This window comes from Rhinopithecus roxellana, chromosome 1, assembly GCF_007565055.1.
Source record: "Rhinopithecus roxellana isolate Shanxi Qingling chromosome 1, ASM756505v1, whole genome shotgun sequence".
In the NCBI taxonomy this organism is placed as follows: Eukaryota; Metazoa; Chordata; class Mammalia; order Primates; family Cercopithecidae; genus Rhinopithecus; species Rhinopithecus roxellana.
The window spans coordinates 128,954,820-129,098,998 of record NC_044549.1 but is presented as its reverse complement, the minus strand read 5'-3'; the positions used below and the strand labels follow the sequence as shown (position 1 = coordinate 129,098,998).

The 144,179-nt window shown below is 42.4% G+C and overlaps 1 protein-coding gene across 1 annotated transcript; it reads right to left on the bottom strand.

Moving 5' to 3' along the window:
• Positions 1-78,846: 78,846 nt before the first annotated feature.
• ETV5 (ETS variant transcription factor 5) lies at positions 78,847-141,908 on the bottom strand. The gene is made up of 13 exons (XM_010376601.2): positions 141,736-141,908; positions 138,591-138,709; positions 138,368-138,455; positions 138,191-138,238; positions 138,047-138,097; positions 113,797-113,926; positions 112,569-112,856; positions 98,528-98,787; positions 97,136-97,195; positions 90,300-90,368; positions 89,954-90,123; positions 84,585-84,686; positions 78,847-81,375 (listed from the first exon to the last, which is right to left on the bottom strand). The coding sequence occupies exons 2-13, from the start codon at positions 138,633-138,635 to the stop codon at positions 81,154-81,156; spliced, it is 1,533 nt and encodes a 510-aa protein (XP_010374903.1). The 5' UTR covers positions 138,636-138,709; positions 141,736-141,908; the 3' UTR covers positions 78,847-81,153.
• Between the last annotated feature and the right edge of the window lie 2,271 nt (positions 141,909-144,179).

Here is a 144,179-nt window from a genome sequence, read left to right as displayed (position 1 = left end):
ACTTTGGAGAGGCTGAGGTGGATGGATCGCCTGAGTCCAGGAGTTTAAGACTAGCCTGGGCATCATGGTGAGACCCTGTCTCTGGAAAAAAAAAAATTAGCCAGGCCATGGTGTTGTGCTCCTTTGGTCCCAGCTACTCGGGGGCTGAGGTTGCAGGATCACCTGAGCCTGGAGGTTGAGGCTGCAGTGAGCCGTGATCATGCCACTGCACTGCAGCCTCGGTGACAGAGTAAGAACCTGTCTCTAAATAAGTAAATAAATAAACAGGTGCATTGCTTGTGTGTATTGGGGATGTGATTCTTACTCCCCGAAAAGAACTAGCAACTGCTACTTTTTAAGGGCAAGAGATTGGTCTCTTCTGGGAATGGAGGATCCCCCACTATCCAGCGTGTGATGATAGAAGCCCCTGAGCAAGGACAGAGATGGTGGAGCCTGTGTGAGAGCCCTTGGCCCGGAATCTCACTCAGGAGAGGGAGACTTGGTGGTGGCAAAAGACAGCCTTTTCTGTTTTAGAGCTCCAAGCGATGAGTGTTGAATAAATGATGTTGAAGTTGTTGCAGACAAATTTTGATTCTTGGGGGGCAATCACAATTGAAGTGCGTTTGAGGACCACTCTCCTTTTCAAAATACCAAGCCCCCAGCAATCAATTCAGTGCAACTTAAGTGCTCAGCCCTGGGAAATTGGCCTGGATAAATTTCTAAAAAGGGAAAAGAAAAAGAAAAACAAAACCCTAAACTAAAAATAGGTGACTTATTACTTATCTGGGTGGGCCAGATGGGAAGAATGACTGCTGTTCCCTAAATAAACCTCAGGGTCCCCCATGTGGAGAGTGACTACAGGCCCAAGGGTCCCCTGGACTTTTTGTGTGTTTGCTGGGATGGCAGGTTGCTTCTTTTGGACCAGGATAGCTGGGCATGGTGACTCACACCTGCAATCCCAGGACTTTGGGAGGCCAAGGTGGGAGGATTGTTTGAGGCCAGAAATTTGAGACCAGACTGGGCAACATAGCCAGATTCTATTTCTAAAACAAACAAACAAACAAACAAACAAACAAACAAACAAACTCAGCCAGGCATAGTAGTGTATGCCTGTAGCCCCAGCTATTTAGGAAGATGAGGCAGGAGGATCGCTTGAGCCTAGAAATTTGAGGCTTCAGTGACCTGTGATCATGCCACTGCATTCCAGACAGAGTGAGACTTGCCTTCTCTCTCTCTCTCTTTTTTTTTTTGAGACAGGGTCTAACACTGTCACCCAGGCTGGAGTGCAGTGGTGCAGTCACGGCTCACTATAGCCTAAAACTTCTGAGCCCAAGCGATCCTCCTGCCTCCACCTCCTGAGTAGCTGGGACTACAGGCACACAGTACCATGCCTGGCTAATTCTTTTTGTATTTTTGTAGGGACAGGGTCTAGCTATATTGCCCAGCCTGGTCTCAAATTTCTGGCCTCAAGCGATCTGCCTGCCTCAGCCTCCCAAAGTGTTGGGATTACAGGCATGAGCCACCATGCCCAGCCTTCCCTGTCTCTTAAAAAAAAAAAAGGGAAGAAAGAAAAGAAAAAAAGAATACTGAGACAGGCCAGGGCTGCATAGCCATGGGTCAGTCCCAACAATTGTTTCTGGAAAGCATGAGAAGTCCTTCCAGGATTTAGAACCAGACTTTACAGTGGCTGATCTGAAATGAGACTGTGCACTTTAGGCACCTCAATCTCACATAACAAAGAAGAGAAAAGAACTTCTAATTAGTCTGAGACATTTAATATTTGTTGACATTTTAATATTTAATAATAGTGGACAAAAGATTCCACCACTATCCTCTCCCACTCCTACCCAACAGTCTCCAGGCCAAGGGAAGGAAAGGATTCCCTTTGCAGTTGTTCAGGGTAGAGACCTGGAGACCCAAGAGAGGCACAGAAGGTGGAAATGGGGCCCTGCATATCAGTGAACAACAGCACCCTCTGTTGTACAAGAGTAGATTAGGGTTGGGGGTGTGGGCGATGGAATAGAAAGGATACAGAAGATCTGTCTCTGTGATTCCAGAAATGACCCTAGAAATCCAAGCTACAAAGTCAGATAATCCTGGATTCGATTGCCTCTGCCACTGACAAGTTGTGTGAACTTGGTCAAGTTACTTGATTCCTGAGCTTGGTCTCCCCATCCTCACTGGGGACTGCTGGGAGGACTAAAAGATCGAAAGCATGAGAGGCAGTTTGTATAGTCTTTGCCAGGTAGTAAGTGCTCAGGAAACAGCTGTAATTATTCTCTCTCTCTCTCTCTCTCTCTCTTTTTTTTTTTGAGGCTCTTATTGCCTAGGCTGGAGTGCAATGGCGCAATCTCGGCTCACCACAACCTCTGCCTCCCGAGTTCAAGAATTTCTCTCCTGTCTCAGCCTCCCGAGTAGGTGGGCTTGCAGGCGCGTGCTGCCACGCCCAGCTAATTTTGTATTTTTAGTGGAGACGGGGTTTCTCCATGTTGGTCAGGTTGGTCTCAAACTCCCGACCTCAGGTGATCAGCCCGCCTCGGCCTCCCAAAGTATTGGGATTACAGGCGTGAGCCACCGCGCCCAACCAAGAAACAGCTATAATTATTCTTGAGCATAATTCCTCCCCTTGCCTCCTTCATATGCCTCCCAAAGTTCTGAGGTGCCTCCTGGGCGGTTCCCGGTGTCGCCTGACCTTGGCCTCCTGGACTGCAGGTTCATTATGCTCTAACCGCCGGCTGCCAGGTGTCCTGTCCCTTCCCATCGCCCTTCTCCCACCACTAGATGGCAGAATGAGTCCAGCATAAGAAAGGATCGCGCTAGCCTCATCCCAGGTGATTTTTCCCAGGGCTTTTTTGGGAAATAAAGCCAAAGGAGATAGTTATGCGGCGCATCTTAAAGCCTTGTCGGTTACCCTCCGTGGCCATTTCGACAGACATGCGCTGGTCACCTTCTCTGGAGTGAAGTGCCTTCTCCGTGCTGGATTTGAGATTAAGGGAAGGAAAGGGAGGACCAAGGGATTATCCAAAGGCTCCAGCACTGGCTCGCTCCACGGCAGAGAAAGGCCTTCAGGCTGAGGGTGAGTCTTCTGCATAGAGGGGTCCCAGGCCCTGCTCCAGGACTGCAGAGCCCAGGGCCTGCCCTTTCTCCGCCTGGCAGCTGGGGCCGAACCTTGCTGGATGCCGGTGTTCCCGCTGCTGGCTTCTCCGCGGGTCACACTGCTTGTCATCCTCTGTCCGACCCAAGGGACCTTTGCAACTCTGAAGCCCCATCAAGACTACACAAGGGGCAGAGACGGTTCACTAAAAGGAAACTGGGGCACTGTTAGGAAGTGCACATTGAATGGCCCTCAAACATTGTCCATTCTCCCAAGTAACAGAGCAGAACACTCTGGCAGTGTAGTCCTGTCTTGGACTCCTCATGGGAGTGAGCAGGAAGGCAATAACATGAATTTTAAACCATCTCGGAGTAGAAGTTGCTATAACATTTCTCTCTCCCTTTCTTTCTTTTCTTTTCTTTCTTTCTTTCTTTTTTTTTTTTTTTTTTTTTTTTTTTTTTTGAGACGGAGTCTCGCTCTGTCGCCCGGGCTGGAGCGCAGTGGCCGGATCTCAGCTCACTGCAAGCTCCGCCTCCCGGGTTTACGCCATTCTCCTGCCTCAGCCTCCCGAGTAGCTGGGACTACAGGCGCCCACCACCTCGCCGGCTAGATTTTTGTAGTTTTTTAGTAGAGACGGGGGTTTCACCATGTTAGCCAGGATGGGTCCGTCGATCGCCTGACCTCGTGATCCGCACGTCTCGGCCTCCCAAAGTGCTGGGATTACAGGCTTGAGCCACCAGGACCGGTCTTCATTCTGGCTTATTCTTTCTTTCTTGTTCTTTTTTTCGGGAGTCGTTCTTGTCTGGTAGTTTTCTTTCTTTTTCTTTCGTTTTTCTTTCTTTCCTTTTTTTAGAGGGATCGTCTGCTTCGAAGGTCTCTTCTATCTTCTCCTTCCTTCCTTCCTTCCTTCCTTCCTTCCTCTTCCTCCTCTCTCTCTCTCTTCTTCTTCTCTTCTCTCTCTCTCTCTCTCTTTTTTTTTTAAGACGGAGTCGCGCTCTGTCACCCAGGCTGGAGTGCAGTGGCGCGCGATCTCAGCTCACTGTAAGCTCCGCCTCCCGGTTCAAGTGATTCTCCTGCCTCAGCCTCCCGAGTAGCTGGGATTACAGGCACCTGCCACCACGCCCGGTTAATTTTTGTATTTTTAGTAGAGACGGGGTTTCACCATGTTGGCCAGGTTGGTCTCAAACTCCTGACCTCGTGATCCGCCTGTCTCGGCCTCCCAAAGTGCTGGGATTACAGGAGTGAGCCACCGCGTCTTGGCTGCCCTAGCATTTCTGACGGGCTACCCGACTGAGTGTTGTAAGAGGATTAAAAATGTACACACCCTTTACTTGGCAAAACTCCTAAGAAACCATCTTAAGTAAATAAACACAAATATAGATAAAATATAATTTGAAGATTTTATTTGAAAGCATTTTTTTATGAGAGCAAAAAAAAAAAAACATGAAAGTAAGCAAAATGTTCAGCATTTAAGAAATGGATAATTAAATTATTGAAGTTTAAAAATTCCTTTAAATTGTAAGTTCTTTAGAACTAGCATTTGTAAAGAATTTTTACTGAGAAAAATTATGTTTTAAGTGAAAAATATTGGATTATGTCCAGCATTATATCTAGCCTAATCCCAACTGTGTAAACTACATAAAACATTGGAAGGAAGTAAATGCCAAAATGTTAATAAAAGTTTTCACTGAGGAAAAATTTTGATTGATTTCTAGTTTCCTAAAGTTTCTTCTTTCCCCTAGTTTCCCATAATACAAATTGTTACTTTTGGCCAGGTGCGGTGGCTCATGCCTGTAATCCCAGCACTTTGGGAGGCTGAGGCGGGCAGATCACTTGAGGTCAGGAGCTCGAGACCAGCCTGGCCAACATGGTGAAACCCCATCTCTACTAAAAATACAAAAATTAGCCGGGTGTGGCAGTGCGTGCTTGTAGTCCCAGCTACTAGGGAGGCTGAGGCATGAGAATCGCTTGAACCTGGATGGCGGAGGTTGCACCACTGCACTCCAGCCTGAGCAATAGAACAAGATTTGGTCTCAAAAAAACAAAACAAACAAACAAAAAATTGTTACTTTTATGTTGAACTTGTACATAAACAAGAGTTATTTTAAAAAATTAACAAATATTATTTATCGATTGTCCTGTCTTCCTTATAACAAATATAAATAATAATTATTTATGAGTATTTACTATGTCCTAGCCACTCTGAGAGCTGAAGGCATACACTTTTGTTGAATCTTATATCAACACTCTAAGAAAGATTATCTTCTCATTTTACAGATAAAGAAATAGACTTTATAGAGTTTAGGTAACTTGCTCAAAGTCACACAGGTATTACACAGGTGGTGAAGTCAGGATTTAAATCTAAGTCTGTATGTCTCCAAAGTCCATGAGCTTTTCACCACACTAGGACTTCGATCCTCCCTCCTAACCAAGGGATGCTTGCAGCTCTGAAGTCCCATCAGGACCACACAAGGGCAGACTTCTCAAGTTGTAAAAGGATTGGGTCATCAGATTCATTCAGAATTCAGTTGTTTGAAATTTGGACATAGTCTCCTCGGAAACAATGTATAAATGCTAATGTGCAACACTGTATAAAGATCAACTCTAAAAGTTGGTGAAACCCATCTACCCATATGCTGTGAAACCACAACTTTCCATGGGATATTGCTTGTTAACCCTGTCTCCCAGATGCACACACACGAGAGTAACGAAGCTAACACTAGGGTGAGGACAAGGCAGTGCTTGGCGGAGGGCGGGCTCAACCTTCGCGCATGTGCAGAAAGAGAAAGCAGAGCCACTGTGTGCTCAGGCTATCGGCAAAGTCGTGGATCCTTGTGGCTAACGGGGGGCAAGACAGAGGTCATGGGGTTGAGTGTGGAAGCCCTGCGTGGAAACCGAGGGAGCCTTCAGGAGGTCTTGGGGGATCAAACCCAAAGGTTTCCAAGAGCCAGGCTGGTAGATGAAGGAAGCAAGCCAGATGTAACACAGAAGGGAGCGGTGGTGACTGTGCCAACAGGAGACCATGCGACCCACCTAAAGGCAATAAAAATAAATTTAAATAGAGACACATTGACAGTCAAATGTAACTTGTGGCTGGGCGCAGTGGCTTATGCCTGTAATCTCAGCACTTTGGGAGGCTGAGGCGGGAGGATCAGTTGAGGTCAGGCGTTCCAAACCAGCCTGGCCATCATGGTGAAACCCGGTCTCTGCTAAAAATACACAGATTAGCCAGGCATGGTGGCGGGCGCCTGTAATCCCAGCTACTTGGGAGGCTGAGTGAGGCAGGAGAATCACTTGAACCTGGGAGGCGGAGGTTGCAGTGAGCAGAGATCACGTTACTGTACTCCAGCCTGGGCAACAGAGCGAGACTGTGTCACAAACAAACAAACAAAAAACCCCAAAAAACCCCAAATGTAACTTGTGCCAGTTATTACTAAATGGTGGTTTTCTGACTTTAGGATTAATTCCTGAACCCTCTGATTTTGTGGAAGGGCTGGGAGTTGTTGAAGCTGCAGGTATTGTGAGTGGCTGCATGATCACGAGAGGAAGGATCACCCACAGAATGCCAGTGTCCTCCTCTTTGGCAGTGGGGAACTATTGGGTGTTATTACAACAGCTGTCATCACCTTAATCAGTATAGTATTTTTATGCCCATTTTTATAGAGAAGTAAAGTGAGGCTCAGAGAGTCGAGTGGGTGATGGCTGTGGGGTGAAGGGGTTGAGGAGCTTGTCGGCAGGCCCCTTTTATCTGTATTATTACAAATAAAGCATTCCCTCATGGCTTCTGGCAAATGATTGGCCATGGGGAAAAGAAAGAAGCAAGTAACCAACATTTGTTGAAAACTATACTGTTTCACAGTCATCATTTTATTTTTATTTATTTATGTACTTATTTTGGAGACAGGGTCTTCCTTTGTCGTCCACACTAGAGTGTAGTGGCATGATCACAGCCCACTGCAGTCTTGAGCCCCCAGACTCAAGCGATCCTCTAGCCTCAGCCTCCCGAGTAGCTGGGACTATGGGTGTGCACCACCACGCCCGGGTAATTTATTATTATTATTATTTTTTTAGCAGAGGCAGGGTTTTACCATGTTTCCCAGGCTGCTCCTGGGTTCAAGGGATCCTCTGACATCAGCCTCCCAAAGTGCTGGGATTACAGGCATGAGCCACTGCCTGGCCTCATAGTCACTGTTTTATTTAAGCCTATTATCTCCCTGAAAAGTTGGTGGATGTGGCAAAGACTAGCTAGATGTTTACTAATTTTGTTTCCTTTTCTTCTTTGTTACACAGCTGGATCTCATTTCTCAGTGTTTTTTGCAATTAACTACAGCTGTAGGACTGTTCTAGACACTGGCATGTGAGTGGAAGTGCTGTGTGACACTTCTAGGCCTGGCATAAAACTCTTTCACTTGCCACAGTCCTCCATCATCTTCCCCTCACCTTTGGATTGATGTCCATGTTGATGACCTGGGTGGAGCCCAGCCACCTAAATTCCCTCTTAGAGGAGAGTGGCTCATACATAGATTAGGAACACCTGTTTTCAACTTTATGTGAACAAGAAATACACTTCCATAATATTAGAGGCAATTGAGATTTTTGAGGGTGTGTGTTTATTATAGCAACTATCATCACCTTAATTAGTACAGTACTTTAATGCCCATTTTATAGAGAAGTAAACTGAGGCTCAGAGAGTCGAGTGACTTGCCCAAGGTCACACAGCTGAAAAGTAATGAATTTGAACTCAGATTTATCTAGCTTTTTTTTTTTTTTTTTGAAACGGAGTCTTGCTCTGTTACCCAGGATGGAGTGCAGTGGTGCAATCTCGGATCACTGCAAGCTCCACCTCCTGGGTTCACGTCATTCTCCCTCCTGCCTCAGCCTCCCAAGTAGCTGGGACTACAGGTGCCCACCACCACACCCGGCTAATTTTTTTTTTTTTTTGTATTTTCAGTGGAGACGGGGTTTCACCCTGTTAGCCAGGATGATCTCAATCTCCTGACCTCGTGATCTGCCCACCTCAGCCTCCCATAATGCTGGGATTACAGGCGTCAGCCACCGCACCCGGCAGATTTATCTAGCTCTTAAACCCAGGATCTTTTTACAATGACACACTGCCTCTAAACTCAACACATTCTGTAGTGCCTAGTTTGTGCTTTTTGTATTCTATTGGAAACCCCACCCCACTCACATCTGATGGAGCCTCCAAAACACAAGCAAACAGGAGAGAAGAGCTGGAGTAATGGGGGGCTGAATTATCTAGATTTCATTTAATATCAAGTTGCTTAGGGGGAAATCCACAGGCAGCTCCCAAGTCCTTCTGAAAGCCAGGTGGGGGCTGCTGGCAGAGAAAAATAGGGCCTGTAATTTCCCTGCCTGCCATCAGGGACCTGAAAATCCTAGGGGAGTTTTTAATTCCCAGTGGCACTCTTGCTGGTCCTCTTGTTCATTAACATCTGTGTCCCTCCAATTTGGGCTCTGGCTTGAACTCTATGAACTGCTCAAAGAGGCTCTTGCTACCTCTTTGTTCAGACAGACAATGGCTGCAATAACAAAGAGGAAAATCAGATGCAGGTGAAAGTTTATTTTTAACATTTCCGAGGCCAAATGAGGATTTAACATGAAAATCAGAGCCCTCACTTCCGCCTGCGCTCTCCAAAAGTGGCTGGGGTACTTTTGGCTGGCCCAGACTCCAACATGCTTGGATCCCTTCCAAATGAGTACACCACTGATGAGGTAGACAGTTTAGTCTTTCTGAGCCTTCTTTTGTCAAGAAATAGACATTTTGTTTGGAGATGAGGTTAAACTTGAACCTGTACATTGTGATTAGCTTAGGAAGCCAGGCTGCCCTGGCCACCCCAAATATGTGAGGTTGTCTTTATGTGTTTTTTATTTTTATTTTTTGGGACAGAGTCTCGTTCTGTTGCCCAGGCTGGAGTGCAGTGGCACAGTCTCAGCTCACTGCAACCTCTGCCTCCCAGGTTCAAGCAATTCTCCTCCCTCAGCCTCCTGAGTAGCTGGGATTACAGGCCTGCGCCACCATACCTGGTTAATTTTTGTACTTTTAGTAGAGACAGGGTTTTGCCATGTTGGCCAGGCTGGTCCCGAACTCCTGGACTCAAGTGATCTGCCCTCCTTGACCTCCCAAAGTGTTGGGATTACAGGCAGGAGCCACCGTGCCCGGCCCTGTCTTTACATTTTAGTCAAATCAGACTGAAGCCTGAACAAATGTGTAATAAAGTGAAAATTCTTTGAAACCATGAATCTGAAAGCTCCCTTGGGGATGAGCTCCTAGCCTGCCTGTCTTCTGTGGCTCCTCTGAAGCTTGCAGACAGCAGAGGCCTGTGAGGTTCCTGTGAGAAACTGCAAGACTTACCAGGAGCTAGTGTGCCTGGAGCACCTGCATTGTGCAAAGTACTTAACCCCATTATCCAGTCATCATAACCATCTCCTGAGGTCAGAATCATTATCAGCAGTGTTTGAGGGAACCAGCCCAGACAGGTGCAGAGTCAGCCCATTCCTTGCAGAGCATACCTAAGATTATTCGACTCCAAGGCCAATTTTCTTTCCATTGTACCACAGTGTGAATGAGCATTAGTTTTCTCTTCCCTGATTTCCCACCTACCAGCAGGAAGCAGAAAAGTGCAGAAATGGTCCTATTTCTTCCTCCTGAGAACCCAGCAGTTGTAGTTTTCCTGTAGAAACTTAGAAAGGAGGAGTTAGGGGTTCATGATAGCCATGATTATTATAAAATGGTTCCAGAAAACTAAACAAACCAACAACAACAACAGCAACAAAAACTGAAATGGCTTGCCCTTCTTCTTATGCTGCACTTTAAGCTAAATCGGCTTTCTGATATAAAATGGCCTTCCTTTCTGTTTCAATTCTTCCACTGGCAAGTCTGGAGCAAAGGGTGGATTGACGAAGAAAGGAAAAAGGGAGCAAATGGTCCTAAGGGCTAAGAGTTGCCCTTCTTCTTTTAAGACACCTGGTGAATATTCCCTCCTCTTGCTTGTGTTTGATTTCAGCCTGTCTACCCTAGGGCTCCTCCACGGTTCTGATTGATCAGCCCCACCACTATCCTGGTTCTTACCCTTTTTCCAGAAAAAGAGATATTCCTTGAGGTTACCAAATCGATTCTCCTCAACTTTCCATCTCCAGCCAACACCTGTCACCCAACGCTGCCCTGTGTTACCCCATTTACCACCAGTAACTTTTTTTTTTTTTTTTTTTCCTGAGACAGAGTCTCACTCTGTCTCCTAGGCTGGAGTGCAATGGCGTGATCTCAGCTCACTGCAACCTTTGCCTCCGGGGTTCAAGCGATTTTCCTGTCTCAACCTCCCAAGTAGCTGGGATTATAGGCCCCTACCACCACAGCTGGCTAATTTTTGTATTTTTAGTAGAGACGGGATTTCACCATGTTGGTCAGCCTGATCTTGAACTCCTGACCTCAAGTGATCCACCCGCCTCGGCCTCCTGAAGTGCTGGGATTACAGAAGTGAGCTACCACCAGTAACTTCTATAAAGCTCAACAAGGGTAAAGTCAAGGGCAAATCTTCTCCCTCAAACCAACTTCTTTCTTTCTTCTCATCTTTAATAGGTCCACTGCCAGCATCCAGCAGCCCAGGCTTGCAGTCAACGACTCTTTCTTTCCCGTTAACTCCCATAGTCTGTCATTCATAAATTCCTATTTGTTCTTTTTTCCAAACACCTCTTGCATTTCTTACTTTTCTGTCACTCTCTCAGACTTCATTCTAGCCAGGAGCCTGCCCCTGGGCTGGTCTCCCTATAGATTTTTCTTTTTCTAAACTATCATTCTACTCCATTCATCTCTGCCTTCATTCATCAGAAGAGCATTTGTGGAGCACTTAGTGCCAGACACTGCACTAGACACTAGATGCACCCATAACACAGACATGGTCCAGCTGGGGAGGCAGGTAATTAACAGGCACCAACAGTGTCTTGGGGTGAGTGTGATGATGGAGGAAGCCCTTAGCTGGGACCGTAATCCAGATGGGGAGACGTGTTAGGGGAGGCCTACGTACTCCTACTGGTTTCATTGTCCTAAACACTTTTATCCTGTTTCAATTAAAATTGGCCTTCTCTTACTTTTATTCCTTTGGGTTCAAACTTTGTAACCTAAGATTCTAAGGCCTTCCTTGTCAACCCAGCTCCATTTTCAGGACCCTTTAGTGGAAGAGTTAGTAGTAATAATGATAGTAGTGATAGCAAACCTTCGTTAAGCTTATTTATCTTAAATAATAGGCCCTCTTCTAAGTACTTTTCTTATGTTAACTCTCCACAACATTCTCTGTGAAGGAGGTACAGGTACTATGATTAGCACCACTTACAGAAGGGGAAACCGAGGCATGAGTGCTAAAAGGCAGAATCTGGGTTCAAATCCAGGTGGTATGGCTCCCAGGCTGGCATGTGATGATGACACCACTGTGTGTCAGTGTAACCTGGCCGTGTGGACTTCAGAAGACTCTCTACCATACACCTTAAGTTCTCCCCAAAGACCTTTTTTTTTGTGGTCCCCTCTCCCCTGAGAATGCCCTTCTCTTTTTATCAAACGCTATAGAAGGCTTTGTTTCCATATAAAAATAGAGCCTTCTTCTGTGGAAAAGGAACTTGGTCTGGACTCAGTTCGGTGTTCAAATCTTGTTTCTGGCTGCCAAATCCCTTCTCCCTAACTCTCAATTCTTCCATCTCTGCAATGGGAATATTACTATTCTCCTCACACAGCCATTCTGAGTATGATGTGAGAATAATGCACGTGAGTGTGCTTGGAAAACTGCAGTCCCATATAAATGTACAGGAATCAACATCATTTTTTTCCCTCTGGCTTCTCAAAATAAGAATGTTGTTATACAGTCTGAACATCACTAGAGCAAAGTTTGCTTACACATTCCATTGGGCATATGACTATCTTTCTATACCTCAGCTTCATCATCTAGGAAATGGGCATAATACCAGCTGCTTTATTGAAAACGTTTGGGAATTTAATGAATTTTTTTTTTTTTTTTTTTTGAGACAGTCTCACTCTGTTGCCCAGACTGGAGTGCAATGGTGTGATCTTGGCTCACTGCAGCCTCTGCCTCCTGGGTTCAAGTGATTCCCCTGCCTCAGTCTCCTTTATAGCTGGGATTACAGATATGAGCCACCATGCCCGACTAATTTTTGTGTTTTTAGTACAGACAAGGCTTCACCACGTTGGCCAGGCAGGTCTCAAACTCCTGGCCTCAAGAGATCTGCCCGCCTTGGCCTCCCAAGTGCTGGGATTACAGGCGTAGGCCACCACGCCCCACCAACAATAGTGTTTTAAAAGAATTAGATGCGGCCGGGCGCGGTGGCTCAAGCCTGTAATCCTAGCACTTTGGGAGGCCAAGACGGGCGGATCACGAGGTTAGGAGATAGAGACCATCCTGGCTAACATGGTGAAACCCCGTCTCTACTAAAAAAATACAAAAAAAAAAAAAACTAGCCGGGCGAGGTGGTGGGCACCTGTAGTGCCAGCTACTCGGGAGGCTGAGGCAGGAGAATGGCGTAAACCCGGGAGGCGGAGCTTGCAGTGAGCTGAGATCCGGCCACTGCACTCCAGCCCAGGTGACAGAGCGAGACTCCATCTCAAAAAAAAAAAAAAAAAAAAAAAAAAGAATTAGATGCATAATAAGCATTGAAGAATGTGTGTTGCCTGTCTCCTTTTCTCTAGCTGCTGGGGATGAATCAGTTTTGATTCTCATTAGAAGGGGCCAGTCCAGAATCATGCCTTCTCTCTTCCTCCATTCTTTTAATAAATGAATGACACCTGTATTCTTGGAGCTTCTGATTTAATTCAGCACCAACACTGAAATATTTGTTTACCAAAGAAAAATACTTTCCAGGCTCCTTTGACTGTGTCATCCACATGCGCCACCACCAGCAGCCCAAAGCCAGTTCTGAAGCAGCAGAACATTTTTCGAGCATAACAGCACTCTGTGACCCTCGGAGTGCTTGTTCAGCTGAAATTACTTGTGTCTGGCACAGACCCTCTCTTTTGATTTTGGCAGGACTTCAGGGAGTGAAAAAGCTGGGTTAGTGTTAGGGCTGGGATTAGAATTTGGTACTCAACAGATCATACTGTTAACACTTCTTCTCTTTGCTAACTTTATGAAGTTCAAGAAAAGCTTTTTGGGGAATGGCACCAATTTATTTGCCAAAAGCTGAGATGGGCCAAGGAAGATGTAGTCAGCATTTGGAATCTCCTTGCCTTAGGGTTTAACAGCCAAGGAGGGAAGAAGGATGTGCTGGGGAGCTGGGGAATAGGGGCCATGTGGGTAGTGCTGGAAGGATTTGGGATGCTGAACAGGCTTGGCTCCTTGCAGTTCCACCCCCACAACATCTCTCAAGCCATGCGCTGTCCTCTGCTCTAGCACAGCACCCTGTCCTGATCCTTATCATCCTCACCAACTATAGCAATACTCTCTGATATGCCTCCTTGCCCCTCTTGTCTGTCCTGAGCACTGCTGCCAGTTTTTCTATTCTTATGCTTGGAAACATTCAAGGCTCCCCAGTGCTTGTCAAATAAGAGCCTTATCTTTTAGCACAATGCTCAAGGCTCCCCACAAGCAGGTCCCAAGATCCACTTCTGCCCTTGTTTCTTCCTTCACCTTCCACGAAGCCTCTGGCACCTACCGGCTAGATATGTGCCATCCCCCAGACATGCCATGTCCATACCAGTCTGTGAGCCTTTGCACGGACTGGTCCCTCAGCCTAGATTATCCTCCCCTAGTTCCCATCTTTGCCTAATAGATTCTTCCTCATCCTCGAGGACCCAGGTCAAATATCGCTTCTTCTGTGAGGCTTCTCTCAACTCTTCCAGGCAAAGCTGATGTCTCAAGCTCATCCATGGGACTTGTGTACTGCACTCATTTGTGTCTGCCACGAGGGGACCTTGGGGACAGGACAATGCCTTATTTATAATTATGTGTCTTCTATACCACATCAAGTGCCTTGTTCAGTGTCTGTTACTTTATCTGAAGTTTTGAAAGCAATTGGGGCAATCTCCGTTGATACCAGGGAGACACCTGCTCAGTTTTTGGCTGTGTCAGGTTGACTGGTTCTGCTTTCTTTATTTTTATTTTTAATATTTTTGAGACAGGGTCTTTTCTGTCACCCAGGCTAGAGTACAGTGGTGCAATCTCGGCTCACTGCAACCTCCACCTCCCAGGCTCAAGAGATCCTCCCACCTCAGCCTCTGGAGTAGCTGGGACCACAGGCGCACACCACCACACTTGGCTGGCTAATTTTATTTACCTTTAGTAAAGAAGGGGTTTCACCATGTTGCCCAGGCTTTCTTTCTTTTCTTTTCTTTTCTTTTCTTTTCTTTTCTTTCTTTTCTTTTTCTTTTTTTTTTTCTGAGACAAAGTATGACTCTGTCACCCAGGCTGGAGTGCAGTGGCGCAATCTCGGCTCACTGTAACCTCCGCCTCCCGGGTTCAAGCAATTCTTCTGTCTCAGCCTCCTGAGTAGCTGGGATCATAGGCACCCACCACCATGCCTAGCTAATTTTTGTATTTTTAATAGAGATGGGATTTCACTATATTGGTCAGGCTGGTCTCAAACTCCTGACCTCAGGTGATCTACCCACCTCGGCCTCCCAAAGTGCTGGAATTACAAGAGTGAGACACTGTGCCTGGCTTCAGGCTTGCTCTCTTTAATCTCCAGAATAAAGCAGTGCACTGGGTAATGGGTCCTGGATAAACATCTCCTTGTTGGCCACAGGTAACTGCTCCCTACAAATATGTCATCTCTGAGAAGATGTCTCAACTGGCAAGGATTTTTGGCTCAATTGAGCTCCCAAGGGTTATCCCCATTATGTGGCAGACTTCTGTTAGGTTCTGGAGAGATATGCATAATTGTGAGACTCTGTCCCTGCCATGGATGTCCTCACAGCTTAGTGAGGAACACACACACACACACACACACACACACACACACATGCAAGGCATGAACCTTGATGGGGTTCTCAGCTAAGCCTGGGAGCAACAGGGTAGGTTTCTTGGAGGAGGTGAAAACTGAACTGAATATTAAAGGTTGTATAGGAGTTAGATGGACAAAGGCAGTGAGTATAACCAATATAGCTTCAAGCTACCATCAGCATTCAGAACTGAAAGATTATGGTGGTGTCGGGAAGGGGATCAGTTGAAGAAAGATAGAGATATTGATAGAGAAGATGATATATGAGCTGGGCTTTGAAAGATGAGAGGGCTTTGGATAGATAGAGATATGAATAGGGTACAGGTTGAAAGATAATCTGGGCAAAGGAACAGTATAAACAAAGGCATAGAAGAGAGATGCAGCTTGCTTTAAGTGATCAGCTCCAAGACGGTTATCACTGGAACATTTCCTGAGAGATGAATCATGAGAGATGGGGCTGGAGGGAGGCAAGGGTCTAGGTTATGAAGGGTCTAAATGTCTCCAGAGTAACTTAGGGTGATGTGATGAGCATACTTTTTAGCTAGATTCTGATGATCTCCTATTAACAGTGGTGTCTGCAGAACTGGGAGATAGAGGGCCTGAGGAATTGGTCAGCTCTAATATTAACCAGCAAGACTGCTGCAGGTTAATCACTTCTTCTTTCATCATCTCTGTTCTTACATTGATATCATTAAGCTGACTCACCTGTTGGCAGCTGAGTCAAAATTAAAGCAACCCAGGGCCCTGCAATGCTGCAATGCTGTCCAAGGACAAAGCATGAACCTCTCTCTCAAAAAATAATCAGTTAAACATCTCTCCCCTGAAAGAACAGCCCCAGAACTCCTTTCCAGGCTAGTTTGTTCTTAGAAAGTAAAGTTCCCTATGTCAAACATTTCTGATGGGTGAGAGACACGTTGGGAATCGAGAGGCCCCCAGAGCCTCCTACACATGGGCTACAGGAGTCTTAGGCCAGAGCCCAAAGAAGAGGGATGTGATATTGTCCTTTGGTCTTGGAGGAAACTCAAGTTGTTCCAGGACTTCTCTCTCTGCTCTAAGCCCCAGGTTCTGCCAGAAATGAAGATCTACTGGAATGTGGGAATCCTGATAGGGCCTGGCAAACAAGGTGCATGGCAGTCGTGGGGTCCTTGACTTTGGGTTTAATATTGAGCTCCTATGCAAAACATATAAGAAAGTCCTCCTGCTTAGCTGCAAAATCAATAGCTCTTGTGAAAACTGCCGCCTTTCAAGGCCTATTTTCAGTGAGTGTGGGAATTCAGATGGGTGAACCTGGCCTCTATAGGTGCAACTGGAATCTTCAAGTTTAACACTCATTGATAACCCACACTGAGCTTCCCTCATTACCAAAACCTGTGCATCTCTGATGATGACCCAGAGGAAGGGTCCTGGCCTTGCATCAGTAACTGCCCAGGGAAGGCACAAGGGTTCTCCTAGCTACCCCAAGCTCTGGGGCCTGATTAGAAATGCCTTCTGGAGTCCGCCTCAAGTTCATCCAAGAAATTCTGCTTCAGTGCCTACTGTGTGCTGAGCACCAATATGACTGTGGAGAAATGCAACTGCAGACAAGATCTAGTCTCTGCTTTCAAAAAGCATACTATCTAATTGCCACAAGAGAGATGGGGAAAAGAACTTCTTGGTTGTAACTCTTGTCTTTGTACATGCTGAAAATTCTGCCTCCATATGACTTAAACAAAGAAAGAGGCATCGATAGGCACAACAAGGGCCAGTGGCCAGGGGCTAGGGGCTCAGGACCTAGGTCTTCTCTTTCTGGGTTGATGCCATTCTCAGACAGGCTTCACCGTTGTGGTTGCAAGATGATTCCTAGCAGCTACTGCGCTACCTCTCTGAAACAAATCAACTGTTTCTTTTCACCCATGGTTCTTTTCATTCTTGGTCAAACATATATATATATTTGTAACTAACATAGATAACATTTTCTATTTTCCTCATGTCTAATGGAAAATAGAGAATTTCTGAATGGCTCTGATTGGTGTGGCAGAATAGCTTTCCCAGTTCTTTCCTGGGATTACTGGCAAAAGCTTAATAATGCATCACTAGCTCTAACCAGGCCATGTGCCCATTTCTCAACCAAACATTGTACTGGTTGGGGAGAGAAGATGACATGCTGACAAGCTTAGGTCTAGGTTACATGCTCCATCTTTGAACCAAGGATAGGACCCCAGCTGAAGCCATGGGCTGAAGATTGGGAAGGAGAACAGGGTTGTGGTTAACTAAAGGGTGAATGGAAACTGGTGGCAAAAAATGAGATACTCCAAGGTATACTTTGATATTGGGACTCTGATGACAATGAACAGCAACCCAATGCAAGTGGAGAGACAGAGAGAATAAAAGGAAAGATACTAGAGGAGTCATAGGATCAAGTGAAGAGTTGAACGACAGATTTTCAGGGATAGTCCCTGGATTCTATGGAGATCTTTGTGAATGATTCCGTAACACAGCTCGGGGCTATGTTGGTTATACTCACTGTCTTTGCCTAACTCTCGCATGTCCATTAATGTTCTACTCCACTGATTAGACTAAGCCAATCATAATATCCAAATATAAGGGCAGAGTGATGGGAAAAAACCCAGGTCTTTGGTGACATCCTTCAGTGGCTGTATTAGACAGCCCTGGAACCCAGTTTATTTCAGGTTGTGTGAGGCATTTAATTTTCTTAGGATTTTATTTTTATTTTATTCATGGTTTGAGTTCAGTATCTGCTACTTTCATCTCAAAGAATCCAAATTGGTACAGGCTCAAACAAACACCTTTGGGGTTCTGTATTTTATCTGAGTTTCTTTCTACCTGCTGGCTTCATTCCACTATAGAAAGGCTCATAAGTCGCCAGTTCCATGCATATAGCTTTCTTTTTCTTTTCTTTTTTTTTTTTTGAGACAGAGTCTTGCACTGTCACCCAGGCTGGAGGGCAGTGGCCTAATCTTGGTTCACTGCAATCTCTGCTTCCCGGGTTCAAGTGGTTCTTGTGTCTCAGCCTCCCAAGTAGCTGGGATTACAGGGTAATTTTTGTATTTTTGGTAGAGATGGAGTTTCGCCATGTTGGCCAGGCTGGTCTTGAACTTTTGGCCTCAAGTGATCTACCTACCTCGGCCTCCCAAAGTGCTGGGATTATAGGCGTGAGTTGCTGCGCCCAGCTCCAGACATACATCTTAATGTCACTGAAAGATCATGGGAAAGGGCTCTGATTGGTCTGGGAGCTTTGGTCCTTTGAACCAGCTGTCTGCCCAGGGGCACACATTTGGAATGGTACATTTTAGGTTAATTATCTCTACTCTTGGACTAATTGACCACGGGCAAAGGTTAAAGGAGGAAGATAATAGACATTAGTCCTGGGGGTGAGTATTCTACTGCATAGTATGCTCCCCAGAGTAGCAATGTCTGCATCACTAGGGTAATCATTAGAAATGCAAATTATTGGACCCTACCCTGGATCTCCTGAATCAGAGACTCTGGAGGTGAGGCTCAGCAATCACCTCTACGTGTTTCAATGCACACTAAAGTTTGAGAGCCATTGCATCACCATCATACAACAACTAAAACCAAATATCACGGTGGTTCAAAGAAACAATAATGTCTGATCAGAAGATGAGGAAAGTCTTAAAAAAAGAGGAAGTCTTTGAGACAGGTTTTCAAGATTGGGTAGATGACCTGAAATGAATATTATTTCACAAACAATATTGTAATTGCAATAAAGAATTTTCAAAAATCCTTCACGCAGACAAATCAACTGTTTCTTTTCACCCATGGTTCTTTTCATTCTTGGTCAAACATATATATATATTTGTAACTAACATAGATAACATTTTCTATTTTCCTCTTTTCACTTAACATTTTTCTGCATAATACTCCATGGTTTCCATTACATATACGTTTTAACTATTTATAATAAATTTGAGGAAACTAATTAAAGAAGATTTTAAAAGTTATCTGTGGACCCACCACCCTAGCCCAATATTTATTATAATTTCCTTATCTTTTTCTTATGTAGATTATTTTTATAATTAGGATAACAGCAGACATATATTATACATATATACTTAACATTATAGTATAAGCAATCCTCTCCATTACTGAACAGTTTTCATGGCCATAAATTTCATTGTGTATAAGAAGTCAGCAAATAAACATCATGATTTATTTCACCAATCTCTTATTATTAATCATTTTGGTTGTTTCCAGTTTCTGCTGTGATAAATATCTTCAAGTATGAAGCGTCCTTTCCCACATTTTGAGTTATTTCTGTAGAATAGATTTCCAGAAGAGAAATTACAGGGTCACAGGATACACACTTTTTTATAGTTCTTGATACATTTTGCCAGATTTCTTCCAAAAGGTTTGTACCACTTTACATCGCCACCAGCAATGTGTGAGAGTGCCAGCTTTCCCACACCCTTGGCAGTTTTGGGTCTTTTAATAAAAAAAAATTTCTTGTTGGCCAATTTAACAGGAAAAGAACTTTACTTTCTTATAATTTGCATTTTTATTACTTTACCTAATATTACCTAATAAATTTTTTCCCCATATTTCTTCAAAGTTCTTAATAAACCCTTTTATGATTGCCAAGCGCTTTTATGGTTGAGATTTGATGAGTGAACATTACAGGTAGGGCAATCCAGTAAGAGACCACCAGGGCGGGCACGGTGGCTCATGCATGTAATCCCAGCACTTTGGGAGGCTGAGGCGGGAGGATCACGAGGTTGGGAGGAGATCAAGACCATCCTGGCTAACATGGTGAAACCCTGTCTCTAATAAAAATACAAAAAATTAGCTGGGCGTGGTGGCATGCACCTTTAGTCCCAGCTACTCAACAGGCTGAGGCAGGAGAATCACTTGAACCCAGGAGAAGGAGGTTGCAGTGAACCGAGATTGCGCCACTGCACTCCAGCCTGGGCAACAGAGCAAGACTCCCTCTCAAAAAAAAAAAAAAAAAAAAAAAAAAGAAAAGAGAGACCACCATGAGCAGCAAGCAGCACAGGGTCAGAAAAGTCCAAACACAGCCTGTGAGGAGCTGAACTCATTGTTTCCAGCAGCCTCCTCTTCCTGGGCCTCCCATCCTAGGGAATAGCACCCCTAGCCATCTAATAGTTCACACCCAGACCTGAGTGTCACTGTGGACACCTCCCTGCTTTTCATCACCTATATCCACCAAGCCTCCCCAGCTGCTCTTGAAGCTGTATCTCCATCTTTACTGCTACTACCTTAGTTCAGGCCATATCAGCTTTTCCCTAAACAATTGCACGCGCTTCCTGCTAGGTCTTGTTTTCCTCCGAATCATGCTTCACATTGCAGGGCAGAGCTATCTTTAAAAAACCTAATATGACTCAAGTTTTTTTTTTTTTTTAAACAACTTTCAACAGTTTTTAGGATGAAGTCCCCAAATTCCTTAATCCATTTTGCAAGCCCTCTATGATCTGAACCCTTCCCTACTCTTTTCTGAGTAGTGCAATCAGAAGGTTGTATATTTCTGTTTTCCCATGAACCATGTGGTGACTGTGCTCCCACACCTTTGGGGACTACAACCACGTTTTCAAAATGGCCGTCTAGGGCTGGGGTTAAATGATGGGAAGCATTACCCAATTACATGAGTGGTCATATTAAACTTCCCTGTATCCAGACCAACCACCTGGGTGGTGCTTTGTCCCAGAACTCTTTAAAGCAGCTGGTTAGTCTGTGAAATACTTGTTACTGGTACAAGATGGGGTGAATACAGGAATAGGAAGCAGGCATTTAGAAATGGTTATAGCAACTTGATAAAGAAATTTTGTGTTTAATATCTAATCATAAAATGAATTTGTATTTTCTATCTTTTAAAATTTCATTTGTTGGCTGGGTGCAGTGGCTCACGCCTGTAATCCCAGCACTTTGGGAGGCCAAGGCAGGCAGATAACCTGAGGTCAGGAGTTCGAGACCAGCCTGGTCAACATGGTAAAACCCCATCTCTACTAAAAATACAAAAATTAGCCAGGTGTGGTGGTGTGCACCTGTAATTCCAGCTACTCAGGAGGCTGAGGCAGGAGAACAGCTTGAAACTGGGAGGCAGAGGTTGCAGTGAGTCGAGATTGCATCACTGAACTCCAGCCTGGCTGACAGAGTGAGACTCCATCTCAAAAAACATTTAATTAAAAAATAAAAACAAATAAAATTTCATTTGTCTAATAATTAAAAAAATTTTCTAACATTTAATTTTGTGGGTACATAGCAGGTATATATATTTAGAGAGTATGTGAGATATTTTGATATAAGTGTGCAATACATAATAATCACATCATGGAAAATGGGGTATTAACCCCCTCAAATATTTATCCTTGTATTACAAACAATCCAATTATTCTCTTCTAGTTATTTTAAAATGTACAATTAAATGAGTATTGACTATAGTCACCCTGATGTGCTATGAAAGACTAGGTCTTATTCATTCTTTGTATTATTTGGTGCCCATTAACCATCCACCCCAACCCCTACTACCATTCTCAGCCTCTGGCAACCTTTCTTCTATTCTCTATCGCCATGAGTTCAGTTGTTTTGATTTTTAGATCCCACACATTTGTGAGAACATGCCATGTTTGTCTTTCTGTACCTGTGTATAATAATTTGATTCTATTGTATTTTATCAAAGTATTGGTATACAATGCAATGAATTGGAAATTTTAACATAAAAGCTCTTTGACCACAGATAGTTTGACTTGAGTTCTCTTGAAAAAGTTCAGTCTGGAATATCTTCCCATAAGTTTATAAATGCACTTTCTGGAGTAAAAAGATGTTTGAATCCCCGGCTGAGAGTGTGTGCTTCAAAAATGGAAGAGAATCATAAAAAGAAATCACAACTTTAATTTATATCTTAACGGTTCATGATTTTCATGGAGTAACTGGTTAAAATAGAAATTTCTGGCTTCTGACCACGAAGTCCAGATGTAACAGTATGTACTTGATATACTGAACAGGACGGTAACTTGGAACATTCAAGAGGGGGAATTGGTTTCAAGCACTTCCTCATTTTCTTGGTCTGTAAAATGAAGAGGTGAGACCAAAAGAAAAAAAACTTTCAGTGTTCTTTTCAGATCAGTATAAAACTGTGTATTTTTATAATTCTATAATTGACTATTAAGTTTAAACTTTTCTAATAAAGATATCTGCTGGTATATGACAAGGAATAACAACAGGTCTTCGAAAAAAGTAGATGGATAGTCATTATTATTAGTCATTGTTATTATTTTTTACTTTCTACAAATGCAACACATTTTTAGTGGATGGAACTGCCAAATACTGAATTATTTATCAGAGATTTGGTTTCTTTACCATTAACTAGCTGTGTGACTGAGGATAGATGACTTCACTTGTTTGTGCCCTCTACTTTGGATGAGGAGATGAAATTCTGTTGCCAGCATCCCTAAAATGTCAAGGGGTGCTGGGGAGAAGGATGGAGGGCTAAGTAGGTTGGGTACTTCTTGGGAGTTACCCCATCCTCAGCCAAAACAGCTTCTTTTTTGTGTTTAGAGATGGGTGATATGATTTGGCTCTGTGTCCCCACCCAAATCTCATCTCAAATTATAATCTCCAGGTGTTGAGGGAGGAACCTGTAATCCCCATGTGTTGAGGGAGGAAGGTGATTGGATCATGGGGGTGGTTCCCCCATGCTGTTCTCGTGATAGTGAGTGAGTTCTCACGAGATCTGATGGTTTCATAAGTGTTTGCAAGTTCCTCCTTTGTTCTTCTCTCTCCTACCACCATGTGAAAAGGTCTTTGCTTTCCCTTCACTTTCTGCCATGATTGTAAGTTTCCTGAGGTTTCCCCAGCTATGTGAAACTGTGAGTCAATTACACCTCTTTCCTTTATAAATTACCCTGTCTCAGATATTTCTTTACAGCAGTGTGAAAGCGGACTAATACGATGGACCTTTGAGTAACATTTTATTAGAAGAAATACTCGATTCCCGTAAAAAGGTTGGGAAAACTGTTGGGCCATATGATTGCCAATGTCTTTGCTAGCCTTATGTTTGCCTATTGGCATTGTACCATTTAGTGGCAGATGCCTGAATTGCAGGTATATTGCCTAGGTTTGGGCGTTGAAAACTCAAACATATAGAAGACAGGCAAACTATGTAAGTGAATGAAGAGGGCTGGATATAAGTCCAACAGGGAGCAGCGGGGATGTGGTGAATTAGGAAGCACATGCCCTGTCTAAAGGGGACCTCAAAATTCAGCTCCTGCCCATTGTTGCCATGAGGGGATGTGAGCACTGCCTTAGGGGCCATGCATCCACTATGTATTCTGGGAGCTAAATGTGACTCATCTGCCCCCAAACTGTGGTTGACCTGAAATTCTTAGATTTTTTTTTTTTTTTTTTAAGCTAAGTAACTAACACACATGATAGCAGGCTAGTAGGCCTAATCGTCTTTCCAATTGCTTAGCATGGTATTTGGTGCATGGTAAACAGACTATGGATGTTAGCTCTCATTATTATCATCATCATCATTATTACCTAATAATGATGTAGCAGACTTGGATCTGCTAATAATTGCAATGGAATTGTAAGATAATTATACAATTTTGTGCTATTCAAATTTAATTCCCTTAAAAGCCATATCATAAAACTGGAACATTTTGGAGAATTACTGACAACAGGAGAAAAGAAATAAATGAAGCCTCATTGTGAACTTGAGTCCTAGCCAAGGTAGGTCCTCTGCTACTCTGCCAAGTGTGACCCTTCAGACTCACTGTGGTTCACAATGAAAAATGTGTGGGTGTCCAGCACTATCGCACACTTCGGTGTGCTTGCTCTGTGTCTGACAGTCAGACCTACTCCAGTGATAATAAAATAACACAGTCACACTGAATGTGAAGGTGTCTGAATGTTTGGCTTCTTTCTCACCCACATGATTATTGCAACTTTAAAAGAAGTTAGAAAATCTACAGAATAAGGTCTCTTTTCTTACTTTTTTCTAAAAATGTTTTATCTTGCTTAATGCCAGATAAACTTGCTTACTTATATGCAATGTAAATGCCCAGAGACTGATTTCAGATACTACTGTGAAATCCTGTCTGAGAATTGACTCTACCTTTAAAAAAGGCTGTAAAACAAAACATAAGAGGAAAATTTAAAAATGCTCTCTCAGTTCCACCAGCCTAACAAAAGCATGATCATTTCTCTGCATTCTCTCTCATACATGCTTTTACATTAAATAAACTAAATAAATCCTGACTTTATTGAACTTGTTAGAGGCTGGTAAAGGGGTGGGTGGTTACAAAAATGAGTTTTCTTATTTTCTCATAGTTTCATAGTTCTCATAGTTTCTACTCTCTAGGGGGTAGGGAGACACTGAGAGGTAAAGGAGAATCTTAAAATGGAATAAAGAGAGCAGAGGATGACAAGTGGGGGTGTCTAGGAAGAAGGAAGCATGAAGGGGAAGGCCTGATTAATGCAGACTGTGGAATTCTCCAGCCTTGAGGTTTCAAAACCCCTTTGAAACCTGTTCTCGCTAAGGGTTTCTTTTTTAAAGCAGATTTTTTTTTTTTACTTCTTTTCTTTTAACTTTTATTTTAGGTTCAGGGGTACATGTGCAGGTGTGTTATGTAGGTAAATTTATGTCACAGGGGTTTGTTGTACAGATCATTTCACCACCCAGGAACTAAGATTAGTGCCCAATAGTTATTTTTCTCTGTTCCTCTCCCTCCTCCCAACCTTCACCCTCAGGGAGGCCCTAGTGTGTGTTGTTCCCCTCTACGTGTCCATGTGTTCTCATTATTTCGCTCCCACTTATAAGTGAAAACATGCGGTATTTGGTTTTCTGTTCCTGCGTTAGTTTGCTAAGGATAATGGCCTTCAGCTCCATACATGTTCCTGCAAAGGACATGATGTTGTGCTTTTTATGGCTGCATAGTATTCCATGGTGTATATGTACCACATTTTCTTTGCGTAATCGGTCATTGATTGGCATTTAGGCTGATTCCACGTCTTTGCTATTGTGAATAGTGCTGCGAACATTCACGTGCGTGTGTCTTTATGGCCGAATAATTTATATTCCTTTGGGTATATATCCAATAATGAGATTGCTGGATCGAATAGTAGTTCTGTTTTTAGCTCTTTGAATAATTGTCACACTGCTTTCCACAACGGTTGAGCTAATTTACACTCCTACCGACAGTGTGTAAGTGTTCTCTTTTCTTCACAATCTTGCTAGCATCTGTTATTTTCTGACTTTCAAATAATTTGCTAAGGACTTCTAATGCTGGAGACCCTACTAGATCTGAGGGCTTGAGTTATACGTGTACACATTTCTGGTTTCCTGTGATGAAATTTTATGTTAAGAAGTAGAACATTTATTGTGTTGCTACACAGAGCCTTCATAACTATTTTTCGTAATCTACTGAAATGTTTTCCTTGTGTTAGGTATGTATGTTAGATCCAGTTTATCACAAATATAAATAACACTGTGACCAATATCTTTATACATACAGTTTGTTTTCTTCATTACAGTTATTTCTTTAGGATAAATTCTGTGAATTTGGGAATGTGAGTTTAAAGAGATTATTATTGTGACTCATGTCATATTGACCAATTGTCTTCCTACAGGTTGTACGAATTCACATTGCTACCAGATTAAGTGGGAGTTTCAGTTTTCCTGCAGACTTCTGAGAACTGGACTTTATAGATTTTTGTTTTCATTGTTTTAATTTTTGTTTTAATCTTGGAAGGTTAATAGAGCAGAAGATCTTTAAAAACTGCTTGTCGATTATTATTATTACTACTTTTTTTTTTTTTGAGACAGGGTCTTGCTCTGTTGCCCAGGCTGGAGTTCAGTGGTGTGATCTCGGCTCACTGCAACCTCTGTCTCCTGGGTTCAAGTAATTCTCCTGCCTCAGCCTTCTGAGTAGCTGGGATTACAGGTGCCCACTGCCATGCCTGGCTGATTTTTGTATTTTTAGTAGAGACAGGGTTTCACCATGTTGTCCAGGCTGGTCTTGAACTCCTGGCCTCAGGTCATCCGCCTGCATTGGCCTCCCAAAGTGCTGGGATTACAGGCATGAGTCACTGTGCCCGGCCTGATTGTGATTATTTTTTAATAGAGACAGAGTCTGCCTTGCCCAGGTTGCAGTGCAGTTGTGCCATCATTGACTCACACTTGCAGTCTCAACGTCCCAGTCTCAAGCAATCCTCCTGACTCAGCCTCCCAAGTTGCTGGTACCACAAGCTAATGCCACCACAAATAAAAGATAAATTTGATGAATATATAGAAATATATCAACCTAAATTTTTTATTTTTATTTTTTAATTTTTGTAGAGACAGGATCTTGTCATGTTGCCCAGGCTGGTCTCAAACTCCTAGGCTCAAGCAATTCTCCTGCCTTGGCCTCCCAAAATGTTGGGATTACAGATGTGAGCCATCGCACCCAGCTTTGTTTATTATTTTTATTTTTTCTTGTGTTAATTGCCTACTTATGTCTTTCACCATTTTGTCTCATGGGATTGAGGTAATGCTCTCGTATATATATTTACCTACTTTTATATGGTATAAGTAGTAACTTTTTGACAATTAAAAATAAGCTATACTGGTCAGGTGTTTCTCCTTTTAAATCTCGGTTTAGTTAGGTTTGTGCTAATCTGACCCAGGCTGCCATGTACTTTGTTCATATCTCACTATGCTACTCATAAGGTTGTGCTGTAATTACTGGTTTATTTGTCTTCTCCTATGGAGCTATGAGCTCGTTTCTATATACCCAGCATCTTCCACAGGGTCTGGTACATAATATTTGCTCAAAATTGCTTGTTGAGGTTTTAGAGGAAAAAAAAACACACATTTGAGCAAAAGAATGAAACGAAGGAGTATGCTGCAGCGATACCACCATTTTCAATTTTAAGAACTAGAGGGAGACATGATTTTTCTTCCTTCAACCAGGAAGCCATAGGAAAACCTCTGGCTGACCCTGTAGGGAAGTTGGAGAGCAGGACTTCCTCTCTCCCCTGGGGCCTCACCCAGGACTCCGAGGCCTTACTTGGAGAGCCCCTGGGGGTCTGGGTGGGTAGTTGCTTTCCTTTGGCACCACTTTCTGGGCAAAAGCTTCCAGTGTTTGGATTTTATTAGCCAATAAAATTAGGGGGAAAATGCTGGAAAAAAATCACAGCACACTGTTTTACTCTTGTGAATGAATAACATAACTGGCAACTACACTGTTAATGTCTAAATGGATTTTCTGTGCTCCAAGCCAAAACACATTTCATAAAGTTACACAGAGATGGATAGTATCCCAGTTAATAAAAACAGTTGTGCGTGAAGGATACATGGTCCAACAGAAGGGGCACTGATTGATGCTAGGTTGCTGGAAGTTTTGCATTTAGCTGTGATTTTATTTTATTTTATTTTATTTTATTTATTTTTTGAGATGGAGTCTCACTGTGTCACCAGGCTGGAATGCAAATGGTGTAATCTTGGCTCACTACAACCTCTGCCTCCCGGGTTCAAGCGATTCTCCTGCCTCAGCCTCCCCAGTAGCTGGGACTATAGGCGTGGGCCACCATGCCCAGCTAATTTTTGTATTTTTAGTAGAGTCAGGGTTTTACCATGTTGGCCAGGATGGTCTCGATCTCTTGACCTCATGATCCGCCCGCCTTGGCCTCCCGAAGTGCTGGGATTACAGGCATGAGCCACCATGCCTGGCCAATTTTATTTTTAAAAAGTAAACGTTCTATTAAATAGTTGAACTTAAACATTATTACCAAATCCTAACTTTAAAAAGTATATTTATTGAGCAAGAGTTTGGAGATACAAACATGTAGGTGGAACTTTAAGAGTTATCTTGGATAATTTCCAACATTGTATTATTGACCACTTGAAATTCGCTTGAAATTGCAGCCACCTCTTCCAACAGGGCTATTTGTAACAATGGCTAGGAAATATGTGGTGCAGGACACAACCTGCTTGGACAAAGTAGATAGCATCCTACATATATTTAATATATATAGGCCGGATGCAGTGGCTCACACCTGTAATCCCAGCACTTTGGGAGGCCGAGGCAGGTGGATCACGAGATCGGGAGTTTGAGACCAGCCTGATCAACATAGTGAAACCCCGTCTCTACTAAAAATGCAAAAAATTAGCTGGGCGTGGTGGCATGTGCCTGTAATCCCAGCTACTTGGGAGACTGAGGCAAGAGAATCGCTTGAACCTGAGAGGCAGAGGTTGCGGAGAACCGAGATCTTGCCACTGCACTCCAGCCTGAGTGACAGAGCCAGACTTGGTCTCAAAAAAATATATATATATTTAAATATATATTATTAAATATATATCAAATCATTAAATTAAACATTAAATAATCAAATATATATTTATTTAAATATATAAAAATTAATATATTTATATATTTATATTTAACTTAAAAATATTTAAGTTTAGGCCACCTCGCCTGGCCTAAAAGTTGATATTTAGATGAGATTTTGAACTTGGAGTTGATAGTGGAATGGCTTAAAATTTTGGGATCAGGCGGCCGCGCGCGGTGGCTCATGCCTGTAATCCCAGCACTTTGGGAGGCCAAGGTGGGCGGATCACGAGGTCAGGAGATGGAGACCATCCTAGCTAATACGGTGAAACCCCGTCTCTACTAAAAATACAAAAAATTAGCCGGGCATAGTGGCGGGCACCTGTAGTCCCAGCTACTTGGGAGACTGAGTCAGGAGAATGGCGTAAGTAAACCCGGGAAGCGGAGCTTGCAGTGAGCCTAGATTGCACCACTGCACTCCAGCCTGGGCGACAGAGTGAGACTCCATCTCAAAAAAAATTTGGGATCAGGTGACTATTTTTGCATGAGATGAACATGAATTTTGTGGTGCCCTGGGGCAGACTATACCAGGTTAGTGAGTGTTCCCCCACACAAATTCGTGTCCTTTCTGGAACCTTGGAATGTGATTTATTTGGAAATAGGGTAGTTGTAGATACAGCTAAGATGTAAGTTAAGATGAGGTCAGGCCGGGCGCGGTGGCTCAAGCCTGTAATCCCAGCACTTTGGGAGGCCGAGGTGGGCGGATCACGAGGTCAGGAGATCGAGACCCTCCTGGCTAACACGGTGAAACCCCGTCTCTACTAAAAATACAAAAAACTAGCCGGGCGCGGTGGCGGGCGCCTGTAGTCCCAGCTACTCGGGAGGCTGAGGCGGGAGAATGGCGGGAACCCGGGAGGCGGAGCTTGCAGTGAGCCGAGATCGCGCCACTGCACTCCAGCCTGGGTGACACAGCGAGACTCCGTCTCAAAAAAAAAAAAAAAAAAAGATGAGGTCATATTGGAGTAGTGTTGGCCTTAATCCAATATGACCAGCGTCCTTATAAGAAGAGGAGAATGACCAGGTGCAGTGGCTCATCCCTGTAATCCCAACACTTTGGGAGGATGAGGTGGGTGGATCATCTGAGGTCAGGAGTTTGAGACCAGCCTGGCCAACATGGTGAAACCACATCTCTAGTAAAAATACAAAAAAATTAGCCAGGCGTGGTGAAATATGCCTGTAATTCCAGCTACTCAGGAGGCTGAGGCAGGAGAATTGCTTGACCCTGGGAGCAGAGGTTGCAGTGGGCCAAGATCAGGCCACTTCACTACAGCCTGGGCAACAGAGTGAGACTCCATCTCAAAAAAAAAAAAAAAGAAGAGGAGAAGGCAAACAGAGAGAGATACCCTACCCAGGGAGAAGGCTATGTGACAACAAAGCAGAGACTGGAGTGATGTGTCTACAAGCCAAGGAACACCAAGAATTGCTGGCAACACCAGGAGCCAGGAGAAAAGCATGAAACAGATCCTCCCCTAGAGCCTTCAAAGAGAGCATGGCCCTGTGACACCTTGACTTTGGACTTCAAACTGTGAGACAATAAATTTCTGTTGTTTCAAGCCATGCAGTTTGTGGTGCTTTGTTTTGCAGCCTTAGGAGATGAATACAACTCGTATATGTGCTATTATATTGATATGTATATTATAAAGCATATACCGAAATTGATATTGAAAAATGCATAAAGATAAATAAACCAATATTTGAAAAATTTTTATCTTGTTTATCTACAGTATATTAAAGAGTTTTGAGAGCAATAATCTTGAATATGTGCTATTTTAAAATAAACTTTAAATTTTGGAATAATTTTATATTTCTAGAAAAGCTGTAAAGATAGTGCAGACAATTCTCCTGCGCCTTTCCTTGTGGCGTGTGCATGGCGGGGGTGTGGCAACCAGATGGTGCTTCCCAGATCGATAGCATCTGTGATACCCAGGAGAAAGTATTGACCTATTCTCAACATCAAAGCCCAGCTTTACTTCCACCATCTTCCTGCCTCAGTTTCCTCATCTGGAAACAGGGATGAAATTGTTGTGAAGATGAGTAGATCCTGCTCTCTCCTATGCTAACTAAATGACCCTGTTTCAGGTACAGTTTCCTCCTCTGTAAAGTAGAGAGAGTCATACCTTCCTCACAAGGGTGTAAGAAGAGGGGTAGTTGTTCAGCTCTAGGCCACTGGTCGTCTGATCTTCCCTTTCTTTATTCCTCACCCCATGTTTTCCAGGTTTCTCCTTAGCTCTGTTCTTGTTTGTGACTGTAAAAATGCCAAAAGACAGATCAAATATCCACACGGTATGTTCAGATGCACCATGAAAACTTGCTCTAAATACACAGCTCACAACATGTGCATTTGTGTGACCTTGTCTCTGTGTGTGTGCGAGAGAGAGAGAGAGAGAGAGAGAGAGAGAGAGAGAGATTGGTGACCCCTTACAGACCTTCCAGTCTTGAGATTCTTTGTATCAAGATAGGCAGAATCTAGGCTTGATGCTTTTTATGCTGGAAGTTGTCTTCAGTTCTGTAGTCCTCTGGAAAATTCCAGGAGGAGGCTTCTTCAGTACATATGTCTGAGAAACGCTGATTTGTTCTAAAACGAGCAAGTGTGTGGGTTGCTACGCACTGCTCCTCAGCACACTCCCCTCGCCCCCACTTCTGCCAGCACCAGCCTTGCCTTCAGCTGAGGAACCTCTGCAACCATGGCTCCTTTCTCTCCAGACTCCCTGGGCGGGGGGGAGGGGACACGCCCCACGGTCTGGTCCTCAGCCCTTTTCTCCTCTTGTTGCATGATGACAAAGATCCCAGAACACCCGTTTTAGAGTCAGCTGTTCTTAGATCATTTTGTCAATGTGTCTCAGTCCTGGCTACATTCTGGAATCTCCTGGGGGAGCTTTTAACACATACAGATTTCTGGGTTTCACCCTTAGAGATTTTCATGTAATTGGCCTGGGGAGAGGCCCAGGCATTGGTATGTTTTTAAAGCTCCCCTGGTGATCTAAAGTTCCACCATGATTAAGAACAATTTCCTCAGTCTAGGATTTTGCAGACCACCTCTTATAGAAAGCAGGGATGTCTCTCTTGTTCACCACTGTTTCCCCTAGCAATGCAAATATTTGTTGAATGAATGATCAGACTCACTCCTCAAAGCCCTGGGGAGTCCCTGACTCTCATGCAGGGCTGGGGAGAAGAGGGCCAATTTTCTGGTCTCTAGGCCCCCATTCCTACTTTTACAGGAGCACCTCAGTTTTATCTGTTAATTTTCAAGAAAGCGTCCAGGTAAGATAAGGAAACCCCTCACTACTGATAGAGTGTGGTGGTTCTACACAAGAGAACAGGGGCCATGTCTCCTGATGCAGCAGAATGGCCTGAAGAACAAGGATTCCTGTGATAAAATTTCAACACATGATCATTCATGAGTAAAGTTATGTAGCTTAAGATTAATTTCATTATACAATTATAGAGTTCAATATGTTACAGCCATTTTTCATAATAGCCGTTATTTTTTTAGCATGGTTTCAGATTTGCAGAATAGTTGAGATGACAGTACAGAGTTTCCATATACCCTGCACCCAGTTTTTCCCTACTACTACCACCTTATATTAGTAAGGTACATTTGTTACAGTTAAAGAACCAAGATGGATACATTATCATTAACTAAAGTTCATACTCTGTTCAGATTTCCTTACTTTTTGCCCAATGTTCTTTTTCTGTCTCAGGCTCTCATCCAAAATATCACATTATATTTGTAGTTGACATTTATCCTTAAGCTCTTCTTAATTATGGTAATCTCTCAGACTTTCATTTTTTTTATGACGACCAGTTTTGAGGAGTACTGGTCAAGTTTTGAAGAATGTCCCTGTATTGGAATTTGCTTTTCTCATGGTTTAACTGGGTTTGTGGATTTTTGGGAGGAAGTCTGCAGAGGTAAAGTGCCATTTTCTTAGCATCATGTCAATCTATTAATATAGTTTGTCACCGTTAATGTTGACCTTGATCTGCTGGCTGAGGTAACGTTTGTCAGGTTTCTTCATGGTAAAGCTACTTTTCCCATCTCCCCTTGACCTAACTGTGCCCTTTAGAATGAAGTTACTGTGCACAGCCCACACTTAAGGAGTGGGGAGTTACATAACCCTCCTCGAGTGGGCAGCATCTGTGTACATTATTTGAAATTCTTCTCCATGGAAGATCCTTCCTTCCTTCTTTCCTTCCTTCCTTCCTTCCTTCCTTCCTTCCTTCCTTCCTTCCTTCCTTCCTTCCTTCCTTCCTTCCTGCCTTCCTTCCTTCCTTCCTTCCTTCCTTCCTTCCTTCCTTCCTTCTTTCCTCCTTCCTTTCTCCCTTCCTTCCTTCCTTCCATCATTTATGTCAGTGTGAACTCTGGATATTTATTTTATATTTTGGTTTGCAATCCAATACAGGAATACCTCAAAGATATTGTGAATTCAGTTCCAGACCACTGCAATAAAATAAATATCACAATAAAGCAAGTCACATAATTTTTTTTGGTTTCCTCGAGTGTATAAAGTTATGTTTACACTATACACGTTTATAGTCTAATAGGTGTGCAATACCATTAGGTCTAAAAAATGCACATACTTTAATTAAAATTACTTTGTTGCTAAAAATGTCAGTGATCACCCAAGTCTTCAGTAAGTCATAATATTTGTGCCGGTGGAGGGTCTTACCTTGATATTGACGACTGTGATTAGTCAAAGGTGGTGGTTGCTGCAGGTTCCAACCTGCAAAGTCAAAGTGGAGGAAGCTGTGGTGATCTTGGGTCACTGCACCTTCAACCTTCTGGGCTCAGATGATCCTCCCACTTCCGCCTCCCAAGTAACTGGCATGCGCCACCATGCCTGGCTAATTTTTTGTATTTTTAATAGAGATGGGGTTTCATAATGTTGCCCAGGCTGGTTTTGAACTCCTGGAATTAAGAAATCCACCCACTTCAGCATCTCAAAGTGCTGGGATTACAGGCACGAACCACCACTCCCGGCCGACAATTTCTTTTCTTTTTTTTTATTATTATATTTTAATTTCTAGGGTACATGTGCATAATGTGCAGGTTTGTTACATATGTATACTTGTGCCATGTTGGTGTGCTGCACCCATCAACTCGTCAGCACCCATCAACTCATCATTTACATCAGGTATAACTCCCAGTACAATCCCTCCCCCCTCCCCACTCCCCATAATAGGCCCTGGTGTGTGATGTTCCCCTTCTCAAGTCCAAGTGATCTCATTGTTCATTTCCCACCTATGAGTGAGAACATGCGGTGTTTGGTTTTCTGTTCTTGCAATAGTTTGCTGAGAATGATGGTTTCCAGCTGCATCCATGTCCCTACAAAGGACAAGAACTCATCCTTTTTCATGGCTGCATAGTATTGCATGGTGTATATGTGCCACATTTTCTTAATCCAGTCTGTCACTGATGGACATTTGGGCTGATTTCGAGTCTTTGCTATTGTGAATAGTGCCGCAATGAACATACTTGTGCATGTGTCTTTATAGCAGCATGATTTATAATCCTTTGGGTATATACCCAGTAATGGGATGGCTGGGTCTTATGGTACTTCTAGTTCTAGATCCTTGAGGAATCGCCATACTGTTTTCATTAATGGTTGAACTAGTCTACAATCCCACCAACAGTGTAAGTGTTCCTATTTCTCCACATCCTCTCCAGTACCTGTTGTTTCCTGACTTTTTAATGATTGCCATTCTAACCAGTGTGAGATGGTATCTCATTGTGGTTTTGATTTGCATTTCTCTGATGGCCAGTGAGGATGAGCATTTTTTCACGTGTCTGTTGGCTGTATGCATGTCTTCTTTCGAGAAATGTCTGTTCATATCCTTTGCCCACTTTTTGATGGGGTTGTTTGTTTTTTTCTTGTAAATTTGTTTGAGTTCTTTGTAGGTTCTGGATATTAGCCCTTTGTCAGATGAGTAGTTTGCAAAAATTTTCTCCCATTCTGTAGGTTGCCTGTTCACTCTGATGGTAGTTTCTTTTGCTGTGCAGAAGCTCTTTAGTTTAATTAGATCCCATTTGTCAATTTTGGCTTTTGCTGCCATTGCTTTTGGTGTTTTAGACATGAAGTCCTTTCCCATGCCTATGTCCTGAATAGTATTACCTAGGTTTTCTTCTAGGGTTTTTATGGTATTAGGTCTAACATTTAAGTCTCTAATCCATCTTGAATTAATTTTCGTATAAGGAGTAAGGAAAGGATCCAGTTTCAGCTTTCTACTTATGGCTAGCCAATTTTCCCAGCACCATTTATTAAATAGGGAATCCTTTCCCCATTTCTTGTTTTTCTCAGGTTTGTCAAAGACCAGATGGCTGTAGATGTGTGGTATTATTTCTGAGGACTCTGTTCTGTTCCATTGGTCTATATCTCTGTTTTGGTACCAGTACCATGCTGTTTTGGTTACTGTAGCCTTGTAGTATAGTTTGAAGTCAGGTAGCGTGATGCCTCCAGCTTTGTCCTTTTGACTTAGGATTGTCTTGGCAATGCGGGCTCTTTTTTGGTTCCATATGAACTTTAAAGCAGTTTTTTTCCAATTCTGTGAAGAAAGTCATTGGTAGCTTGATGGGGATGGCATTGAATCTGTAAATTACCTTGGGCAGTATGGCCATTTTCATGATATTGATTCTTCCTATCCATGAGCACGGTACGTTCTTCCATTTGTTTGTGTCCTCTTTTATTTTGTTGAGCAGTGGTTTGTAGTTCTCCTTGAAGAGGTCCTTTACATCCCTTCCTTCCTTCCTTCCATCATTTATGTCAGTGTGAACTCTGGATATTTATTTCATATTTTGGTTTGCAATCCAATACAGGAATACCTCAAAGATATTGTGAATTCAGTTCCAGACCACTGCAATAAAATAAATATCACAATAATAGGAGTAGTGAGAGAGGGCATCCCTGTCTTGTGCCAGTTTTCAAAGGAAATGCTTCCAGTTTTTGCCCATTCAGTATGATATTGGCTGTGGGTTTGTCATAAATAGCTCTCATTATTTTGAGATACGTTCCATCAATACCGAATTTATTGAGAGTTTTTAGCATGAAGGGCTGTTGAATTTTGTCAAAGGCCTTTTCTTCATCTATTGAGATAATCATGTGGTTCTTGTCTTTGGTTCTGTTTATATGCTGGATTACGTTTATTGATTTGCGAATGTTGAACCAGCCTTGCATCCCAGGGATGAAGCCCACTTGATCATGGTGGATAAGCTTTTTGATGTACTGCTGGATTCGGTTTGCCAGTGTTTTATTGAGGATTTTTGCATCGATGTTCATCAGGGATATTGGTCTAAAATTCTCTTTTTTTTGTTGTGTGTCTGCCAGGCTTTGGTATCAGGATGATGTTGGCCTCATAAAATGAGTTAGGGAGGATTCCCTCTTTTTCTATTTATTGGAAGAGTTTCAGAAGGAATGGTACCAGCTCCTCCTTGTACCTCTGGTAGAATTCAGCTGTGAATCCATCTGGTCCTGGACTTTTTTTGGTGGGTAGGCTATTAATTATTGCCTCAATTTCAGAGCCTGCTATTAGTCTATTCAGGGATTCAACTTCTTCCTGGATTAGTCTTGGGAGAGTGTAAGTGTCCTGGAAATTATCCATTTCTTCTAGATTTTCTAGTTGATTTGCGTAGAGGTGTTTATAGTATTCTCTGATAGTAGTTTGTGTTTCTGTGGGGTCGGTGGTGATATCCCCTTTATCATTTTTTATTGTATCTATTTGCTTATTCTCTCTTTTCTTCTTTATTAGTCTTGCTAGCGGTCTATCAATTTTGTTGATCTTTTCAAAAAACCAGTTCCTGGATTCATTGATTTTTTGGAGGGTTTTTTGTGTCGCTACCTCCTTCAGTTCTGCTCTGATCTTAGTTATTTCTTGCCTTTTGCTAGGTTTTGAATGTGTTTGCTCTTGCTTCTCTAGTTCTTTTAATTGTGATGTTAGAGTGTCAATTTTAGATCTTTCCAGCTTTCTCTTGTGGGCATTTAGTGCTCTAAATTTTCCTCTACACACTGCTTTAAATGTATCCCAGAGATTCTGGTATGCTGTATCTTTGCTCTCATTGGTTTCAAAGAACATCTTTATTTCTGCCTTCATTTCATTATGTACACAGTAGTCATTCAGGAGCAGGTTGTTCAGTTTCCATGTAGTTGAGCAGTTTAGATTGAGTTTCTTAGTCCTGAGTTCTAGTTTGATTGCACTGTGGTCTGATAGACAGTTTGTTATAATTTCTGTTCTTATACATTTGCTGAGGAGTACTTTACTTCCAATTATGTGGTCAATTTTGGAATAAGTGCGATGTGGTGCTGAGAAGAATGTATGTTCTGTTGATTTGGGGTGGAAAGTTCTGTAGATGTCTATTAGGTCTGCTTGGTGCAGATATGAGTTCAATTCCTGGATATCCTTGTTAACTTTCTGTCTCGTTGATCTGTCTAATGTTAACAGTGGGGTGTTGAAGTCTCCCATTATTGTTGTATGGGGGTCTAAGTCTCTTTGTAAGTCTCTAAGGACTTGCTTTATGAATCTGGGTGCTCCTGTATTGGGCGCATATATGTTTAGGATAGTTAGCTCTTCCTGTTGAATTGATCCCTTTACCATTATGTAATGGCCTTCTTTGTCTCTTTTGATCTTTGATGGTTTAAAGTCTGTTTTATCAGAGACTAGGATTGCAACCCCTGCTTTTTTTTGTTCTCCATTTGCTTGGTAGATCTTCCTCCATCCCTTTATTTTGAGCCTATGTGTGTCTCTGCATGTGAGATGGGTCTCCTGAATACAGCAAACTGATGGGTCTTGACTCTTTATCCAATTTGCCAGTCTGTGTCTTTTAATTGGACCATTTAGTCCATTTACATTTAAGGTTAATATTGTTATGTGTGAACTTGATCCTGTCATTATGATATTAACTGGTTATTTTGGTTATTAGTTGATGCAGTTTCTTCCTAGCATCGATGGTCTTTACATTTTGGCATGTTTTTGCAATGGCTGGTACCAGTTGTTCCTTTCCATGTTTAGTGCTTCCTTCAGGGTCCCTTGTAAGGCAGGCCTGGTGGTGACAAAATCTCTAAGCATTTGCTTATCTGTGAAGGATTTTATTTCTCCTTCACTTATGAAACTTAGTTTGGCTGGATATGAAATTCTGGGTTTAAAATTCTTTTCTTTAAGAATGTTGAATATTGGCCCCCACTCTCTTCTGGCTTGTAGAGTTTCTGCCGAGAGATCTGCTGTTAGTCTGATGGGTTTCCCTTTGTGGGTAACTCGACCTTTCTCTCTGGCTGCCCTTAACATTTTTTCCTTCATTTCAACTTTGGTGAATCTGACAATTATGTGTCTTGGAGTTGCTCTTCTCAAGGAGTATCTTTGTGGCATTCTCTGTATTTCCTGAATTTGAAAGTTGGCCAGCCTTACTAGGTTGGGGAAGTTCTCCTGGATGATATCCTGAAGAGTGTTTTCCAACTTGGTTCCATTTTCCCCCTCACTTTCAGGCACCCCAATCAGACGTAGATTTGGTCTTTTCACATAATCCCATACTTCTTGAAGGCTTTGTTCATTCCTTTTTCCTCTTTTTTCTTTAGACTTCTCTTCTCGCTTCATTTCATTCATTTGATCCTCAATCGCTGATACTCTTTCTTCCAGTTGATCGAGACGGTTACTGAAGCTTGTGCATTTATCACTTATTTCTCGTGTCATGGTTTTTATCTCTATCAGTTCATTTATGGCCTTCTCTGCATTGATTATTCTAGTTATCCATTCTTCCATTCTTCTTTCAAGATTTTTAGTTTCTTTGCACTGGGTACGTAATTCCTCCTTTAGCTCTGAGAAGTTTGATGGACTGAAGCCTTCTTCTCTCAACTCGTCAAAGTAATTCTCCATCCAGCTTTGATCCGTTGCTGGCGATGAGCTGTGTTCCTTTGGAGGGGGAGATGCGCTCTTATTTTTTGAATTTCCAGGTTTTCTGCCCTGCTTTTTCCCCATCTTAGTTGTTTTATCTGCCTTTGGTCTTTGATGATGGTGATGTACTGATGGGGATTTGGTATAGGTGTCCTTCCTGTTTGTTAGTTTTCCTTCTAACAGTCAGGACCCTCAGCTGTAGGTCTGTTGGAGATTGCTTGAGGTCCACTCCAGACCCTGTTTGCCTGGGTATCAGCAGCAGAGGCTGCCGAGGATAGAATATTGCTGAACAGTGAGTGTACCTATCTGGTTCTTGCTTTGGAAGCTTCATCTCAGGGGTGTACCCCACCCTGTGAGGTGTGGGGTGTTGGTCTGCCCCTAGTGGGGGATGTCTTCCAGTTAGGCTACTCAGGGGTCAGGGACCCACTTGAGCAGGCAGTTTGTCCATTCTCAGATCTCAACCTCCATGTTGGGAGATCCACTGCTGTCTTCAAAGCTGTCAGACAGGGTTGTTTGCGTCTGCAGAGGTTTCTGCTGCTTTTTTTTTTTTTATTATTATTATTTAGCTGTGCCCTGTCCCCAGAGGTGGAGTCTACAGAGACAGGCAGGCCTTCTTGAGCTGCTGTGGGCTCCACTCAGTTTGAGCTTCCCAGTGGCTTTGCTTACCTACTTAAGCCTCACCAATGGCGGGCACCCCTCCCCCAGCCTTGCTGCTGCCTTGCCGTTAGATAGCAGACTGCTGTGCTAGCAGTGAGGGAGGCTCTGCGGGTGTGGGACCCTCCCGGCCAGGTGTGGGATATAATCTCCTGGTGTGCTGTTTGCTAAGACCCTTGGTAAAGCGCAGTATTGGGGTGGGAGTTACCCAATTTTCCAGGTGTTGTGTGTCTCAGTTCCCCTGGCTAGGAAAAGGGATTCCCTTCCCCCTTGCACTTCCCAGGTGAGGCGATGCCTTGCCCTGCTTCAGCTCTCGCTGGTCGTGCTGCAGCAGCTGACCAGCACCAATTGTCTGGCACTCCCTAGTGAGATGAACCCAGTACCTCAGTTGAAAATGCAGAAATCACCTGTCTCCTGTGTCGCTCGCGCTGGGAGCTGGAGACTGGAGCTGTTCCTATTTGGCCATCTTGCTCCACCTTCCTCGACTGTCAACAATTTCTTAAAATAAGACAGAAGTGAAGTTTGCTGCATCGATTGACTCTTCCTTCCATGGAAGATTTCTCAATAGCACCCAATGCTGTTTGATAACATTTTACCCAGAGTAAAATGTTAAATGCCTTCAAAACTGGAGGCAAATGCTCTCAAACCCTGCTGCTGCTTCACCAATTACGTTTATGTAATATTCTAAGGCCTTTGTTGTTATTTCAACGATGTTCATAACATCTTCACTGGGAGTAGTTTCCATCTCAAGAAACCACTTTCTTTGCTCATCCATAAGAAGCAACTCCTCATCTGTTCAAGTTTGATCATGAGATTGCAGCAATTCAGTCACATCTTCAGGCTCCACTTCTAATTCTAGTTCTCTTGCTGTTTCTACCAGTAACTGTAGATTACTTTCTCCATTGAAGTCTTGAACTCCTCAAAGTCATCCATGAGGGTTGGAATCAACCTCTTCCAAATGCCTGTTAATGTAGATATTTTGAGATCCTTCCATGAATCATGAATGCTATTAATGGCATCTAAAATGGTGAATCCTTTCCAGAAGGTTTTCAATTTACTTTGCCCAGTTCCATCAGAGGAATCACTATCTATGACAGCTATAGCCTTCACAAGATTTATTTTTTTTTAATAATAAGACTTGAAAGTCAAAATTACTCTTTGATCCATGGATGCAGAATGGATATTGTGTTAGCAGACATGGATACAACATTAACCTCCTTGTACATCTCCATCAGAGCTCTTGGGTTACCAGGTGCATTGTCAATGAGCAGTAATATTTTGAAAAGAAATCTTTTTTTTTATGAGCAGTAGGTCTCAACAGTGGGCTTAAAATATTCCATAAACCATGCTGTAAACAGATGTGCTGTCATCCAGTCTTTGTTGTTCCATTTCTAGAGCACAGGCAGAGTCGATTTAGCATCATTCTAAAGGGCTCTAGGATTTTTGGAATTGTAAATGAGTATTGGCTTCAATTTAAAGTCACCAGCTGCGTTATTAGCCCCTAACAAGAGAGTATGTCTGTGCTTTGAAGCTTTGAAGCTTTGAAGCCAGGCATTGACTTCTCTCTAGTTGTTAAAGTTCTAGGCCAGGCTTGGTGGCTCATGTCTGTAATCCCAACACTTGGGGAGTCTGAGGCAGGAGGACTGCCTGAGCCCAGAAGTCAGAGACCAGCCTGAGCAACATAGTGAAACTTCATCTCTAAAAAAAAATAAAAATTAGCCAGGTGATGGCTTGCACCAGGAGTCCCTGCTACTAGGGAGGCTCTTAGGTGACAGGATTGCTTGTGCCAGTAGTCCCAGCTACTAGGGAGCTACTAGGTGGGAGCATCACTTGAGCCTGGGAGGTGGAAGTTGCAGAGAGCCAAAATTGCACCACTGCACTACAGCTTAGGTGACAGAGCAAGACTCTGTCAAAAAAAAAAAAAAAAAAAAAAAAAAAAAAAAAAAAAAAAAAAAAAAAAAAGAAAGAAAGAAAAGAAAAGAAAAGAAAAGAAAAGATGGCATCTTCTTCAAACAGGAGGCTTGGGAGGCCGAGGTAGGCAAATCACCTGAAGTCAGGAGTTGGAGACCAGCCTAGCCAACATGGTGAAACCCCCATCTCTACTAAAAATACAAAAATTAGCCAACCATGGTGGCAGGCACCTGTAGTCCCAGCTACTTGGGACGCTAAGGCAGGAGAATCTCTTGAGCCCAGGATGGGGAGGTTGTAGTGAGCAGAGATCGCCAGCCTGGGTGACAGAGCGAGACTCCATTTCAAAAAAAAAAAAAAAGAAAGAAAATCTGTTGGTTAGTGTAGCCACCTTCACCAGCAATCTTAGCTCAATCTTCTGGATCTTCTGGATAAGCAGCTTCTCCATCAGCACTTGCTGCTTCACCTTGCGCTTGTATATTATAGAGACGGCATCTTTCCTTAAACCTCATGAACCAACCTCTGCCAGCGTCCAAATTTTCTTTTGCAGCTTCCTCACCTCTCTTAGCCTTCATAGAACTGAAAAGAGTTAATCCAATTGCTCTGGATTAGACTTTGGCTTAAGGGAATGTTGTGACTGGTTTTGATCTTCTAACCAGACCATTCAAACTTTGTCCATATCAGCAAAAAGGCTGTTTTGCTTTCTTATCATTCATGTGTTCTCTGGAGTAGCACTTTTAATTTTCTTCAAGAACTTTTCTTTGCATTTATGACTTGGCTAACTGTTTGGTGCAAGAGATCTGGCTTTTGGCCTATCTTGCCTTTCAATATGCCTTCCTCACTAAGTTTACTCATTTCTAGCTTTTGATTTGAAGTGAGAGATGTGTGACTCTTTCTTTCACTTCAACACTCAGAGGCCATTGTAGGGTTTTTAATTGGCTTAATTTCAATATTGTTGTGTCTCGGGAATAGGGCGGGGAGAGAGAGAGAGAGAGACAGAGAGAGAGAGATTGAGAGACAGGGAACAACAAGCTGGTGGAGCAGTAAGAACGCACACATTTATCGATTAGGTTTGCCATATGGGCACAGTTTGTGATGCCCTGAAACAATTACAATAGTAGCATCAAAAATCACTGATCACATGGCCAGGCACAGTGGTTCACACCTGTATTCCTGGCACTTTGGGAGGCTGAAGCGGGAGGATCACTTGAGGTCAGGAATTCGAGACCAGCCTGATCAACATGGTGAAACCCTGTCTCTACTAAAACTACAAAAATAGCTGGGCATAGTGGTGGGTGCCTGTAGTCTCAGCTACTGGGGAGGCTGAAGCAGGAGAATCGCTTAAACCCAGGAGGCAGATGTTGCAGTGAGCCGAGATTGCACCATTGCACTCCAGCCTGGGCGACAGAGTGAGACTCCATCTTTAAAAAAAAAAAAAAATCACTGATCACAGAACACTGCAATAGATATAAAAATAATGAAAAGGAACTGAGTATTAAAATACTGTGAGAATCACCAAAATGCAACACAGAGACACAAAGTGAGCACTTGCTCTTAGAAAAATGGCACCAATAGACTTGTTTGATGCAGGTTTGTCACAACTCTTCAATCTGTAAAAAACAAAACAAAACACACACATACATACACAATGTATGTGAAGCACCAGAAAGTGAAGCACATGGGATAACTAACTACCCATATGCATCACATTGAAACTGGATCCATTTCTTACACCGTATACAAAAATCAATTCAAGATGATTTAAAGACTTAAATGTAAAACTCCAAACTATAAAACCCTAGAAGAAACCTAGGCAACACCATACCATTAGGAGCCAGGCACCGGCAAAGATTTCATGAGAAAGGTGCCAAAAGCAACTGCAACAAAAGCAAAAATCGACAAATGGGATCTAGTTAAACTAAAGAGGTTCTGCTAATTTCTGTAAGAAATTAGCGACAGAGTAAACAGACAACCTACAGAATGGAAGAAAATGTTTGCAAACTATGCATCTGACAAAGGTCTAAAATCCACCATCTATAAGGAACTTAGACAAATTTATAAGAAAAAAACACAAACAACCCTATTAAAAAGTGGGCAGAGAACATGAACAGACACTTCTCAGAAGAAGACATATGTGTGCACAACAAACATCTGAGAAAAAACTCAACATCACTGATCATTAGAGAAATGCAAATTAAAACCACAGTGAGACACCATCTCACACCAGCCAGAATGGCTATTATTAAAAAGTAAAAAAGAAAGAAAGAAAAAGAAAAAGAAAAAAATAGATGCTGGTGAGGTTGTGGAGAAAAAGAAACACTTTTACACTTTGGTAGGAGTGTAAATTAAAGCATTGTGGAAGACAGTGTGGCAATTCCTCAAAGACTAGAGACAGAAATACATTCCACCCAGCAATTTCATTACTGGGTAAATACTCAAAGGAATATAAATCATTCTACCATAAAGACACATGCACAAATATTTTCATTGCAGCACTATTCACAATAGCAAAGACACAGAATCAATCAAAATGCCTATCAGTAATAGACTGGATAGAGAAAATGTGGTACATATATACCATGGAATACTATGCAGCCATAAAAAGAATGAGATCATGTCCTTTGTGGGCACATGGATGGATCTGGAGGCCATTATCCTTAACAAACTAACGCAGGAACAGAAAAGCAAATAGTGCATATTCTTATTTCCAAGTGGGAGCTAAATGATAAAACGCATGGACACATAAAGGCGAACAACACACATTGGGCCCACTGGAGGGCGAAAGGTGGGAGGAGGGAGAGGATCAGGAAAAATAACTAATGGGTATTAGGCTTAATACCTGAATGATGAAATTAATAGGTATTACAAGCCCCTGTGACACACATTTACCTATATAACAAACCTGCACATCCTGCACATGTACCCCTGAACTTAAAAGTTAAAAAAAAAATAAAGTGAGGCACAATACAATGAGATATTCCTGTACTTGTTAATTTTGTTGCTTAAGTTGTTCCAGCTTTGGCCATTGGGAGTTCTTTCACTTAGTTCTTGTTCCTTTGAAATATGACCACCAATTTTTTAACATTTATTTATTTTTTCGCATTTCCTTACTTTCTGGCACTGCAAGATGCTACAGTCTTGTGTTTATTTCCCGCCCCAGATTGTAGCCATTTACTTGTATTGTTCTTTTGTATTCCTTAATTACAGGCTAATGTTGTATTTTTTCCCTCAGAATAGCTGAAAAATTAAAAAAAATATTAGAATGGTGTGTCAGATAGTTAGGGTCTTGCGATATGGGCCAGCTTTAAAGATTTGTAAGTTGTTTTGATTTATTTTCTTGGTTGAAGTAAACTTTTTTTTTTTTTTTTTTTGAGACGGAGTCTCTCTCTGTTGCCCAAGATGGAGTGCAGTGGCATGATCTCAGCTCACTGCAACCTCCGCCTCCTGGTTCAAACGATTCTCCTGCCTCAGCCTCTTGAGCAGCTAGGATTACAGGCATGTGCTACCATGCCCAGCTAATTTCTGTATTTTTGGTAGATTTTGGATTTCACCATGCTGGCCAGTTTGGTCTTGAACTCCTGACCTCATGATCTGCCTGCCTCAGCCTCCCAAAGCGTTGGGATTACAGACGTGAGCCACTGCACCTGGCTGAAACAAACATTTTCATACCAAATTTGGTATCCATGATTTTATATATATTTTCATTTATTTATTTTTGAGACAGAGTCTCGCTCTTGTTGCCCAGGCTGGAGTGCAATCGTGCAATCTCTGCTCACCGCAACCTCCATCTCCCGGGTTCAAGCTATTCTCCTGCCTCAGCCTCTTAAGTAGCTGGGATTACAGTTGCCTGCCACCATGCCTGGCTAATTTTTTGTATTTTTAGGAGAGACGGTGTTTCACTGTGTTGGCCAGGCTGGTCTCAAACTCCTGACCGCAGGCCTCATCTGCTTGCGTCGGCCTCTCAAAGTTCTGAGATTACAGGCATGAGACACCGCACCCAGCCATACAGATTTTCCTTTAAAAGAGACCTTTCCGGCTGGGCTCGGTGGCTCATGTCTGTAATCCCAGCACTTTGGGAGGTCAAGGCAGGTGGATCACCTCAGGTCAGGAGTTCGAGACCAGCCTGGCCAATACGGTGAAACCCCATCTCTAGTAAAAATACAAAAAATTAGTTGGGCGTTGTGGCGGGCACCTGTAATCCCAGCTACTCGGAGGCTGAGGCAGCAGAATCGCTTGAACTCAGGAGGCGGAGGTTGTGGTGGGCCGAGATCACACCACTGCACTGCAGCCTGGGCGAGAGAGCGACTCTATCACATACACACACAAAAATAATAAATAAATAAATAAATAAATAAATAAATAAATAAATAAATAAATGAGACCTTTCCTTTCTACTTATGACTTGGATGTTTGTTGCAAGAGGCCTAAAACTTTTATACAGTTATAACTGTGTAACTGTAAAAACTGTGTAACTTTTATAACTGTGTAAAAGTTTTAGGCTGTAGATATTTCCCTGCTGAGCCTCTGCTGCCCCTTGGCTGCCTAAAGTGAGCCACTGCACCAAGGAATGAAGTCTAGGCTTTCAACAGTCATGGTCAAGAGAGAGAGGGACAAAATCGGGACATGGAGAAAAAGCTGGCCCAGCCCATGGGCCAGGACAGCTGAGCCATTGCTTAAGCTGGTTGCTGACCACCAGCCTTTGTTAACAGCCCTTCTTTGCCAATAATGTAACTTCAGTTGTTGTATTTATTATTTTACTAACCATGTGGTACTGGTGATTCACTCAACAAGTGTTCAGCGAGAACATCTGCTATGTGTTAGGCATCTCCCTGGGCACGGCTGGAGATAATAAGCGAGACAGGAAACTAGGAAGCTAGGAACAAACTCCTAGAAACTTAAAGTGCAGAGGAAGAGGTAAGATAGGAAGGTATATGGATAATTACAAATGGAATGTAACCGGTACTCTGGAGCCATATAATTCTCTAGGAGAGTCTTATTCTCTTTTGGGGTATCAGGGAAAACCCCATAGAGCAGGGGATATTTGGATTGGGTCTTGACAAATGAGTAGAAGTTTGCCAGGCAGAGAAAGGGTCACTTCAAGTTGGGAAAGTTTCACCCTAAGCTTGTGAAAAGTCCCACCAGGCACATCAGGAACCCTAGAGAGGTCAGTGAATCCAAAATGTCATAACGATTTAGTATTCTTTCCTAGATTAACAGTTCCTGTGCCAGATTCATCGTCATAACTCTAGCACCCAGACAGAATAGTAGGTGTTCCCCAGCATTTGTTGAGTGAATAAAAGAAAACATGCAACACGCATTCTAAGTTGACTTCTTCGATGTATGCGAATATTTGACTATAAAGACGTGCAGCATAATATTACATACAACAATAAAAACCTCAAAAGAACTTACACTTTCAGGTTGGTTAGAAAAAGTGGGGTATGTTCACGAGTACAACAGAATTTGATGTGGCCAATAACAATAAATATTACATTTATGAATATGGAAGATTATTTAAATATATTGTTGTGTGGGAGTAAGAGGTTACAAAAACAAAATGTACAATATGAATAAGGTTTGTATACACAATAATTATATATTGTGTATGTAGATTTATACACACACACGTATAAGTATATATACACACACACGTATATGTATATATATGAACTATCTGAAAGGATTTTTGCAAATAAACTATGGATTATTTTGATTTCTATTTTTGGTTTATTATTTTTCCTAATTTTTCTATAATGCATATGCATTAGATATGTAATAAGAAAACTGCTTTTAGAAAACTAAAATTTTGAGAAAAAGTGTTTACTCTTAAGTGTTTGGTTCTCAAAAGTAACCAAAAAAAGTTACCTATTAAAATGCAAACGTGTGTGTGTGTGAGTTTAGGAATGGTGTAGCTAGATTGATTTTTTTTTTTTTTTTTTTTTTTTTTGAGATGGAGTCTCGCTCTGTCACCCAAGCTGGAGTGCACTGGCCAGATCTCAGCTCACTGCAAGCTCCACCTCCCAGGTTCACGCCATTCTCCTGCCTCAGCCTCCCGAGTAGCTGGGACTACAGGCGCCCGCCACCTCGCCCGGCTAGTTTTTTGTATTTTTTTAGTAGAGACGGGGTTTCACCGTGTTAGCCAGGATGGTCTCGATCTCCTGACCTCGTGATCCGCCCACCTCGGCCTCCCAAAGTGCTGGGATTACAGGCTTGAGCCACCGCGCCCGGCTAGATTGATATTTTAACACCTTGTTGTCTCATGTTGAATGATGGTTTCCTAACCATTGTCTCATTTAATTCTCACTACAGCCCCGGGTTAGAGGCAAAACTGGCATTACTATGAGTGAGAAGTGATAGTACTGGGAACTGAGGCTCAGAGCCTAAATTCGGCCTTGCCTAAATTCTCACATCTGCTGACTGACTGAGCTGGAAGTCATCCACAGACCTCTCAACTCCAAGGGCCAGCACATTCTTCTTTTCTATTTCAGAGTATCCTGGGGGAGGCAGAAAACAGCCACAGAAATATTCCAGGGTTTTTTCCAGACATTGCAGCTTTTGAAGATGATACTCTGGAAGAATATTTGAAAACATGCAAAGAGGTCTACAAACAATTTTTAAGTAAAAAAAAAAGCAAGTTACAGGAGTATGATCCCATTTCAGTAAAAACTAAAGTTTGCACAAACATATACAATAAAAAGCAATAGAATATATTGTCAAGTCAAAAAGCTGAATGTAATAATGTATGTGATATGCCACCTTTTGTAGTAAGACAGGTGTAAAATAAGAATTTATGTTTGTACTTGTATTTGCATTAAACAACATCAGGAGGATGTAAAAACAATCAGAGTTTACCTGAGAAGGTGAGAGTGGGGGGGAAGCATGATGGAGGGGGAGGGGTAGGGGCAACACTTCTCAAGGAATATCTTTTTAATGCCACTTTGATTTTGAACCATGCCAAAACCAAAAATTAAAACAATTTTAAATGTGGTAGACATAGCAAAATGCTTATTTTTGGGTAGGAGAGAAACAGAGAATATGTATTCCCTTCTCTTGGTGCATCTATATTTTCTCAATGTTTTACATGTGTAGGAAAGGAGTTATTTTGAAACATTTTATTCTAAACTTATTAAAGTCTTTGTATCCATGGTTGAAAAGAAGAGTTGAAGGAGATTTCAGAAGGATTTCAGGAAAAAAAAGGCATCCTGTAGGATACTGTAAAAAGGAATCCTTTTTTTCACCTGAATCTGTTTATCCCTTCAGCCTGCCAGGCTGCAAAGATGCATTCTGGACCTGGTTTCCATTTTAGGAATAGTCCCTAGAGTTCCCTCTGGAATTGCATTCAGGATACTGCTTGGCTAAAAGGTGATTTCTCACTACAAGGCTAGTCCTCCTCAACCCCAATGTTGATTCAGATAATGCTCAAAAAAGAATCCCACACCACCTACTTTCAGGGAAATGGAAGACGTCCAGTCCCAATATATTCTCTGGGCCTTTAGCATTTTTGATTGATTGTGAATTTAAAGTATTTTTAACTCAATTCAAGTGCTTCTCTCTCCAGAGACTGCTCCTCCTCTGCTTCTCGGCTGTGTTATCTGAGTTGTATTCGGTGAAGTTTGGCTGGGTGTTTGTTGACACATTTTCTGGGCAAGGCTATTTGAGAAACATTGACATTTCCCCTAACTTCCTCTCCAGGCATCAACCCAGTTTGTCTCCTCATCCCTGTTGGTGCTCCAAGTCTCTTTCTTGGAAGTGAAGAATCTGCTTTCGTCTTCACAATCACTTTCAGATTTTTTCTTCTCTCTTTCTTTATTTCTTTCTCCAGACTTGTCTCTATTCCCTCAGCTTGGGCCTCTGCCCAGTCAGCTTCCGAAACATGCTGTCTCCCTAAGCACACAGTCCCTCTGCTCTCAAATTTGGAAAGGTCCTCGGAAATCTTTTTAGTTTTGCAAAATAATCAGGAATCTCCTCTACCACATCTTGGCCAGATGGTCATCCAATGTCTTCTTGAATGCCCCTAATGACAGAGAGCTCACTCTCTTTCACACCGTTGTTGGTGTTTCCTAAGGAAGCCGAGAGCAAGCTTGGGGTCCCCTTGCTTGCTCTTTAGTTAGTGTCCATCTGAGTGAAAAGAACGGCCTGAGGGAAGGAGGATGGAAAAGAGAAGAGATCATTGCCCAGTCGGGACTAAAGGGAGCAGGTCTGAGACTGGCATTTCCCCCAAAGGCAATGAGGTAGCCTAGAAAGAGCTCTGCATTTGGCCTCAGAAGACAGGGCCTTGTCCCAGCTCCATCTTTCACTTACTGACTCAGTAATCTGGGTCATTTGTACTGAGTCTAGCTTCTCTTATTGATAAAATTGGAGGTGTAATCACATCATAGGACTAATGGGAGTGTTGAATGAAATAATGCAGGTCGAAATGCTTTATAACTAGAGGGAGTCTTACAAACAAGAGCACAGTTATCATCTAAGATGCTAGATGCCTGGCTTGGTAAATCTGAACTAGCTCAGCCCAAGGAGGTTACAAAGTGGAGAGCTTGTGGATTTACTCTGCCTGTACCTATGTGTCATTGGCAGAGTCAGCTTGTGGCCACCGTGGCTGCAATGTGGGGACAGAATCTGGGGAAGTCTGTCTGAGGGGAAAACTGCAATGTGATGACAGAATCTGGGCAAGTCGGAGACTGAGGATGTGAGTTCTCATCTGGAATAAAATGCTCATTTTCAAGATGAATAAGATGGGTTGGCGACTTGCCCAGTCCTGTGGCTCACTACGGTGGGCTGGACCGTGACCCTAGAAGCCTGATTTCTAGGCACAGCTGCTGTGAGGCTTCTGACAGAGGTGCAGTTCTTATGTCGGATAGTATAATCTTCATTGTGCAGGACTTCCTGGATCACTGTTGCAAATTTAACACCCCTGGTCCTCATCCACTAAATGGCAGTTGCAGCCCCTTGTCGTAAGGCTATTAAAAAGGCTCCCACACATCTGCCATTGCTTTTGGGGGCAGTACTTCCCCTGGTTGACATCCACTGGGAACTTCAGTGATACGTCCGGTAAAGTGCAAAGAATATTGGATCAGGAGTTAGAAAATAATGTCTGCCCTTAACCAGCTCTGTGATCTAAAGAAAATGATTTCATGGCTCTAAGCATTAGTTTCCCCATCTATGGAATGAGGGAGCACATCCAGAGGCTCTCTGAGGTCTCTTCCATGCATCTGTGTCCCAGGCCTTCCTCTCTGGACTGCCTGCACCCAAAATGCCTCTATCAGTGAGCTTTCATGTTAGGTCTTGATATGATAGGTGATTTGGGTTCTTTTATACACACCTTTCTATATTTTCTAAATGTTATACATTGAACATATATTGTTTTTCATAGTCACAAATTGATATGGTTTGACTGTGTTCCCACCTAAATTTAATCTTGAATTGTAGCTCCCATAATTCCCATGTGTTGTGGGAGGGACCTGGTGGGAGGTAATTGAACCATGGGGACAGGTTTTTATTGTGCTGTTCTCGTGATGGTGAATCCGTCTCATGAGATCTGATGGTCTTATAAAGGGCAGTTCCCCTGCACATGCTCTCTTGCCTGCTGCCATGTAAGACATGACTTTGCTCCTCCTTCGCCTCTTGCCATGACTGTGAGGCCTCCCCAGTCATGTGGAACAGTGAGTCCATTAAACCTCTCTCCTTTATGAATTACCTAGTCTCAGGTATGTCTTATTAGCAGTGTAAAAATGGACTGATACACAAATAGTTCCTCATCTGTCTATTCTCGCACTCTTGTTCTCATTCTCACTCTTGTGGACTAGCCTCCCTGCAGCCCCCTGTCATTCCTCACCCTCTCCCCTCTACCAGCGGGGATTGTTCCTTTGCTAGTCAAGCTTCTTTCACTAAAGAAACAAGACCAAAACCCTTTGACCAACATATCTCTCTTTTCGTCATTACAATCGCAGCTGTTTTAAAAATTATGTGCCATTTAAAAAAAATTTTTTATTTTTCCATAATTTCATACTTACAGAAATTTGCAAGACTAGTACAAAGAATTCCCACATAACTTTCACCCAGATTTCCCCAACATTTACATTCTACCGTATCGCTTTAACTATCTCCCTATCTCTCTCCCTCTTTTTTTTTTTGAGACAGAGTCTCGCTGTGTTGCCCAGGCTGGAGTGCAGTGGCACAATGTTGGCTCACTGCCACTTCCACCTCCTGGATTCAAGTGATTCACCTGCCTCAGCCTCCTGAGTAGCTGGGATTACAGGGATCTGCCAGCATGCCTCGCTAATTTTTGTATTTTTAGTAGAGACGGGGTTTCACCATGTTGGCCAGGCTGGTCTTGAACTCCTGACCTCAGGTGATCCGCCTGCCTCAGCATCCCAAAGTGCTGGGATTACGGGCATGAGCCACTGCGCCCAGCCCCTATGCATCTCTATCCATGTAGTTTAATATAAACATATAAATATATATGTATTTTTTCCTGGACTGTTGCAAACAGGTTTCGTCTTTGTCCCTAAATACTTCAATGCGTGTTTCCTATAAACGTAAGTACAAAGATCAAAATCAGGAAGCTAACATTAATACAATATTCTCCGGTCTACAGACCTTCTTTCTGACTTGTCATTTATTCCAATAATGTTCTTTATAGCAAAGAAACATTCGGGATCATGCTTTACATTCAGTTGTCACATTTCCTTAGCTGTTTTTGATCTAGAACAGTTTCTGTTTTTTTTCTTTGTGTTTCATGACATTGACATTTTTTAAAGAGTAGAGGCTTTTTTTTTTTTTTTTGTAGAAAATTCCTCAATTTTAATTTGTCTTATGTTTCCTCATGATTCGAATAAAGTTATGCTGCTTCGGCAGGAACACCACAGAAGCGATGCTGTTTCTCTCAATGTCACATCTTGAGCACATAATGTTGATCTGTCCTGCCACTAGTGTTATAGACTGAATGTTTGTGTTCCCCCCAAATTCATATGTTGAAATCCTAACCCCCAGTGTGTGGGGCCTTCGGGAGGTGAGTAGGTCATGAGAGTAGAGGCCTCATGCATGGGATTAGTGCCTTTATTAAAGAGACTCCAGGGAGCTCTCTCATCTTCTTTCCATCCATGAGAATACAAGGAGAAGATGGCAATCTCAACCCAGCAGATAGTCCTCAACCCAGCACATAGTCCTCGCCAGAACCTGATCATGCTGGCGTTCTGGTCTCAGACTTCCCGCCTCCAGAACTGTAAGACATCAATTTCTGTTGTTTGTAAGCTACCCTGTCAATAGCATTTTTTTTTTGTAGCAGCCTGAACTAAGACAATTAGTCATGTTAATTGTGATCACTTTGTGGTGTTAGCCAGATTTTTCCACTGTGAAGTTACTATTGTTTCCATTGTAGTTAATAAGTATCTGTAAGGAGGTACTCTGAGATTATGCAAATATCCTGTTAGTCCTCAAATTTTTCACCTACTAATTTCCATTAATAATGCTTAGCTTGGGCCGGGCGCGGTGGCTCAAGCCTGTAATCCCAGCACTTTGGGAGGCCGAGACGGGCGGATCACGAGGTCAGGAGATCGAGACCATCCTGGCTAACACGGTGAAACCCCATCTCTACTAAAAATACAAAAACTAGCCGGGCGAGGTGGCGGGCGCCTGTAGTCCCAGCTACTCGGGAGGCTGAGGCAGGAAATGGCGTAAACCCAGGAGGCGGAGCTTGCAGTGAGCTGAGATCTGGCCACTGCACTCCAGTCTGGGCGACAGAGCCAGACTCCACCTCAAAAAAAAAAAAAAATAATAATGCTTAGCTTGAATGAATTATATTATTGTGATGATTGAATTATAAATGAATTGCATTATTATATTATAAATGAATTATATTATGATATTATTATGACTTACTAATTCCTTCTACTTTTTTAAAATTATTATACTTTAAGTTCTAGGGTACATGTGCACAACGTGCAGGTTTGTTACACATGTATACATGTGTCATGTTGGTGTGCTGCATCCATTAACTGCATCCATATACCTAACTGCATCCATATGCCTAATTAACTGCATTAACTGCATAACTGCATTAACTCAATTAACTGCATTAACTCAATTAACTGCATTAACAGCATTAACTGCATAACTGCATTAACTCAATTAACTGCATTAACTCAATTAACTCAATTAACTACATTAACTGCATAACTGCATTAACTGCAGTTAATAACTAACTGCATTAATTGCATTAACAGTTAATTAACTGCATCCATATACCTAATGTCTACATTAGGTATATGTATTAGGTATATGTTTACATTAATTACATTAATGTAAATGTCATTTACATTAGGTATATCTCCTAATGCTCACCAACACCCCCACGACAGGCCCCAGAGTGTGATGTTCCCCACCCTGTGTCCAAGTGTTCTCATTGTTCAATTCCCACCTATGAGTGAGAACATGTGGTGTTTGGTTTTCTGTCCTTGTGATAGTTTGCTCAGAATGATGGTTTCCAACTTCATCCATGTCCCTACAAAGGACATGAACTCATCCTTTTTTATGGCTGCATAGTTTTACATGGTGTATATGTGCCACATTTTCTTAATCCAGTCTATCATTGATGGACATTTGGGTTGGTTCCAAGTCTTTGCTATTGTGAATAGTACCTCAGTAAACATGTGTGCATGTGTCTTTATAGCAGCATGATTTATATCCTTTGGGTATATACCCAGTAATGGGATGGCTGGGTCAAATGGTATTTCTAGTTCTAGAACCTTGAGGAATTGTCACACTGTCTTCCACAATGGTTGAACTAGTTTACAGTCCCACCAACAGTGTAAAAGTGTTCCTATTTTTCCACATCCTCTCCAGCACCTGTTGTTTCCTGACTTTTTAATGATTGCCATTATAACTGGTGTGAGATGGTATCTCGTTTTGGTTTTGATTTGCATTTCTCTGACGACCAGTGATGATGAGCATTTTTTCACGTGTCTTTTGACTGCATAAATGTCTTCTTTTGAGAAGTGTCTGTTCATATCCTTTGCCCAATTTTTCATGGGGTTGTTTGATTTTTTCTTGTAAATTTGTTTAAGTTCTTTGTAGATTCTGGATATTAGCCCTTTGTCAGACGGGTAGATTACAAAAATTTTCTCCCATTCTGTAGGTTGCCTGTTTACTCTGATGGTAGTTTCTTCTGCTGTGCAGAAGCTCTTTAGTTTAATTAGATCCCATTTGTCAATTTTGGCTTTTATTGCCATTGCTTTTGGTGTTTTAGTCATGAAGTCCTTGCCTATGCCTATGTCCTGAATGGTATTGCCTAGGTTTTCTTCTAGGGTTTTTATGGTTTTAGGTCTAACATTTAAGTCTTTAATCCATCTTGACTTAAATTTTGTATAAGGTGTAAGGAAGGGATCCAGTTTCAGCTTTCTACATATGGCTAGCCAGTTTTCCCAGCACCATTTATTAAATAGGGAATCCTTTCCCCATTTCTTGTTTTTGTCAAGTTTATCAAAGATCAGATGTTGTAGATGTGTGGTATTATTTCTGAGGGCTCTGTTCTGTTCCATTGGTCTATATCTCTGTTTTGGTACCAGTACCATGCTGTTTTGGTTACTGTAGCCTTGTAGTATAGTTTGAAGTCAGGTAGCGTGATGCCTCCAGCTTTGTTCTTTTGGCTTAGAATTGTCTTGGCAATGCGGGCTCTTTTTCGGTTCCATATGAACTTTAAAGTAGTCTTTTCCAATTCTGTGAAGAAAGTCATTGGTAGCTTGATGGGGATGGCATTGAATCTGTAAATTACCTTGGGCAGTATGGCCATTTTCATGATATTGATTCTTTCTATCCATGAGCATGGGATGTTCTTCCTTTTGTTTGTGTCCTCTTTTATTTCGTTGAGCAGTGGTTTGTAGTTCTCCTTGAAGAGGTCCTTTACATCCCTTGTAAGTTGGATTCCTAGGTATTTTATTCTCTTTCAAGCAATTGTGAATGGGAGTTCACTCATGATTTGACTCTCTGTTTGTTTGTTATTAGTGTATAGGAAAGCTTGTGATTTTTGTACATTGATTTTGTATCCTGAGACTCTGCTGAAGTTGTTTATCAGCCTGAGATTCTGGGCTGAGACGATGAGGTTTTCTAAATATACACGCATGTCATCTGCAAACAGGGACAATTTGACTTCCTCTTTTTCTAATTGAATACCCTTTAATTTTTTTCTCCTGCCTGATTGTCTTGGCCAGAACTTCCAACACTATGTTGAATAGGAGTAGTGAGAGAGGGCATCCCTGTCTTGTGCCAGTTTTCAAAGGGAATGCTTCCAGTTTTTGCCCATTCAGTATGATATTGGCTGTGGGTTTGTCATAAATAGCTCTGATTACTTTGAGATACGTCCCATCAATACATAGTTTATTGAGAGTTTTTAGCATGAAGGGCTGTTGAATTTTGTCAAAGGCCTTTTCTGCATTTATTGAGATAATCATGTGGTTTTTGTCTTTGGCTCTGTTTATATGCTGGATTACGTTTATTGATTTGCATATGTTGAACCAGCGTTGCCTCCCAGGGATGAAGCCAACTTGATCATGGTGGATAAGCTTTTTGATGTGTTGCTGAATCCGGTTTGCCAGTATTTTATTGAGGATTTTTGCATCGATGTTCATCAGGGATATTGGTCTAAAATTTTCTTTTTTTGTTGTGTGTCTGCCAGGCTTTGGTATCAGGATGATGTTGGCCTCATAAAATGAGTTAGGGAGGATTCCCTCTTTTTCTATTGATTGGAATAGTTTCAGAAGGAATGGTACCAGCTCCTCCTTGTACCTCTGGTAGAATTCAGCTGTGAATCCATCTGGTCCTGGACTTTTTTTGGTGGGTAGGCTATTAATTATTGCCTCAATTTCAGAGCCTGTTATTGGTCTATTCAGGGATTCAACTTCTTCCTGGTTTAGTCTTGGGAGGGTGTGTGTGTCCAGGTTTTATCCATTTCTTCTAGATTTTCTAGTTTATTTGCATAGAGGTGTTTATAGTATTCTCTGATGGAAGTTTGCATTTCTGTGGGATCGGTGGTGGTATCCCCTTTATCATTTTTTATTGTGTCTATTTGATTCTTCTCTCTTTTCTTCTTTATTAGTCTTGCTAGTGGTCTATCAATTTTGTTGATCTTTTCAAAAAACCAGCTCCTGGATTCATTGATTTTTTGAAGTTTTTTTTGTGTCTCTATCTCCTTCAGTTCTGCTCTGATCTAAGTTATTTCTTGCCTTTTGCTAGGTTTTGAATGTGTTTGCTCTTGGTTCTCTAGTTCTTTTAATTGTGATGTTAGAGTGTCAATTTTAGATCTTTTCTGCTTTCTCTTGTGGGCATTTAGTGCTATAAATTTCCATCTACACACTGCTTTAAATGTGTCCCAGAGATTCTGGTATGTTGTGTCTTTGTTCTTATTGGTTTCAAAGAACATCTTTATTTCTGCCTTCCTTTTGTTATGTACCCAGTAGTCATTCAGGAGCAGGTTGTTCAGTTTCCATGTAGTTGAGCGGTTTTGAGTGAGTCTCTTAATCCTGAGTTCTAGTTTGATTGCACTGTGGCCTGAGAGACAGTTTGTTATAATTTCTGTTCTTGTACATTTGCTGAGGAGTGCTGTACTTCCAACTATGTGGTCAATTTTGGAGTAAGTTCAATGTGGTGCTGAGAAGAATGTATGTTCTGTTGATTTGGGGTGGAGAGTTCTGTATATGTCTATTAGGTCTGCTTGGTGCAGAGCTGAATTCAATTCCTGGATATCCTTCTTAAGTTTCTCTCTCATTGAACTGTCTAATGTTGACAGTGGGGTGTTGAAGTCTCCCATTATTATTGTGTGGGAGTCTAAGTTTCTTTGTAGGTCTTTGAGGGCTTGCTTTATGAAATCTGGGTGCTCCTGTATTGGGTGTATATATATTTAGGATAGTTAGCTCTTCTTGTTGAATTAATCCCTTTACCATTATGTAATGGCCTTCTTTGTCTCTTTTGATCTTTGTTGCCTAAAGTCTGTTTTATCAGAGACTAGGATTGCAACTCCTGCTTTTTTTTTTGTTTTCCATTTGCTTGGTAGATCTTTCTCCATCCCTTTATTTTGAGCCTGTGTGTGTCTCTGCATGTGAGATGGGTCTCCTGAGTACAGCACACTGATGAGTCTTGACTCTTTATCCAATTTGCCAGGCTGTGTCTTTTAATTGGAGCATTTAGTCCATTTACATTTAAGGTTAATATTGTTATGTGTGAATTTGATCCTGTCAGTATGATGTTAGCTGGTTATTTTGCTCGTTAGTTAATGCAGTTTCTTCCTAGTATCAATAGTCTTTACAATTTGGCATGTTTTTGCAGTGGCTGGTACTGGTTTTTCCTTTCCATGTTTAGTGCTTCCTCCAGGAGCTCTTTTAAGGTAGGCCTGGTGGTGACAAAATCTCTCAGCATTTGTTTGTCTGTAAAGGGTTTTATTTCTCCTTCACTTGTGAGGCTTAGTTTGGCTGGATATGAAATTCTGGGTTGAAAATTCTTTTCTTTAAGAATGTTGAATATTGGCCCCCACTCTCTTCTGGCTTGTAGGGTTTCTGCCGAGAGATCCGCTGTTAGTTGGATGGGCTTCCCTTTGTGGGTAACCCAACCTTTCTGGCGGCCCTTAACATTTTTTCCTTCATTTCAACTTTGGTGACTCTGGCAATTATGTGTCTTGCAGTTGCTCTTCTCAAGGAGTATCTTTTTTTTTTTTTTTTTTTTTTTTTTTTTTGAGATGGAGTCTCGCTCTATCTCCCAGGCTGGAGTGCAGTGGCACGATCTTGGTTTACTGCAAGCTCCGCTTCCCAGGCTCACGCCATTCTCCTGCCCCAGCCTCCCAAGTAGCTGGGACTACAGGCACCTGCCACCATTCCCAGCTAATTTATTGTATTTTTAGTAGAGACAGGGTTTCACCATGTTAACCAGGTTGGTTTCAATCTCCTGATCTCATGATCCACCTGCCTCGGCCTCCCAAAGTTCTGGGATTACAGGCGTGAGCCACCACACCCAGCTGTCGAGGAGCATCTTTGTGGTGTTCTCTCTATTTCCTGAATTTGAATGTTGGCCTGCCTTGTTAGGTTGGGGAAGTTCTCCTGGATTACATCCTGAAGAGTGTTTTCCAACTTGGTTCCATTCTCCCTGTCACTTTCAGGTACACCAATCAGAGGTAGATTTGGTCTTTTTCACATAGTCCCATATTTCTTGGAGGCTTTGTTTGTTTCTTTTTACTCTTTTTTCTCTAAACTTCTCTTCTCGCTTCATTTCATTCATTTGATCTTCAATCACTGATACTCTTTCTTCCACTTGATCAAATCAGCTACAGAAACTTGTGCATGCGTCAGGTAGTTCTTGTGCCATGATTTTCAGCTCCATGAGGTCATTTATTTCTTCTCTACCCTGTTTATTCTAGTTAGCCATTCATCTAATCTTTTTTTCAAGGTTTTTAGCTTCTTTGCGATGGATTTGAACATCCTCCTTTAGCTTGGAGAAGTTTGTTGTTACCAAAATCTGAAGCCTTCTTCTCTCAATTTGTGAAAGTCATTCTCTGTCCAGCTTTGTTCTGTTGCTGGCGAGGAGCTGCATTCCTCTGGAGCAGAAGAGGTGCTCTGATTTTTAGAATTTTCAGCTTTTCTGTTCTGGTTTCTCCCCATCTTCGTGGTTTTATCTACCTTTGGTCTTTGATGATGGTGACATACAGATGGGGTTTTGGTGTGGATGTCTTTTCTGGTTGTTAGTTTTCCTTCTAACAGTCAGGACCCTCAGCTGCAGTTCTGTTGGAGTTTGTTGGAGGTCCACTCCAGACCCTGTTTTCCTGGGTATCACCAGTGGAGGCTGCAGAACAGCAAATATTGCAGAATGGTAAACGTTGCTGCCTGATCTTTCCTCTGGAAGCTTCATCTTAGAGGGGCACCCAGATGTTAGAGGTGCCCCTCTGGGAGGTGTCTGCCAGTTAGGCTACTTGGGAAGCACTTGAAGGAGGCAGTCTGTCTGTTCTCAGATCTCAAACTCCGTGCTGGGAGAACCACTACTCTCTTCAAAGCTGTCAGACAGGGACGTTTAAGTCTGCAGAAGTTTCTGCTGCCTTTTGTTCAGCTATGCCCTGCTCCCAGAGGTGGAGTCTACAGAGGCAGGCAGGCCTCCTTGAGCTGCGGTGGGCTCCACCCAGTTCGAGCTTCCAGGTGGCTTTGTTTACCTACTCAAGTCTCAGCAATGGTGGACGCCCCTCCCCCAGCCTTGCTGATGCCTTGCAGTTCGATCTCAGACTGCTACGCTAGCAGTGAGCAAGGCTCCGTGGGTGTGGGACCCTCCGAGCCAGGCGTGGGATCTAATCTCCTGGTGTGCCATTTGCTAAGACTGTTGGAGAAGCACAATACTAGGGTGGGAGTGTCCCAATTTTCCAGGTACCATCTGTCACAGCTTCCCTTGGCTAGGAAAGGGAATTCCCTGACCCCTTGCGCTTCCTGGGTGAGGTGATGCCCTGCCCTGCTCCATGGGCTGCACCTACTGTCCGACAAGCCCCAGTGAGATGAACTCAGTACCTCAGTTGGAAATGCATAAATCACCCGTTTTCTGCATCATTCATACTGGGAGGTGTAGACTGGAGCTGTTCCTATTCGGCCATCTTGGATCCTCTCCTTCCTTCTACATTTATTGATGACTTACATACATGCCCTTTTTATTTTGTCAAATGCCTTTTCAGTGTTATAAAAATGGTCATTTTTTCTTTTAGATCTATTAATATGGATTATACTGATAGAATTGCTAATATTGGACCATCCCTGCATTCTTAAACTTCAAAGTCATTATTTTTTTTTTCTTGTTTCTTTTTTAAAAAATTTTTATGTTTTGCAGAGACGGGGTCTGGCTATGTTGTCCAGGTTGGTCTTGAAGTCCTGGGCTCAAGCAATTCTCCTACCTCAGCCTCCCAAAGTGCTAGGATTACAGGTGTGAACCACCATGACTGGCTTTTTTTTTTTTTTTTTTTAGATGAAGTCTTTCTATGTGGGAGTACAGTGGCTATTCATAGGCAGAATTATAGTGAGCTGCAGCCTTGAACTCCTGGCCTCAAGCAATACTTCAGCATCAGTCTCCTGAGTAGCTGAGACTACAGGCATGTACTGCCATGACTGGTTTATTATTATTATTACTATTTTTTAAATGCAGCTGAGGTCTATTTTTATTAGGATTAAAAAATAGGATTTATTAGAATTTTTTGCATCCATGTTTATAAATTAGATTGATTCATAGTTTTTGTATGTGAAAGCTTTGTTATTTATCAGTATAAATGCTATATTCTCTTTATAAAAAGATATTTGCAGGGTTACCTTTTTTCCTAAGCTATGGAACAATTTAAATGGCATTGACATTATCAAATCTAGAAATTATGGTAAAAAAAAAAAATCCCTGTGACATTGTCTGAGCCTGCTGCTTTTGGGGGGCCTCTGATAAATTTTTTAGCTTTCTTTTTTTTAATAGAAATTGGTCTATTTTTATTTTCTACCTATTTTGGGATTGGTTTGGGGAAATTATATTTTCCTAGAAACTCACCCATTTTATTCAGGTTTTCTTTTTTGTTTGTTTGTATTCTGGTAATTGGTATGCAGCTAGCATTCAGATTTTCAAAGTTACTTGCATAGTAAAGTTAGTGAAGTAACATAATGATTTTTTATTTTCTGTAATTCTAGGTTTGCTTCTTCCTTGTCATTTCTTATTTTGTAAGGTTAATCCTTGTATTAATTTTCTGTTGCTGTGGCTTATTCTTAGTAGCTTAAACAATATGCATTTATTATGTCACATTTCCTTAGGTCAGAAGTCTAACCAGGTGTCACCAGGTTAAAGTCAAAGCATTCGCGGGGCTGTGTTCCTTTCTGGAGGCTCTAGGACAGTGTCTTTCCTTGCCTTTTCCAGTTTCTAAAGGCTGTCTGTGTTCCTTGGCTTACAGCCTTCTGTTTTTCATCTTCAAGCCAGCCGTGGCAGGTCAGATTCTCACACATCTCTCTAACCTCAGCCAGGAAAGATTTCCTAATTTTAAGGACTCACGTGATTAGATTGAGCCCACGTGGATAATCCAGGGTACTCTCCCCATCTCAAGATCCTGTATCTTAATCACATCCGCAGAGTCCTTTGGCCACATAAGGTATTGTACTCACAGATTCCAGGAATGAAAGTGTAGACATCTTTGCAGGAGCCACTGTTCTGCCCTTTTTTTCTTGATAAAGTTAGCTAATTTTTTTTTTTTTTGGAGTGCAATGGTTTGGACTCAGCTCACTGCAACCTCCGCCTCCCGGGTTCAAGCAATTCTCCTGCCTCAGCCTCCTAAGTAGCTAGGATTACAGGCATGTGCCACCACGCCCGGCTAATTTTTGTATTTCTGGTAGAGACGGGGTTTCACCATGTTGGACAGGCTCGTCTCGAACTCCTGACCGCAGGTGATACACCCACCTCGGCCTCCCAAAGTGCTGGGATTACAGGCATGAGCCACTGTGCCCGGCCTTAAGGTTAGCTAAATTTTTATCTGAAATAAAAACATTTCATTTTTTTCCTTTAATTTATTCATTGTCTTGGTTTATTCTTATTTCTACTATTTTTCTGCTTTCTAATGCATTAATTTATGCTTTTCTTTCTACTTTAGTTAATTTTGTTGCTCTTTTTCTGAGTTTGGAGTTAGACAATTTGTTTTTCTTCCTTCTTCTTTATTGGTATAAAGATAAAATTTTCTCTGTACACTGCTTTAGTTCCTTGTTGTCGTTGTCTTCATTATGATTGATTTGAGATATAGTACAATTTATTTTATTTCCTAAACCCAAGAAGAGTTTAAGACAGAATTTTAATATTCTTTTTATTTTCTGAAGGTAGAAGCATCTTCTGAAGTTACAGGAATGTCTCTTTATTTTCTGATTTTCTTATCAGTACTGGTTTAATTGTGTTTTGGTCTGAGAATGCTTTTCTGTGACCCAATATTTGGTTAAGTTTCATGAATGTTTTATGAGCCCTTGGGGTGTGGGGAATGTAGTCTATATTTTCACAGGACAGGACTGAAATTTCATCTATCTGAACTTCCTTGCTAATCATTATATATATATATATATAGTCTTACTTAACCTTGCTTATTTGTCCACTTTACCTGTCATGGACTGAAGGAGGTGAATTAGTCTCTTACTAACATGTTTCTATTTCTCGTTGTATTTTGTCTAATTTATAGTATGTAATGGTTATTGTTATATTACTTGGTGTATAGATTTCCATAATTATTATATCTTTATTGTAGATCTTTCTTATCTCATTTGGTATGGTATTTTTTAAAGTACAAAAGCTTTTAGGCCAGGAGTGGTGGCTCACGCCTTAATGCTAGCACTCTGGGAGGCTGAGGTGGGCAGATCACCTGAGGTCAGGAGTTTGAGACCAGACTGACCAACATGGTGAAACCTCATCTCTACTAAGACTACAAAAATTAGCTGAGCATGGTGGCAGGCACCTGTAATCCTAGCTACTCAGGAGGCTGAGGCAGGAGAATCATTTGAACCCGGGAGGCAGAGGTTGCAGTGAGCCGAGATGGTGCCATTGCACTCCAGCCTGGGCGACAGTGCTAGACTCCATCACAAAACAAAACAAAACAAAAAAAGTTTTAAGGTTTTATGTGGTCAAATTTTATCAATATCATCCTTTATGGTTTCTGCGTTTTGCTTAAAGAGGCTTTCTCTACTCTCAGCTTTTAAAAATTATTCAGTCATGCTTCCTTCCAGTACTTTTGTGGTTTTGTTTTTTACATTAAAAACTTCTAAATAATCTGGAATTAATTTTGATGTAAAGAATGAGTAGGTGCCCACTTCATTACCCATTCCCCAATCTTAGTCTTTTCAAATGGCTTATCAGGTGTCTAAACATCTTTACTGAGTAATTAGTTACAGGAGACATCTGGTGTTTTTGCCTCCTGCCCAGCATCCCTTGCCTCTTCTTTTAATAGTAGCTGCTTTATTTCCCTAGGGGAACCACCTCTCATTATATGTGGTTTGTTTGGAACTAACAATAGCGGCTGCTCCAGGCTTGGGTATGTAAATCAACATTGGTATCATCTCCCTGGCCATAGGGATAGGGCATGACCCAAACTAAACCAATCAGAGTCAAGGAGACTAAGTTCTAAGACCTTTATTGGGATTATTTCAGAAGAGAGAGTCTTTTCCTGTTGGACTTGAAGCTGTAAAAGTATAAGTGTGGGTTTCCAGAGGCTGCTACCATGGGTGTCCCAAGAATAAAACCAACACAGTGAAAAGCAGAGCCTTGTGTAATAAAACGAGGCTAGGTGCTGGTAAAATTATTTGAGCCTCTGGATCTATGTTCTGCCCTTGGATATATTGGTAATGTGTGCCAATTTATCTATCGATCATCTATCTATGTAATGTCAGGGGTCCCCCAACCCTTGGGCTGCAGACTGGTACTGGTCACTGGCCTGTTAGGAACTGGGCCGCACAGTAGGAGGTGAGCCTTAGGCGAGCCAACTAATCCCTGCCTGAGCTCCGCCTCCTGTCAGATCAGTGGTGGCATTCGATGCTCACAGAGGCTCTAACCCTATTGTGAACTGTGCATGTGAGGGATCTAGGCTGCACACTCCTTATGAGAAGCTAATGCCTGATGATCTGAGGTGGAACAGTTTCATCCTGAAACCATCTGCGCCCCCACAATTTCACATGTCCAGAGAAAAATTGTCTTCAACAATACCAGCCCCTGATGCCAAAAATGTTGGGAACTGTTGATAGAGTTTTTTACTTGCAAGCAAAAGACCCTTGACTTAAAATAATCCATTGATTTGAAATAATGCTTTTATCATATATAAAATTCTGATATGAACTTGCCCCTCTAATCTGTCCCATTGATCCATTTATCTATTCCAAGGGTCATAAACTAGAGGAAGTTGTTTTTCAGCTATCTTTTGTTTGGTTAGCTCACTTAAAAACATTCTGAATTTGAATGTTGCTGTGAGTAATGGTCGATAACAGTACCCAGTTATCCCCCTTCTTCAGAGAATTGCTCTTGGTGAAACAGGAGCCCTCCAGGAACCCCCAAACTCTGCTAGCAACTGAATTCCATGGGGTCCAAAAAGGCCAATCCTCTTGTCTTAAAGGGAGACTAACTGTGTTCCAGAGCATTCTTGCTTCGCTTTTCCTGCTTGCTGGAGTACCGCCTTTACTCCCTGTCTCTTAAGAGCATTTCTCAATAAGCCATTTGAACAAGAATCCCAGCCTCAGGTTCTGCTTCTAAGGAGCCTGAACTAAGCGAGAAAGGAATTATTTTCAGGTGGTCATAACACTCATCCCTAAGAGTTGTCACTAACTGGAAGAAGTAGTCCCTCTAAGAACAGAAGCAATGTGGATTAAAGATGTTGATTCTTTTAAATGTTTCTGCTTAGTTTCCTGGATCCAAGATATATCAGATAATCAACACTGGGCAACTATCAATGTGTAGTTTTCTTTGGGTAAGAAGATCATCAGTGGGTGCTAAGACCATTGGGTGAAATTTAGTTGGGAAATGGGTTATTATTAATCACATAAGGAAAAATAGACTTTTATAATCAAAAGAATTGGCATTACCACCTTAACAAAGTGACCAAACTCAGCGTCAGTAATATTGGAGCAAGCCAACATTAGGTGCCTCTCAGAGGGATGATAGGAAATACACGGTAACACTTAAGTAGTATTCCTGCCAGAAATATTTAACCTGAACCCAATCATGAGAAAATATCAAATCAATTCAGCCTGTGAGATATTCTACTAGACAATGGGCCTAGAGAATGTCCTTGTGCTTGGGAGCTGAAGTTCATTAAAAAGTGTATAAATAGGGCTAGGTGCGGTGGCTCACGCCTGTAATCCCAGCACTTTGGGAGGCCAAGGCGGGTGGATCACAAGGTCAGGAGCTCAAGACCAGCCTGGCCAAGATGCTGAAACACCATCTCTACTAAAAATATGAAAAAAAATTAGCTGGTCATGGTGGCGGGTGCCTGTAATCACAGCTACTCAGGAGGCTGAGGCAGAGAATTGCTTGAACCTGTGAGGTGGAGGTTGCAGTGAGCCAAGATGGTGCCACTGCCCTCCAGCCTGGGTGACAGAGCGAGACTCTGTCTCAAAAAAAAAAAAAAAAAGTGTTTAAATAGACGAGATAGATGAGTTTAAGTGTTTACATGTGTTCATCATACTATTCTTTCTACTTTTCATAGGTTTGAAATTTTTCAAAAACATATTTGCAAAAAAATGCAGTATTCTTTATAAAGTCACACAAAATATATACTATATAAAACTCTCATGTATTTTCAAATTTGGTGTGTGTCATTCAGTGAAAACCTATTTTATCAAATCATATTATGAAATGTGCATTACAATTATAGTCAATACTCTTATTTCAGCTTATAATAAGGTTTCATACCTCCTATTAATAAAAAATAAAATTATATGCTAGCTGCCGGACCAATTGGTTTCTTTTTCATTAAATACATGGGAAATTTAATTTTAAGTTCTAATGAAATTAATGGAGCTATTTTCGCCTTTTTAATGCTTTACTTAATTGCATTATCCCCAAAAACTGTCTACCAGAATTCAATACCTACATGAATACACATTTACTAAAGGAGTAACTTGCCTTCTGTAATACTCATCATATTAATAATAATTAATAATTTTATCCACACATCACACTAGATAATTATAAAATAATGAGAACTTATGTTATCTTCTTGTTTAGGTAACTTGGATGTGACGACTAACATTAGATCCACATGAATTTAATCTTGACCTGGCTGTTTTAGTAATATTTCTTGCAATATATGCTCCAAAATGCACCATTTCAAGTTTTAAAAATATTATTCCTTACAATTTGTGTTAACACATATATAATATATATATTTTTTGAGGCACAGTCTCACTCTGTCACCCAGGCTGGAGTGCAGTGGCGCAATCATGACTCACTGCAGCCTACACCTCCTAGGCTCAAGCCATCCTCCCACCTCAGCCTTCAAAGTAGCTGGGACTATGGGTGCACGCCACCACACCCAGATAATTTGTATTTTTTGTAGAAGAGGGTTTTGCCATGTTGCCCAGGCTGGTCTTGAACTCCCGGGCTCAAGCGATCCCTCTGCGTTGGCCTCCCAAAGTGTTGGAATTAGAGGCATGAACCCCCGCACCCAGCCGACACAATTTTTTCAATTGAAAAATGACATAAGACTCTGACAGAAATTAAGTCAGAGTCCGATTTGGCTGATTGGTTTGATAATGAGACCCAGCTCTGCCAAAAATGTTCTAGCAAACGTTTTTCAGAATGCTTATTACTGAACGATCTAAATGGAATATTTGAAGTTTTGATAAAATAAAGGATGCAATAAAACAAAAGCATTTAAATAAAAAATATTGGGTGATATGGCAGAAGGATTCTAAACTGGCGTCCACAATCCTTGCTTCCTGGTATTCTTGCCTTTGTGTAATCCCCTCCCTTTGAGTGTGGATGGGACCTTGGACTTGCTTCTAACCAAGGGAACACAGCAAGAATGGTGGGATCAATGTGATAATGTGATATAAGATTGTAATGCCAGTTTTGTTAGGAGAGTCTCCCTTTCTGGCTTCAAAAAAGCATGGCCATGCTGGGAAGACCCACGTGGCAAGGAGCTGAGGATGCCCTCCAGCTGACAACCAGCAAAGAACTGAATACTGCCAACAGCCATGTGAACTTAGATGAATCCACTCCCAGCCATGCCTCAGAGGAGACTGCTGTCCCAGCCAACACCTTGACTGCAGCCTCATGAGACCGTGAAGCAGAGAACTCAGCCAAGTCATGCCTGGACTCCTGACCTACAGAAATGTATGTTGTTTTAAGCCACTAGTAATATTAGCACTAATGGATACTAATTAGTAATATTGTGCACTAATGGATGACTAATACAAAATGGCAAAGGTAGGCTGAAATTAATATTTCAATATTTGAACCTCTTTGGAACCGAGCCCTATTAAACGGGAGTCCAGAGGAAAGAATTGCAGGTGTACCATAGAGCAGTGGTTCACAGACGAGCAGGCACCAGAATCACTCAAAAGGCATGTTGGCAAAACACCGATTGCCGGGTTCCACCCCCAGAGTTTCTGATTCAGTAGGTCTGGGGTGGGTTCTGAGAATCTGCATTTTTTTTCTTTCTTTCTTTTTTTTTTTGAGATGGAGTCTCACTGTGTTGCCCAGGCTGGAGTGTAATGGCACGATCTCGGTTCACTACAACCTCCTCCTCCTGGGCTCAAGAGATTTTCCTGCATCAGCCTTCTGAGTAGCTGGGATTACAGGCACACGCCACCACACCTAGCTAATTTTTGTATTTTTAGTAGAGACAGGGTTTCACCATGTTAGCCAGGATGGTCTCGATCTCCTGACCTCGTGATCCACCTGCCTTGGCCTCCCAAAGTGCTGGGATTACACGCGTGAGCCACCACACCAAGCCAAGAATTTGCATTTCTAACAATCTGCCAGGAGAAGCCGATGCTGCTTGTCTGGAATTCACACTTTGAGAGCCATTTTGTGGAGTCATCCAGTAGCTAAGTATTAGTAAAGGCTTTCTGGTGTACTGAGTCATTGAGAAAATGATTAGATCGTAATAACTGGTAACAAATCCTTTTGCAAGTTAAATTGTTTTCGATCTTTTATTTTCAATAAAATTAAAGGGGGACCCAATAGAGTTGCTGTCAATTGATAAATCATTACAAATAATTTTTGATGAAAGAATATGTGAATTTTTTTTTACCCCTTTTCTTTTCTTTTTTTTTTTTGAGACGGAGTCTCACTCTGTCGCCCAGGCTGGAGTGCAGTGGCGCAATCTCAGCTCACTGCAAGCTCCGCCTCCCGGGTTTACGCCATTCTCCTGCCTCAGCCTCCTGAGTAGCTGGGACTACAGGCGACCGCCACCTCGCCCGGCTAGTTTTTTTGTATTTTTTAGTAGAGACGGGGTTTCACCGTGTTAGCCGGGATGGTCTCGATCTCCTGACCTCGTGATCCGCCCGTCTCGGCCTCCCAAAGTGCTGGGATTACAGGCTTGAGCCACCGCGCCCTGGCCAGAATATGTGAATTTTAACAAGTAAACTTGTTGAAAGTTGGAAAGACTTTCAAGAATGGAGTGGCATTTCCATTCAAAACTCTCACACGCAACTCCTTCTATTCCTAAGTGCTTGGTGAACAAGGTATATTAGAGTAGGTTAAACTGCTGTTACAAATAGACCCAAACATGGTTCAAACATAAAGTTTATTTCCTAATTGGCAAGTGTTCTCCTGCATGTGGTGAATCAGACACCCAGGTTTCTTCCATCTGTGGCTCCACCATCCCCCCAGGGTCTTGCCATCATCTACACCCAACTAGAAGAATGCGCAGAGGAGTGCCTGCTCTCTTAATAGTCCTAGCCCAGAAAGAGCATGTTTTATTTCTGTTTACCTTTAATTAGATTGTATCCATCTGGGTCCAATCAGCAGAGAGAAACCATATAGTAATTTGAATAGAGGAAGTTTAATAGGAAGAATTATTACTTGTAGGAGGGGATTGGAGTCACAAGGGATTGGCAGTTCAGAAGTGAAGGGATAACATTCATAAAAAGTGGATACTATCCCTAAAGCTGAGCAAGAGCACTCCCACCTCCTTCTCTTTCATCAGGGCTGAGAGTCATATTTCATTGAAGAGGTGTATTTGAGGGCCCCAATATTATCCTTAGGTTCAGTGATATGTGAGGACTCAGAATTCAAGAAAGCTTTTATACTCAGGGTTATGGTTTGTTATAATGAAAAGAGAGTTAACATCAGCAAAAAGAAAAGGCACATAGGGCAGAGGCTGGGACAGACCAGATGCAAGCTTCCAGTTGTCTTTTCTCGGTGGAGTCATATGAACAGTACTTACTGTTTTGTTTTTCTAAGACCACCAGAGCGGGTACAAAAGAACCAGCGACTAGGCAAGGGTAGGAGCAAAACTGCAAGTTTATTTTGGTCACCTAGCTTCAAGGGAAGAAGGTGGGTAGGGAGAGGTCTGTTGGCCCCCCGACAAAAGGGGCCCCCAGAGTCACCTGTACAGCTCTCGGAGGGAGTTCCCGCAGTCCTAACATCCCGACAGGAGTGGAGGACTGAGGAAGGCCGCGCGTGGCGTGCCTCCGGAGCGGCTTTTCTAGGAGTGGGAGGGCAATAGGCGGGGCACGGGCGTGTCAGGGGGCGTTCCACAGGTGCGACCAGGTAAATCTTGGTCTCTTCAGATTGACATCACCTGGCGCATGCCTAGTTGGTCTGCACCTTCCCGGGTCGCCGCTGGATTTTCGCGCGCGCGGGAAAAGTTGGGGGGGGGGATGAAGAACCCGGAAGTGCGCCATCTTGCCTCCGTTCATCCAAACACTTACTTCTTTCAGCAATGATGTGTGAAAACACTCACAAATTATTGCCAACTAGGGAAGCTCACCCAAGCCTTGGTGTCCAGGATTCGTATCAGGGGTTGATCCCATAGGCATGGCTGATTGTGCTCACAGCTGACCGTAGTTATTCAAGTCTTCAGCTCTTCCAGAGGCCAGTTGATACCAAGACCCCCACCATAAATCACACCATTAGCATAGACTACCTGGCATGGCCTAAGGTCTTAGGTAAACAAAGACACTCTTATCAGGCAGGATATTCCAATACTTTTCTTTTTTCCTTTTTTTTTTGAACATATAGGGCTTGGACAATGTGAACTGAGTTAATCCTTTATCGCACAGCAGGGTATGGCTATTGTTCACTGAAGGGTACGGAAGTGCCTTGCTGGTTGCACTTGCTGGAAATCTAACCTATTGGGTGCCAGGGAAAGCTGCTCAACCCACTCTGCTACAAAACTGCCTGGAAGGGTGGGACCAAAAGAAGCTGCAAGCTGCTAGGTGCTGCTGACTACTGTGCACTGCAGTACATGGACCCTGGAGAAGCTGTGATCCTTGGAGGAGGCTGCACACGGGAACCAGGAAGCCAAACGCTTTTCTCTTTCAGTATCACTCTAGCACCCCAAAGCTTCAGTGACAGCCACCAAAGGAAACATGTTTAAAGGTCCCAGATCAACTTTACGGAGCAAACAGACAAGGGTGAATTTGAGCTGATATACATTGATATATATTGTATATATAATATATTGTATTATATATACATTGTATAATATACAATGATATATAGCTGATATATATTGACAACAATATATTGATAACGGGCACAGCCACATTGCAAGGAATGCTGGGAAATATAGCTCACCCACGTATTTACCTAACAATCTTATTACTAAAAGAGAAGAAAAATGATTTTGGTGGACAGGTAGCACTCTGTGCCACATGATATTTCTTAGACTTAAAATGGAAAATAGGAATAGAGATGCTAAGCCCATCTCATTCTTACAGTGAACCAGTGGAAAAAAACAGTAACACTCCCATCTAGCTCATTCAGAGATTCAGTTCAGACAGATTTTTACTTTTTTTGTTTAGTAAGTACATATCAGATTTGGTGATATATTTATGTTTTCTGATCAATTGTGAACTAATACTTGTAATTGCTCAATACAGAATAATTTTTAACATATATAGCTTTATTGTCTTTTTTTTTTTTTTTTTTTTTTTTTCTTGAGACGGAGTCTCGCTCTGTCGCCCAGGCTGGAGTGCAGTGGCCGGATCTCAGCTCACTGCAAGCTCCGCCTCCCGGGTTTACGCCATTCTCCTGCCTCAACCTCCCGAGTAGCTGGGACTACAGGCGCCCGCCACTTCGCCCGGCTAGTTTTTGTATTTTTAGTAGAGACGGGGTTTCACTGTGTTAGCCAGGATGGTCTCGATCTCCTGACCTCGTGATCTGCCCGTCTCGGCCTCCCAAAGTGCTGGGATTACAGGCTTGAGCCACCGCGCCCGGCCCATAGCTTTATTGTCAAAGGAAATTATTTAAAGTAATTTGTTGTATACAAGTATGATAGAGTAAAAAAAAATTTTTTTTTTTTTTGGATGGAATTTCTCTCTTGCCGCCCAGGCTGGAGTGCAATGGCACAATATCAGCTCACTGTAACCTCCACCTCTTGGGTTCAAGCGATTGTCCAGCCTTGCCTCCTGAGTAGCTGGGATTACAGGCGCCTGCCACCACGCCCAGCTAATTTTGTATTTTTAATAGAGATGGGGTCTTGCCATGTTGGCCAGGCCGGTCTCAAACTCCTGACCTCAGGTGATCCACCCACCTCGGCCTCCCAAAGGGCTGAGATTACAGGTATGAGCCCCCACATCTGGCTGATAGAGTAAAATTTAAAAGTAGGATAAATCCTGGCACAGTGGTCCACACCTGTAATCCCGGCACTTTTATCCAGCACTGTAATCCTGGTAGGCTGAGGCAGGTAGATCACTTGAGATCAGGAGTTTGAGACCAGCCTGGCCAACAAGGCAAGACCCTCTCTCTACCAAAAATACAAAAATTAGCTGGGCATGGTGGTGGGTGCCTGTAAACCCAGCTACTCGGGAGGCTGAGTCAGGAGAATCGCTTGAACCTGGGAAGCGAAGGTTGCAATGCACCAAGATTGTGCCACTGCACTTCAGCCTGGGTGACGGAGTGAGACTTTGTCTCAAAAAAGAAGAAAGAAAAAAGAAAAAAAGGTAGGGTAAAGACTTCCAAGTATAAAAATATATCAGGATAAAATACTTTTGGGGGTATATATGGAAATATGGATTCAGGGATAAAAAAGAAAGATATAAAAGTCTGTTAAAGAAGAGATTGTGTATTTTGGTGGTAATTAATGGTGATAATTTGGTGATTGTGGTAATTAAATTGCTATTGTATGCAGAATCGGTTGCTAAATTACAATATTTTTATTTAATTTAATTAATGTATTTATTTGAGACAGAGTCTCACTCTAATGCCCAGGTTGGAGTTCTGTGGCATGATTTCAGCTCGCTGTAACCTCTGCCTCCTGGGTTCAAGTGATTTTCATGCCTCAACCTCCCCAGTAGCTGGGATTACAGGAGCCCGCCACCACGCCCGGCTAATTTTTGTATTTTTAGTAGAGATGGGGTTTCACCATGTTGGCCAGGCTGGTCTTGAACTCCTGATCTCAAGTGATCTGCCTGCCTTGGCCTCCCAAAGTGCTGGGATTACAGGCATGAGCTGCTGCACCTGGCCACTAAATTGTGATAATATTTTTAAATGTCAGAATTTGTAATAAGTGGGAAATTATTTTTATAATATGGTGGAAATTATTAAGGGTCAACTTAAAATAGTGTTAAAGGGTACCTAGATTTTCAAAATTCTTTTAGAGAGAATGTAAGGAAAAAATGTGAAAACTACTGATCTAATTTATCATTTTGTCCTCAACATCTGGCTCAGAACATGGTACATAATAAGTGCTCAATAAATATTATTTGAATAAAGGTAAGAAAGAATGAATGGTAAACAGAGGTGTACATATAAATAATGCCCAATGTAGACAAAGGTTGTGAGAACCTTGGCAAAAGAAATTGCAGGATATTAGTAAAGGTACAAATCCACACAATCTTTTCTGGAAGGCTCTTTGCAGTTTATATAAATAGCTTTAAAATTTGCCTGCCTTTTGACCAAATCATATATCTTCTAGGAATTTATCCTGGAAGTCGTAAGTGAACAAAGATACTCATTACTGCATTCAGTCAGTCAATACATATTTCTTAATCATCTACTCTTTATCGTAGATAAAGCAGTTAGGTATGGTCCTGCCTTCATAAAATCTACCGTTTACTAGAGAAGGCCAAGTAACTAATCTTGCAAATGAAATGTTAAAAATTGTGAGAAATTCTATAAAAAAAATAGATAGCAAGCACGGAAAGAGTATTAAAATGGTGTTGGAGGGGAATGAGAGCAAATCTAGGAAGGCTTGGAAAATGAAATTATTCATTTATTTGAAAGATAAACTGATTGTTTTCCCTGGGGTGCTCTTAGAAATGAGGGTAAAGAGTGTGTGGAGGGTAAGCTGCTTGGAGGCTAGGGATGGATTCAGGGGGCAGTATAACATTTCAGCTCCAGGAACAGCTCATGTCAAGGCTGAAACAGGAGGGAGCAAGGTATGGTGGAGACACTGGAAGAAGGCGAGGGGCCGTGGAACACATGTTATAGGGGAGAGGATGGTGCACGGTGCGGCTGAAGAGGTATTGGCTTGGTAAGGCCAAGTTCAGGATTTTGATTTTATCTCAAACAATGACTATAAATATTTTCAGAGGAATAATTAACATAAAATAAAATGCACACACTTCAGGTGCTCAGTTCAATGAATGTTAACAAACATATACATATAATAACCACCCAAACCAAGATATAGACAATTTCTATCAATTACCCCAGCACATTCCCTCTACCCCTTTCCAACCAATACCTGTCCACCCATCCCTTGCTACCACTTTCTATCACCATAGGTTAGTTTTGGCTATTCTAGAATTTCATATATTATAGAATCACACAGTATGTATTCTTTTGTGTTATTATTTAGTTTAACATAATGTTTTTGAGATTCACCCAAACCGCTATGTGTATCTGTAGTTCATTTTCTTTTATTGCTGAGTAGTATTCTGTTGTATGGATACCATGACTTGTTTATTTGTTCTCTGGTTGATGGGCATTTGGGTTGTTTTTAGTGGCTGTTGTAAATAAAGCTTCTAGAAATGTTCTTGCATATGTCTTTTTGTAATACATGTTTATATCTCTTTTTGGCAGGTACTTAGAATTGGAATTGCTGGATCATAGAGTAGATGTATGTTTACCTTTGTAATAAACTGCCAAATAGTTTTCCAAAGTTGGTTGTGTCATTTAACACTCCTGCCTGCGTTGTATACTTGCCAACATTTGGTGTTGCTGGTCTTTTTTATTTTAGCCACTCCAGTGGGTATCGCTGAAAAGTCTCAAGTAGGGGAGTAACTTGTGCTTAAAAACAAATCACTCTGACTACATCATGGAGAAGGGGCAGGGGTGGGGCAAGAGTAGATGTGGTGAGAACTGTTAGGTGGTGAGTGCAACAGTCTGGGTGAGAGATATTGGGAGATTTATGGTACTGATGATGGAGGTGGATTTTAGAGATATTTAGAAGGTAAAATTAATAGGAGTCGTTTACTAATTAAAACAATAGAAAAGACCAAATTATTATTTGCCATTTGTTTGATTTTGGGCTGGGGGGAGTGTAGATTACTTGGTTTGGTGGGCATGGGCACATCATATTTGTGGTCCCTTTAACTCCAGCAAAGGGGACTGCTTAAATATATGACGTTACATATCTACTATGGAATCACATGCTGTCGTTAAAAATGGTGTAAAAGAATTTTTCTTGATATGGAAAGATGTTCAAAATACAATGCTTAAAATAAGTTTAAAGACTTCGTAAAGTGTACAGCATGACCATTTTTAATATTTAAAATACGGTATAGAGAAAAGCCATCTGGCAAGATGTAAAGTGTTAACTGTGATCTCTAGGTTGAGTTTTCAGAAAAGTTTTTAATTTGGGCTATGATTTTTTTTTCCTGGTTTTCTACAAAGAACATATGCTAATTGTGTAATATGAAAAGTTATTTAAAAACACTTAACATTTCAAAAATAGAAATTTATTTTAAGAGCACAAAATGAGAATAAATAGAGCCCCAAGGGGATGGGAAAGGTAGTGATTACAGGATCTTGATCCTTCTTCCTTTATCCTCAGATACTCTTTCCCACCCTGTATCTTCTGGTCCGGCTACCTGGCAGGGGTTCCTAGGCCTTTTTCAGCCTTTGAGGGTCTGAGAGTAGAAGGGCTAGTCAGAGAGGCTGAGCTGAACTCAAATCCAGGATTTTGAAATCCATGGAATCTTCTCTGATCCCTGTCGCCAACTGAGGGTACATTCAAACCTCCTTTGGATTCTAGTAGTATTGATCAGTTCTACTGCCTCTGCCACTCCGGAAATGGCTTCTGCAAGTCATACATGGCCTCCACATTGCTAACCCAGCCACAGTCCTCACTGTATTGGACACATCAGAAGCACTGGCCATTGTTGCTCTCTCCTTCCTCCTGGAGACACCCTCCCGGTTATCCCCTATTTCACTGGCCACTCTTTTTCAGCCTCCTTTGCAGGTTCTTCTTTGTCTCTCTAGCCTCTTAATCTTGGAGTGTCCAAGGGCTCAGTCCTTGGAACTTTTCTTCTATTTATACTTACTCCCTTAATCACTTCATCCAGTTTTAGCTTTAGATACTCTCTTGCACACTGACAATTCCTAATTGGTATCTGCAGCCTGGATCTCTCCCCTGAACTCCTGACTTGTATAACCTAATGTGTTCCCATCTGGATTTCTCAAAGGCATGTGAAAGTTAGTATGTCCCCTAAAGAATACCTTTTCTTCCCCCACCTCTCTCCAAATTGTTCCTCCTCAGTCTTCTCCCTCTCCGTAAATGGCAACATCAACCTTCCTTGGGCTCAGGCCACAAACCTTGGAGCCATAATTGACTTCTCTTTCGTTTCTCACCTTCCATGTCCAAAACCTACTGGCTCTGTCTTATAAATGTATTCATATATGCTGTCTGTATGCCCTGACCCATGCCACCATCTCACCCCACCTGGATTACTGCAGCCTCCTACAACTTGGTCTTCTTCCTTCCTTCCTTGTTTCCTACGGTCTATATTCAACTTAGCAGTCAGAGTGATCTTTCAAAATACACATCAGATGATGTCACTTCTTAGCTCAAAAAACTCTAACAGCTAGACATAAACAGAGTAAACGCCAGAGTCCTTAAAAAGCCTACCCGGCCCCAGATGATACAACCCGTTACTTTTCTTTTAACCATATTCTGTCTGACTTCTGCATCCAGTTTCACAGTCCTTGTTATTCCATAAATATTCCAAGTATGTTCAAAGCTTCAGGGTCTTGCACTTGCTCTTCCCCCTGCAGGGAATGCTTTTCCTTCCGATATCCATCTGGTAGCTACTTTTTTTGGTCTTTGCTCAACTGAGACCTTCCCTGACCTACCTCCCTACTTAAAATTGCAACCCTCCACTCCCACTACTCACCATTTCCTTTCCCTGATTTATTTTTTCCCATGTACTTAATACTTAACGAATTCTATCATTTGTTTTTTTCCTCCCTTGCCCAGATGTAAGATCCTTGAAAGCAGAGATTTATTTCCCTCCACTAATCCTAGAGCAGTACCTGGCATAAACTAGGCACTATTTATTGGATGAGTAATACTCAGTATGTTATACCTTGTATTCTAGTTTCACCTGGAGAAGTGTTTCCCCCACTAGATCGCTGGGTGCTGAAGGAGAGGGCGGGCTTCATTGTGACTCCCTTATCTCCACCTGCAAAGTGTCTACTACAGTGTCTTACACATCATAGATGATTGATACATGATAACTCAATGATGAAAGCACAGACTCACCCTTGTTTCACTCTAGGAAACAGGTCATCCAGGAGAGTCCGGCTAATTGTTAAAGGTAGGTGTCACAGACATCACGGATGCCAGCTCCATGTACCCTCAACCCCCTGAGCTAACTGCATCCGAAAACAGTTCCTAGCACACTGATTATCTGCGTCTACTCTCTTCTCTTCCTGATAGGATATATATTGAAGAGTTAACATCTCTGGGGATAACCTCCAACCAATAGGGGCAGGAGTTGGAGGATAAATGCCCCAGCCTCCCCAGCTTCTGGTCAACATGGTCTGGATAACATGGTGTCAGTAGTGTTTAAGTATAGCATTTACACATGTAAGAGGTTGTCACACAATTATTATACCACAAACAGGGCTTTCGCTTGAAAATGCCATCTAACTCATTTATGTTTAGCATCCAGCAGTGCCTGGCACCTAGCAGGTAGGTGCTCAGTGGATGACTGAAAATGAAGAAACATGCCCTTAATGGTGGAACTGAGCCATCTTCAGAGCTTGCTTAAAAATGGTGACTTGAGAATGGTGTTCTTAACTAGTTGTTAACTCTCCTACACACGCACACACCCCCCCTTGACTTCCCTAGGAAACTCTTTTCTTTCTCCCTTACTGCCTATGAGATCGGGGCAGTAGTACTTCATCAGTGCCCTCAGTGAACCTGGGAGGTTAGGCCAGATGGCCCCTGAGACCATCTAGTTAAACCCAGTCAACCACTGAACCGGGGCCAGAACCCAAATGTCTATATAGCCTCCATGGGACTAGTCCTCTTTCCACAGTAGCCACTGTGAAAATTCCAAAAAAGAAATTAATTTTGGAGGCTAACAGCCATGGCATCTTCAGACTCAATTTCAACAGTATTACTGTTTAAGAAAGGCTGCCAAAAAGATAATGGAGATGAAAAAGTGCTCTGTAAACTGTAAAGTGCTACCCAAAGTTTATCTGACTGCCAAGGTCAACAAACCCAGGCTTGGGTGTAGAGCCAGCGCTTAAAACTGGAGGAGCTGAGGCTGGTCATTCAAAGGGCCCCTTCTGAATGGGACACCAGTGTACTCGCTGGATCAAAAGGACATAGCTCCTCGCCTGGTACCACCCTCACACCCTCCCCCTATTTTAAGTACAATACACTTATGCTGAATAGAATACTTAGACTATGTATTTGTACTAAACAATACTTACACTACGCATTTGTATTAAACTGATGATCTTTTGGACTTTTTTCCTTTCGTTTGTATTTCAGAGGCCACACATTGAGCAGCAGCCACCTGCACCGCTGGGCAATGAACTGCCTCTCCAAAGTTTCCAACCGTCTGGGTACATTAGTGTTTTTCTTCCACATTAGTTTACATTTGTCCCAGCTGCATTAGAATTTAGATTCTGCACATACTCTGGCTCTGAAAACCACATTCTTCTGTGCTCACACTACCTCTTTGTCATCTAACAACTGAATACGCATTGTTCCCCTGGCTTGGCTCATGAAAGGGGACCCTGATGAAGAGTAAACTGCCCATTTTCTGGGCTTCCTTATCCTAGCGCCCAACACTAGAAGGGCGGCAGTGTTTGGTGACCTCCTGCTTTAGGTTAACGATCTGGGTCTGGGCCCAGGCTGGATAACGAGCCCGTGAATAATGGGGAGCGGATTGTTAAAGCCTTATCATGGTGAAGCTGAGAGGCTGAGACGGCTTTTTCCTGTGCACTCCTGCCCCTTCTCCCCAAGCATCTTTTCTTAATCTGTCGAAGCTAATGGGGTTTATGTGGCAGACATTCATTCCTCACAAGTTCCAATTCAAGCGGCGGTGCACCGATTCAGTCTCGATGTTTCTACACTTAGAGGCTTGTAAAACAGTAAAGAAAGATAGCAGATAAACCGACAGAAAGCCTTCTGTTCTAGGCTTGAAAAAAGGCTCTACTTTATTTCTCCACTGTAATAGGAGTCTTGAAAAGGCCAAATTAGAGGTGCAGAAAAAGGGTGAAATAAGAGCACTAAAAGCCATAATAATACTGCATACAACCCAGCAAACTTTATTTTCTTCCACATATTTCCCGAGTGATATATATATCAAGAGAAAAAGACAAACTTGGAGGAAAGGTTTTTACTGCTGCATGGCTAGAAAAAAACATAGTGGGCAAAACTTTCCTGAGCTTTTTTTGTTATTTACCAACCATTAATTGAATTTTTACTTGTCAAGAGCAAAACTTATTGGAGAAAAATTAGAAAATGAATGGTTTTAAGTTCTTATTGGTTTTCAAAGTATTCACATAAGGGGCTGAGAATAATCCTGGGACTCAAAAGGCCTAGACTACTTTGTAATCTTTTCACACAACCCAAAGCCAAACATGGGCTATACTTTAAAATAAAAAAAAAGTTACTAACAATTGGTGGCTCGGTGGGCTCAAGGGGATGAGGCAATCTCAGCTTACCATTGGCTGGGAAGAGGATCTCTTGACTTTCTACCTCTTTGGATTACATTTTTAGCTGGAGTTTAAGAGTAGTTGTCTACGTCTATTTCCAGGTAACAGAGTTCCCTAAACTACCCTCAATTCCACTGTCCACTGGTAAGGTTATATTGTTGAGAGGGCTAGGGTGGGGGCGGAGAGAAAGCCAGGGGGCTTTTGCCTGCTTTAAAATTAGACCAATGAGGGCAAGAAAGAGGCAGGTTCAGGTGCTTGGTAAACGAAAAGCAAACTTCTTTATTGTACACAGTACAGAATATAACGCAGCTTGGCAGGATGCATACGGCCCTGCGCAGGGGAAAGTATTTCAAATCAACTGGCAGGTTAAAGCCTTTCTGCACTGTAGACTTTCCACACTCTGGAAAAGAAGCAAACAAACAAACCCCAAAGAACCCCCGAAAAAACCAAAAACCATCCGGGAGGTGCATGAGTCCAATGGGAATGCAATGGTGATGCTGCTGTCCTACGCCCGGTGACAGCACAGGCCACGTAAGTTACAGCAGGGGAGGGGTAGCTCAGGCTACAGAGGATTATTTTCATATTGCTAAGACAGCATAAATCCATTCAAAAAAAAAAAAAAAAATCCAAACCAGGGTAAGTAAAGAAAGGAAAACCAAATCTATACAGCATTTACAACAAATAAATCTCTAGCCAGCTGGGGGTAAAATATGCATCTATGTATAGACTATGTGTAGGTTAAGAAAGCTATAAATATGGTTTAGAAAGAGTCCTTTGATTAGAGTACAACGCTAATTAAGGCCCAAGCTACAGGTTTACCACCTTTGTGGGCTAATTAGCTTCCAATAGAGGAGAATCTCACGTTTCCATAGCTATAAAGTGCACCCCTTACCCCTGTGAACCTCTTCACAAATGTGCTGTCCGTCATAAGGGGGACAGTTTGAGACTGTGGAGTGCTCCATTGATAGAAAAGCAGTTCAAACATGTGTCTCTCACTCACGGAGTCAGCACTGCCTCCTTCACATACGAGGAACAGTGTAGTCCTTCTTCATGTGCTAAATGTCATGGGGAGCACAGAATTCTACCAGCAGAGCAGGCAGCAAGGTACCACCAGTAACTTTTCCTCTACTTTGAGCTCAACTTTCACGTAGCTTTAGCTTGGTTGTTTAAAACTTTTCCAATATAATACAGCAATGAGAATAATTTCTTTTTTAAAAAAGGCAGGAATCTAGAATGCTAGCACTGTTGCTTACCTGTCAGTTACACACGTAAGTCTCAAACCCTACTGAATCATACAGGTAGGGTCTAAAGTCCAAGATTTAAAGAAAAAGGAAAACAAAACAAACTGATGAAATGGAAATTGTCATCAGTCATGCCCAGGGAAGAATCCCAAGGGTTCTCGCCAGGTGACCAGGTTTCCAAAGGACATGACACATGTTATATACATATGCTTTCCAGAGAGGGCATGTTAGTGAACATGGGGAACTATACACAGAGAATCTAAGCTTGTGTCCAGGCTGCCCTGCACACTTCAAAAATGTACAACTCAGGTGCAAATGTTCCATCAGGTTGTCTGGTGCAGAAAGCACAAAGCAGGCAACATGGTGGGCTTTCACATGGCCAAGGGGAAGCCTCAGCAAAGCCCCTCTCAAGCTGCAGTATCTTCATAAGTTGGCACGGCCCTGGCTAAAGGACACAGTGCACAGTTACCAAAAGGTTTTTGTTTTTTGTTTTTTTGCTTTAAATACCAAAACTACAAAAATCAGTTTATAAACTGTTTTTCCAAAACAACCACCAAAACAAAACAATCCCCCAAATCAAGGCAAAACAAAATACTGTCAAAAGTGTTAATCGCCCTTCTCCTAAAATAAAAGTCATCCACACTCAGCCATGTGATTGGGAAGAGAAAGGGTGCTTGCTCTACTTGGCGACCACATGGCTGATGGTTCCCAAGAGTAGCCATGGTTTATGATTTTGAGAACCACGGAGTGGGCTACAGCTGTTCTAACTGCCCCCCCTTTTTCTAGACAAGGGGTAATATTTCAGATTCAGCTAGAAGAGCTTTCCATTGTTTAAGATACATTTTTAACCCTTAATGGTTTGAGCCTCCCCAACTTAGCCTACTTACTTTTCTATGGGTTTGTGATTTTTCGACAAATTGTGCAAATCAGAGCCCTTCTATGTAAAGGCATTTAGTAGTCCATGATCGATGCAGATTGTCACATACTGTGTCCCGTTTTGCGGGTACTAACCTGAACAAGATATTGCTTTGCATATATTGTCCATGGTAAGGAGACTCCATTTTGATCTCTTCCCAGAAACCTCATCAGAATCAGAGTTGAGGCACCAGCCTTTTGGTGGTTTTTTGCCCCTCCCTGTTCCCACTCCCCAGCCAATGTATCTGTCTTTAAGGGTGCCAATCCAGAGACGACTTGGGTTCTCCAGATAATACTCAAAGGGCAAGCTTTAGGAACAGTCAAAAACACAAACAAAACCACTGCCCTCGTTTGCCTGAATGGGAACTGCTAGCTCTAGGGTCTGGCCACTCTGCCACTCAGAAACTTAGTAAGCAAAGCCTTCGGCATAGGGGAGGCTGCTGCAGCGGTCCATGTCCAGGAGGTAAGCAGGGCTGTCTTCAAAGTGGGTCAGCGGCAGGGTGTCCTCCTCGCTGAGGTGGCACTCGGACTCTGCCTTCAGGAACGGACGCTGGTTATCCGGGAAAGCCATGGAGAAGAGGGCATCTGGGTCACAGACAAATTTGTAGACGTATCGCTCTCCAGCCACCTGAGGGAGAAAACACACCTTACAGGGCCCAGTTGGAACAGGGCATGGGATCAGGGGAAGAGAACAAGGTATTCCTAAGTCACAAAGCCAGGGACCAAAGGAGCAGCTGATTACCCCCATCACTCAGACTTATTTTGAGAAATCCTGGGAACCTATTAGCTGCCAAGTATTTTACTGACACTACAGCAGTTAAAAAAGAAGGTATCTGAATTTCAAATTCACACTAGATGGACTCTTAAAAGAAAATTCCCACTTTCTGTCTTCCAGTGACAGCTTTGAAAGCATGGTTATACTGAGCCTGGAGTTTGGTGTTCCAAAAAGGTGTAAGGACTGATAGGTGCAAGGCAGAAGCCTGACCATATTTTTGGTCACCTCCAGAGTTTACAGTCTTCACAGTATGGCCTTGTTATTTTGAAAGGTTAGAAATCTGATGAGAGAGAGCCTGTACAGAAGCCTTAAGTCTGTTCTGAAGCAGAAAAGAATTGCTTTTGGCTTACCCTGCAGTTTTAAATGACTCATCGCATGGCTCTGTCACACTGAGGGAACCGCTAACTACCTTTCTATGGGTTTTCTGCATTATTATATTAGAAGCAGAAGGTCTTGGTTATTCAAGGGCCTCATGGTATGTGGCCGATGAGCCATCTGTGTCAATGGGATCACCTTCTCTCTGCTGGTTGTTTAGCAACAGTACAAGAGGCATCTAATACCGAAAATCAAACCCAGTAATTGGCTTCTGTCTGGCGACGCAGAGGGGCAAGGGAAGGCACCCAAATTACTGATAAGATAAACATTTTAGATTTAAGAATTCAAACTGTTGAGTTTAATCTTGCCCTTCAGTCATTCTGCTGTGATTCTAAAATCTTTTTTTTAATTGAACAAGTATGGCTCTGCTTCCAAATCTCTATCAGTCAACCATCTCTAGTTAGTGTTGTATGCCAGTTTTACCTTAAAGCCCAGCCCTGAAAATTAGTTTGTGTGGAAGAGTGAGGCAGGAGAGCACAGTGGAAATAATCCTAGATCAGAAGCCGGGAGCTGCCAGCTTCCAGTCTTGGTTTAGCCACTAATGAGTCTTAACCTCTGTGAACCTCAATTTTCCCTTCAAAAATGGAGGGTATGGCACTACAGCTTTTCTAAGTCTCTCTACACACTGACGGGCTATCATTCACCTTTTAATCAGCTCTCATTTACTCGTGAGTCATATAACAAATAAAATAATAACCCCTTCCTTACATTGGATGGCACATTATTATTTCTGAAATATTTTCAAATATATTACCCTGTGGGATTAAAGCAAGAATTATTATCTACATTTTTATTAGAAATAGAGGCTTTGGGAGATTAAGTGACTATCTACATTTTTATTAGAAATAGAGACTCTGGGAGATTAGGTGAGTTTCCTCAAATCATACAGCCAACAAATTGAAGTGTTAGGATCTGCGCCCACGAAGCCTCATTCCTGGGCCTTCCTGTACTCTTTGCCTATTTATTCTCAGAAATGAAGTTCTCTTCTACTCCCTTAGAAAACACAGAAGCTAGTCATAAGGACAGCTCATTTCCATTGGTTCAAGTTACTGTGTCCTGGGTTGCATCTCCCCGTGTTGGATGTGGAGTTGGGAACAGCAAAGGAATGATGGCTCTCCCACCTGAACTTAGGATTTGACCTGATGATGTCAACTCTAAGGAGGACAGGGGACAATGTGGGGTGGCTGCTGATGGCTATGGCGTTTCTTTTTGGGGTGATAAAATGTTCTAAAATTGATTGTGGTAATGGCTGTACAGCTCTGTGAAACCACTGGACCGTATACTTTTAAAAAAGGAGGGGTAGGGTAGCGGACCACCTGTCCTACAGCATTTAACTCTGTGTCAAGCACTGAAGTTAAACCTCAATTTCTAACCCAAGGGAACTCATACTCCAGTGGGGGGTAGCAACAAGAAAAGAGTTATTTGAGACACAGTGAGAAGAGCAGTGGTAGGAACAAGTACTGGTGCCATCAGAAGCAGCAAAGGGGACCACCCAACCCATCTGAAATGGAAAGGTGATGACTGAGACAGAAAACAAGGAAGGGCTGGCCAGGTACTGAGAGCATTAGGAATGTTCTAGGTCTTAAGGAAGATGTAATTTAACATGTGTTTTCCATTTTATGGTATGCTTGATAATGTACATGTATGTAACATGTATTCTCTGGCAAACAAATACTGCATTAAAGTAAAAGGTGGCTATGCTAGTGAAAGCCGTCAAGTTTGAGTGAAGAAACGAGAGCTGGGTGGTAACCAGAGTGGGAATAGCCTCAGAGGCTGTATGAAGCACTAACAAGTCTAGAGTTTATCTAGAAAATCACAACGAGCTGTTGAGTATTTTTTAAGGTGGCGAGGAGAATACAGGGTCACATTATTACCCACCTATGAGAAAGAGGAATCTGGCGTCTTGTAGACAAGTTCTCAGCAGTTTTGCCCATGCTTCTGCCAAGTTCATCTTATTGGCTACTGCCAGGTAGACTGCCTCAACATATAAATGACAGGATCTGGGCAACTGTACATTACGAATCTGGTAGCTAAGAAAGACTTGCCATTCCCATCTTCTACTTCTCCATGGGATGCTGAGACTGTGGCCCTCGCTACCTATCCCACTAAGATTTTTGTACTGATTTCCTCAAAATATGCTTCATCCTTTATGCCACAAAGAGCAACCTGCTACCAGGTGACTCTGCTGTCATTCTACAAACTTTGAGTTTTTAACTTCAGTTCCAGTTTCTGTAAGTCTGAAAGAAAAATCAGATGTTCTTATTCCTCTAACACTTCTGAGCGTATCAAACTAACAGATTTGGAAGTCTAGGTGTTTTAACAACTAGAGACTTCAACCAAGCTGTTGAAGTAGAGACCTTCAAGCTGATTCCCTGGAGTCCCTTTTGGATACAACAGTTGGCCTAAGTTTCTGGGAATTCTCATAGATAGAGGCAGTTTCGGGAAAACAGAGGAGCCTAATTTTCCATTGTGTGTTCTACATTCAACTTCTAGTTTCCACATACCCAAGAGCATGAAACGTACCCTATATCTCATTTGATTCTTGTCTCAAGATTGTTTCCTACCACAGAATCACTTAGAGGGCTAACATTTTCTCCTAGTGATGACCACCAGTCTCACTACAGAAGCCCTCGACTTTTTCCTTAAAAGAGACCAGAGTGGGCTAAGGGTCTTGTATAATGGCTCACCTTCTGCATGATGCCCTTTTCATAGTAATAGCGGAGAGAGCGGCTCAGCTTGTCATAGTTCATGGCTGGCCGGTTCTTCTGGATGCCCCAGCGCCGAGCAACCTGAAGAGACAGTAAGGTGAAGAGCAATGAAAACGCATTCCCTGGGCCCTGTGTTCTCTCCCAATCCCAGCAGAGCCAGTTCTGTAACCTGATTGCTTTGGTCAATGATCCACTACTCTGACCTGGAAGGGAAGGCATTTAGCTCCTTCCAGACCCAATGTTCAACAAAGGTGATGATTCAGTGACGACTACTAAGAGGTGAGACCTAGAGATGGAAGAATCCTAGCACTTTAAGATTGCAGAGGGCTTGGCTAACATCCCAGAGGATGTAGGCCCTCTACTGTTTCTCCACGTATGAATTATTGACCAATACCCATAGACCATTAACATGTTGCCATTAAGTGCTATGGTTTCTGTAGCAGTCAATAAGGAATAATTAGAATGGTCATTCCTGAAACATTAGAAACACACTAGTGAGTTGCTAATGGGCCAGCAGAGCAAAAGTTCAATTCTAATAAGATTGGAGGGGGGCTGGGAGATGTTTACTTATTGCAGCTCACGGACTAAGGGGGAATCAGATCATTTCAGCCTGCTGCCATCCAACCCCACGCTCCCAGCAGACTTGCAGAATGGACATTAAAGCATGTAGCACCATTATCCACTTAATGAAAAATTAACAGGGCTTTCCAAACAGTTCTGAAATGCATTATATCCAACCCAGTCCACCTGAGGTGTGCTGACAGGGCAATATAATTGGAGCGCTGGGCACAGAAGCCTTATAGCAGGAAAACTTCCTAGTAGAGTTTACCCAATTATCACGGCAGCCAAGCAATTTCTGTACTCAAGCATATCAACTCCCAAAATCCTACTTATGAGAATGACTGTCAAGGTAGGAGAATAACCCTGAAAATGTGAGTTCTACTCAGAGGTTTTCAAATGTATGCAAACCATGGGTCAGGGGTCATGTTTTGAGCATTTTAGGTCAGTTTTGGAAACTTAAAAAAAAACAAAAAACTAAAAAACTATATTCCTTCGATATTTTATTTTTATCTTCTGAGATGGAGTCTCACTCTGTCACCCAGGCTGGAGTGCAGTGGCATGATCACGGCTCTCTGCAACCTCTGCCTCCCAGGCTCAAGTGATTCTCTGGCCTCAGCCTCCCGAGCAGCTGGGATTACAGGTGTCCGTCGTCATGCCCGGTTAATTTTTGTATTTTTAGTAGAGATGGGGTTTCACCACGTTGGCCAGGCTGGTCACAAACTCCTGACCTCAAGTGATCCACCTGCCTCAGCCTCCCAAAGTGCTGTGATTATAGGCATGAGCCACTGCGCCTGGCCCCTTCGATATTTTAAAAGCCAAATGTTAGACACGGAGTAGGAGGCAGAGAGAAAACAGCATTTCACATAAACCTTTTCCTTAAAATATCTGGGCAGAATGAAAGCAACATCTTCTAAATTCAGGATTCTAAAATGACCTTGAATAAAAACCAAAAATTATCTGATAAGAATGCATCTCTCTTAATTACAATAATAGCAATGATTCTACTCTGCCTTGCAAGAAACCCTATGAAAGTTCAATTTGTTCAATTGCTTCATGTCCCCACAGGAGACACCATGTCTTGGGTCTCCTCTTTTCTCCATATGGTACCCACTCAACTCTACCTTTGAAACAGCCGAAAAGGCGAAATTAACCAAAAATTACATCCTGGTGACCGGGCGCGGTGGCTCAAGCCTGTAATCCCAGCACTTTGGGAGGCTGAGACGGGTGGATCACGAGGTCAGGAGATCGAGACCATCCTGGCTAACACGGTGAAACCCCGTCTCTACTAAAAAATACAAAAAACTAGCCGGGCGAGGTGGCGGGCGCCTGTAGTCCCAGTTACTTGGGAGGCTGAGGCAGGAGAATGGCGTAAACCCGGGAGGCGGAGCTTGCAGTGAGCTGAGATCCGGCCAGTGGACTCCAGCCTGGGCGACAGAGCGAGACTCCGTCTCAAAAAAAAAAAAAAAAAACAAAAACAAAAACAAAATTACATTCTGGTTAGAGAAGATAAACATTTAAAACCAATAGAAATAATGGTAAGAAGAGAAATCTGCTAACCTAATAATATACATCATTGTATCCTGTTCAGAAATGCTTTATAAAACTAACCTTTAACTGCTGTCTGCCACAAGTGACACAGGAAAATTTCAAAGAAGCCCAGCCTCATCATTTTACTATGTTAAGGGGTGGAAAACAATCTTTGAATATTCTTCAACTTCAGCGGCCACCTCTCAGCTGTCACTTGCATATGCAATTGCTTACTGGAGAAAGGTTTGGTATATGCACAGATTTCAAAGCAGCTCTGGTAGCCATAGTTACTGACTCATCCTCTCGGGCCAGAGCCCTGTGATTCTGTAGCCCTCACCACGGCTGTTCCTTCTACAGTAATGCATGGTGCGGCTCAGCTCCAGAGCAGCTGGGAATTAGGGCTGCCCCTCTTCTGGGATCGGGGAGGCAGGCAATAGCTTGTCATCAGATCTTTCTTCTCTCTCTAGTTACTTTGGTAGCACATATCCTGAGGACTGAGGCTGAAGGAGTTAACGGATCTACCTATTCCTCTTCCCCTTAAAAGAGAGAGCAGCCACAGCCCAGGGAGTGGCTCTTTCTAGCAGCCCATCCCTTCAAACCTCCCAGCAGCAGTTATCTGCCACATGTTCAACAAACAACCCTACCCCCCAAAATATTCATTAATGCAGATTCACAGTTAAAATGGCTCCAGATTAAAGCCGAGTCAGTCATAATTGAGAGGGTGCTAAGCTGGATGACTATCAAAAGACATTTGATTAGGGGGCCTGCCAAAACGCAGTTCTAAAACCACAATTTCCATGCACAGTGTAATGGATATTATGGATAATTACCCAGAGTGCACTACTCAGCCACACAGCTGCCTACAATTACGTCCCCAACAGCTTCCTCCTCCGCTTCACCCTTCAAGCTCCCCCATGACGACTTCTTACAGCTTTTTCCAGAAGCTGGTATCTTCCTGACATTAACAAGAACAGGGCCCTCACAGGTATACAAGGAAGGGCGGGGGGGAGCTCAGCAAATGTCACCTGTCCTGAGGCTAACATGCACATGTGGCACCCAACTGATCCTGGGTGAAGAGAAAGGAACATCTGGAGCTTAGGGAAAGCTTGGGGACTTCAAGGTGGGGTGGAAAGCACCATTTCCTGAAGAAACAAAGCTGCCCGGTCAACCGAGGGAGGCTCAAGGACACCACAGGCTTCTCACATGACTTGGCTGCCTGGCATTTATGAGCATTCTGTATTAATATTAGTTTCTTTATTAAGTAAGAAAGCAGGGGCCCTTTGCCATCTGTTCATCATTCTCTATGCCACTGGTAGGAGTGCAGAAGATTCAATAACAGCTTTACCAAGGGTCATAACCAGGTTTACCTGCAGCTGGACGGCCTGTGCTTAGGCCCGAGGCAGTGGCAATAAAATAATAAAAGCTCCTGTTTATGAAACAAGATAGATCAATAAGGGCTGCCCACATGACAGAACTACTTTCAGAAAGCCTCAGTGAACCTAGGTGACACGCTTTTCTCAAACTTCACATAAACCAGGCCACGTTATTCGGAAAGCAGTGAGCAGAGGCATGGGCCCACGTGGGGCGGATGGCTCTCTAGGGGTGCTAGAAGCCTGAAGCATGGCTCTGCTTCTACATAGCAGGAAAAAACCACGTAGGCACTAAACTAACACAGTGGCACTCAACTCCAGCTCTGAAGGTAGACTGAACCAAATAGAAGCTGTTTAATTAGTCCATCTAGAGATGCTGACACATTTCCATTCTCGTGAGTGAATATAAAACAGGGAACACATATGCGTATCTTGTTTTCTAATTCCTTTAATGAAGTCTGCCTTCTATCAATCAGGATTCTTCATAAATTTCCAATCCATATATTCTCCTCCTTTTCCTATTTGAACCATTAGACCACTTTCTTCTTCCAAACCAAGTCTCAGGTTGCTACCTCCTCCTGTTAACCCCATGCCAACATATTTCTTTGGTGTGCTAAAGCGAGCCCTAGAGTTAACTGAACACTGAAAACAGCAATTCTCGTTCAAATGCTTTCTAAGAGTGTCTAAGAGTGTTGTTCCCAATTTAATTATACCCAACCCAAAGATGCCTTTTGATCTGCTGGTTTAATTTATATGCCTAAGAACATGCTACTAAAAGAAGCATATGTCAGTTTTTTTGGGCAGTTATTTCTGTTCCATTTATAATCTCTCTAGATTCTAAATCAAACAGAAATTAAAAATCAACCCCTTTAGAATATGCTATACTGAGAGCCTGATTTAATTTACTTTGTTATGTGATATTCAGGGAAGGGATTCTAGGGTGTGTCTTCTCCACTGAAGAAACGGTACTGGTTCTGTCAACAGAGTTATTTCCGTTCTAGGCACAAACACAGTAACAATGTTTTTTTCCTATTAAAATAATTGAGGTTTGTATCATCTCTCAACTACTCTATTATGATGTCACATAACACACTTTTATTTTTTTGGACACAGGGTCTTGCTCTGTCACCCAGGCTCAATCGATCCTCCCTGCCTCAGCCTCCCAAGTAGTTGGGACTATAGGCACACACCACCATGCCTAGCTAATTTATTTATTTATTTATTTTATTTTTTGTAGAGATAAGGTTTTGCCATGTTACCCAGGCTGGTCTCAATCTCCTGGGCTCAAGCAATATAGTTGCTTCAGCCTCCCAAAATGTTGGGATTACAGGTGTGAGCCACCGTGCCCGGCCATAACACACCTTAAAAAAAAAAAAAAAAATCTAAGCTCATTAAGATTGAGTCACCTCTGATAATTTTATTTCTCCAGGCCACAGCCATTTGAAATACACTGTGGGTAGCTGTATCCTGTAATATATTGTCAAAATGTCATACAATATGTTCATGTAGCCTCAGAGACAGACTATGGCCTACAGGGGCTAAGACCAAAACAAGTCTGTATCATTGAAACAATACTTGAAAAAGACTTTCCAAGAGGGACACCATATCCTATTTGAATATAAGACTTCATGATCTTGCTCCCTAGATTTTGCAGAAGTGTTACAAATACTTTTAATGTATTCTACAGTGGAGAACTCTGCCTGTCCATGCATTATAAACTGTCCCATTAATAGGAGGGATACTGCCAAGCCCAGTGGCCAGGCCAGAGTATGAATGAGAAGGAAAAGCAGACTTGACACAATAAGAAGCCTCAATGGAAATCTAAACAAAAAACACCATCATCAACAACAACAAATCAAAACCCATCTGAGTTCAGCATCCAGTGCATACCTCTTCCGGTTCTATCAGCTTGAACTCCATGCCTCGGCCTGTCCAGGCAATGAAGTGGGCATTGGCTGGGTCATCAAGAAGGGTGACCAGGAACTGCCACAGCTGAAGGGAACCTCGCCTCTGGTAAGGGGGCCCCTCTCGATACATGGTAGGCTCCTGTTTGACTTTGCCTGTTTAGGACAAGGACACATCACACAATAGCTTAGTCCTAAGTTTCTCAGGTGGTTGGGACAAAAAGGAGTTATTCATGCTGATTTGATCACTGGACTTGGGAAGAGAGTCATGGCTGAGGTGTTCTGACATCTGCCAACCTCTACCTGGCAACAAACCTTGGATGGCTACTTACCTTCCAGTCTCTCAGGCACAACACAAGTGTCGTCAAAGTATAATCGGGGATCTTTTTCATATGAAAAACCTGAAAGAGAATTTAAAAAGAAAGACTACATTGCTTAACAAATTCTGTGTTGTACTAAAAAACTATGGATTTAAGGACTAGAGTGGGATCCTGTCATTTCAGACCCTAAGTCCTACTGCTGTATCTATGACAGACGGAATGTTCAGGGACTTCGAGAGGGCTCAGGCATTCCGATTCTGATGTAATCACCTGCGCCTCAGTCAGAGCCGCATCAATTCCTGCTTTTACAGCTAAGGCTGCGGGGAAGTGCTGAGTCACCAGGACGTTCCTTCACATTTTGCTTCTGAGGTCTGCCTGGATCAATGTTGCTCTGACTAAGCCTTTACATCTGAAAACACATCTCTATTTCAGTTGGCCTAGCTGGATGGATTTGGTTCATCTGTACACAGACCTGCCATTTTCCTTTTAGCTAAAATTAATTTCAACCTTTCCTATAAAGTCATCCAAGCTACTCACATACCTCATTCAATTACGAAAGAACTTGAAGGGTAAAGAATGTTGCCAAAATGAATAAAGACTTGGGCCTGTAGAGGATTTCGAAAGCAGTATTGGAGGTATTATTACCAGACACAGTGGAGAGGATCTGAAAAGGCTTTCTAGCAATGAAACAAATTCATTGTATAGATGACAAAACAGAGGTCAAGAAGGAGGAACTGGCCCAACAACACATGCAAAGGAAATAAAAGAAGGCAAGGCAAAAAGTTAAAGGGCTCAAGAAGGAAGGATGGCCTGACAGTCTTCCTCCACAAACCCCTAATATACATTCGGTGCTAACCACCATGTCACTAGGCACCCTGTCAAGATTGGTTTAAATCAAAGCCAGGTAACAGGTAACTTTGATGGGGGTTCCATCCCTCCTTGTAGTTTAGCCTGTGTCAAGGTGTAAGGTCTCCAGTGTATATTCCTTTACCAGCACACATCTTAGGAGAATGCCCCAGGGCTCCTGTCTGATAAGCGGTGCTTCCCTGTGCTCTGTTTTCCCTTCAGTTCACCTGGCTCATAGTACAGGTCTATGTGTGTTGGATATGCAGTATGGGCAGGTAGGTGAAAAGGCTCTGCAATGAAGGACTTTCATTAGAGTCTGAGAAGGATTCACTACGACTTGAAAAATCCATGAGGCTGGGCATGGTGGTGAGCAATTATAATTATAATTCCATGAGCAATTATAAGGATGATTGCACCTGTAAAAGTTCAAGGGTTCTGAATGAGGATAGGCATAATAACAAGTGCTATGTGGCTTATGGAGGAGTAGGCAATAAGTGATTTTAGATCGGTTTGTTGAAGACAAATAGCCTGTAATCCCAGCACTTTGGGAGGCCGAGGTGGGTGGATCATGTGAGGTCAGGAGTTCGAGACCAACCTGGCCAACATGGTGAAACCCTGTCTCTAGTAAAAACACAAAAAATTAGCTGGGCATAGTGGTGGGCGCCTGTAATCCCAGCTACCTGGGAGGCTGAGGCAGGAGAATTGCTTGAATCTGGGAGGTGGAGGTTGCGGTGGGTGGAGATCACGCTATTGTACTCCAGCCTGGGCAATAGAGAGAGGCTCTGTCTCAAAAAAAAAAAAAAAAAAAAAAAAAAAGAAAAAAAAGAAAGAAGGAAAAATCCATGAGTAAAGGTGCCAAGATATAATTTTGCCATTCTTTGTTTCTTCAGTCAACCCAGATCAAGTAGCTTCTTGGCAGGACCAGCACCATTTTTAAGAGGCCTGGGACTGAAGAAACTCTGCACAACTGAGACTGTTTTGAGGTTTGTATTATTCATTTTTTTCTCAGCCCTAAGCATTAGTTCTCTGTTGCTTAAGGATATCAAAGGAAGTCTATTTTATTGACATTTATATATTATTTAATCCACTAAGTATTTATGCCAGGCATTGTGCTAGAAGGGAGTCAGTAGCCAGGCAAATATAGACTTGGCCCTTGTTCTCATGGAGCCTGTATCTCAACTGGGGGAGACAGACAATAAAGAAGAAAAGGAAACAAGAGGTGGCGCAGCACTGATGGACCCCAGTCAGCTGTGCGATCTCGAATAAATTAATCTCTGTGCTCCAGTGTCCTCATTGCAGCAGATAATTCCTACCTTATGGTGTTGTTATGAGAGTTTAATTGAGTTAGTATCATTCAACTGATCTATTTCTCTATCTTCATACCAGAGTGCCAAGAGTAGCTCCTGGTACATAAGTGTGTAATAAATGATAGTTAAAAAAATAAACAGTCATTGTACATTGTGTTGAGGGCTATTAAGAAATTAACTGAATAATGTGAGAGCTTGATCTTATATCCTCCATGAAAGATTCTAAATTCCTTGAGGACAAGGATCGTATCTTGGTATCTTAGTGTCCTCATGGCACCTTACACATAAGTACTAAATAAATATTTGAATAAATGAGAGGTTTTATAGTCTTCATTAAAAAATATTTAACAATATAATGCTAACTTTCAAGTCAGGGATTTAATGACTCCTGATAAATTTGTTTTCCAATTTGGCACTCAACTGACTTTTATGACAAACTGGTATACTCTGTATTACCAAAAAGACTTTCATAATCCACTATGCTTCAAATATTTTGCCTTGTCTGGCAGAAAGCTATGTATTTCCCGATCTTCCATACGTATTTTGATATTCTGGTGATGTTTTAATGGTCTTATTATAAAGTCATTACAAGTGAACTACTTCAAAGTTTACGTATCTGTCAAACTTGCCATGTTATTTTTAGAGTTCTTCTCCTCTAAGGTAATCACAGTATGTAGAAAAAAAATACAACCACCTACATCTAGATGAAATTCTCGGTTTGGTTTTCAAAACTAATCAGATAAAGGTCTGCCTATAAGAAGTATCACTTTGGCGTATTTTGTGGTTTCTAGTCATTGCCACATGCGGTCCTCTACACCATCTGGAAGATACTATTGGTTTAAGTGAAATTTAAGTCAGTTGAATTTGAGCCAGCAGTTATATCAGTTGTGGCCACAATCATCTCATCACTCAAATAAAGGTGGCAGGAAGGAAGACCTGTTTGAGGAGCAAACTAGAAACGAAAGACTCAAAACGTTATTATGCAAGGACTCCAGGTGAACACTTAAGGCAGGATGGCTATCTTAGCAATCACAGATGCCAATCAGAAACACTTGTTTCATTAACTGTTCCACAGGCATCTGTGGTCAAGCCTGTATAAGGATAGGAAAAGCATGTCAGGGTAATTTAGAACAATTAAAAATGCTGGATTCTTTGAAACTAACTTCTTTGATGTGTGTGAAGTCAGGGAAAGGAATGGGAAAGGGTGGAGGGAAAACACACACAAATGCACCAGATAGTCTGTGTGTAGTAAGCAACCCAATGCCTTGCTAAAAATATTTCCCTTAAGAGCATGCTCTTTCCTAAATGTTGTAATTATGCAAAATGTTTTCCTCCCTCTCTTCCCCGACTCCCTCCTAGTTTGCCTGCTGCAGACATCAACTGCTTTTGTAGAAACATTCAGGAACCTCAGAGAGCCCCAAGCAGCTGTGCCCATCACAGCCAGTGTCCGGGAGACAGCTCTTCCTTTCCAGGGCTAGACACTCACTCAGAACATCACAGGGTACCCAGGGAAACAACACTCGGTCTCCCATCTAACCAAGTGAGTGCGAAGCAGCTACCCATAAAAACGACTCTTCTGAACCAATCACTTATAAAAGCCACCCAGTGCTTCATGAGTGTCAGCTCCTTTGACTTGCATTTAAAATGACAGACCAGTGGTTCCCAACCTTGGATGCACACTGGAATCACCAGGGGAGCTTTAAAAACTACTAAAGCCTGGGTCCCACCCCAGAATTTCTTATTTAATTGCTCTGGATGAAGCCTGGAAGTCAATATTTTTAGAAGCTCCTCAGGTAATTCCAATGTTTGACCAAACTTAAGAACCGTTACTACTCAGTAGTTCTCAAACTTGAAGCTGCATCAGCATCTCCTGCAGGACTTGTTAAAACAACAGACTGCCGGGCCCCACCCCTGGGGGTTCTGATTCAGTAGGCCTGGGATGGGTTCTGAGAATGTACATTTCTAAAAAGTGCCAGGTGACGCTGTTGCCACAGGTTTTGGGAATCACACTGCTTTAAATCTTTAGGGAGAAATGTATTTGAGAAAAAGAAGACATACATCTGGGGAAGGTGTTATAAAAAAACTTCCCTGTTTCAGTGTTTAGAAGGGAACTCCTCAATCCACCATCCCAAGTTAGCCTTTGCCCAGAAGGGTAACTTCAAGCTCTGAGCCCACCTCTCCAGGCCTTTCATGCCCTGCAAGCATGATCTCAGTCCCTACCAGGGCTCCTTTCCGTCAAACGAGCCCATTGATTTGCTACTGTCATTCATTTATGCAGGAGATTAAAAGCCCAATTATCCTCCCCCAACAAAAGGCTCCCTTCTTCCTTTTGATTCACATCTAATGACTTCTTTAGAGAAATCCTAAAATTTAAAAATCTGTGACAATGCACTAACAACAACAACAAAACAGACCCTCACAAAAACCAGCAGCAGATGCCTTAAAAAATGTCATACCCCCTTTTACCCAGAAATTTCAGAAACTTAGCTTCAAGAATCAAGAGAACAAGAAAATAGCTAGATGAATGTTCACAGAATTTGAGAATAATCTGGAAGTACCCACTTTTCAGCAACAGGTGATTAGCTAAATGCATACTCATGCAATAAGTACTGTGCAGCCATTAACGAGGAAATCACAGGGGAATGATGGGTGCTATAGAGATGACATTGGCTGTGGAGTATGGAAGGAGATGAAGAGTACGGGCTCTGGAGCCACAGGGCTTGGCTTAAGAGGTCTGGCTCTACTCTTACAGCCACATGCCCTTAGGCACATCTTTTATCCTCTCTGAGTCTCAGTTTCACTACCCTATGGGGCAGATAGAAATATCTATCCCTTGAGAGGTCGAGGAGGGCGGATCATGAGGTCAAGAGATTGAGACCATCCTGGCCAACATGGTGAAACCCCGTCTCTACTAAAAATACAAAAAATTAGCTGGGTGTGGTGGCGCGTGCCTGTAATTCCAGCTACTTGGGAGGCTGAGACATGAGAATCACTTGAACCCGGGAGGTGGAGGTTGCAATGAGCTGAGATCGCGCCACTGCACTCCAGCCTGGCAACAGAGTGAGACTCCGTCTCAAAAAAAAAAAAAAAAAAAAAAAACAAACAAAACCAGAAATATCTATCCTATAGGGCTGCTATGAGAATTCAACAACTGAATTTATGCATGTAAAGAACACAGAACAGTGTCTGAAACATAGTAAGTGTTCAATTTGAGTTAATGACTACTGTTAAAAAAAAGACTATAAAACAAGGAATCCTGTATGATCTGTATAATTCTATATTTACATATGCACAGCAAAGATTTAAAGACTATGTAGCAAGTTAATGGTTATCTCTGGGCAGTGAGATTTAATTTTCATCTTTTTGCCTATTTGTATTTTCTGAATTTTGTGTAATTAGTATTTGTTGTTTGTGCTAAGAATAAGCTACAAAAGTTTGTATTTTAAAGAAAACTAGGCTGAGCGCAGTGGCTCACTCCTGTAATCCCAGCACTTTGGGAGGCCGAGGCGGGCGGATCACGAGGTCAGGAGATGGAGACCCATCCTGGCTAACACAGTGAAACCCCGTCTCTAGTAAAAATACAAAAAATTAGCTGGGCGTGGTGGCGGGCGCCTGTAGTCCCAGCTACTCGAGAGGCCAAAGCAGGAGAATGGCGAGAACCCAGGAGGTAGAACTTGCAGTGAGCAGAGATCACGCCACTGCACTCCAGTCTGGGTGACAGAGCGAGACTATGTCTCAAAAAAAACACAAAAAAACAAAAAACAAAACAAAGCACAGAAACTAGCTCAAAAGCAAGCTCCTCCAAGAAACTGACATTCTAGCTCCATTCTGACTGCTTCCTTGAAGCCATATGCTATGGAACACTTATGCATCTTATTTGTTCCCAATTACTTTCACCCTAATTAGTAGGTCAGCACTAATAAAGGCAAAGTCACAGGCTCAACCTTGCCCACTGCTCCTGCTCCTCATTCGAGTGAGATTATCTCAGAGACTTACTGAATTGAGTTGGTCCCAAAGGGATTGGGCACAAGAACTTGAGCAGACAACATACACCCTTGATATAAAATGATCATCTTCACATAAAAGTAATGTTAGGATATGTGTCAAGGTTGGTGAAGAATACCTTCCATTTCCCTCCCATGTTAAAAGTGGCAACCATTTATCATATAATAATAATTACAACGACGAGTTACCCACCCCGAGCACTCAAACTAAGTAAAAAACCTAGAGACACATTTTTAAAACTCTAAGACATCCTTGGACCCTCACTGACATAACTATAAAACATATAAAAACCACTCTCACTGACATAACTCCTAAATTCCAGTTTAAGCTGATATTGTTATATAAAGATAACCTCCATTTCTGGAAATGTGGAAATATGGTGGGTTTGTTTTTTCTCCAAATTGTCCTATCCTCTTAAAAAGTTGGGGTCATTGCTAATGAAAATGGCAGCCCTCACAGGGTTCAGGGGCATGCCTTAAGCCCTGCCTGCAAAATAATTGAAGATTGCAACCAATTAGCTCTTATATTCATGAGCTAAGCAAGGTTTAATCTATGATCTCAAATCTTAGCCTGGAAACTGAGCAATTTTAAGCTTGAGTATTATTCAAGGAAAGAAAGAAAGAGGAAGGAAGGAAGGTAGGAGAAAGAAAGGAAGAAAGGAGAGGAGAGGAAAGAAAGCAGACTCCTTACCTTCATGGCTGCTGGAGAAATAACCCCCTCTCATGTAGGATGACTGACAGTTAGGCACTTCTGAAAGGAAAGCAAAGGTGGACACAATCCTGTCAATAGTTTCTGCAGCAGAAGCAGCACATCGGTCAACTGCAGCTCTGTGGTAAAGCCCCTAAACACTCTGGGGTCATGTCTTTTTGGCTTTGTCCTGGGAAAGAGGTGCCATACCAATAAGCAAGATGGCAAACACCACAACCCACCATCTGAAAGGCAGGCTCTCCTAATCAAGGGTCACGGGAGGAAAAAAAAAAGATGTTTCACTCTCATTGTTCACTCATTTTAGCAATTAGTTAACACCAAATCTGGTGAAAGAGCCAATGACAGTGGAAAAAATATTAGCTTTCAAAAGGCCAAGCCTGGTCTCTTGTCCCATATGCTGACTCCTGGGTGTTAGAGTGGGAAAGGGAAGATGACTGCTTTAGATCTTTCCCAATTTGTTCCCCTTTACTCCTGGTGGTCACATCCAATTCTGCTCCAAGAGGTGGGAGTATTTTTAGGCCAAAGGGATTAGCAGACCTGAGGTTAGGAAGCCAGGACTAGCACTGGAAGGGGGGTAGAGGATTGCAGTTTGGTCCATTTTTGCCATGCTGGGACTGTCACATTGAAACCAAACCACACTCAAATGATCTCTTCTTCAGGCATCATGTTATCAGTGTCCATCGAGAGGAAAGACAGTAAGTTGAGTTGTGTCCACGTGGGATGAGCCATCACCCTGGTAACACAACTTGGATCAAAGAATTACAGATATGGTAACATCTGTTGAGTGTCTTGCTTTAAGGGAGTGGAGTGGGGTGCAAAACCCATCAGGACAGATCAAAATGTCAGTCTTAAATGAAAAAATGTTGCTGTTCATGCTACTCCTGAGAAAAATACATCAAAGCTTTCGGCTGATGGAAATGTTTACACACGATCACTACTTCACATTTGGTAATTTTTCTGTCATAAAGGAACAGGTCTCTCCCTTCTGCCTACCTTCCCAGCATTTCCCATAACCAACTGGTACCTGAATAGATCAATCTACGTATTATCTCAGAGAAGGTCAAGAGCAAATTCCATCCAAAACTGAACCCCAACACTCTTCAAGCTTGGACTCAGAGATGTACTTCATACCACTTCTGAATGCCTACTGCACTTCCTACCACTTACATACCTTTTCCGTTTTGTTTTGTATTCTGTTGTGCATAAACATGTCAGCTCTACTAGCTCCTAAGTTATTTGAGGGCAATTCTTATAAAAATTATAAAAAATTCTTATAAAAATTCCTGTCCCCAAGGCCCTGCATGTATAAGACACTGAATAACGAGACAGAAGAAAGCAAGAATGAAGCAACGAATAGCACAATTTGATGCTGACCTGAATCGACGCAGTAATCCCGAGGCTCCTGCTTGATTCCCATTGGTGACTGGAACCCGTGTGCTGGGGGCCCTGGCATGCCCGGGACCCCATGTTCATAGAGTGGGTCATGGTATTCTTGTTTGAATCCCTGAGGGGGCGGGGGAGCTGCAGGGACAATAGGCTCTGACATTTGCCGATGGTAACTGGGGCGATTATCTCCAGGAACTCCTGGCTGAGGAGGGAAGGGGTGGCAGGGTTCAGACAGTTGTCTCTGAAATCTGTAAGAAGAAAGAGGTTTTCGTGGTGAACAAAGACTTGATGAATACCTACTATGATCGAGCACTGGGGACTAGAAGAAGTTCCAATTAATGAAATTATTTGCAAGATACTTAATAATGCTTATTTCTGGACATTTTTACCTTCTTCCCAAAATTACATTGTGTATTTCGAAGCTCTTGAGTCAGGAAGTGGCAAAAAAAAAAAAAAAAAAAAAAAAAAAAATTAAAGCAATGATGTGGTAGCCTCTTTATCTTTCATGTATGTATACTGTATGCACAGTCTATCTGTATAGATGGGCCAGATTATGTATCTGAATATATGAGACCAATTATTTGCAAATAGTACTAACATATACATAAATACGTGTTCACTAGTTCATCCATTCTCTCACCTACAGATAGAAGGAATTTTTAAAGACTGAATACAAACTAATCAGTTAGAAAATGTAGTTAAAAAAAAGACAGAATCCCATTCATAGGAGCAATAAAAAACATAACATTCCTAGGAATAATCAGGAAACGTATAGGCCATATAAGAATAAAATCTTAAAATTGTTTTCTGAGGAAGAGAAAGAAAAAAGATCTAAGAGAAGATATTTAGGACTTTGAAGCTATTGATTCACTGAAAATTAATCTGTAAAAGCAAATGCCTTCCCAACTAACTTGACCAAATGATTCTAAACTTTATTTTGAAAGGACAAAAGGACCCACTAGCTATTGACATATATCATAAAACTACACTAATTAAACAGTAATACAAGGAATTGAGAGACAGGCAGATCAAAGGAATTTAGTGGCAAGCCAAAAACCGTCAAGTATATTCCAAAATTTACTACTTGTTAAGGTTAGCATTTCAAATTAGTTGGGGAAAAAGACCCCATTTTATACAGACACCAAAATAAATTTCACATGGATTAAAGGTTCCAATATAAAAAGTGAAACCAGGCCAGGCATTATGGCTTATGCCAGTAATCCCAGCACTTTGGGAGGCCGAGGTGGGCAGATTGCTTGAGGTCAGGAGTTCAAGACCAACCTGGCCAACATGACAAAACCCCATGTCTACCAAAGTACAAAAAAAATTGGCCAGGCATGGTGGTGGCTCACGCCTGTAATCCCAGCACTTTGGGAGGCCAAGGTGGGCAGATCAGGAGGTCAAGAGATTAAGACCGTCCTGGCCAACACGGTGAAAACCGTCTCTACTAAAAATACAAAAATTAGCTGGGCGCGGTAGTGCATGCCTGTAGTCCCAGCTACTCGGGAGGCTGAGGCAGGAGAATCGCTTGAACCTGGGAGGCGGAGTTTGCTGTGAGCTGAGATTACGCCACTGCACACCAGCCTGGTGACAGAGCAAGACTCTGTCTCAAAATAAACAACCAAAACCCCCCCAAAAAATTAGCCAGGCATGGTGTTGTGCACCTATAATCCCAGCTACTCAGGAGACTGCAGCATAAGAATCACTTGAACCCTGGAGGCGAAGGTTGCAGTGGGCCGAGATTGTGCCACTGCACTCTAGCCTGGGTGACAGCGCAAGACTGTCTCAAAAAACAACAACAACAACAACAACAACAACAACAACAACAGTGAAACCATAATATGAAAGTAAATATATATGAAAACTTACAAAACTTAAGAGTGAGGGAAAACCTAAGTATCTTACCAACAGCAGAAATCATCAAGATAAACCTGGATATATCTCACTGTATAAATTTCTGTAACTTAAAAAGACACCAGAAACGAAACCAAAAGAAACACATCAAACCAAGGGGAAAGAAACACATCAAACCAAATGCCAGAAACAAAATCAAAAGTAAAACTGAGGAAAAATCTCCACAGATACAGCAATCTCATTGTTGACATAAAGAGCTTTTAGAAATTAACAAAAGATGAATATCTCAAGAGGAAAAAAATGGGCAAAGGACATAGGAATATCCTTACAGAATAGGAATGGTCATAAACAAAAAGTTTAACTCATTAGTAATTAAAATGTAACAAAGTCAAAAGAGAAGTATTTTTTTCCTTTTAGCTTGGAAGATGAGCAGGCAGTTAATCATTCTGTGCCAGGTACCTAAACAGCACTTCAATCACAGATGATGTGTAACTACAAAGATGGTCACCAATGCAGCTGTCTAACAAGGAAATCAGCTATATATATTGTGATAGTCATTTAGTTGAAAGCAACCATTAGAAATTACATAATACGTAAATATATAACGGCTTGGAAAGGTATTTTTGACATATTCAGGAAGGTTGCGAAACAGTACATAGAGTATCAAAGCTTAGCAAAAATAAAAGTAGTAGTATGGTGTCATATAAAACCACAGAAAGATTGACATTTAAATATCAACACTGCCTATCTGTGGGGTGGTTATAATTTGAGGTGAATTTCTTTTTTTGCTCATCTATAGTTTGATAATAAATATGCACTGTTTTTATAACAAGATAGAACAATAAAACCTGTTGCTATTATTTGAGTTTCCTGAACACTCTTCAGTTGTCAGATAGATCCAGATGCATGCCAGCTGCCCTTTCCCTGTTGGGTGTGCAGTGTAGAAGGGAAAGCCTGCCATCTCTTAGTAGGGAAGTGACCAAAGGCAAAGTTTCTTGGCTTCGTTTGCTTATCTGTGACATAGGGATGTATTATCCTCCAAATGCTTCTGAAATGGTGAAATACAATCATGTGTGTAAAGTATGGTTTCTGCCACAGCCATAATTGACAGACTGGGATAGAGTTTAGGAAGGTGGCTGTGGAAGGTTAGAGATGTGTGACCCTCAGTCCATGAAATACACAGGAAGCACTAATCTATGTGTATAAAGAAAAGCATTTGTGAATATATACCCTCAGGTAGAAAGTAGGAGCCAAGGTTCAAGGGAAAATAATACAATCCTATACTATTAAGGTCTTATTCTCTACTTTTAGCTTGAATTCTATTAATTCATAGAATTCTTGAATAGCTTTAATAGTTCGAATTTGATTTGAATCAATCTGTGGGAACAGGTGGCCAGCAGATTTCTAGAACATCAAGATGTACAATCTTAAACTGAAGAGATCTGTAGGCAGATAGGACACTGTTTACATCAGGGTATAACACAGCACAACATGCTCTGTCTTTACTACTCTACCTAAAGCATAACGGTAAGATCATTTCATAATAGGAGAACTACTGGGCAATTTACATGTACTTATCCTTTTATCCCAGACATCAAAAGCCTCAGAAACCACCTGGCCAATGTCTTCAACAAGTTTTACCAACTATTGAAGGTTCAGTGGGCTGACAGCCTTTCACGGGTCACTGAATGCCCTACAGCAGAACTTCTTCGGGTTGCTGTTACTTAAAGAAACCTTTCAATGGTTTTTAAAGAAGTGTAAATTCCCAACTCAGGTTTACACTTGACATTTAGAACACAGGCACCGGCACCGTGTCGCAAACCTAAAGGGAATTCTTTCAGAAAATAAAGATGAAGTTTTTTTTTTTTTTTTAAAGACAGAGTCTTGCTCTGTCACCCAGGCTGGAGTGCAGTGACTTGAGTGACTTGATCTCAGCTCACTGCAACCTCTGCATCCTGGGATCAAGCGATTCTCCTGCCGCAGCCTCCCAAGTAGCTGGGATTTTTAGTAGAAACGGGGTTTCACCATATTGGCCAGGCTGCTTGAATTCCTGGACTCAGTGATCTGCCTCTTTCAGCCTCTCAAAAGTTTGCTGGGATTACAGGTGAAAGTCACAGTGCCTGGCCGATGAAGATACTCTTTTTATTTATTTTTTTTTGAGATGGAGTCTCACTCTGTCATTCAGGCTGGAGTGCAGTGGCATAATCTTGGCTCACTGCAACCTCTGCCTCTCAGGTTCAAGCAATTCTCCTGTCTCAGCCCGGCAAGTAGCTGGGATTACAGGTGCCTGCCATCATGCCTGGCTAATTTTGTTTGTATTTTTAGTAGAGATGGGGTTTTACCACATTGGCCAGGCTGCTTTCGAACTCCTGACCTCAAGTGATCCGCCCGCCTTGGCCTCCCAAAGTGCTAGGATTACAGGTGTGAGCCACCGCGCCCGGCTGAAGATATTCTTAAGGCCTTATTTTTGTAAAGTGCCCAAATCTTGCACTACTTGAAAGGAATGGTAAAAACACCTTCCATTTTCTCTCCCTTTCCCCTCTGCCACTATTCCAGCACCTTCGAAGGTGACCTCCAGAAATCAGTTCCTTTGATAGCTCCGAGTCGGCATGTGCTGCTCAGTTCTGTAACCAGAGCCTCTGCAGCTGGCAGGCCGATGGCCTCACTTCCGCTTAGTGCTCATCTTCTCACCTTCCACAATGAAACTCTAGAGTTGGCCTGGTATGGCCTCCTCAGGAAAAGGTACTTCCACATGGGCACTAGCCAGCAACCTCATCCCCTCCCCGCGGCATAACTTTAAGGATGTGCAAAGCTTAGAGGCCTGTGATCTGCAGAACAGATTCTATAATTGGGATTGCTCTGTACTGGTTTGTTTTGAGAGAGCGGGAGTGGCCAAGGGGGATCTCAGGGGTAGGTCACAAAGCCAGTGTATTTGGAAGAAAGATTCTCAGAGCTTGCTGCTGATAATGTCTTTTATGTGCAGAGATTAGTAAAGTCATTCAGTCCTTGTCCTCAAAATACATCCTGTGAACTTTACTCACTGACCTTCATTTGAACCCCCCTCCCTTCTCCAGTCCTTTTGAAGTATGTGAGAATGTGTTGTATACATAATACAACCATGACAAAGATGCCTCTAATTTACCAAGGCAGGCAATCACTTTCAGTGAAGGCACAGCCTGGTTCCTACCAAACCTCTTCTTCCTCCCCTCCCTCCACTCCCACCATTAGCCCAACAGAGCGCACGTGTAGGGAACTCACATTTGGTGAGCACAGGGAGACTTCTGAGTCTGAAAAATCTTAAATTCAATAGGTCACAGTTTAAGGCTTTTTCGGTGCAAGTTTATTTAAAGAACCAGTTATTTATTTATTTGTCAGATTTATATAGCGCCTTTCCTCCCACGAGCTCACCCACACTCCCAACATTTGGTTTACGTTATGAAAACCGTTAGATGCTTTTTCTGCATTTCCTTTTTGGTTTCTGCTGCCAGCACACAGAGTAAACACAATGCTGACAGGAAAAAAAAAAAAAAAAGGAGAAAAGGATCTCACAAAGGCTATACGGTGATTATGGGTGCCAGGTGAGGCAGTGACCGTTTAAAGGCCGGCTGAGAAATGATACATAAAATCTGCCAAGAAATCAACATCATGCACTTAGTACTTCCGTTAAGGCTCAGGGAAGAAGATGGAAAATCGAGAAGCAGCATAGCTGGGTAAGAGGCTCTGGCTGTGAAGTCAGAATATCCTGGGCTGAAATCCAACCTTTACCACTTAGTAGCTGTGTGACCTTGTATGAGTTATCTAACTGCTCTGAAGCCTCAGTTTCCTCTCCAAAAAACTAAGGACAGCCAGGATACCTTGTAAAGATGATGTAAGATAATCTATATTATAAGGCCCAGCCCTGTTACAACACCGGTAAGTTCTCAATAAACATTATCTTCAACTGCCCCACCTTCTCCCCAAAACTCCCAAGCTAAAATCAGAAGATATGCAAATATGGCCGGGCATGGTGGCTCAGGCCTGTAATCCCAGCACTTTGGGAGGCCGAAGCGGACAGATTACCTTGTGAGTTCCTTACATGAGGTTGGGAGTTTTGAGACCAGCCTGGCCAACACGGTGAACTGAAACCTGTAACCGTTTCACCGTTGACATGGAGTCTCGCTCAGTCTAGGCTGGAGTTCAGTGGCACCATCTCGGCTCACTGCAACCTCTGCCTCTCAGGTTCAAGCAATTCTCCTGATTCAGCCTCCCAAGTAGCTGGGATTACAGGCGCCTGCCATCCCACACGGCTAATTTTTTTGTATTTTTAGTAGAGACAGGGTTTCACCACGTTGGCCAGGCTGGTTTCAAACTCCTGACCTCAAGTGATCCACACACCTTGGCCTCCCAAAGTGCTAGGATCACAGGCATGAGCCTGTTGCAGTGGCTCAGGCCTGTAATCCCAGCACTTTGGGAGGCTAAGGCGGGTAGATCACCATGTGAGTTCCCTACTACATGAGGTCGGGAGTTTGAGACCAGTCTGGCCAACACGGTGAAACCCCATCTCTAGTCTCTACTAAAAACACACAAAAATTAGCCAGGTGCAGTGTCAAATGCCTGTAAACCCAGGTACTTGGGAGGCTGAGGCAGGAAAATTGCTTGAACGCGAGAGGCGGAGGCCGAGATGACACCACTGCACTCCAGCCTGGGGGTCAGAGCGAGACTCCGTCTCAAAAAAAAAAAAAAAAGCAAATAAAAGAGAAGATCTTAAGGAACTGGGAGACTATGACACACACAAGCCACACACAAATCAAAGGAACCCACTGTTTGCCTTTTCAATATCCATTCTCCTTTTTCAGAAAGAGAATGGTGATTTTTTGTCGGAGGTGGCAATGTGCCAACTTCACAATAATGTTTATTTTCCTGAGATACAACGAAGAGCCAGCCACTGTCCCTAAACATACACCAAAGAACTCTGAAACAACTCCGTAAGGCCTGCCAACATTGCTGAGACGCAAATGGGCCCACTTAAACTGTGAGAAGACATTGAGAGATAAGGAACAAAAAGCATGTCCTTTCTAGGCCTATATGTTCGTCTGACTTCTCAAGATCAAATATGGGAGAGGGATGGTGATGAAACTAAGACATGTCCCCAGGATATCAGATAGTGAAAGTATTAGTTGTAGATATAACATTAATAACGTTGGCCGGGCGTGGTGGTTCACACCTGTAATCCCAGCACTTTGGGAGGCCGAGGCAGGCAGATCACCTGAGGTCAGGAGTTTGAGACCAGCCTGGCCAACATGGGGATACCCCGCTTCTACTAAAAATACAAAAATTAGTCTGGCATGGTGGTGTGCTCCTGTAATCCCAGCTACTAGGGAGGCTAAGGCAGGAGAATCGTTTGAACCCGGGACAGGGAGGTTTTAGTAAGCCGAGATCGCACCACTGCACTCCAGCCTGTGCGATGGAGTGAAACTCCATCTCAAAACAAAACAAAACAAAACAAAAAATATTACTGTGATGATGAAAGATTAGGGATAAAGGGAGTATTACATTTTAAAAACTTAACATTAAACAATGAAGTTTCTCAGTTTGCGGTATCTACATCATTTAAGGAAGCGTCCTTTAGTATAGTTTGTGTAAAATAAAAGTGATTTTTAAAAAGTAAAATTGTCATAAAAGCTAACATTTACTGAACACCTTCTCTGTCCAAGCGTGATTTTATTTAATCCATCCAATGCTTCTATGTGGTGTCTATTATCCTATTTTCAGATGAAGAAATCAAAGTTTGGAGAAGGTGAGTGCCTGCCTAAGGTCACACAGTAGCAGAGCAGCAATTCAACCCCAGATCTGTCAGTCTGTCCCACTCCAGAGCCACTGGTCTACAGTATTTCTACAATCGTTTTAAAATAGTCTCTGGAAGAGATTTAAATAAAAATCATATAGTCCAGGCAGCCAGAAAAATCCCGTATGTTTAGAAATTAAGAAACGTATCTATAAAGAACTCCAAGTTTGAAAGAAATAATAGAAAATACTTGGAGCAGAATTTTAAAAATACTGCAAATCAGAACTTGTGCAATGTATCTAAAGCAGAACTTGGATAGGGAGATCAAATAACTGATTGTCCAAACCAAGATCCTTTGGAGAGTATAAGAAGAAGCTATTAGCAATCACTTCTAGACAAGGCATAGACAGACCATAAGTGACTTGGCAAACTTCCATGTACAGTCACCCCAGCCTTAAAATAAATTTTATACGGTTTTGTGCTTATATATTATAAAGAAAAAGGGCTAAAAATTAGTGAGCTAATCATACAACAAAAGAAGTTGGAAAAACAGAATAAACCCAAAGAAAACAAAGAATAAAGTATTTTAGTGAGAGCAGAAATCAATGAAACAGAAAACACCCGAGAGAGAGTAGTAAGGCCAAAAGCAGATTTGTTGAAAAGGCAATATATTGTCTGCCAAGACTAAGAAAAAAAAAAGGTCTATATAAATAATATCAAAAATGAAAAAGACAACTACAGATGCTATAGAGATTTTAGAAAGGGCACCACGAATAACTTTATGTCAATTAATTTTAAAACACACAAAATGGACAACTTCTTAGAAAAATTTATTTATTTATTCAACTAAATAGAAATCCAGGGCAAAACTGTAAAATGTGAAGACACTGAGCCAGTAATTAAAAATCTTCCTACAAAGAAAATGTCAGGCCCATATGGTGTTACCAGTAAATTCTTCAAAAAGTTCAAGGAATAAAGACTTCCAATTTCCCATGAGATATTCTAAAATACAGAAAGAAGACACCCTCTACTCATTTGATGAATATAACCTCAATGCTAAAACCTAGCAAGGACAATATAAGAAAGAAAAATTGTGTACTTTCTCAATCATGAAGACAGGTGTGGAAGTCTTACATATTTATATCAGAAAACCCAAATTCAGCAATGTACAAAATATAATACACAATAAACAAGTTAGGGCCAGGTGTGGTGGCTCACGCCTGTAATCCCAGCACTTTGGGAAGAAGATGGGGTGGGTGGATCACCTGAGGTCAGGAGTTTGAGAGCAGCCTGGCCAACAAGGCGAAACGCTGTCTCTACTAAAAAATACAAAAATTAGCTGGGCATGGTGGCTCCCGCCTATAATCCTGGCTACTAGGAAGGCTAAGGCAGGAGAATTGTTTGAACCTGGGAAGTGGAGGCTGCAGTGAGCCCAGATGGCGCCACTGCACTCCAGCCTTGGCGACAGAGTAAGACTCTGTCTCCAAAAAAAAAAAAAAAAAAAACAAACAAAAAAACAAGTTAGCTTTGTCACAAGAATGCAAGGTTGGTTTCATACAAATCAGTGTAACTCACCATATTAAGAAATTAAAGGAGAAAATTATTTGATCATCCCAATAGAGGCAGTAAAAGTGTTTAATGAATTTCAACCTCTATTCATGTTAAAAACTTTCAGTAAACTGGGGATAAAAGGAAGTGTCCTTTAGCTTGTTAAAAGGTAACAAGAAGCCTACTGTAAACATGATGAAACGTTAAAAACAAACCCTCTTAAGACTCAGAACTAAAAAAACCTCTGCACTCTAACCATTGCAAGAACATTATTCAGTCTGTCAAAGAAGGTTCCATTAAGCATCCATGAAACTCGGTTTCAGATCCCAAAGTGAATTTGTGCTGCATACACAACATGCTATTAACAGGCGCTTGGAGAAGAGACGCATCAAACACATTCACTTTATTCCAGGCCAGGCTACATAAATGTGACTCACAGTCAAATTCATTCCTCTCTAAAAATTATTATACTACAAAATCTGAAGGACAAAAGTGAATAGCAATTTACTTTAAGGAGAGGAAGAAAAAACGAGGAAAAACAAGTATATTAAATCTCTTAATTTATCTAGCATCCTTAAGGAATTGGTAGTTTTTGTTAAATCAAAATTCTACAAAACTTAGCCCATCCCTTTAAGCTTTGAATCCTCAATAATAACCACGGAGGGAGACGCTCTTGACATTCTCAAACAGCTTAGGCTGTTTCCTCCTTCAGAAGACACTACCCAGTTGACCTTTTCCTGATGACTCCAGCACAGCACATTATGTTCTGTCAATTACAGCGTGCTAGCCTACCATAATACTGATGCCCTTAGGGGCTATCTAGAAGCAGAGGATTCTTCTACTACAGGAGCATTTTCTTAAATGTTGCTCTGCTTCTTGGGTTTTAACCTCTTTTGTTGATGTCAAGTAAATGACAAAGCAGTGTGTTCCAAAATTCTTAGACATACATTTTTCTTAGTGGAGCTTCTTCAGTTGAATTGCAGGGCTTTCCTCAACACAAGATACAATGAGATATGGTTTAATAAAATCCAAAAATATATGCAGCCAGTACTATAGGCATAACATAGGAATATTTTTCTAAGTTCCTCCACCCAGCACATGTAAACATCATAAATAACACAATGAGAAAACTCTCAAGATTGGGAAGGCTGAAGGAAAAAATATTTCTCCTCTTCCAGGAGCAGCCAGTCTTTCAGGATAAGTGGAACATGTCTGAACATGTCAAATTACATATCTTTTCCCCTCTCCTTGCGGGGAGGAAATCACCAGTATAAATCATGGCTTTCAAACACAGTATTTATCTTCTAAAAATAAACTGAATTGTGAAGAAGTATATGCTAAGACTATATAAAACATTAAGAATGTACTTTTTTCTTTATTATTTTCTTAGAGATGGGGGTCTCACTATGTTGCCCAGGCTGGAGAGCAGTGGCACAGTGAGATCATGGGAGTTTTGACCTGCTCTGTTTCTGACCCCTGGGCCAGTTGACCTCTGCTTAGGCAACTTGGTGGTCTCCACTCCCAGGAGGTCACCATATTGTTGCTAAACTTAGTGTGGACACCTGATAGATCGGCATAGTGTACTACAGAGCCCAGGACTCCCGGGGTCAAGTGATCCTCCCGCCTCAGCCTCTCGAGTAACTGAGACTACAGGTGTGTGCTGCCATGTGCGGCAAGGATGTACTTTTGACTAGATTACATTTTAGTTATTTACAGCATAATCCAGCAAATTTCCATCACTATCAATAAACATATATGGAGGACAAATAAGATACAGGGCTAAATGTGGCCTAAAGAAAGGAGTCTAAATCACAGGTTTTTATCCTCAAAGAGCTTACTCTATTCAACTGAACAGATACGGCACACCCAGCAAAACAAAAAAGACACATGTTAATAAGCACATGGGTTTGGATTAAATGATATAGGAATTTATTAAGATTTTGTAGTTGAAGAGATAGATAGAACTTAAAAGTATAATAAAAAGAGAGATAATGTTCAAGGTCAAAACAAATTTATCAAGGTCAATTACGCAGTTTTTATAGTAGACATTAGTGGGTGTAAGCAGCCCAAATAAAATCATAACTGAAACAAATGGCGTAATTATATGTCATGAAAGTTTTTGGTTGCTGAATGTAGGACCCTGTATTTGGCTATGTGAGCTTTAGAAAGTCCCTTAACTGTGCTGAGGCTTGATTTCTAATCTGCAAAATGGTTTTTTTTTTACTCTGCCTATGTCACAGGGCTGTTAAAAGTTTCAAATGAGACTCTATTTACTTCTATCATGCAAAATGCCATGTATTTGTATTAGGGATTTCGTTTTGAAGTAATAGTCCCTCAATTTTAAGTTCTAAGCCAAGAGATAACCTAGTCACCAATAAAAGTAATCTGTCCCACTTTTCGGCAGGCATAACAGTTATTAAATGCATGATTATTAAGCTTGATATTATCCATGACTGTAATTTCTATTACTTTTACAAAAATCAAACCAGGGATTTTAGTCTGTCTCATTTTCTGTGTACTATCCAGTATCTAAAAGCAAAATCAGTCATGTTTTCGGTGTGTTTTATGTCACACAGATATCAAGTGGATGACCATATTAATAGACAAAGGCAGTAGAAACAAAATTTGGTAATATATGCTTTAAATAAAGGTGGGGTGGAATAAGGATGAGGGTAGAGAGAGCTGCATCACAATTTCTCAGAGTGTGACAAGACTATATCCAAGCCCCACCCCCAGGCCCACCGACTCTCTCTCTCAATGTTAACAAGGAATCTGCATTGAAAAATCCCCCCTCCACACTCCCGCGGGGACTCCTGTGCATTTTCAACTTTGAGAGGACAGCACTCTTGTGTAGAAACCCAAGTGCCCAAGTGTTGTTTTTAATCGATTTGGTAGCCTACAGAGTACCTCCCCCTTTACCTCAATTATCTCAAGGATAGTGCGTGTGAGAACTTTGAATTTTAGACCCATCAGTCCTAAAGGCAGAGTATAAGAAGTAGTAAGTCCAAAATGCACAGGCAGACTTCAAGGAGGAATCACCCAAAAAAGAAATATCTGCATTCTGGTTCCCTCCTCTCTTCCTTTCAACACCCAAGGGCAAATAACTCATCAATCCCAGGAATCCAAACCTCCTTCCTTCTCAGGAGGCTGGGTGGACTGGAGGCAGGCTTATTTCTCAGCTGAGACTGGGGCTACCGTCTCCCAATTCTCCAGGAGAACTAGGATACTTGTCTCCCAACTCAGTTAACTGTTAATACAGTATGTTACATAAGCCCCTCGGATAAAGAACAAGGATTGAGGGGGAAATATTAGATAAAGGAATTTTCTTTTATACTTCATGGTACAACAAATAGAAGTTTGCTAAGAATTTCAAATACTGAATATATACCCGACCCCACCACTCCTCCCCAGTTTCCCCATAACCCTTGCAGAAAATCAGCAAGATGCTGTTTAAAAACACCAAAAAACCATTGAAATAAAAATGATATCTAGGCCAGAGTTCACAAATTGGCAGGCCTGCGGGGTGATTTTGCCCAGAGAAGTTTTGTTTAGTCTGTAGAGTGATGTTGTTTTTAATTTGAATTAGTTGCCAACTTGAAAAAAAAATCTACAATTTTTACATAAAAAACCAAGTATCCAAACTCTCCTGCACAAGTACAGGTTGTTAGTACAAGGTAACAACTGCCAAAAGCTCAGAGGCAGCTGTGTCTTCCAGATGAGCCCCGGGTGGCAACAGAGGCCGACTCCCGAGCCAGCCCCCCACCAACTCCATCAATGCTCACCCCTTGAGCCCTGTGTAACACGAGTGTTCCATGTCCCTTGGCCTAACCAAGGAATAAACAGCAACTAGCCATATTCTGCCGTTCTTAATGGTGACTTTCAGAGCAAAATGGGAAGTGGATCAGAAACAGACAAAGGGACCTTATTTTTTTCCCTGCATTTCATCTAGAAATAAAGTGATCTCCAAGTAAATACTGGCAGGCATCTGGAATGGACCAGGCCTGGGAAAGGTACACTCATGTATTTTCCCTACTTCTGCCCCATTGCTGCCCCCCACACCATCTTGCATCCTTTGGTAATATTGTTGACAACTACCCACCCACGGTTATCTCCTTATCCCAAAGAAACTTGAAATAAAAAAAGGCCCCCAGCACATCTTCTATGAAAGAAGGCCACAAGCATCAGAGATTCTAGAATGCCACAGATAATAAACTTAGAAGGCTGGGACTTTAAGAGGTCAGGTTTGGAGTGCACAGAGAAGGTTCCCTTTACACACTTTTTTGATAAATGAATGACTCTGGACAAGTTACTACTGATGCCTCCATGTCTGTAGAAATATAAAAACCACCTGCAGTGTAACCAGGAGATTTCTATCTCAAAAGCAGATGTATAAACAAGGTCCTTAGCTAATCTCCTACTGTTAAAACATGTTAAAGTCAGATGAGTAATACTACCTTGTATAACTCAGCAATCGTCCCTTATATGTAAGTGAAATAAAGTTCGATTCTATTAATAGTAGGCAGCATCCAATGAGGAGTCAGGAACCTGCCCTCAGTGAGGGACAAGACTATCCTGGCAAGTCATTCTTCCTCTAGTTCTGTGAGAAGGGAGAATACCAGTTACCTCTCCCTTACCTACTTCATAAGGATGTTGTAGTCCATCAACCATCTGGTGTACCCTGGGAACAGGGTAGTATATAAACAGTCATATTCATATTGCTATTAGTCTTGCCTCACAAGCTGCCTCAGTGCAATCATAACTTTTTAGGAACCTGGCAAACAAGAAAAACTGCTTCCCCTCTCCCACTGAGAAAGGACAGGGATGAGGGAGGCAGTTAAGGAAGAAGGCCAGATCAACACCCACCTCTGTTCTGATGGATACTGGTTTTCAGGCATCATCTTTGGCATCTGCAGGGGTTGATGTGGTGGTCGGGGGACCGCAAATGTTTGCTGCTGTGGTCCAGGCTCTGGAAGCGAATGGGGGGCAGGGGCGGGGCCCACACCTTGAACAGGGCCAGCTGCAGGGGCGTGCGCTGAGGTGGGCAGAGTTGCCTGAGGTGGGGGAAATAGGGGATTCTGATGGGTGGGTGAGAGGGGGGTTGTAGGAGGGGTTAATGGCTTGAACCCAGAGGGAGGCTTCCTATCATAGGCACTGTAAACAGAAAAAAAGAAGGAACCATTAAGCTGAAATGAAGCAATTAGCATGGTTACCAGGTCCAGCAGAAAGCTAGTTTGCAGCCCATTGTTGCCAGGAAATAACAGCATTAACATAGTTAAATCGCTCATAGCCCTGAGGGGATATTTGTACCTCCGAAAAGTGACAAACACACTGCGTCACAGGGACTTGTTTAACACTTCTAGTGATTTTTCTCAAGGATAATTTTAGCCTCTGCTTCCGGTTTCCTTTCTCCCTCCTTCTAAAAGAATTCTCCGTGTATGCCTGTGTAGGGTGGGTGGGTGAGGGGAGAATTTACGCTTTGCCAGGTGTTCTCTGGTCCCCTCTCCTAACTATTCCAGGGTTCCCAGGAATTAGTCAGAATCTGTGTTGAAGGTACGTCTGTGCTGTGACATCATTTGAATTAACAACTCTTCTCCTCCCCCTTTCAGGCAAATCTATGTTTATCTTCTAGAGCAAAGAATGATTTAAAATTAAAGCTTCATTCCTGGGGCCTGGATATTCTTAAGTAAAGGGCACAAGCTTCAAGACTTTTTCATATATTCTGATTTGGAGATTACTTCTTTGGTGCTTAAAGTTCACATTAACATATGATAGACATGAAGAAGTATATATTACCTGCCTCAAAGCCACAGATCAAATATCTCAGGATTGAGACTCTTTCCCTAGAAGGACTGGGTACCCTATGAACTTAGTGCCCTGCGGAGCCACAAGGCTTTAACGGTTTTCTTTCGTGTGCAGTACAATGATCCCAAGGGAACTATGCTACACCTGGAGGATGACACTGCCATGAAAGGAGGATGTGTTCTACCCCAGGGTCTGCTGGGTAAGTAACACTGGGAAGGAACATTCAGGTTGATGGCTATTTCCAGAGACTTTCTGGGCAGCCTTTCTTCGACTCCACCTGCCCACTTACCAATAGTTGTAGAGGCACTTTTCTCCATAGTTAGCACCAAGAGCCTGCTCATGGCTACAAGACGACAGCTCAGAGGAGGGGCTGTGCAGCTCCCGTTTGATCTTGGTTGGAGGTGGGGCATGAAGCACCACTGAAATCAGAAGAGGGATGAGGGGGGAATAGAGAGAGAACAGCTGATTAACAGGGAGCGCAATGCTTCCTTCTGCAAACCTTCTAACTAGCTGATTGTTCTTGGAACTCATGTCAAGTCACATGTCAGAAAAAGCAAAACGATTAAACACACAACCTCCCATCTAAAGCCAATTAAATTCTTCAAAGTCAGAAGTCATCATCTGACACTTTTAATTAGCCAAGTCTTTTTTCCCAAATTTCTTTGTTCATGGGTCTTGCCTTCCAGAAGCTGCAAAACCCTTAAAAACCTTGCAGGTAACGGGTCTCCACCAAAAATGCAAGTGGCTGCAGACATGAAGAATTTTGTTTCCAAAAAGGACGAAATGACCAAAAATGTGTTGGTAGACATTACCAACACATTTAAGCTTATCAAAGGCTTAAAATTGCTGTGGCAAATATATTTCTTATTTAGATGCATATTTACAAATTAAATATAGAATTTTTAAAAAGTCCTTCCTCAAGTAACTTTAAATATCAGCTCTCAGCAAGAAATACTCAACTTTAGAGGCATTCCAAAAATTTTAAAAGCAAAGGAATAAAACAACAGACCAATCCACTACCTAGAAAAGGCTAATGAATACAGAAAGCAGAAAGCCTGGCTACCTTTGTGCTTACATCTGCTCCCGGCCTGTCTCAGTGACTGACCAGCAAGGGTGGGTTTGTATAACCAGTCCTTTCATAGATGGTACAGTGAATGTTCCTGAATTCATGGAATACATGTATGGAGCTACTGCTTTTGGTTTGGAAGCCAACTACATATTCCATGTAGGATCCTGAGAGGGCAGAGTAACAAGAATTTTTCAAATCAAGGTGATTTACATGTAGTGGCCAAAAAAAAAAAAAAAAAAAAAAACCGAAAAAAAAAACCCAAAGAACAAAAAACCGAGTTTGCCTTTTCTGTCTTCTCTAGTAGCTAAATTGTTGCAGAGACAGCATTTTATCCAAAGTGGAAAGATGCATTTCACGCTATAAGGGCTGCCTTCTAATTGAGTTAGAACAATTAATTACTCCTTGTCTAGCTACCTTGGAAGGTGGGGAAGGAGAGCAAGTTAAGCTTCTGTGCTGGCCACTGGCCACTGTATCAAAGGTCTCATTAAATAGCTAACTACAGTCAGTGGTCTGGTGACCCAATAACATTTTCAGTTTGACTCAATGTTTACACCTGAAACATCTTTAGGAGTTAGGTTAATTCTTGGTAATTATACTAGGTAGAACTAGCTAAACAAATCATCACTTCTCTTTTTTTTTTTTTTTTTCTGAGATGGAGTCTCACTCTGTCGCCTAGGCTGGAGTGCAATGGCAGCGATCACTGCAATCTCCGCCTCCTGGGTTCAAATGATTCTCCTGCCTCAGGCTGCTGAGTAGCTGGGATTACAGGCGCCCGCCACCACGCCCAGCTAATTTTTGTATTTTTAGTAGAGACAGGGTTTCACCATATTGGCCAGGCTGGTCTCGAACTACTGACCTCCTGATCCGCCCACCTCGGCCTCCCAAAGTGCTGGGATTACAGGCGCAAGCCACCACGCCCAGCCTAAACAATCATCTCTTTTCTATTAATATCTGATAAGACCGAACAATCTTCCAGTCAACTGGCCTCTCAGGTGCCTCTATAATCCCAAATTCTGAATTCAGGAGTGAGTATGAGACAGATGACTCTATCACAGATGACAAGGTTATAAAGCAATGTTGCTGCAAAGTCCTGCAGTGACTGACTTGAAAGGACAGGTTTTCATAATTCCTTTCTTACATAATGCCAACTGCTTTTCCTGAATACATAAAATAAGCTGAGAACTAGCAGATTATATTTAGAAGTCATTAGAGTTTCTCTCGTGATTTTTTGATGGTGACATCATGGCAGCCAACACTCAATTGTTATCAATTGTTTCAAATATTCACACAGAAAATAGCGAAGCTTGTTTGAATGTTGCTAGTAAATGAGAATTTGACACAGAAATCCCTTTCTCCAACGCAGTAGTCTGGCAGTTCTCAGCACTGGCCCTTGGTCACTGCCCTTCCTCTCGCCAGTTTTCTGCTATAAAAGTTTTGGCAAAACAATGAGGAAAGGTAATGATGACCCAATTTGAACAAAAGCTACATGTCCTTGAAACATCTACCTTTCTTGCTTTATCTAAAGATAGTCATTTGCAATCACTTTACCTAATTGTTTGGAAAGAAAACAATTAGTGTATTATTCAATGGTCTGATTTCAGGTTTTAGAAGTGTCTTGACATTGTCACAATATTATTACAACAGTTACCAATTCTGCTGACAAGTCTAACACCAGAGGGTAAGCCAAAGTTGCCCAGAAAGAAACATTTTGTATTTGTTTCGGGAACTGCACATATCTAAAAGGATCTAAATTGCCAGCGAATTCTGATGTCTTGATTTCTTCAAATCTAGACAGTACTTAGTGTGTACCACATCATTTTGGCTCTAAATTATATAGTACCTTCTACCCCAAAATGTCTTGTATGTGCAATAGTATATTCTTTATACAAAGGGGGAGTTCAAAAAGTATTTGCGTGAACAAATGGATTGTATTTCCAATTTGTTCTTACCCTTGAAGGCAGGGACCACATCTACCCTACAAGGCTGGGTACAATGTTAGTTATACATACTTTTCCCACCCAGGATAAAACATGGCAGGAACGAGAATGGAAAAAGTTTCACAGATCTACACTGACAGGAAAGCCACGAGGGGCCCTGTGAGTGGTGAGGAACAAGGCTCAGCTCCTTAAAGGTCTGTAGGACTAGAGGATGTGTGAAGGAGCCTAATTCTGGCATGTGTTAGTCAGAGATAGTGGTGTATTTAAAGCAGGAACTCAGAAGCCCAAGGAATGCTCCTTGCTTTCAGTCTGTTTCTTCATTTGTAAAATGAGGTATGCGATGCTGCCTTGAGAAATAAAGAAAAGGGCACAGCACCTTGCAGATGGTGCTATGATGTTGTGTAATTATACCCTGTGCTTTCAAAAACAGTATTTACCTTTGCACAGCTGACTTACTAGATGATGACAGGACTATAAAGGATGGCAACAAATTGGAATTGAAAAGGGATCATGAACTCTTGAGGAAGTCTGAAAAGAAATGCTAAAAAAAAAAGTTGACATTTGAGCTAATAAACATCTTCTGCAATTAGAAACTTTGAGTTTAAACTCAGAATTGTAGAAGAGGGCCCACCAAGTCAGGGGTGTCCTGACAATAATTCTTGCTGAATGGGGACTACCCTCTTTGTCATGAAGATCTTTCTTTCCTTCATCATTCATTCATTCATTCATTCATTCATTCATTCATTCATTCATTTATTCACAGAGTATGTTCGATGGGCCAGGTATTCTGGATGTCAGGGGTATATGATGCTACGCAAAACAGACATGGTCCTTTGCTCATGGCCTGCATAATTTAGTAAGGCATCTGACTTGTAGCATCTTCTCAACGATGCAATTAGAGATAGATTAGGGCCCCAGTATGCTGAATTCAAGTCCTTACATTTATAGATAAGGACCCTGAGGCCCAAAGAAACTAAAGGTCTTAGGCTGCTGCTATTCGAGGGGAGAAGAGGCAAGGGCCCCTGCACCGTCATTGTAGTCATCTTCTACCACACTGACAGAAACGCAAGATATTCCACTCGCTCACTTTGTACATTCAAAATAGAAGGCATAAACCTTTTTTTTCAACTAAACAAAAACACCACTTACACCTGGTTAAGAGAAAATGCTCTAGAACAAAGGGAAAATAGTTGAGAAGAACTAATACCTCTGGAAAAGAACAGAGAAGGCTGATCAAGAAAGAAGCAGCCAGCCAGACCCCTTACCATTTCCTTTATGCCTAGTTGCCCTTATATACCTAATTTCATTCAATCTTCCCAATTTAATGAGAAAGCTATTAATGCTTCCATTGTCTTCATTTTACAAACATGAAAACAAGGCTCAAAGTCACTTGCCACGGTTTCACAGCTGGACAGTGGCCAGGATTCCTACCTATGCCGTTCTTAGTCTTTTCATTCTATTGTCTCCCAGAAAGAATCTGAGAGAAAAAAGACCAATCAAAGAGGGAATAAAAGAAAAAGGGAAAGAGAGAAGGAAGACAATACAGGAGAAGAAAACAGAAGGATACTTTTTTCCAGCTCTCAGGGCTGTATCCTCATGTTTACCCTACACTCTCCAGTGCCCTAAATCCACTCAAGGACTTACGCCTTTGTCTGGCTCTAGGAGACCAAAATTAACCAGGATCTCTATTTCACCTCCGTTGTCACAGGCAATGACATCCCCGACTCCAGTAGCTTTCTTTTTTTTTTTTTTTTTTTTGTGAGACGGAGTTTCATCCTTGTTGCCCAGACTGGAGTGCAATGGCGCAATCTCGGCTCACTGCCACCTCTGCCTCCCGGGTTCAAGTGATTCTCTTGCTTCAGCCTCTCGAGTAGCTGGGATTCCAGGTGTGCACCACCACAACTGGCTAATTTTTTGTATTTTCAGTAGAGATGGGGGTTTCACCATGTTGGTCAGGCTGGTCTTGAACTCCTGACCTCCGGTGAACCGCCTGCCTCGGCCTCTCAAAGTGCTGGGATTATAGGTGTGAGCCACTGCGCCTGGCAGCCTTCACTTTTTGTAATCCTTGCCTCCCATTCTAGCATTCCATCTAAAAGGTCTCACTCTCCCTTCTATAGTTAAGCTGATCAAAACCTTCTGCTCATTCAGACAGTTGCCAGCACTTCAGAAGACCTGGTGTCTTCTACAGCCAGTCACTACTACCCAGACTCTGCACTGAAGCCATGGATGCCATCTCTCTCCTCAGAAGCCCTGCCCCGCCCTGAAACTGCTTCTGGACAATTGTCCTGCTACCACCACTGAGGCAGGAAGACCTTGAGTGAGCTGTCTGGACCCCGATTTGACTATAAGAACTCTACTAAGGATCTATGCGCAAATATATGTATGACAGTCTTAGCTCGTCAGGGGTAGGAAAAAGGGCAGCTAGCTGATAAGATGTAATTAAGTCCGTATCTGTGGGTATGCACAATCAAGTATATGTATTGCCTTGCAGACAACCGTAACACCATTTTAAATTTAGATGTGATGCCCACAAGTCAACCAACTTCACAGTTGCTTTTCTTATTAGACTAGGGAACTCCTTAGATTTTTCTATCTGACACAGGGATCAAAATCCAAGCCTGGTCCTAGCCAATGCAATAAGGCAAGAATAATAAACACAAGGCAAATTAGAAAGAAGGAAAGAAATCTGTCATTATTAACAGGTGGCCTGGTTGGGTACATAGAAAATATAAAAATGACCACAAAGTATAAGAATCAGTAAGCAAAGTCATTGGCTATGAGGTCAACATGTTAAAAAAACTTTCAATATACAGTAACTAAAACAATGTGAAATTAAAAGCATACACAATATCAACAAAATCATCAAATACCTAGGAAAATGTCTAATAAAAGATATATAACATGTCTACACTAGGCCAGGCATGGTGGCTCATGCCTGTAATCCCAGCACTTTGGGAGGCTAAGGCAGGGCAGATCGCTTGACCCCAGGAGTTTGAGCCCAGCCTGGGCAACATTAACAAAATCCCATCTCCACAAAAAAATACAGAAAAAAAAAAAAAAATCAGCTGGGACTGTAGTGTGTACCTGTGGTCCCAGCTATGAGGGAAGGTGAGGTGGAAGGGTCACCTGAGCCCGCGAGGCTGAGGCTACTGTGAGCTGTGATCATGCCACCGCACTCCAGACTGGGCAACAGAGTGAGACCCCATCTCAAGAAAAAACAAAGAAAAAAGATACCTACACTGAAATCCACAAAACACTAAGGAAAATTAAAGAACTCTCAATAAATGGGAAGGATAGATCATGCTGGTGGACTGGAATGCTTCACATGATAAAGATACCATTTCTTCCCAAATTTATCTATAGGTTCAATGTAACCCCCAACAAAATCTCAGCATTACACAGAAGGGAGAATGAAGAAATTGCAATTATGCTTAACAATATAGATGAATCTCACAAATATGCTGAGCTAAAAGAAGTCAGGCACAAAAGGGTACCTGCCACGTAAGTCCATTAATATAAAGTTCAAAAAAAGACAAAACTAATCTACAGTGTTTGAAAGTCCGGAGGGAGGTTACTCTCGATGGGCTGGTGCCTGTTAAGGGGGCACAGGAGTCTTCTTAGTCTGGTAAGTTCCATTTTCTGATCTAAACGCTTACACTGTTTGTGAGAATACATCATGCAGCTATACTCTTGTGATTTCTGTATGTTACTTCGATTACATTTCTACTTTTAAAAAAAGCAGCCTGGTCCTCATCAAATAGCACCACAGAGTTAATACTAAGATTTATCAAATTTTAGAAAAACTTTCTTCTGTGATGGTCTAGAAACAGTCTTCCAAAGAAACAACTCAGTTGTTTTAAAATAGAAAAAATTAACTGGTCCATTCAAGAGAAATAATAATTCCCTCTGCTGACAAAATCTGTTTCCTGCCCACAAGTACAGGCCTGTGGACTGTTCAAGGCAGCCACCCCATGCCCGTGCTAACGGTAAACTTCACTATTACAGCCCCAAGGATCAAGACGTAGGAAAATACTTTTGTTGGATGTTATGATGAACGACAGTTCCATTCAAAAGGATTTTTTTTTTTTTTTTTTTTAGAAAGACAAAACCCATCTTGTCTAATAAGGCTTTCTTTGGTGTTTCATAATCATCAAAGTTTCAGTTTGCCACAGACTTTGTTGTGAATACATAAAACATTTATGTAGCTGCTGAGTGTTAAAGAAATTGCCAATTAGTTACCCTGCGGTTTGAAGGGGAGAAGGACTAAGCGTATCCGGATTTCTCCTACTTCACACACAGGTTCTGACCGCCTTCCACCAGCTGCCATACTTCAGGTTCTGTTTTGGGGTTTTCCTTCTCCCTTCTTCAGTTTCATTTACCTTCATCTGGGCCAGACTCATCTTTCCCAAATCAGCTGTGCAGGCCTGACGTCCAGGGAAGACCTTATTTGGTCACACACTATAGCCATGATCCTCTTACTTCACATGGAAAGTTGTGTCTCATGACAGAAGTTGACCAGAGCACTGACATGTGCTTCTGAATGGTGTGTCCATGAGGCTGCAGCTCAGGGGGCTGGCCTAGGTCTCCAGAACCTCCCATCACACTTGAACAGATACGATGTGGAATGTACACAAATAGTAGTGACCATACACTGCTCAGGGTCCCAGAGCCACCATCCTGAAATGAAGGCCTTCTCCTAAGTCTCCTGGCCACCAGCTTTCTGGGTCACTGCTCCTCTCTCTGACCACTGCCATCTCACATCCCTTCCCTCTAGAGGAAGAATTACATACTGTGTAGTCCAAGAATGGGGGTGGGAGGGGAGAGAAGTCCGAGACACCTGCCCATACTATTAATATTCTATGGTTGTAGGAGTGAATAGAACACAGGGAAAGAAGGCAGAGGAAAAGATGATCAAGAAGAGGGACCTGGAAATATAACAAGGACACTGGCAAAACAGAACCGAAAAACCCACCAGGGAAGAGCAAGTGTGACCTCTTTTTCCCTGATTTACCCTTAACTTGTCTGAGGACTCCACTGGCAAAGACCAGAGGGCTTTGAGTCACCAGAGGGAGTGTACCTTGTGCTTCCAACATAGTGCTGTCTACTCTTAGTTCTTGCCTTTTTTAGGAATTTTGAGACAAAGCTCAAATACCTAGTTAGCAGGAAAAAAGATGTAGATAGGGTAAGACCTTTTTTTTTAAGTTCTACTATATTACCAGAGAGGGTCAGAAATATTTATTTCAGGACTGAGCAGATTAAAAACTCATTTCACACATAAAATCTATTATACCTCAATATTCTTTGTAATTGCTCTAACAGCCCTAGTGAATGTCTCTAATAGTAGATAATACCCTGTTCTGGGAAACAAGAAGTTTCACAGGGAGATAAGGTTAAGTGGACAGGTTCTGGCACTTAAAAAAGAACATCTGGAAAAGGAGATGTCTGGATTTCCAAACCACATAAGAGGCATGCTCAAACTTGTTTAACATTGATCCTGCCTGGCAACAGTTTCCAAAAATAAAAATCGACAATGTTATCAAATTTAGTTAGGGGACACAAGTTCTAAAAGCAGAATTGGAGTAGGTATGGAAGAATGTGCCGTTTTTCTTTAATATCTCACACAGCTAACCTGTGTAAGGATAAATTCTTGAATTTAATACGTGAAAAATCATTCACACACAGTAAAATCAACCATTGAGCAAGCTGTGCTAAAAACTCTTTAATGAGTCCCCCAAAAGCCCTCTCCTCAAACATGCAAAAACCATCTCTGACCCAATTCTCTCCATCTGTGTCACTCTGTTCTTTCACCACTGTTTTAAGGCCAACACAAACGCATGAATGTGAGAAGTGAGAGAATCAACAACACTGGAGATTTCTAAGCCTAAGGGCAGCATTTCTGGATGCTGTTTGCATTTCTATATATTCTTTAAAAATGGACCATAAAAAAGTCAATGACTGGCCAAGACTTCAAAAAAGTCACTGTTACAGGTAAAATAAAAAAGCTAGGGAGACTGTTGCATATTAAAGAGGATAAATGGAGCATAAACATAAATGCAATGTGTGATTTTAAACTGAATCCTAGATCAAAACCATTATCAACATTGCTAAAAAGATATCTGGAGACAATTGGGGAATTCTAAATATTACTGAATAAAGATTTTCTTAGGCTATGTAGCAGAATGTCAATCTGTGGAGATGCACACCAGAGTATTTGGGGTGAAATGTTATAATGACTGAAACTTGCTTTCAAATGGTTAAGAAAAAACTACACACACACAGAGATGAAGCAATTGTAGCTATATGTTTTAAAAATAAATAAATAAAACAGTGATTCCATCCCATTTCCTCTGTGATATCTGGAGAAAAAAATCCTTTATCTTATGGTTGACTAACATGTCAAAAGTAGAGATGCTAAGAACTTCAAAACCATACATCGACACATGAAGAAAGCCACCCTTGGCCTATTACTGAATTGGGAGGATAATACACCCCTGGGAATCTAGCCTTACACAAGGATAAATGCTGGTCACACCTAATGTCTATGCCAGTGGTTCTCAAACATTTTGTTGGCTTTGGCCCACTTAGAAAGGACAAGGGAACACTCCAGAGACAGCAAAATAAAAACAGCCACTGCTGTTACTGTGACTACTGGCTGCTGCTAATACTTCCACCAAACTGCTTGGGTAGAAAGACAGCAGTTACACAAATGCAAAATGATTAACAAAAATAACACCTATCAGTAACTCTGTATTCACATTAGTGCATATATAACAGGAACTAAAATACATGCCCAAGTCAACCACAAACATTCTTGAGAAAAAATGGAGAATTTCCACTCCTTGTGAATTTATATGTAAAACAGGCTTAGGACAATAGGTTGTCCAGAACAGCTGGACAGCCCATTCACTTTCATCCCCAGGGTCTTCAAGAGAGTGCAAGGCAGCTATCACCAACCTGGGAAGGTTGGCAGAATTAAAGTTCTCTTTCTTATGGTTCTCCTTCATTTTCTTCCCTCATAAGCAGCTGGGTTAGCCCCTTCTACCCCTAAAGGCTGAGCAGGGCTGGGATCAGGATGAGAGGAAGCTGGAAATAGGTGGCCTAGGCTTTTGCTGCTCTGAGCCTAGGGGCTCCCACTGTTCAGCCTAGTTTACCAGGCTAGATAAAAAGGATTATGTGGCTGAAGACCTAAACTGTGTTAAAGTAAGTACAATGGTTTGGAAAATCCCCTATGCATTTATGTCTTAGGAACCAAGAATGGCAGCTGGACCTTTGTGTGGAATCAAGGCCCTCCATACGACTCATGGGGGACATGACAAACACCTGATAAGCCAACAACTGGCTGGCCATACCACATGCCAGGACTGAGATTTCAGGGCAGGCTTGTTCTGCAATAACAGCTGCATTTGTCCTGGGCAAAGTCCCACATGAGGAAAGTAAGACTTGTGCTTTGTGCTTGTGCTTTGGGATAGGGTTTGCTATTAGCAGGTACAGGGAAAGAAGCTTCAGAACTGGCACAGCTGTATAGTATTCAGGACTTCCGATTAGCAATTAATCACGGTGGTGGAAAGAGGTTATGATGTTGATGACTCTGGGGTATTTTTGCGATTTGTCCTATTTCTCACCAAGAACCAAAGGATTGACTGTCACCCTGGTGGTATATTTCAGGGCTCCAGGGTATCAGATCAACCATGAGGTAGCAGAATTCATCAATGAACAGTCATAGAACAGAATCCCTTCCTCTAAGGCCAATTATCATCTTCTGTACAATAAATAACGCAAGAGCCAAATTAGGGAGTGGTAAAGCTAGTTCCTGGAACACTTGGCTTCAGGAATCAGATTTCTCCCATGCGGTGGTAAAAAACTACAGTCAGCAGAAGAGAGGCTTCAGGAACTGGTGTGTGGACAAAAACAAAACAAAACAAAAAAAACAACAAAACACACTATTCTTCCTGATTTAGACCTAGAAACTTGGGGTAATACAATCAGCTCAAAATAAAAGGCTTTGAATGTATTATCATGACATGGACTATGGGAAAGACAGATCCAAAAACCGGGGTTAGGGTTACATTGGTATAGGAATAAGACCAACCTAAGACCCAGATTCAAGTTTTTGAAGTTTTGATGGCTTTGCATGAAAATGTCTAGAAATACCAGGATGAAATAGTAGCCAATGAAATTAGAGCCAGGTCTTGCCACAGTGGGAAAGGAAGTGAGGGAAGGAGACACCTTTCTTGCTCATGAGAATAGATGAGGTTGTATCAAGTGTCTGGAAATTCAAGAGCCAAGACATTTTGGGGAAGATTTTTGAAATGCAAGCTGAGGAATTTTGCTGGTGAGTGCTATGTTAAAAAATGCTAGGCACCTTGCTTGAAAGATAGCATACAGACTATCTCCAGAGAGCCCACTCTCAGTTCCTAAGTGTGGTGGTGGAAACACAATTATTAAGGACACTGGAAGATTACTCTAGAATTCTGAAAAGGCCTTGAATATAACAGAAACTAAAGGGAAGAAAAGGAGCTTAGAAAAGAACTGAACCAACCTTGAAAATGTATACATAGCATTAGTAGACAATGGTATCTGAAACATCTCTAAGAAGTTGCCTGCAAAGATAGTGGAATTTCTCCCAGAATACAGGAATTAAGAGTTATTGATAAAATTTCCCCCATCTGGGTTTCATTTTATCTTTTTGTTTGTTTTTTTAGAGGCAGGGTCTTGCTCTGTAACCCAGGCTAGAGAGCAATGGCGCAATCATAGCTCACTGCAGTCTCAAACTTCTGGGCTCAAGTGACCTTCTTGCCTCAGCCTCCTGAGTAGGTGGGACCACAGGTGCCTGCCACCACATCCAGCTAAATTTTTTTTTTTTTTAAGAGACGGGGTCTCACTATGTTGCCCAGGCTGGTCTCAATCTCCCAGCCTCATGTGATCCTCTAGTCTCAGCCCCTCAAAGTGTTGAGATTATAGGCTTGAGCCACTGCACCCAGCCTCAAAACTGGGTTTTAAAATAGATGATAGAACTGGTACCAAGAAGCAGTTAAAACCATGAGGACATTCTCTGTAAGTCTCTCCTCCGTTGCTTGTTTACCTCAGATAACCCTAAGCCTCTGCTATGCCCTCGAACTGACAATAGCAACACGGGTCTAGGTTGTGACACATACCATGTATTGGGCTTGTAGAACATTGGTTTCTCTGGGGAAATGCTGGCTGTATATAGAATTGGTGCTTGAAGACAAGATCCTGCAGAGTTCTGGAGAGTCAAGTGTTTATATAAAACCAGTGTTATGATATTTTATGCCCTTATTGCTCCTTGGAATGTGGGCTATGAGATACAGGACAGATTCAACAACGGAGAAATCCAGCATATCAGCAATTCCAGCTTAGGGGACCCACAGGTTGTAGCTTCTAGTAGACCCCAGAACAAAGCCCGTCTGGCTAGGGGTAAAAGCAGGGAAAGATGAAAATGGTGATTTTACACTTACAAAGGAATTTTAATTTCTTTGTGGGAAGGGGGAATGACTTGACAAGGAGGTTACACTTAACAGAAAAGGGCTTTAGTTGGGAGCATTCTCACACTGTTAAAAATCTTATTATTTGAACTATAAGGTTTATATTATCTAGTGGCTTCATATAACCTTGGGGAAGGGGAGGTGGTTTAAAGGTTTGCTTCCACTAAGCCTGGCTCAATGATTGCAACATTCAGCAAACAATTGCTTCCCTCCCCTCCCCCGTTTCCTATGGCCGCTTACAGCAATGGTAGCAGCTAGACAGCAGAACCAGCATAGGGTATCTGGCAATCAAATCCCCAACTGAAATACAATTGGTTAGAAGACAAAAACTAAATTCTGCCCATGAAAGTCAGCTTGGGAGGTTACTGTCTAACATAAAATTGTAACCCACAGGTTGGACAGTACAACTCAGGCTGACCGGCCAAAGTGTGGGGGGCACTCCAAACTCCAGGGGGAGCTCAAGACTTGCCCTACCTCTGTACTCCTTCCAGAGAGAAGAAATGTGATCAAGTCTAAGATGACACCCAGGTCCTCAAGGACAGATGGGGGAAAGATGGGGTGGGGTGATAGTTTTGGTTAGAAAGAGCAAATGTCATCCTGAACACTGTCTACCTTTTCTGCTGCATGAAGCTGAAAGCTGCTCCCACTCTCCAAAGGCTGAGAAGGCCCAGGGAAGAGCTCAAGGCAATGGGCCTGTTGCAGGCCTTCAGAGTAAAAAAAGTCACCAAAGGTGGCCTGTGGGGCACTAGCAAGTTTGCCAAGGCAGAGAAGTTGGCAAGTCATGCCTTTGGTCACCAACTAGGAGAGCTGGCTTTTGGGATACTGGTCTTGTCCTTTCTTCACTTCTATCAGTGAATGACATGGGTGATTTGTAAAGGTTTCTATTCTAACTCTGGCTAAAATACAAGGAAAGAAATTATTTGTATTAATGCTTCGTCACTGCTCCCCCTCCCAAAAGAAGTGGTCAGGGATGGGAGGAGAGCCTTCCATCCAAGGGTGTAAAGTACTAAATCAGCAATGTCCTAATTCATAGATGGTGACCCGTGGGTAAGAACGATTATCTATCACTGAATAGCTGCATCTTATTCTCAGCACAAAAATGCCTCTTTCAGACAGATAGTCATTTCCAAACAGAAAACCTCTGTTATCAAATAAAGAAGAAAACTGAATGCCAATGGTAGTAGAGTGATTTTTTTTGACCCAGATGAACTAGTTTCAGATTTACTTCCTTTAAGTTCATATTCTTTCTATACTTCAGCATTTTTCTTGAAACAGCTTGGATTTGTACAGTTCCTTTTCTTCAAAGGACTCATTTAGCCTAACAATTTAGGACTGTCACTTTAGAACTCCAAAAATGGAAACCTAGATGGCTTGAATGTAAGCATTAGAAATTAAAGGTCAGTAAAGGAGACTAGAAAAGAATTAGACCAACTTTGATTGAGGCAGGGCTCAAGTATTAGTAGATATGGGGCTCTTCCATTAAAAACATTTTGTACGGGATGAATATTTCTAATTGCATAAGAGTGTCGCATCTCAGAATTTGTGGGATGTGGAGAAACCAAAGCATTTAAAAGTCAAGTAACATGCTTGTGAGTACAGAGCTGACTCCAGGAGAGTCAAGATAAAAAACAAGAGGTTCTTCTGACTTCTAATGCACCGCCCCCTTTCAACTACCATAGGCTGGGTTCTTTTAGACCTACAGCCACAGAGCTGGCATGTTGGTTACTTTCATGCTTAAGAGACCAGCAGGATACAAATGTGAGGGACTGGCCTGATTACACCAAAGGAGGATCTGAGCATTATTCGAACCAGTGTTTTACTACTTTCCTTGGGCAGCTAGCTGTTCAAAGAATTTTAAGTCAACCTGTAGAAATATGATAAGACAACTATTGGTTTTACTTTCAAGATTGAGAAAGAGGTCTAAGGAAACCCTTGTCCTTCCAACTCATTAGAGATGACAGGGCGACTTCCTCTACTGTGCCCTTACATCGATCACAGTGGATTTTACCATGAAGGGCTGCTCACAGTGGATCACGCAATCAGGATAAGGGGAAACAGGACATTTTTCCTGAAAGGAAAAAAATTGCAAAACTAAACCTTAAGCTTTAACATCCCTTCTATAATTTACTCCCAACTTACATAATTCTCATCTACACTGGCACTTAAGTAAAATGTTAACAGTACTTGAAATAGGATTTAAGCACTGTGGAAAATCTTATCTTTAATTTCAAATTGAAAATTCATCCGTAAAATCTGACAGAAGAAAATCCAAACCCTAGGGAAATGAGTTTCTTCCCCCAGAACCATTCCCTTCTATCTATAGCCCCACTTCTCCTAAAAGCAGAAACTCAGCAAGTACGTCAAGGGTGCCTAAACTGTGACTTGCACTCTAGCACATGCAGTCTTACTGGGAAACATAGCATTAGCTGCTCAAAGTCTAAATGCAGCCTAGCAACACTTGGCTAGTGTACGTGTTTAAAAGAGGAAACAGAAAATGAGAAATAGCCCTAACTAGCTTTTGTTCTATTTATCTAGAAGGTCATCCCAAGGACTCAGAACTCTGGGTTTGAGACCCTTTACAGTGTTACTTCCCCACCAGCTGGAGACTGGGGCAGCTGGGATGGGAAGGGCCTGTGGTAGGGAATGCGGTGGTGTGCGGGCTGTACGCGCCAGGTGTCCACAGTGTGCAGAGCAGGCGCTGTGGCTGAGGTGGACATAAACACGTGACAGGGCTCCTCTGCTTTTGCAGATACTCAGAGTCTAAGAAATGTGATTTGTTTCCCGTTTCAATAGGAATAAAAATTGGGAAGCAGGGACTATGATTATTAGTTGTCAAAATACTAAATACTTCTCAAAGCCCTATGCTGTTTCCACCTTCTTCTGCAAGAAATAAAATTCCATGGCTGCTGGGGAAGAAAAAAAATGAAGATGGAGTTGAGAAGCAGAAATTTTCCGAGTCAAGATATCCCTCAGCAAAGCAAAGTTATCCCCCCTCAATTATTCTCTATTAAAATTCAGATGAGGAAACTAGGGGTAGGCTCCAGGATCTGGCCTTTACTGTGGGTGACCATGTGGAAGAGACATCCCCTCCTCTTCTATTCTACCTTTTCTATGGAAAAAGTATAAAAGACCCTCATTAAGTGCTCTTGCAGGCCATTACAAAGTATTTCCAGGAACTCAGCTGAAAGTGTTTATGTAAGCGAAGTCCTTCTCAGTCCCTCTGGAGAAACACACCTATCAGCATCCTCCTACACAGCTGATATCTAGTGTTACCTCCTGAGAGGTTTCAAACTCTCTCACAAAAGGACAATCTGCCCAGGCCTGCTCTTTTTTAATAGGGAAGGGAAGGCATGCTTGCAAGGCCAATTTACAGCAAGGGAAAAAAAATCCTTGAGGCAAAACACAAGTGCAAACTGCCTTATTAAGGTTGTGAGGATGAAGAGTAGGAACTAAGAAAAGCTCTTTAAAATCCTGAGGAAGCTGCTCTGGATCATTACTATTACATTTTGTTTTGCCTTTTAACTGATTGTCCTTTTTACGCTCATCATACATCCCCGGGCTATCCCACAGAGCACACTGGACATGTATCTGTGAGCTGCCGGTGAGCTACTGGGTAAGATGTTGGAGGATGTTTAAGTGTGGAAACAGGTGGTGGTTCGAACCTGTAATCCCAGCTATGTGGGAGGATTGCTTGAGGCCAGGAGTTCCAGACCAGCCTGGGCAATACAGCAAGACTACCCCCACCCCACCTCCTTGGCCAATCAATCCCCTTGGCCAATCAATCAATCATCAATCAATCAAGGGTGGATGCTAGTTTGAGGCACGTGCACCCTTAAAACCTGGCCTAGTTTTGGCATGATGAGGCTACTTTGGTTTGGGGGTTGCTCAGAGGCTGGGTTTTTCTGGTACTTCCAAGGATGTTCATTTTGGGAGGTTATGCATTTGATTAGTGTCCGGTGGAAGGGTTTACAGCCATAGTGAGATTCCCTCATTGCTCAGTACCAGAGTTTGAGTACGGTCGTTCAAAAAATGATACTTACCTGACCACAGTGGAAAATTAAACAGGAGTGAAGGCAAAGGAGTAGAGAAACTACAACTTTGTCTCCCCCATGTTAAAACTGTAAGCCTAAGCAAGAAGTATCTGTGTCGTGGCAGGCAAACACCTGGGCTACTCAGGCCTGGAGTAGACTGAAGGTCAGAGGAGAAGAGCAGGCAGGAATCCTCAATGGGGAGCTAAAGCCACAACCCCACGGGAAGGAGATAAAAGGGTAATAGCCTCAGATCAAGTCTCAACACCTCCCTCTCCAGGGGAAGCTAAACCACCCTCTCCTCTATTATCACTCCTTTTAGACAGCTACCGTCTAAAATGAGAGACAAAGAAAGGGGAGTGGGCTTCACTGGCTTTGTAGGTCAGTAGCAGCTCTTCCCCAGAAACCCAGGCCATCAGCCCGGCAGTTTAAGGGTTAAAGTGAGCACTTAAAAGAAAACTCAAACCCCATTAAGCCCAGGCTTGGAGAACAGGGAGCAGCAGGGAAGCCAAAGGAAACTAATTTTGGAGGCTCTCCAAGCTGCCAATCACAAGCGTATTTCTAACAGTCCCAGTGTTGTTTGAGTTGGTTGTTTTTCCACAGGCTGCACAATGGGGTCTGGTTATTCATTGAAAAAGTCTGCAAGTGAGCCCCGCCCTCCATTCACAACCAATTTGGAATGCTCCATTCAGGCAAGAGGGGGAATCTGCAGCTCTGCTAGCTGGGGCAGACCTAATAGTGCTCAGCGCCCAGCTGTCGCCGCAGGGACGCTTGCTCGCTCAGTACGCTGTGTTTATGTAAGAAATTCAGACACGGCAGGGGCTCTTGCCTGCTGTGCACCCTTCCTAGGATTCAAATAGCCAAGACCCTTGTGGAAATCTGCAAGGGTGTGCAAAAGTCCGCTAGAAGTAAGGTCAGAAAGTGCCCTCTGGCAAAAGGGGAAAGGCAAAAGAAAAACTATCATGTGCCACTCGGTTCAGAATCTGGCTGTAGCTACCAGCTGAGAGAGAGAGACTTCAGTGGTATTTCTCCTGCCCCAGGGTAAGCTGGTTTGCATTAGGGGACAGCTTTCTCTGGAAGCCTGCCTCTCCAGACTTTCTTTCCCATTCACTGCTGGTAGCTGCATCGGGGGCCACCTGGCTTCCTCCCCAGGGGAGGAGGGCTCTGGAGACACTACTAGATTTTCTGGCTGCAGAGGAGGGGACAAGCTACCTATTACAACAATTTCACAGTTCCTTTTTTAGCTTTGGATCCAGCCTGAAGAGTTTGAATACCCTCCTGAATGCTCATGAGACATCAAAAGGGAAGAATGTGGAGATCTAAGGTTGGAGGGTGAAATCTACACTGAGACTTTGCAAAGTACAAGGCAAAAAAACCGGTTTCGTTTCTTAGGTATTTTTTCCAAACCTTCAATAATCACCCTGAGGGAAAGCTGATGGAGCCGGTCTGACAACCAGACTTTATTTCAAGGAAAAGCATACTTCTTTATGAAAAGAATGAATGCAGGAGATACATTTGAGCTCATGGTCGTTTCCTTTTTTTCATCACATATTTGGCTCTTTTCAAATGTCTTATGTATACTTCTCACTGCCTGTCCTCATGTCCCCTCCAGCGAGCTCAGTGCCACTGGAAGCATTTCTCTGAAGTTCTTCTGACCACAGAATCCCCAATCCATGCCTTGGCTCTTCAGAACAGCCTCAAACTCCTGGCCTTTTAATAACTAGATCTTATCCTGCTCCCTGGAATCTTGCACTTTCTGCTTCAATTTTCCCCTAGATGCTTCTTTCTTTTTAAACAAGGGAGCGCCCTTTATTTTCTATGCAGAGTCCTCTTAGGTGGAATTCTTTTCCCTTTAACATCTGAGTTGCTAGCCCACTCTCATTTGCCTGCCAGGCCCAAAGGTGTACTTACATTATGGTTATAATTTATACATACACCCTCTAACTAGTGCGGGCACATACTAGGGGCCTGGTTTCTTGCCACTCCTTTAAGCCAAGTCTAGAGGGACAGGACAATGATAGAAACTGACGACCAAAGCCTCTGTTAAATGAGCTTGATGAGTTCACAAAATGAATTTTTAAAAAAGCAACCTAATCCGGTAATGGCATCAGCATGCCTGGCACTTGTCCAAGAGCTGGGAGCTGCAACATGACAAGCCTCTGAGCTCCTTGGATTCCAAGTGGAGAAGCACTGTGTGCCAGGGCACAGATGGGGCCCAAGCTGCCTCAAGGGCAGCCGTATGCCCGAGAGGGGGCTGTCAGCCTCTGAGGCTGGATGTACTTTACCACCACTAAAACCCAAGAAATGTGTGGAGGGAACAGTTTCTCGGCAGAGAATCACACACCCCACCCCACAAGAAACTTTTTTTTCTGGGGCTGAAATTAAAACAATGATACTACTAGATGGTAGAAATGGGAGACAGTACAAATTTTCAGCTTCATTATGCTACCCGTGTCTTACTCTTGTAAAACTGAAGAATGCTGAAAGAGGAGGGGATAAATGGTAATTTCTTGATGGATGCCAGGATTTTGTTACTTCTGGCACCTACACAAGTGATCTTGACACAGATGTAACTCCCCATCCCAAGTCTTTCTCACCAAATACAAAGGACTGGTAAGCCTACTGGGTTTTGTTAGATGACTAACAGCACAGAGACACAGAAGGGTAAGAGAAAAATTCAGTTTAAATAAGTCTAACTGAATTAAAGGTAGACGAAAGCAGATTTTGTAAAACAGATGGCTCCTTTAAGTAAATGGGTACTGTAGGTCTGGGGTCCTTGAGAATACTGAGTCTAGGAATCTTTGAGGCTATCAAAACAGGAAGGATTTCAAATCATTTAGCACCCTCCCAGCAGTAAGGTACTGGGCTAGCTAACAAAGACTTTGAAAGTAACACTGTAAAACTTGGAGTCAAAGAATCTCTCCTCCATGTTTTCCTCACACTTTCTTCAGCATTCTTTTCTACCTTCAGAACTACTGACTCCTGAAAAGTATAAACCGATGGCCTTGTTTTCCCTCAAACCTCTAAGAACCCACTGTTTTCTTTCTTACCTTGCCAAACAAGAAGACTTTAGGATGATCCTTTCAAATAGAGGTGGCCCAAGCAGGAAAATGTGGTGTTTTGCTACACCACACCTAGGACCAAAGATCAAAATGATGTACCCTCTCCAAAGGAAAGGCACTGCCTCTACTATACTAACCTCACACATTAATAAAGAAATCCAGCTGAATAATCTCATCGTGAAACAGGATTAAGATCAATGTGTTTTAGGCTCAAGGGCTGTCATTAACAGTTAATCCTATTTCCCCAGCCGTCTATTGCAATGTATTTATGAAAAGTCGATTTTATCAGTTAATTAGCTGGTCCTTAGGAAATTACTTGTACTTCCTCCAGTTGTTCCATTCTTTTTGAAACACAGATCTTAAAAGAACACTTCAAGGGGAAAATGGGGTCATCTGGATCTTAAAACAATTCTCTAGGCTATATTTGGTATGGAGGCCATGATTTTGAAATAAGATTTTTATCATCCTCTCTACTCAGCATAAAATATCTTAGTTATTCAAGATGCTAACAGGTATATATTTACAATATCATAACTGAAATAAATGAGATTAAAAATCAGACCCCAAATGTATATTTAAAAAACTGCTATTTATATATGCTAAAATCAAGTAATACACTCTTTAAGTACCCAAACAGTTCAGAAAAATGAATGGAACACATCACCTTACCCCCACTTTGAAACACTCTTGAGTTCCAATCTTATCCAAGGCATAGTTCTATGAAAATGTGTAGTAAAGATGTACACACATCTATGCACTGACCCAGATTCCCTGGTTTAGTAGCTCTATGTGTTAAGGTACACATTTAGCTACATACACACTTACGTAGATGTACACACATGCACAAACACTTCTTCATATGAAGGACATATATACACAGTTTTATCTGTATACACACTAAAGGTGTCTTCTAGGAAACATGGCAGTTTTTTTCTATTTTTGTTTTTTAGAGATAAGGTCTTGCTCTGGTACCTAGGCTGGGGTACAGTGGTGTGATCCCTACTCGCTGCAACTGTAACCTTGAATTCCTAGGCTCAAGTGATCCTCCTGACTTGGCCTCCCAAAGCACTGAGGTTACAGGTGTGAGCCTAAATGTCAGTTTTTTAATAATTTTTTTCTTTTATAATTGTTCTCTCTCTTCCAAATCCTAGACGGAAAAACTCAAAGCATCAAGGTATTGAGTAACTTTCTCAGGATCACAGAAGGAAGAGAAGTGACTGCTGAATTGGACAGCCAGAGGTCTCCCTGATGCTTTCCTGAACGCCATCTCTAGGTATCTAAAATAATGGAGAGCCCTGAATACACTTGAACATGCCACTACTCCCTGGCTCTGCAGCTTTGTGAGAGCTTCTTTAAGAATATTTATCTTTTTCTTACGTCACCTAATCCTTCCCATTTGCCCCCACTACTGGTCAGTCTCTCCAGCTCTTTGGAAATAGCTGTGAAAGGAGGGGGCTGGGCAAGACTGTCTCTACAAGGGACATCCAACTCAAGCAATCTGAGATCTTCAGGGTTACTTCTTAGGACCAAAGGACAATGAGGTACACTGGTAGAATCCCTATGATCTATAGATTTCTATTCCCTTGAATTTGACCTTTAGTAGTTTCCATGCTTTACTGATATCTATATGTGTGAGGTAGAGGTGAAATCTGTACAGCTAGAAGTAAGCTGGGCATTTCTATAAGATATAAAAGCAATGGTTTCTTTCACTCAAATCAGACTTAAGGATGTATCCCTATGGGCAGGAAACCCAATTCTGAGAAACTTACAAAATATAATATCTTTAGAAGTTGAACTTTTAGTGTTGAGAAAAAAAAAGGCCATAATCTTTAAAACTGACATTCCAAAATAAAAATATTACCTACATTTCTATTCTCTTTCTTTCATGTATACAATAAATTTATACATATACAATGGAAAATTATCAAATCATTATTAATAGGAAAGTCTATTACCAGTGGCCACCAGTAAGAATATTTGTTACAGGCCGGGGATGATGGCTCACACCTGTAATTCCAGCACTCTGGGAGGCTGCGGTGGGCGGATCACCGGAGGTCAGGAGTTCAAGACCAGCCTGGAAATCATGGTGAAACCCCGTCTCTACTAAAAATACAAAAATTAGCCAGGCGTGGTGGTAGGTGCCTGTAATCCCAGCTACTTGGGAGGCTGAGGCAGAAGAAATGATCGAACCCGGGAGGCAGACATCCTAGTGAGTGAGCCGAGATTGTGCCATTGTACTCCAGCCTGGGTGACAAGAGCAAAACTCTCTCAAAAAAAAGAAAAAAAAAAAAAAAAAAAAACCGGTTTGCTTTCCCCTGGCAAATCTAAGTTTGGCTTATATTCATTGGTTAAGTGAGTCAAACCAACTCATAAGGTTTCATTAAATTTGAATGAGTTTTTTCCCTCCCCTGAAAAAAATCACGGGCTCTTCCAGAAAATGACTGGAGTGAAGCTGGTCCTGAACTCGAGGCTGTGGAAAGTGCTCATGGAAAAGTTAAGTGCATGCAGCGGGCTGTGGGCTCTGCCAGCGCCTCCTCATGCTTCTGGCTGTCAGTCTGAACTACAGGAAAACATAACAGCAAGAATGAATGGCTCAAAGATGCACCACCCACATTTGTGTTCTTGCCTCGCTTCTTAGGCAAGTTATTCTACTTGAATCTATCCCTTCTTGAAGCTCTACCTCAAGAAATAAAGTCAGAGGGAAAGAATCATTAGAAGACCTTTTCTAGGCTAGTCAACCATCTTTTATATCCTTAAAAGATAGAAAGGCTCAACCTTAGGCAGTTAAAACAAAAAGTAAGCAAAGTAAAAAAAAATCATACTTGGTAAGCAGAAACATCTCCCAAATTACCTCCATTTAAGGTACAGAATTTTAATTAAAGAACTTAGAACATTCTATTTGCTGAGCAGAAATTATTTCTAAAGAGCCAAAACACATTTATTGATTTCTTCACTTTAGCCTATTCCCACAGATAAAAATCTCTCCAAATATAAATCCTGCTTGCTGACAAAGAACATACCCTTGCTTCAGCACATGCAATCAATCTGAATGCAGCCATCTCATCTCCCTTTTAACTCTTTTGGGTTACAGAGAAACAAACAAAAGTGTCATAAAAGCATTTCAAAGAACCTCTGCCAAGAAAGCCACCTCCCAAACAGACTGCAGTTTATGCTGCTTTGAGCAAGAACTGGAAAGGCTGGGCCAAATTGTCAACACAGAACAAAGTTGGATTACAAACCCTGTCTTTCATCTTGCAAACACACACACACACACACACACACACACACACACACACACACACACACACACAAAATTTGGGTTATCTTTATTTAGTCTTTCAGTGGCAGGCTTCCCCATGAAAGCAATCAAAGGGCAATAATTAACATGCATTTACTCTCCTATGGAACACATCCACAGCAAGCTGTGACAAAGCTAAGGTAACCATGCATGTGTGTGTTACAGTTTATTCCCTTTTACAGTTTCATGGCATTGTGCCTTGGACATGAGGCCTATCATTAAGGAATGTTTAGCTGCTACCTCTGTTCTTACATTTAAAAGATTTGGAATACCCAGCTTTTTACTTAGAGACAGACCTAAGATACTGTCTCTCCAGTGGCATTTTTACACACATACACCCACCTACCCAGAGATAAAACAAAGCTGGGAAGAATCTGTTGGTCCAAAATGAGAAATTGAGTCCTTGCATGGCTCAGGTGCTTGCTATTATAAACTATGACTAAGAGACATGAATTTCTCTATGATGCAACTCTCAAGAGAGGCAGCATTTTCTCCAGGCCTCTCTTAAACCTGCTCATTCGCCAGTGACTAATGCTCTCTAGAGCAGTCCTGTGCTGCTCAAATTTCATCAGCCAGCTTTGTCCTTGATCACTCCGCCTAGACCATAAAAGCTCCCAAACCTGTTGAGGACAGCCCCAAATGATCAGTGCAAAGTAACCATGCTCCTGCCAGTGCTGAAAACCATCTTTTGAGCTTCCCACTGCATTTTATCTCTAGTAATGAGCGCTTAGTGACCATTTTAAGGAAAAGTTTCTCTTCTCTGAACAGAAAAGCCACAGCAACTACATGAAAAGTTAAGAATAAATCAGGCCACTCTGTGACCACCCCTTGTCAGCTTAGGAGTAGAGACAAAATTGACAACTGTTGGATGAAGCCAAAGTTAACTGGAGTTTTCCATTAACTATTTTCTGCACCTTTAAGAAAAAGAGAAATATCAGGTTCATGATTCACATCAAGGACTTAATTTATAAAACAAACCCCCAAAAAGCCACAAAACAATGCGTGATTAATAGATGCTTGGCCCAACACCATATATATTATGTCAGTTAATTTATAATTTTGAGCTTAAAACTTTGCAATATTCTTTTTTTTTTTTTTGAGATGGAGCCTTGCTCTGTCGCCCAGGCTGGAGTGCAGTGACACGATCTCAGCTCACTGCAACCTCCGCCTTCTGGATTTAAGTGATTCTCCTGCCTCAGCCTCCTGAATAGCTTGGATTATAGGGGCCCGCCACCAAGCCTGGCTAATTTTTGTATTTTTAGTAGAGATGGGGTTTCCCCATGTTGGCCAGGCTGGTCTTGAATGCCTGACCTCAAGTGATCCGCCCTCCTCGGCCTCCCAAAGTCCTGGGATTACAGGCCTGAGCCACTGCGCCCAGTCAGCTTTACAATATTCTTAAGGAAAAAGAAATTTAGGATAAAATTATGTTCAATAAGTCTTACCTGCAATACACTAGAAACACTTTAGAAATAATTTTAATAAGAAATAAAAGTTTTCAGGGTTAATTCTGAATTATTAGAAGAAACTAAATGCATATTACTGTCTAAATCTGGCCATAGCTGAAAAAAGCATATTCTAGACATGGATGATCCAAGACCAAACAATTTCAGAACAAATGTGCCATCACCAGAAAGGTACTTACAGTTATCAGACTGAAAATCTGGGACAAACTGTTCATCATCAGGAACTTGTGCTGGAAAATAGATTTTTATTTTAGACCTTTAAGGTTTATTAAAAAGCACAGTAAAATGTTTTATATGGAAAATAGGACATCCATGAAACTTGCCTTCAGCTAACCAAGCCTCTTGAAGTTGACTGAGATCCTGAAACAGCTCTGAAATTGAAAACAGAAGACCCCAGAATGAGGATATTTCTTCTGCTAGGGAGAAGACAGGGAAGAATCTACATGCTACTGTCACTGGGAGCAGGCAAGCCACAACATAGGCAGGGAAAGCTTTACTACCTTCAGAATCGTGAGCCAGATCTGTGTCCAAAAACTTCCTCTTTCTGTCAATCACAGGCCGCCCTCTACATTCCTCAGATCGAGATTTCTGAAAGAGGCCAACAGAAAGTGAAGGCTCAAGTGTAGTAAAGAGGTCCAAAGGGGGTCGACTCACTAAACCAACAGGGGGAAGAGTCATATTGGAGAGGGAGGACAAAACAAACCAAAAGCCACATAAACTTACCCCTGGGACCATAAAAGGGACTTGCTGATCATAAAACCCATCCATGGTGCTTTCAGCGTCTCTAATATCACTTTGAGAGGTTTCAGCATTGAGTAATTTCTGGGGGAAAAGGGATCCTCCTGTAATATGAATTTGGGAGATTTTAACTAAGAGGTGGGGAAAAGAAACTAAGAGGGGGGAAACAATTTTAGATTGCCTTTTTTTTAGGGCCTGTGCAAAATTATTACCCTTCTGCGAAGTACTTAAAACTTACTCAAGGTGCAAGCTTTACAGACCAAAGACGGGCTTGATTAATGGTATCAGAGGTACACGATGTACTTTGTGCCAAATCCATTTATCCAGTCATCATTTTTTCTTTCTTTTTTAAATCATTAAAATTACAGATTTGCTACTGTCTGTCCTCTACCAAAACAAAACAAAACAAAAACCCTTATTTTCATTATAAAAGGGTCATTTTAAGATTCCCTCATATACTCCAGGGCATTTGTAGTAGAGTTTTTAAAACAGAGATAATTTAATTTTTAACAGTACAGTGTCAGGAAGCAGAGAAACTGGGTTTAAGTATTCCAAATTATTGGCAATTAAAGACCTGACATACATGGTGTTTCTAAAAGCATTTTGTAGGTCAGTGTTAAAACACTATATATAGTTCCTAGAATAAATTGATCAGAGGTATACTTATCTTCACACACAACTCTTTATTTAAAAGAGGTCTAAATAGATATAGCATCTGTAATGTCATAAATATCTCCCTGGTTACTTACAGAGATATTTGTGACATCTCCAACTTCTAAAAGAATAAAATGCCTATGAAAAGTAATGGATTAAAAAAACTAATTCCATTGCATGTGGTACAATGCATCTCTACCAAAGGTCTTTTAAAACTTAGGCTGTTTCTTATAGTATAGTCATTTTTTCTAGACATAACCCCCACCCCACCCCCAAATGAAACTCATTTCAGGACTAGTTAAGTGTTGAGTCTGGGGAAAAAGGGTGGGGGCGGTTAGAAGGGAGAAAATTTCTAACGTGAGTGGAATAAAGTAACAATTTTAGGAAGGTACCATCTTCCTAAACACTTTTATTCTCCAAATAAAAACACCGCTAAGTCAACAAAAGGTGGAAAATCATTAATTTCACTCACTCCAGCTCTAAGCAATTCAAAATGCTTAAAGGCCAATTTCTTTTGTTTAACATATACACACATTTTAAACAGGAAACTTTCCCCCGGTAAGCAATTCCATCCAATTTGTTTTTCACACTATGTGTAGCATATCAAATTTTTCATAAGTGAGCAGGATACAAGGAAACCCTTCACAGCCAGCCTCTTCCTCAGCACTTTGGCCCAAGAAATCAGATTATTTTCAAAGTCAAAGGAAAGAGAGGAGCAAAATAGCACACAGTTCGTAACTTCCTAGAAAAACACTCGCGCCAGCCTGCCTGCGTGCCCCGTCCAAACAGCACAAGAAACGTTCAGAATAATACCTCTCTCAAATGCCACCAAACCATATACAAAATTTGAGAAACCTCAGCAGTGAGTTGAGGGGGCATGAAAGAGTGTGCTCTGTCGCTTATGAAAGTCTGTCAGATTAAATCGTGGCCTTAGACATTTTGTGAATGTTTGTTAGGGGGAAGGGGACAACCAGTAGGAGACGGGAGGGGGAGATATTTTCCAGCCTTGTGATGAAATACTTCACCCGGAAGAGCAAAAAAAAAAATTCTAAAAAATGAAAAGAAATAAACTGCCATAAACGAACCGAGAAAAGACATTCCAAGGTTAGAAAAATTGTATTCCAAGTATAATTTTTTAAAAAGCCTGAAGGAAAGGCTCGAGTTCATCCAGGAGTTTAAACCACTTCCTTTGCCCCCCCCGCACCACCCGCGCCCCGGGTGCCCCCAGGAAAACTTTAGCACAGCGCAGCGGCGCGATCCAGGCCCCTCCCCTGTGGCGCGCAGCGGGCCCAGTTTTATGAATGGGAGAGCGAGCCGCGGCCGCCACATCAGGTAGAGGCTGTAACTGGATCTCTCGCGCTGGGCCCCATTCACAAAATAAGACACACTTCCACCCAATTCCCAGCCTTCCCCATTCATGAAAACTCCTTCAGCTGCGCCCCCGCCCCCACTTCCAACGCACGCCCAGCCTCCGACGCAGGCCCCTCACCCCAGCGTTTTAGGAAGAAAGCTCAATGCTTCATTCACAAAAAGGGAAGAAAAAAAAAGCCGCAGGGAGCAGCGAGCCAACGAAAGAAACCCGCTTCATTCATAAAGTCACCCACATTCATAAAAACGAGGTGCTGCGGCCGGCGCTACCAACCGCTTTCCAATCCCTCCCACCCCCAACAGCTCTCCTTGGCACCCCCTCCTCGACCAGGAGTTCAGTTCCCCGCCCCGAGTTTTCTCCACCTTGTGAAAATGCGGCCAGAACCCTAATCCACTGCGAGGCTCCAGCATCTTTCGGTGCTGCTCCCTTCCACACCCGTGTTATCCCCACCATCCCCAGGCCGCTGTTCTGGTGCGCCCCGATTTTTCTCGAGTCGCAGCACAGCCCGACGCCCTCAGCCTGCTAGGTGGGAGCAGGGCGACTGCATGTCCACTTTCCACTACCTGAAACTTGCAAGGCCTGCGTAAGTTCCTGGTCGACCCCCGCCCCCGCAGGCTGCACTTGCCTGTGTCATTTACCCCCTCCCGGTGTTCTGGGGGGCAGCGCCTCTCAGACATTCCCCTCAAACTGCTTCCCGCCCCCTCCTACCAACTGCGGAGCTCCGCCAAGCGTCTCTTCTCGCGAGCCTCCAAGTCCCCTCGGGGCTCTCGAATCTCCAGAGACTGCGAAAGCCTCGCAACTCCGCGATCCCCCATCCACTTGGGAGCCCCCGCACTCGCGCTCCCGCGCGCCTCCCCCACGACGTGTGGAAAGCCGCTCTCCCCGCGCTCCGGAACCGTTAGCCGCACCCGCCCGGCGCCTCCCAGGAACCAAACTGGACCGAGCCGCGGGGGGAGGGGGCGGTCAACCCGGGGGGGTCACCCCAGGTACTGCACCCCGACTTTGAAGATTCTGAATCAACCCGTGAACTCTAGCCAGCTGGGCCTGTCGGACCCGTGGCCGGACGCCCCTTCTGATCTCCCTCCTGCCCCCGCAAAGCCCCCTCACCTGAGGCGGCCGCTCTCCTCCCCTTGCAGCGGCCCCGGCGGCGCAGGCGCGCTCACGCACGCGCGCACCGGGCCTGGGCGCCTGGGTTAAAGGCTGGGCCGAACCGCTCCGAAGACGGTGAACCGCTCCGCGCACCAGCGGCTGGACTCTGCGCCGCAGCTGCCAACCAGGCTGGAGCGCTGGCCCGGCCCCCCGCGGCCCGCTGCTCCGCCCGCCGCCATTGGCCCGCGGCTCTAGCCCAGCCTTGTTCCCATTGGCCCGAGGCCGTTCCCGCGGCTGTCCATCACCTCTTGTTTACCCTGTCTGCGGGCAAATCCAACCAAGCCGCCCCATTAACTCCGGCCCCCATTGGCCAACGATGCATCTCTCTCCACCCCCTCAGGGGTCTGTTTTACATAATTTATGCACCGGGGGCCATTGGCCAATCAGCACAGGCTTGTTTATATAATGAATGTAAGGACGTTTTTCATTCATAAAAAACGCGACCTGAGGGGGAAGCTTAGCTGAGTCAGTGAAGCACTTAAAGGGGCCGAGGCCAGGAGTAGCCGCCGTTACTTCCCTTCTCGCCGCTCTGCCGACTTTTCACCGAGGCACGACTCTTCCCCCTTACCCACTCACCCCCACTTCTCACATCCAGCAAAGCCCCGACCAGAATTGGGTCGCTTGGCGCCAGACGTTCGCAGCTGCAGCACCAAGCAAAGTTATCATTTTAGAATTCAGGGGAGAGGAATTCGTCATTCCACACAGAGAAACTCGCTGACCGACCTGGGCGTTTAGCCCACAGAAACACAGAAAACGGAAACGGAGCCCTCTAATCTTAGTTACCTTTAAGAGAGGCCTTAATTTCTTTTAACCAGGTTTCCAGTGGGAAGAATAAGCAGCATCTCCTTTTAAAATCTCAGCTTCCAAACAGATTTTAGTTACGATTTTGTACTGGCAAGGCCTAAGGCCCAACCAAATCCCGTTTTCTCTTTAATTGCGGCTCGTAACCTCCGCCAGAGTGGGTTCTGTAGTCGAGGTGAGACAGGGTTCGGGCTCAAAGAAATCCTCTCGGGGGACAGCAGCAGCCAGTCCACCGACCTGGAAACCTAAATCCCTCCAAAACGGGCATGCAGAGTTAGGACTTTTTGCTTCCCTCCCTGGGCTGCTTGTTTTCCATTTAAGTATTGAATGCAAGATGGTGTATTTGCGAATTAGATCCCGTGCAGCTGGGAACGACGAGAAGCGGCTCTGCTTGCCAAACGATAGGGCACTAACTGCAATTGCTGAGATTCTTAACAGGGTGTTCCAGGAAACAAATAAACAAACAACCCTCTCCCCTCTCCGCCCCCTTATCCCCTCCTGTGAAGGCCGCCGGGCGGCTCTATCTTCTCCCCGGGGATGCTGGGGGCCTGTGACGGAGCTCTGTTCTCGTCCTGCTGGAGTGCCCTGCCATTCACGCTGCATGCCATCGGTGGGGAAGAAAGATGCTAAGTGATAGAGAGAGCCCCTAGCAATGGGGGTCCCAGGGTGGCCAACTCTGGGGCCACCCCTACATTTAAGTCAAAGGTTGCCTACCTTCTTTCCTATCTCCACTTGTGTCTCTTAAACAGAGTGGACACTTGGTCTGTCGTTTATAGTCTTTGAAATGTTGGCATGCACCTAAGCAACCTGCAGCACAGGTGTTGAGTCCTGGGCTCAGCACTGACCAGGCACGCTGGAGCTGTTGACTTTGAAAGACTGAAATGGGCATGAGTTGATGGATGGCAAGTGCTCTGAAGATGTAACTAGCGGTTCCTTGAGATCTAGTTTCCCGGTAGAACATTTTGCTTCTGACTCCAGTTTTCCCTTAGTGCCCTTTTTCTTTCTCCAGGTGGTACCGTTTCTGTTTGGTGGCTGGAGATTTTACACTAGTACAGTTGTGCTCTGAGCTTATTGCTGACGTTCCTGAGAGCTCTATCTCCCTAGCTAGATGAAGGGCTCACGTAAGCTCCCAGATCCTCCTCCTCCCCAACTTTGTCTACTCCCACTCCCACTCCTCTCCTATCCCATCCTATGACATCCTGCTCTCTAAACTCATTTTTCCAAAGGGGCTTTCTTACTCCTCTTCCCTTAAGTCTCTCAGGCCCCAGCCCTCCGGAAGGCTTACAGCCCACAGAGCCACATATCCTCACCATCTAAACCGTAACACATCAATCACACTTTATAACTTTGGCTACAGGAAAACAGTGCAGCATGCTTCACAGCAACTTCCTTACAGGGTTGGACCTGATGCCTGGAGTTTGGCTCTTGTGACCTTTGCCTCAAGCCAAGTCTCTCCATTCCACCTTGGAAAGAGAAGTGGGATAGTTCTGGGTTGAGTAGTAACAAATAGTAGCTCAGTTGGGGCAGGGGAGGATTGGGCGATAGATTTTTTTCAAAAAAGCTTGTCTTGAACATATGATCATGTGTAGGGATTTACACCA

Coding starts and splice junctions, on each gene's coding strand:
- ETV5 (XM_010376601.2), bottom strand. CDS start 138,635: ATGGATGGGTTTTATGATCAGCAAGTCCCTTTTATGGTCCCAGGG. Junction 138,456..138,590: donor TCCCTTTTATGGTCCCAGGG/GTAAGTTTATGT, acceptor GGCCTCTTTCAG/AAATCTCGATCTGAGGAATG. Junction 138,239..138,367: donor TCTGGCTCACGATTCTGAAG/GTAGTAAAGCTT, acceptor TTTCAATTTCAG/AGCTGTTTCAGGATCTCAGT.